At 45.4% G+C, this 142,148-nt stretch overlaps 2 protein-coding genes and 1 long non-coding RNA gene across 7 annotated transcripts; all 3 read left to right on the forward strand.

The window, feature by feature from the left end:
• Positions 1-2,367: 2,367 nt before the first annotated feature.
• On the forward strand, positions 2,368-77,126 carry ALMS1 (ALMS1 centrosome and basal body associated protein). 3 transcript variants are annotated; one of them, XM_074865415.1, is made up of 19 exons: positions 2,368-2,439; positions 15,390-15,524; positions 17,160-17,355; positions 28,217-28,334; positions 29,637-31,851; positions 34,983-35,142; positions 36,789-38,357; positions 39,152-39,282; positions 47,344-49,084; positions 50,217-50,342; positions 52,102-52,272; positions 56,027-57,222; positions 60,462-60,576; positions 61,863-62,117; positions 63,873-64,117; positions 65,190-65,373; positions 65,586-65,649; positions 69,966-70,065; positions 76,644-77,126. In XM_074865415.1, the coding sequence occupies exons 1-19, from the start codon at positions 2,389-2,391 to the stop codon at positions 76,686-76,688; spliced, it is 8,817 nt and encodes a 2,938-aa protein (XP_074721516.1). In that variant the 5' UTR covers positions 2,368-2,388; the 3' UTR covers positions 76,689-77,126. The 3 variants fall into 3 exon arrangements, with proteins under 3 accessions (XP_074721516.1, XP_074721518.1, XP_074721519.1); XM_074865417.1 differs by lacking the exon at positions 61,863-62,117; XM_074865418.1 differs by lacking the exons at positions 2,368-2,439; positions 15,390-15,524; positions 17,160-17,355 and adding an exon at positions 18,620-18,690.
• Positions 77,127-80,910: 3,784 nt separating this feature from the next.
• Positions 80,911-83,296, forward strand: LOC141942366 (uncharacterized). Its single transcript, XR_012628611.1, has 3 exons — positions 80,911-81,410; positions 82,641-82,788; positions 83,213-83,296. It is a non-coding gene; the product is annotated as an uncharacterized LOC141942366 (long non-coding RNA).
• Positions 83,297-83,919: 623 nt separating this feature from the next.
• ADAM33 (ADAM metallopeptidase domain 33) lies at positions 83,920-114,322 on the forward strand. Of its 3 annotated transcripts, XM_074865419.1 has the most exons (24): positions 83,920-84,135; positions 86,861-86,943; positions 94,184-94,260; positions 97,721-97,796; positions 98,283-98,359; positions 98,923-99,109; positions 99,534-99,599; positions 99,708-99,779; positions 100,240-100,406; positions 100,520-100,604; positions 101,324-101,466; positions 103,713-103,890; positions 104,248-104,337; positions 104,671-104,866; positions 105,563-105,671; positions 106,210-106,414; positions 107,348-107,425; positions 108,234-108,342; positions 108,680-108,830; positions 109,456-109,546; positions 110,274-110,519; positions 110,816-110,979; positions 111,819-111,836; positions 113,132-114,322. In XM_074865419.1, exons 1-24 carry the CDS (start codon positions 83,988-83,990, stop codon positions 113,181-113,183), a joined length of 2,868 nt encoding a protein of 955 aa, XP_074721520.1. In that variant the 5' UTR covers positions 83,920-83,987; the 3' UTR covers positions 113,184-114,322. The 3 variants fall into 3 exon arrangements, with proteins under 3 accessions (XP_074721520.1, XP_074721521.1, XP_074721522.1); XM_074865420.1 differs by lacking the exon at positions 107,348-107,425; XM_074865421.1 differs by lacking the exons at positions 109,456-109,546; positions 111,819-111,836; positions 113,132-114,322 and having other exon boundaries at positions 110,816-110,955.
• Positions 114,323-142,148: the final 27,826 nt, after the last annotated feature.

Below are 142,148 nucleotides of genomic sequence, written 5' to 3' on the forward strand. Positions count from 1 at the left end.
CCTCTTCTCTTCCTCACCCAGTCACCCCAGGCACGCACCCTGACACATGTTATTTTCTTAAGCCTCACTCATAAATTATAAGGTGATGATTTTTGGGGATGTGCATAAACTAGGATAGGCTGAGACCAGGAAATTTAATTGCATTTGTAATAGGAGATGGGTTCAGATATAAAGCTGCCTTTTCTTGTCATCATTTTAATTATTTTAAGGAATGTTTGCCTTGACGTACTTTAGCATTCTGATTTATCTAGCGCTGAAAAATAACACCCAATTCACTGCAGAATCAACGCAGACAAAAATGAACATACACTGCCTTTTGGGAAATGTTACGTTGGATACATGGCAGATAACTGCTACGAGGAGAATAAATAACTCAGGAGACAGAAAACGTTATGGAGGCGCCTTTATTTTTCAGTCTACTTCTTCCCTCTACTTAGTAGAGAATGAAAACTGGTGCAGTTATTTATTTTCTTATATCCAGAGAGGTGGACAGTCTGGAGCTATATTCATACGGACAGCTGGATATATTGCTTATACCAACACCAGAAAAGCTTAATTGCTTTTGAGAAGGAGCTCAATAACTTGATGAAAGATTAAACGATGTTCTGTCTGTGAAACATGGATCGTGAAGCTGCAGTCAATGACCCTGGAGACTCCTCTCACTCCTCCGTACCTCTGGAGCGGTGGGGGAAGGACTGTGAATCCCTTCCCAGATCAATGACCTGCATCTTCTGCTGCTCCAGCTTCAACTGTACCTGCTCTTGGTGCTTTAGAGGAAGAGTAAGTAAATAAAACACAGCTGGACAATTGTGATTTTAGGGGGAGATTTCTTTCTTGCTCTTGCTGACACCCAGCTGCAACATGCTGCTCCATACTTGCACTGAATGCCTCAGGGAGTGCATTATGGCTGTGTCTGGGGAAAAGCGGAGCTCCTTCTTCCTTCATGGCACCCAGAGGGAAGCAGTGAACGACTGCACGGAGCCCACTGACACCCACACCTAAAAGAGTCCTTGCAGAGGTTCATCTCAACTTCTCTGTCTGCCCAGGCAGCAGAGCATCTCCCCAAACAGAAGGCCTGTCCTTTTGCTGACTGTGAATACAGTCCCTGATCGACCGTCACAGACAGACCACCTCTCCTGGGGGAGAGTTTTGAGCAAGCTGAATGGACTTCTTACCTAGGAAAATCACATCTCAGCCCCTGGTAACACCGCCACTATCTCAAAATGTCTGCCGCCAGATTTTAATGTATGCTCACCACCAAGCCCCAACGCTCACTACGATCAGGTATCAGCTCTCTACAAGTGGACTCTAGCATAGAAGAGCAAGGAAAACAGTTCCCTGTCACAGGAAAAGCAGGCAGCCACCCCACTCATTTGAAAAACCCCTCACGTACAGAAATTTCCCCTCAGCACGCACCTACTTCCAGATCACCCGATGCCTGCTAGCTGATGCCTGCAAGTTGAGGCCTGTAACAATTAGTGATCCATTATACCTTAAATATTAAGAAATTATTTTGTCAAACAATGTTTAACTTTGTATTTAACAGGGCCTGAGTGATTAAAATGTAGAGAAAATATCCTAAACTTGAGAATAGATGCATCCTGGCAGAAATGGTCAAACAAGGCGGATAAGAAAGAACATCTTGGCCGGACAACAGAGTTGGGAGACATCCATGGAGAAGAAAATGTCCTCAAAAGACTTGTGACCATAAAAGGGAAAAAAGGGCTAATTCCCCAAACGACCACCTGAGACCCCTGTGCACGCATAGTGTAATTTTGCAACGCCAGCATTATGTAGATGTAATAGATACGCAGAACGGTGGAGAATTCTTAGCAAATGTATGAATATTCATGTGTTTAAGGTATATAAAGGATGAACTTTTGTTTTAGCGTATGCACATTAGGTGGAACGATCCCCCATGCACCCAGTGCTGCAATAAAGAGTATCTGCTTACTAAAAACTTCAAACTAAGTCTTAGAGGGTTCTTTTGAGACTTTCCGGTAACACACCCTGACTCAGCAGGCGGCTGCGGAGAGCCGGGAGGGAAAAGGTTGGGGTTGGAGGTTGGTTGATGTGCGTGGAGACGCACCCGCCCCCCTCAGCGCTCCCATCCGGGCCCTCAGAGCCACTCTGCCCGCCAAAACGCCGGCGCGCGCTCCCTCAGCCGCCGCTCGGCGGCGCCCGCCCCGCCCCGCCCCGTCCCGCCCTCCAATGGCCGCTGGCGGCGCGCGCAGGGGGCGGTTTCCGCGCATGCGCCGCGCGGGAGCGAGTCCCTAGCGACGGAGTGGGTTGGCAGGGCGGCGGCGCACGCGCAGTAGGGCGGGGCGGGTTGGCGCCGCGGCCCCGGGGCGGCAACCGTGAGGGGAAGGGGGCGGCCGGGCGGCCGCTATGGAGCCGGGAGAGGGGGAAGCGGAGGAGGAGGAGGAGGAGCGGGTTCCTGTGAGTACGGGGTCTGCGGAGGGGTTCGGGCAGGCGGCCTGTGGGGCCAATGTGGCAGGGAGGCGGTAGCAGCTCTGAGCAGCCCCTCAGCCCGTCTCCGGCCTTGGGGAGGGGGGTGTAACAGGCTGGTTGGTTCACTCGTGTCTCTCTTTCCCTCTCCCCGGGCAGGGGGAACTGTCCTGATCTCACTGCCCCGGAAAGGGGATATCACTGGCTGATTCCCCCCAGAAAAAGGGGGGATGCAACTGACCTGAGGCCCCCCCCTTCTCCTGTCCCGGAGAAAAAGGGGGCTGTGACCGGCCTGATCCCTCTCCATCCCCTGAATTCATCCCTGGGAGAAGGGTGGCTGTAACTGGCCTGATTCCTCCTCCCCTCCTGGGAGGAGGGTGTGTGTGTGTAATTGTCTTCTTTGCTTTGTGCCTTATTCTGCCCTGGAGAGGGGCGGGTGCAGTTGGCTTGGTCGCTAACCCCCCCTGGGAAGCCAGAGCCAGTGGGGCTGGAGTGGCCTCAGGGAGCCATTCATGCCCTAGAAGGGCTCATACATGGCTCTGTGCTCTTTGCTGTGTTCGTATCAATGCTAGAGATGAGGAGGAGGAGATCTCGGGAGATCGTGGATGTCCCATCACGTCCTGCCACCTCCATGTACTGGAATCAATGTTTTTCTGAAGTTGCCCCTTGTGAGAGCATTGGGAAGCTTCCTTCCAGTGGTGTTGCGCTGTTCTGGCACCTCGTCTTAGCTGTCCCGCTGTTCTCATGGTGGTTTCCAGAAGTGTAAAGGGCTTGTAGCACCTACACAAGTTCTCACTCTTGCAAACTGTTGGGAGGCATCTTTGTGCAGGGTGCTTGAACAGCTCATGTTGGACACTGGAGTCTGGAGAGGTTTATGGATATCACATCCACCGTTCTGTGTTAGGAAAAGTGTAAGAATACAACCCAAAATGAAAAGTTACAAGGTGGTGATCACTCCAGAGCTTTGTTCCTGAGCTCTGAAGGAGGTCAGAGGCGCAACAGCCAAATGGCAACCAGTGGTAGATGCCATACCAATTCTACAAACATTCCCTGGGAAGAACCATGGATTGGTACAGGTTTCAGTCTTATCAGGAAAAATGATAGAAACTAAATCAAAGAATGGAAACAACCATGTGAATAAATATGGCATGTTAAACACCTAACAAATATGTGAATATGGGAACTTGGATAGTGTAATCTTAATTCATTTTCCAAAAGCCTTGTGCTGAAGGACCTTTACCATATGTTTTCAGGAAGGCTAATTTGCCACAGAAGGGGCAGTTCTTGCACTACTGTGTAGTCTTGTAACTAGAAATGAATTGCATTTGAATGCTGATTTACAGACAAATTTCACAGTTAACTTTATGATTCCAAACTGTATGTGATGTTACAGACCAATGAACTTGCCTCCTGCTCCTTGTTTTACCTTCACAGTGTTCATCACAGGTCAGTTTGTTTTGATCCTTTCTGGGTGTCAAGTTTTGTTGTTTTATGGCAGCTATTCCTCCCTTTGCTGTGTTTGTTTTGCCTGGTGGTTTAATTGCTGCTCTGACAACCAGAGCTCAGCTCTGGGAATACCAGATGGAGCTGAGCCAAACTTGTTGCTAGTGTACTGCTGCTCTTCTGGGTCAAGGGGGTGCAGGTGCAGATAGATAGTAGGCCAGGCGGATCTTCTGTCTGTTGTAGAATGGCTGCTCTTACACCTTTAGTGTATGTTTCTGTTGCAGGAGACTATTTTAGCTATAATCTCAATTGACAGAGAATAACATTGAAAACGGATGTTTGTAACTTGTAACACGCAGGACTGTAGCTTCACCAGTGCCTTATAAACCACGAAGCCCCAGCTCACCTCTCTGAAGTGACCTGTGCTGCTGTGTCCTGGTTACTTTTTGTTGCCTCTGTGTTGTTTTGTCACTTACTCCAACAGAGAGAAAACCAGCGCAGCTAGGCACTGGACTGTTAACCGCGCTTAAAGCTGGCTTAAGAAACATCTACTCAACTCTTACCTCAAGTTTTTGCTTACTGAAGAGAGAGTGGGACGGTATCTTCCACCAAAGTGCCAGTTTATGATCATTTAAAGGCATTATGGAACTTCTGGCATCAGACTGTTAAGAGTGGGAAGAAATTCTGTAACCAGCATAGTGATACTTTTTACTGTTTATACTATCTCTTGTTTTATCAGTGAATATACTTTGTCCATTTCCTCTTTTAGTTTATTTTTGATTTTGAGGATGATTTAAGCCTTGTCCTGCAAACTTTTTGATTTTGCATTTAGCTAAGTGTAGGTATTACAAATAAGATCCAGGAGGATCAAGTTTTTGTTTCTTATTCTTAAATGCTCAAATTGATGGCTGCATTCCAGAAAGCCCATCATTAATAGAATCCTTTTCTTTTTTAAAGCTAAGTAGAAATATCAAACTAAGGTACCTAATGACAGGAGTGCCTTTTATTTCAATGGTAATTTAGTGTGGTAAAGATAAAGGAATGAGCATTTTCTTAAAACTCAGAGGACAGTATAATACAAATTACAGATCTTGTAAGTATGATCTAAACAAAAAAAAAAAATATCAGGGGATACTCAGTGCTTTTTCAGTGGTCCAAACCCAAGAATTTAAAGAAGTAGTTGACCTTCAGGAACGCTGTTAAATGTTCGTATTGGAGTTATGATTTGGACAGCAACCAGTTAAGGGATTTTTGCACAGGAATGAAAATAAGCTGCCTTGTGTGAAACTAAATTTTTTGTCTTTATTTGTAATAAGTAGACAAGAGGTTGATGCTTGAGGGAAGCTAATGGTTTTGATTAATAACTGTTAGGTTGCTGAAGGTGCTGAAGCAGTGTTAACGTATTAGGAATTTAGTATGTTCTTATAATTGGAAATTAGGCGCTCGTCTAGGTTCCATGTCCCACAAGAGGTTGGACCAGATGATCTTTTGAGGTCCCTTCCAACTGACCTATTCTATGAAACCCAAAATAATTAGTTCTGAATCAATAGAAGGAGGAATCCAGCTTCAGTTGCAAAGAAATGGGATAAACCCATAGTTTCATTTAGATTTTCCTTACTCCGTGTGCCCAGTAGAAGAGCTTGTGGGTGAGAGGTAGTGCCTGGGGTGGTGGAGGCTTAGGTAAACGACATACGCAAGTCCAGAGGGCTGGACAGGGTGGATCTAAGGGGGGTGGTGGAGCTCGCTGATGTCATGAAAGGCCTGTCTCTATTGTCTTTGAAAGGTTGTGATGACTGTGAGATATCTGTAATAACTGCAAAAAGGTTGGTTACACTCTTTTTCAAGAAGGGCAGGAAAGAGGCCCTGAAGAACTACCACACAGTTAGCCTAGTCAGCTGTTCAAAGTCGAACTGGTGGTATTCCTCCGGGGTCAATCCTTGGGCTAACGCTGCGTAATGTCATCAATGGTGACCCAGGGGGACAGGGTGAATGCACTCGCATCGAATTTGTGGATGACAGCAAGTTGGAGGGAGTGAATGATATGCTGGAGGACAGGGCTGCCATTCAGAGGCACCTTGGCAAGCTGGATTAATGGCCCAAGAGGAATCTCGTAACCTTTAGCTATGAAAAATGTAGAGTCTTTCTCACTGAGGAAGAAAATCCCCGTACATCAGTACTGACTGGTGGCCCTTCAGAGAAGAACCTGAGGACCTGGTGGATGGCAAATTGAATGTGAGTTGACAGGTCACCCTTTGCAGCCATGAAGGCCTGCCATGCATTGGGCTGCGTTAATAAGAGCAGAACAGGCAGCTGGAGGGAGCTGAATATTCCCTTTTCCTGGCCACAGCTGGATCCTGTGTCCTGTTCTGGGCTGTCAACGAAGTGGCCCGAGGCTGGTGGAGGCCACCAAGACACTCAGGGGGCTGGAGCATGTGGTGGATGAGGAGAAGCTGTGGAGCCTGGGTTGGTTTGGCCTGGGGAGGAGGAGGAGGAGGCTGAAGGTTGTTTGGCCTGGGAAGGAGGAGGAGGAGGCTGAAGGTGAGGATCTGGCAGTGGCACTTCCCTGCCAGAAGGAGGGTTTAGAGAAGGCAGAGGAAGACTCTTCTTGGAGGTGCACAGTGCCAGGCCAAGCAGCAGCGATGTGTTACAGGCAGGAGAAATCCGAACAGGAGAGGAGAAAGCCAGTTCTTCAGGAGGAGGGTGGTGAAGTGGTGGACCAGGGCCCTGCAGAGGTGGTAGAGCCGGCCTCCTTGGGAAGAGTCACAGGTTGAGAGGCTGAGGCCTGAGCAACCTGATCTAGCCTTGAAGTTATCCCTGCGTCGAGCAGGAGGTTGGTCTAGGTGACCTCAGGAGGTGCCTTCCAACCTCCGTTACGCTGTGATTACACGGGTAAAACTCTGCTCCAGGCATTAATGTGTATTACAGTAATCAGCTTTCAGGTTGCCTCGCAATGCCCACGGCCGAGGCGTGACTGAACAGAGCGCTGCCAGCCTTGGAAGCTTTACCTTCCTAGGAAACTGAGCAAAAAATAGGCAGATGTGGTGCAGATCAGCAATGATTAATTTTCCACTCGTTTTAGGACACTCCATAAAGTTACTGATGTTATAAACTTGACAGTGGAAACTACTATTTTTGAGAGAATCAAAACGATGCGCTGACAATCTTTGAAATGTCAGTGTATGTTGTGTAAATACACGTTACCCTGCTGGAACCCTTTCAGCACATCCGCCCCAGTTTACTGTGTCATGAATCTTCCCTTGTTACAGTTGAGCTTTGCTGTGCTGGTTCTAATCTCTCGTGGCCATTCGAAAGCCCAATATTTGTCACACAAAAGTAATAAAATAGTTCAGAATTTACACAGCACCTGGTGTACGGGTTGGTGGTGCCTTTGTGCCCCGAGTGGTGTGGGTCTGGAAAGTACTGCTAGCATGCCAGTCCTTACTCGAAAAACAAGGTACGGCTTAAATAATTTGTGTTTCTCATACCTGACAGCACCAAATCATTGTTACATTCTTCTGAATAATATTTTTGTTATCAATATTATTTACTGGTACGTTCATAGATGATCTTCCAGTGCTGAATTATTTGCAGATAATGAGAATTTTGTTATTCATTTCACTAGCTGGACTTAAATGCTAAAAATTTTCATGTGATTCGTGGTACTGGGCTTCTGGCCAAAAAAAAAATCTCTGATGTCAAAAACTTACTCTTCATTTGAATGAGACTTTTTTTTTGTTTTTTGTTTTTTGTTTTTTTTTTTCACTTTGTCTTCTGACACACAAAGTAGGGTTGACACAGACTATAAAGCCACAATAAATGAAACTGTTGGTTTATTGTGAAATGCAATCGCGTTTATGTAGCGTTAAGGGAATTCTGAGTTTGTGTGTAGCCTCTGACGTGCTGCATGACAGTTGCTTTGCCTGTTCATTACAAGCTGATAATTGTGCCATGAAATGAGCAGCTAGGTATAAGACAGTGTGACCTACATTCGTAGTGTTCTGGCAAAATCGTTTCTTTAATCTGCAGGGACACAGTGGTCAATTCCGTGTTTTAACAGGTAAATAAATATGTGCCTGTTTCTCCCCGTTCCTTTGTTCCTTCCGCACAGCTGGGGAAGACCTTGCCCTGCAGCAGCGGGTTGCTGACTCCAAGTGGCACGAGGCTTGCACTGCACATCAGGTGATGGGAGCTGCTCTCACCTTGGCTTGCTTCAGTCAAATTCATGCTTGTCTGAAATATAAAATGTTTATTTAATTATTCATTAATTGTGGTTTTTATATTGTATGTGTGTTTATCCACTAGGAGTAGGCGATAAAAGCACAGAAATGCAAGAATTTAGAACAAACTATTTGAAACCACTCGAAATAAATTGTTAAGAAAATACCCAGTGTGACTGTTAAGGACAATAGATTTCAAACCTGTTTAATTATTATCTCTGAGGGGGTAAGTGATCTAGTAGCCAAAGGGGTGGTGGAGTGTGATTGTATTGTGATCTCTGAAGAGTTTTTGATCTTGGGACAAACCAATCAAATATACAGCAAGTTTGGAAGGCATTTCAGCTACAGTTTTTGATGTGTTTTCCTGGCTTGCTCCTGTTAAGTATTTTCATTGATGAATCTCATAATTAGTAGATGGTGAGACTCAGAAAATAAGTAGATAAGGCTGGGCTGGGGAAAGTGATAAATGCTCTGGAAAACGATACTGGAATCGGGAATGTTCTTGACAGAATGGGGAAAAATAAGCCCTGAAATTAGCAAGAGGGAATCCAGCAAAGGCAAATTCTGGGTGGGATCTGCCTCTAGTGCTGTTATGTCCTGATCACCTTAATTTGGTGTAAATGCTCTCTGATGTTGGAAGAGTTGGTCCTGAACTCCACTGCCTGTTTTTGCAGAGCTGATGATTTTGCAGCTGCCTGTTCAGCTGGATAAGGAAACTGAAACACCGTTTTAGACTGAATTAACCTGGCCAGGTACCTCTGATTTTTAGGAGGGAGAAATGAGATGAAATGAAGGGTTTGGAATAAATGATGGTCTCTTTCTGATGTTTTGGGGAGATCAGATTGTTAGAATTACACATCTAGGGAGCTCTCTTTCCCATATCTCTCTACATCTTTGTTGTGCTGTGTTCTATTGTATGATATTTTTACTGGGATATTTTCGGTGTTTTGTGGGTCAGAATAAAGTAAGGAGAGCTAAGCCTGGATATTCAAACTTCCAGTAGTTCAAAACTGAGAAATGTTCCTATTTCATTATGAAATGCAGCATCAGTTAAGAATGCCAACAGGAGCTGCTGTTCCTACCATTTAAATTAATGGCACTGTGTTGTGTGGAGGTGGTTGTAGTTTTTCAGCTTTATTTTTGTCTTTTCCTCTCATTATGTATTTAGCAGCAAAAGCTAACTTTTGATGTATTGGATTTCAGGAAGAAAAACCTTGTTAAATTCTCTTCATTTGAGTTTAATTATATGGAAGCCCTCAGAGATGATTATACTAATTTAGTAAATCCTAACTTATTTCTCGCTTGCAACTGCTTTGTTATGTACCCTGTACCCTGGTACACACAGTGCTAATATGTGCCAGATTTCTTCCATTGTGCTATTTCTTTAATATTGCTCTTCGGTATGAGGATTAAAAATGAAATAATGAAGCAGAACGTGCTGTTGCCCATTTGCTTCCTTCCAGCTGCTAACCCATGAGGTCCTAGTGACTTGGCTGTCTTTGAAAAGGAGAGATTATTTCCTTTATGGTGTTTTGTTAATGCCGTGTCAGGTTTCTTTAAAGAGCGATGCTAAATGCATTGCACAGCCTTATGTATGCAAGCATGAGCAGCTACAGCTGGTGAGTGTGTGGGCCTTAAGCCTTGCCTTTGAGCTGGGGCATTTGTTATGTGAAAACACAAATCGAGCTCGGGTGCTAGCAGGAGAATCCTACTGGTGTGGGAAGTATTTGACTGCAGGGAGCGATCATCTTTCCTTAAGGTCTTCCTATTACTTAAGCATCTCAAGTTTTTGATTCGCTTTGATTTAGAGCATAACATTTGGATATACGCAGTCATAGATACAGGCAGTTGTATAAAACTTTGCATTTTTTTCTTTTCTTTGAAGGAAATTTTGAAAGAGCAAACTCCAAAGAAGTCTTAGGTTTTTCTGGGAAGATTTTCTGAAATGTATTGGTTTAACTAATACAGTTTGAGAGAAACACAGACATGGTTCTTGTGATGCTGAGCGAGAGATGAATGATTTAATTAGTGGGATTGGAATGGGTAACTGTGTTGGTTTTGCTGAGCGTTTGCTGGGTGGGCTGCTCTGAAGCTGGGGTGGTAGGATTGCTTCTGGATTTGTAGAGCTTCTGGCTTGTTTTGAGTGTCTGGTTTTTCAGGATAGTTGCCTTCCTGGGAGAATCAGTCATTGATGGCAAAGCTTTCTTTCACATGAGATTTCTTGGGTTGAACATTACTGATGTTTTCTGAGGAGCATGATTCACTAATTATAAGTGTATTCCTTTCTCAGGGTTCCTGCTTCATCTCCCACCCCCCGATTCCAATCCTCTTCCCCTCCCACCCCGCAATAGCATTGCAGACAGATCAGAAGTTTATGGGTATTTTGATAAGAAACGCTGACAGCGAACTAGAAATTGGAACTGGTAAACCTGGATGGAGTTGGGAGACTAACAATGAGCGTTTCTTGCTTTTCTGTCATATTTTTTTCTGCTTGCTTAAGCAAAAAAGAAGTATGTTTCTTGTTTAGATCAGGGAGGTGTGCGCTGCAAAATCATTTGAATTATGTTTTAACAGGAATTGACTCTAAATATCTTTTCTCTACAGTTCTGCCCCTTTCTTCTACAGTCTGCCAGTGTGCAGACCACCTTTCCTGGTCATGATGCTATAGCATCACTGTGACAATGACAGCAGCTACTTACATGAAATATTAAAATAGGTAAAGGCTATCACATTATCTAATTGTGATACAAACATTTATTTCATATCTTATTTCACGTTCTCATTCATTCTTTAATCTCCCTGGCTTATGATGCTGTAGGTGTTCTTCTTTTTGACTTTCTCTCATAACCTACAGGCAAAGACAGATGAAATTTTAGAGCATCAAATAAGAGATGTGCATTATGGTCAGATCGGACTACTTGGGGAATCGGCTCCGCCGCTGATTTGCCATATTGTTGTACACTAAGTTCTCTGTGCCTAGTAAAAGGAGGATAAATATTTATCATGCACATTCTAAAGCAGTGCTGTGAATCAGTGTTTATGAAAAAAAGGCGCTATGTAAGTACTCTTAGCAATAGTAATACTACTTTGATTCCTTCCTGCTCTTCTGGGTGACTGAGTATTTGAGCCTTTGGTAGCTCTGGATATAATTATACTCTGAATCTTCTAGAATATTGCTATTTGTAGTAATCGCATCATAACTCATTAGCATTTCTTCACCAATTTCTTCTTGAGAAATCTGCATATGATATGTCTTTGGCTCTGTTTTCCCAAAATAAGACTGGTCGAACCTATTCCAAATTCTAATGCAAAATGAATGGGTTTTGAAAACTGTAAGTGCTAAGGGAGCATTTGGGAGGATGAAGTACTTCTGGGAAAGAAATTTTCACAAAGTAAAAACTCAGTTGTACTTTATCCTTCTGTACTCTCATTTTACCCCCATTTGTCCAAGACTTGTTCAAGGTAAATTCTCTCTCCAAGGAAGTTTCTTGCTGACTTCAGGTGACAGTGAATTCTGCTTTTTTTTTTCTTTTTTTTCCATTCTGTGATAAAATATTTTGGTAAAAGATTAAGATATGAAGCTACAGGTAGAAGAAACCTGTTCAGATTATGTTCTTCATGTTATTTTTCTTGCAGTGTTGTGACAAAGAATATGTCACTTCAGGTGCATTGAAACTCTACGGGAAAAGGCTGAAATTCCAAGTTTGTCTGTAAGGTTTAATGAAATTGTTATCTTGGTGATATTTTGTTTAGGTTGCCAGTCAACTTTTTTTTTTTTTTTCCTGAAAGCAAGTTAATCAGTAGGCTTTGGGAACTGAAGAATTGTCTTCATGTGAAGTGGTTCCTCTGGCATGCTGGTGGGTAGTGAGGGAAGTCTGCGATGCAGCTGCTGGCGGCGTAGAAAAAGGATTATAGTTAAGTGGCTGACAGGTATACGAGTAATGAAATGATTATGAGAGGAATTGCTCATCATAGGCTGAAGAAGGTCATTTTAAAGGGGAGAACGAAGAATAACACGTGCAGTTTGGTTGTTTAGTCTTTTGTTCATTGTGTGCATCTTGAATGCTGTCATTACTCATCCCTTCTGATGCCGTCTAGAACACCCACTTAATTAGCTGTGCTCAGCATATCTAAATAAAATCAGTACCTTTTTTTTGGAATTAGTTTTCTAATCACACGATAGGTCCCTTACCTAACGCTATTAATTTCCAGTTGGATTAATAAAATTGCCCTTTTCTGAAGATGCATATTGTACAACCAAATTTTCAATAATGGGCCGTAATTAAATTACCAAATAGCTACTGGAACACTTTGCCTTCAGAGTTATTGTCACATACACTTCAGTGCTGCTTCTTTTGATGACTTGATTAATATGAACAATAGGAACTAGGGGAATGCAATAGGGGTTGAATATATGCATACAGGCTGTAGTTATTTAGTCCCGATACAAAGCCCAAATGAACTTATTTTGTGCAGGGAATTAATTTGGAAGAGTAGTTTCTGCCTGGTTGAATCCTAGTTTCATAGATGTGATTTGCACGTGATCAGTAATAAACATCTTCCTTTTGAGTGCTATAGCTTTTTTTAAACTTGGACAAAAATATTCTTGTCATTCCGAGTTAATTTACTTGGCAGTGCTGACCTGTATAGAAAGCTACGTCATGTTTTTATTTCAGTGATGCTATTTTGTGGAAGGATTTAAGATGGCATATGGTACTGAAATTCTGGAAATTGTTGTCCTTCCAAAAGCTAAAATTTGTGAGATTACTATGTAGAGTTGAGGTTTTTGTAACTGTGCCTGAAAAACGCAGAGGTGTTGCCCCAGTGGTGTTCTTTAGTTTGCAACTGGACATTTGAGCAAGTGGCTTATTTTAAAGGAAAAACTGGGCGTTTAAGGGGTAAAAGGACAAATCTTGAATTGGAACTCCATCTTGCAAGTGAAGTGGGCTGCAGTTTCCAGGGAGGAAGAGTTTAAGGGTTACCTGTTGTTCACGGGCAGAATTTGGGCTTTGCCAGTGGGTCTTGGCAGTCTCCTGACCTAATGCTCTTTAAAGGCAGGAGAAGTTCAGCTTATCTTCAGCTCTGCATGTTCTCAGACTTAGTAAGGCTGAAAATAAGCTCTTCACTGGAAGCTTGGATGCCTGGTAATTGGGAATTAGAGGGAAGGCCCAAACTCTCTCTCCGTAGGTGACAACCCAGCCACTGTGGTGGTGATTATTTCAGGTGTCTCCTCAACACATGAGTCAGAATTGAAGGGGTTTTCCTCAGCTTATCTCTGAAATTTGTAAATTCACTGTCTCCGTGGTAGAATTAATGGCTTCTTAGGAACATAAGAGATGGATAAAGATTCATTTGTGATGGCTGTAATTTATATTTTTGTAGATGGTTTGAAGATGTTGTTATATTTTGTAGAAGAATCACATTCGACTGAGGTGCCATAAATAGTCAAGAGTGAACTCACCTTTCTGAAGTTCCAATATGGACTAGCAGTCTTACAATAAATTAAAAAAAATACCAAGCTTTTATTCACATCTTTCCAGCTTTTTAGGGCATAAGAAGAATGAAACAGAATTCATGTGTCAACTTAGCTAATGTAGTAAGTAATATTCACATTTAAAGAAACCGATCTCAAATGTGGAATTTTGCGTGTTTCTTTTACATTGAAACAGGTCTGTATTCTGGACTTTTCTCTAAGTTTGTGTCCGATCTCTTTTTTTTTTTTTTAGAATGTAATTAATATTGTCATGAAAACTCTCATGGCTTGAGGTGGTTGTTTTTTTTTTTTTTTTTTGTGATAAAGGTTGCAAATGGTATGCTCAGTCCATCAAGGTAGATCTGTGCTACTGAATGGAAGTTTCTAAATGAATGTTAGACTGATTTATCAGAAAATCTATTTAAAAAAAAAGGTAGTTGTCCCTGGAGGACTTCATAACTGAAGGCACACATCCAACAGTATTACAGTTATTCATGTAGAAGACAAGCTTCTGGGAAATCATTTGCTTCTTTCTCACTGACCCTCTCCTTTTCTCAGTCTGTGACCTTTTACTCCTGCCCTTCACGCGTCGCTTGCCCACGTGATGGGCAGTTGTATTTCTCATGGCAGGCAGATACCACCAGACAGCAGATACAGAATTCACAGTACAGGAGGACGTCGCAGGGAGCTTCCTCCTGCCCCTGCTTCCGTCACATACCCCCATTTGCTGCCATGGCCACTGAAAAATATACCTCCAAGGCTAGCCTGGCTTTTTAAAATATTATTATTAGTGGGTTAAATTTGAACTAGAGTTGACATGAGGAAGACGATGAGGGCATGGAGGGGTATTAAAGAGGTGGGGGAGCTACAAGTCTTTCTTCTGGCTAAGGCTTCATGTTAAATTGCTGCATTAATAATACTACCTGATATTCTCCAGTGCTAGTCTCCAGGTTTTTGGTTTTTTTTTTTAAACTACTTTCCTGGAACACTTTTGTTTGGGCTGAACCTTGGTGTTCCAGAAATGTCTATTTTCACAATTATATACCATTATGTTTGAACCTGGCTGTCTGTCTTGTCTGGGGAAAGCTGTTAGAGTCTCTGTGACCTCAGGCATGGGATATTATAGAACAGAAATTTCATTCTGACTTCAGAACAGCTTCCTCTGTTACCTCGTGGGAAAAAAATGTTACAGCTGCTTTTCTAGGCAGAAGTCCAATTTATCTTCAAGTCATGCCCTCAAAGTATGTCAGGTATTGCTAAATTATAATATAGAAATCAACCTAGACTTTCTTTAAGTTACATACATGAGACGGCTTTTAAAATTTAGTTTACAACATTGATAAATAAAAACCTTCTGTTTTTAGTAAAATAATAAGTGCAAAAAAATAAACAAAAAAATTACTATTAAAAGATCCAGCAACCACTGTTAATAAACCAGATGCCTGACTTTGATCAAGGTGATGAGTCTTTTTGGTATTTTGTGATTTACTTGGAGCTGTATGTACATGGGTTGGAAATGAGAAATAAATTTCTGGCCCTCACAAATGATTGGCTAATGTGCAGAAAATCACGCTCACTGTTTTTTGGGATCTAAAGTGACAAAAAAACCCTGCCTCTTTTAGTTACGTTTGGGTCACTGAATGGAATTTAGGTCACTGCCTAAGTATGTTGAGGTAGATGCCCAACTTTCGGCGTTGGGGGTGGCTGGAGTATTTTATATATTTCATTGTCTGTTACTTAAATATACACACATGTTGAAATATCAAGACATTATTTTCTTTTTTTAAAACACATATTGTTTCTTTTAGCCTATTGCAACAACTCCACCACGTCATGGCTGGAAGGAGGAATCCTTAAGCCGCAGCAGTAGCGAAACGCAGGCGTCGGTGACCAGCGGGATCTCCCTAGGAGAAGCGATACGTCAGAAAACTGCCATTAACTGGGTATTTCTACTGTGCTTTGTTTTGCTTGTGGTTGAAGGTTAATTATGCGATTGCAAATAATATGAAGTGCTTTATCTGTATAATTTAAACCTCCACCATCCTTGCCCTGTAAAGGTATGCGTTTCTGTATCCTGGAACTGCAGAAAAATAGGACTGTTGTGAACTCTGACAGGTCATATAGTCTAGTCTTGATCCAAGTGCTACAAAGCTTTTTGATATTTATCATTCAAAACTGAATCCCCAGTAGTTCAGCGTGGTTTTATTTATTTATTTTTCGCTGCCTTTCTGTTTTCTTGTTAGAAACCTGTTATATTTTCCAGTGTAATGTTTTCTTCTTTGCAACAGTATCTTTGATCTGTATTCAGTTTCTAATTTGCTATAATCCTGGTCCTGCTGCTGCCTCTTAGACTGTCAGATCTGTCTGCCTCTTAAATTGTCAGATCTGTCTACCTCAAAATAGCCGATTTACATGTTAGCACAGAACCATGCTTCAGTTCACGTGAAATCTGACTACTTTTAGACCTTGGTTTTAATGACGTGTTCCATATGTGATTAAGACAAACTGTACTGACATCATGGTACAGTCATAGTAGTTCTAACTGATGGATATGCTGCTAAATATTTACTCTGAGAATTGCATAAGATCACAGGTGTTTTGATAAGATTGAGTTGATCAAATATTTTATTTCCAAATGATTATAAGAATCTTGTGCAAAAATTATAGTTCACATAGCAAAATTCTGATGTGAAAAGTAGCTTTTAATACCTTAGTAATATTTCAAAATCTAGAAGAGCTTGCAGTATTAAGTAGGGTTTGTACTGTACTTCTGCCAATTCACCGGGATGCTTTCTTGCTTATATTAATGTATATGTAATTATAGGTTATATATGCTGCTGATAATGGTTTGCCATATAAATGATTGATATTCTTAATTCTCTGCACTCAAGACTGGTCTGTGCCTTTTCCATAATTAAAATTTATCTGTTTAATTACTCCCCCAGTAATCCCAATGCAAATTGTTTAATGAACTGTGTGAACTAAAGATGCTTCTTTTCATTTGAACATGATCTGAAAGTCTTTTTCTTAAAATATACCAAAGAGTTGGCTAAGATTCTCAGGCATTATCTGTGTGAACTCAGAATTTATGTAACTAGAAACTTTCTTTAAAGACAAATCAAACTGTTCTGCTTGTTGCTCTGCAGTTGTACAATGCAAACCATCTTTACTATGCAGTGTCAGGAACTGGGTTGGCCCAGCATCCTACTAAAGCGTTTGTCCTTAACAAGATTTTTCTAAGTGACAAATTTCATTCTGTTTGGAAAAAGTCTTCTGGGGTGGATATCTCCAGGATTTGGAGATGGAGCTCAGTTTCAGTCAAGTGGTGGAAGGCTGGTCATCAGATAGTAAGCGGTGACAACTTAGGCAGTAGGGACAACTGATTTGTGGACTTCAGCAGTTCATAGAGCATCGTAATTCATCTACATTAAAAACTGAGTATTTGTATAGGATATACAATTTAGAAGCAATAATTCCATTGTTTCACAACTTAGTCCTTATTTCCTTTGTAAACATGGCTTATAAAACTTTCTTGATGCTTGAGCACTTTTTTTTTTTCCTTCCTTACCTTTTCTTAGGGAATTGACTCATGGTATCAACTTCCACCAGAAGTGGATGCCAGCCATTTAACTGCTGCCTCAGAGACTAAGCTTGGCCTGACTTGTGACAGAAATGACCTGACAGAGTTCCCTACACTGGAGGAAGGAGTGTTGCCTTCAGCAGAAGCATCTAGAAGGCAGTCTCGTGGAGACAGAGCACATGGCTTACTGCTGGGTATGTTCAAAGCTGCCTTTTGTTTAACTGCTTTACTTTTCTTTTTAAATCAATTCCTGGATTGTATCAGCACTAGCGTGGCCAGCAGGGACAGGGAAGGGATCTTACCCCTGTGCTCGGCACTGGTGAGGCCGCCCCTCGATCCCTGGGTTCAGTTTTGGGCCCCTCACTCCAAAAAGGCCATTGAATGACTCGAGCGTGTCCAGAGAAGGGCAACGGAGCTGGTGCAGGGTCTGGAGCACAGGTGTGATGGGGAGCGGCTGAGGGAACTGGGGGGGTTTAGTCTGGAGAAGAGGAGGCTGAGGGGAGACCTCATGGCCCCCTACAACTCCCTGAAAGGAGGGTGCAGAGAGGGGGGATGAGTCTCTTGAGCCAAGGAACCAGCGGCAGGCCAAGAGGGAATGGCCTCAAGCTGCGCCAGGGCAGGGTCAGACTGGCTCTTAGGAAGGATTTCTTTGCAGAAGGGGTTGTTGGGTGTTGGAATGGGCTGCCCAGGGCAGAGGGGGAGTCCCCATCCCTGGAGGGGTTTAAGAGTCGGGTCGACATAGTGCTGAGGGACATGGTGTAGTTGGGAACTGTCAGTGCTAGGTTAACGGTTGGACTAGATGATCTTCAAGGTCCTTTCCAACCTAGATGATTCTGATTCTGTGTAATCCCTAACCTGGATTTGACTTCTTTTAGTGAGAACTGGTGTCTACAAAATATGTTCTGTGTCATTTTATTGTCAAAGCCCATCTTCAAAATGAGATAGAGGGCTTGTGTACCTGCCCTGCATCTTTTAACAGGGAAACCGATTAGCTTGTGTTCCTTCAGAATTAATAGTAAGTAGGGTGCTCTCTAGGTGAGGTGATAGTTCTCTGTGTCCTTAAAATCTGTATTAATTTCTTAGTCAAAAATATTTTTAATAGTAAAGGAGATACAGTTGCATTGATAACATAAAAAACTATTTGATAAGAGCTTGCACCCCTTTTCTCATGTATTCAAACTACTGTGTACTGCTTCTGTGTTTCACTGCTTTTTATAGGATTTCTTTATAGACAAAGTAATCTTCAAATACAGTTTTCAAGGTATTCAAGGTATTGAATACCTTTCTCAAGGTATTGAAAAAGAGGTTTTCAATAGCCCTTTACAAAGGTATAAGTGTTAGTGTTCTTTAATCAGTATATGTATTCCTTTTCAGATAAGAGGAAAAACTTAGAAATTATAGCTAGAAGTACTGTACTACTGCAAGATTTAACCCAAACTATCCAGATAAAGGGAATTACTTATGTGGAAGTTAGCGTAACAAAGGCTACATGAAAGGGGAAGGTGGTGATTATTTACAAAATGTCTTAAGTAAGTTGATGTTTACCTACTTTCCCTGTTGCACTCACAAGCACCAACTCTTTTTTGTGGGTTTTTTTTGTTTGTTTTTTTTTTGTTTCCCCCCCTCCAAGTGGTGTAGCTTGCCTGTAACACCACAGCCTATCTATACTGGTGATCAGGTCCTGGGGTGGTGCTTTGCGGTAGCCGGCTGTGCTGTTGGGCTAACAGAAGGAGGAGCTGTGTATGTGAAATGCAGCAATCTTGTTGTCATCCTCCCGTTGTCAGAGCACAGGACCTTCTGCTGATGAGTGTTCTGGTGCTTAAACACAAGTTTATACACACATTCTTAATTCAGTCACATCAATATTAATATCTTTGTTACACGTCCTTACATTTTTCTCCGGGTTTGGACAATACCCGTATTGACATGTACCACATGAATGTGGATATTGATCATCTGGGCCTCAGGATGTTTTTTCAATTGCTGTGTTATCTTCAGTGGTGTTAATCATAGCGCTAAGAAGTGAAGATCTGTGTGTGGTCTATTACAAATTTTATCATTGACAATGCAATTTGAAATGCAAAAAACCCCAACCTGTGGGGTGTTAAAAAGCTAATTGTAATACAGCTGTGAGCATCCTTTAAGAATAATACACCGATGGTGAATAGTTAGGGTTTCTTCATCACTTAAGTGTAATAGTGGTTGGTTTTCTAACATAATACAGAGTTTTCTGACTTGATGTTTCCTTGTACTTTAACTCCTTGTTCTATTTATTGTGATTCACCAGTAACTTTGTTCCAGCCGTACCAATCCCAGTGTAGCACTCTTCCACGTTATATAATTCTGATATATAATATCAGAATATGTAATTCTGATACAATATCTGATGCATGATAGGGGTGGACACTGTATATGTTTCAGCCTGGATATATACAGGAAGGACGTTACTGTTTTTTCCACATGGGGTTCAGTTTTCTGATGTGATTCCCACCAGGCTGAGTACAGGGAAAGAATGTGCATGCAGCCATTTCCAGTCTCAAAGGTGAGAGAAACATTAACTGCTAATTGCAGGGAGTTGTTGCTGCATTCAAGGCCAGCATTCTTCAGGCTGTATTCATGTAGGACAGATGAATTTGTTCTAACTATTTTTCATAACATGTTTTTAGCTCTATTAATACACCATTAGTGATGCATCAAGCTCTCACTTTAGGTATCCAAAGCGACTGATGGATTATTTTTGGTAATGCTAGTGGGGATTGTGCATCTATTATTTGGCAGTCATCTTTATTTTTGACATAAAATATGCTGGTTTTTATTTCTCCTAATGACATGGTTGTATTCTGTTTCGTGCCTGGAATTTACACCAATCTAGGCACTTGGGTTTTGGTTTTCTCTGCTCCCTCTCCCCCTGCCCTATGACTGTTCGGTTTATTTATATTTTTGTGACAATAAACCACTACTTATAGTGTTTAATATTCTATTAGTAGTCTTTATTTCTACCACTTGCATTTCAGTGCAATTTATATTCCTGCCAGTAATACTTTCCAGTTCTAACACCTCTACTTTAGAAAAGCTAAGCGTTTCTATTGCTTCTTTTCACATCTAATCATCACAGCTTAGCTGAAGATTGGTTTGAGAAGTTCCAAGACTTAATATTTCACCTGTTCACCTTGGTTACATTCCTTTTCATCCCTGTGGACTCAGAGTGTTCTGGTCAGTTCTGGTGGTATCATTTTTAGTCTGCTGGTAGTAGTACATCTTTGAAAAAGAAAACTTCTCTTTATAACCCAGCGTTATTCTCTGCATTTTAAGACACAAATCATATTACTGATTCTTTGTAATAATTTCTAATAATCCTCAAAAATGGTGCAAATGGAGATGCCCACTTTTTTCACTCATTGCTGTTAATCATAGGAAACACATCTGCACCCAACAAGATAAATCTGTTTCTCTTGGAAATAAAGCCAACTTTTATCAGATCCATTTTTCTTTATTACCTTTATTTGCTCGTATTTTCCTCTTGCTTTTTAACTTCAAGCTTCAGCTGTGGCAGTTAATCTCTAAAGAATTCTTTCTCTTTTTGTACATGCACATTTAACAGCGCCAAAATCAGCAAAAGCAGAACTAAGCAATGCATAGTTAATAATACTCATGGCTGAAGTGGTTTACTTTCTCTTCTGTGCTATCTGTGGAAGACAAAACTAGCCAAAATGTTATCAATAGCTCTTTTAGTTACCCAGGCTAGAACACTTCCCTTACTTGCCTTACTGCAGTTGCGTTATTTCCATTTATTGCATTTCTGCTTCCTTACACATGCAAGCTACTGTGCTAAACAACTGTTCACCAGACCCCCAGACGTGACTGTTATTCACTGATTCCACTCTTAAATTAGCAGTTGTTGCATTTAGGCATAGATTTCTTTTTTTTTTTAAACTCTTAAAAGCTAGTTCTGACATCAGATTCAGTCATGCACTGTATGTTAACTTTGGCTTTCAAAGTTACCTCTGTCAATTCCAATTGAATTGTGAACTTTTCCTGCCCAAACCTTTGTGTATGTATACTGTAACTTACTGTTATATCATCTGTTAACTTCTTACCTCCTGATAACACTTGTTTTTCTTTCTTTACTTTTATCACATGGCACCTAGACTCCTTTTATGTATATATTTGCAGATACTTCCTTGGAAACACGTAACTTAACAATGCTGTTACTAAGCCCAAAGTGTTTCTTTTTTGTATTGATATCCCTTAGAGGATCACTCTGCAAAATCAAGTGTTACCCCACCCATTAGGTTATTATATTTGTGACTCACTTTTCCAGGACGTAACTGAAATTGCTGAATAAAGATGCTTCAAAAGCTGCTTTCACTTCACCATTAGGCTAGATTATTTCACAAACAAACAAAATCATTGCAGGCAAATAACATGATTGCTTGTGATACTTTAAAATAAACCTGTGTTGCTTCCAGTTCAACTTGCAGTTTATCATTCCTGTACCTGCTTGTGTAATCTTACTTGTATGTAGGTTGCTTTTTGGGTTTTTTTTTGTTCTGAAGTTAAGCAACTGCTTAAGGGGATGGAGTTGAAATTGCCTTGGGAATAACCTGGGAGACATTCATGACAACTCCTCAGGGTTTTATGAGTTTGGCTGTTACTACAATGTGCAGCTCTTACTCCTTTTCATCAGTTTTTGTGGTTATTTTGATAATGCTTTGATCCATCCTTTGTGAAAGAGTCTGTAAGGGGAGAGAGAACGTTTCTGGTGGATCTGGATCCAGAGGTTCCGTTTCATAAGGAACCCCTCTGAGGGCCAAGGCTCAGTGCCTTCCACTGTAGGTCTTGCACTGATGGCTACAACTATTCCTTGTGTCTCCTGTTAGGCTTTCTTCAAAGATTGAATTTGGGATTGGTAACTTGGATTATCTGGTTCAAAAAATTGCCATTTCTCTGCTTGAACCTCATGTTTTACTCATTCAGGGATTCTCTTGTATATGGTGGTGAATATACATGGATTTCTGTGAAGGAAAACAAGACAGGAGATGACTTCTATCTGTAAAGGCAGAATCTGGGACAAGATTAGCTTTGGTAGAAGTAACACTTCTGCTGAAGAAACTTTTAAAATCCTGTGGGTGATACGGAAGCATTAAAGGAAAGACCAGCACTTTTTCTTGTTTCTTAGAAACTTTGGATAATGTACTGGAAATCCCAAATATTTTCCAATACAGAGTTAATAGACTGCTTTGAGTCTACACTGGACACTAAGCCCAGTCCCTTGCTGCCCTAAGCCTTTTCTTTTTTTTTTTTTTTTTTTTTCTTTTCATGTTAGGAAGATTAAGTGAAGTTCTGTATTCTAGCATAAGAACACAGGCTGACAAGCATGGTATGGCTGAATTAATTGCTGGCTGCTGTGGATTTGAAACTATTTCTGAGATGTTTTTGAAGAGGTTTTCTCCTTTATGAAATAAAAAGCACTCTTGGCTCTCTCATGTTTGGGCCTACAGACAGCTTTGTAATTAAAAGCCATGTGTGCATCACAGTGAGCTCCTATCTGGCTAGAATTGGTTAATATTGAATAAAACCCCATTTTTTATGTTTTGCCATGTAGGAAATTCAGGTTTAAGACATACCAAAAAGTGGAAGGACATGGCAGGTTGGGCATGCTTTGGTTTTGCCTACATCCTCTGTATAGGATTGCTGTATTTAGTATATTTTATAGCATTTTGTCCACATTATTATGGTTTGCAAAACTGGAATCCCTTTCATCAAGAAAAATTTCCTGTTATTTGTCAAGGTTTGCGTTTTAAATGCAACTGGAATTAAAGAGAAAGCATAAGGCTTTTTAGTATGATACAAAGATGTAAGAATTCTGTATCCTGTTGATATTTTATTTGTTGCTCTCTAGCAAGTGTGCCAGTAGCTACAGCCTTTTTGTATATGCACTAAAATTTCCAGATATGGGAGAAAAGGTGAGAGGGAAGGGAGAAACATAAGCTATAATACTAATTTATTCCTTCTCTTCAAAAAGTGTTTTGAATTTCATTTAGGGAGGGGGGGAAATCACAATGACAGTTGTATTGAAATTGCTCCTGCTACATTGTGGAACAGATTGACAAAGCCAAGAAGGTTTTGTTTTTGTTTTGCCTTCCTTTTTTATCTCCACAAATGGTAATTTGACTCTGGCATTCAGAATTGTCAGCAGGCTGTAAGATAAAGTAGCATGCCCAGCTTTGCTTGTTCAGTGAATTCAACTGTGAGGAAGCTTTTGACCTTCAGAGCGACAGCGGGAAGAATTACTGTTTTGACACAAGATGCTCGAAGAGTGTTGTACTGACGTCACTTGCTGCTTTAAGCCTCGAGCACCTGCTTCTCTGCCTGCAAAACCTAGGTTATGTCTGAGCATAATGAGCCCCTAAATCATCGTAAGCATCCGAAATATGATAGTGATGATCTTTCTGCCTCCTGAAGAAAATAAGTTACTGAAAACATCAGAGTTCATGCGCTGTAAGATTCAAAAAAAAACTGGAGGAGGTAGAACAGGTGACATGGCTGAAGTTATATTTTATATATATATATAAAAAAATCAGTTTTGTATTCCCAGTTAAATGTCATCTATTGAACTCCATAAGGGTGCTTTTACAGGTCATCTCTGCAGGTGCTGCGGGGGGCAAGCTGGAAGAGAGGTGTTCTACCGAGGATGTGGCTGCAGTGAATCTTGACTATTGTCTTTCCTCCTTTTTTTTTTTTTTTTCTGTTCCCTTTTTTGTCTCACTCTTCTTTCCTGGCCTTGTCAGTCATTTGCTTCAAGTCAGTGATCACCACCACAGTTCTTCTGACTGGAAACCTCTGGGGAGGGTCGGGTACTGTCAGATTTCTGCTACATGGCAAAACCAGAACGCTCTTTGGAGAAGTCAGGGGAGCAAGATTGCCTGAAATGGAGGCTAGGCTGAAGGTACAGTTTCACAGTGTATTTAGTCAGCTAAACTGCTACTGAAAAGCAGGAGTCTGGCTTTTCCTTGTTCTGATGTATCCCCTCTGCTAAACCCACTATGTGAATCGGTGCAATCAGATCAGCTTGCTGTTCAGACTGGTTGGAAACGGAGATGGTTACGCTTCAGCTGGATCAGAGTCCCTTGCCTGTGCAACAAAAGGAGAGGGAAAAACATCTCTGGGCTGGGGTGGAGAGATTGGGGCTGTCCCTTCTTGCTGAGGTGTAGTCTTACCGCTTCAAGCGGAGACGGAGAATGCGGAGGCTTTTGTTCAGGACTACATCTAAGAGGCTGAGGAGGGAGGGAAGAGATTTATTTGTGCTGTTCAAATAACTGTTGAAGCCATTAATGATCTATCTAAACTGCCTTGCACGTTTTGTAGAGAGCCAGCTATGTTGTTGTATCGTATCAGCGCACTCAGAAATGTCACCTAGGCTTGCATAGCTTCAGTGTTTTACATTGGATTCTTGTTATATATTATCTAAACTGAAATGCTGTTAATGACCAAATTTCTGTTCTTGCATACGTACATACAAATGTAATCAAGTCACCCTTAATCTTCTCTTTGATTATATTACACAGATTTAGTTCCAGGAGGCTCTTGAGATGAGGCATGTTTCTTCAATCTTTTCTCTGATCCTCCTGCGATGTTTGCAGATACAGAGTTATGGTCATCAGATACCATTTCAATAGTAGTTTCAGTACAAGGTTGGAAAGGCTAGTCCTACTTACTGCTAATTCACTATTCTTCTTCTTATATGTATGAAAAATTTGCTTGCCATTTGGGATGCAGTATTGCACTGGCCTATCAGTGGTTTGTTTGTCATGACCCCAAGTCCTCATCCGAATTGTTGCTTTCTGAGGTAGCCCTTGACTCTGTTAGGTTTGCTGGGCTGCTTTATTCCCCTCAGCGTGTGACTGGACTTCAGTTGCACTAAAACTTGTATCTTTTGCCATGCTGTGATGCCAGGGGACTCAAACTGCCCCGTATCAGTGGTCTGTGCAGGGAGATAGTTCTTGCTTGGCAAATAATCTGCCTCATCCATGTGCCTTCACTGTAAGAACTTGGCTGTAAAATCCTTATTTCTGAAGTTTCCAATAGGGCAGGGACAAGAATGGCTCTTACAGGGGCTGCCTAGATGTGTACCCATGCAGTGAGGATTTCCTGTTTATAATTCTGCTTGGAGAATGCTAAATCATTTTTCATCTGTTGTAAGTGCTGGGTTGACTTTTCTTAATACAAACGTTGAGTGGTACTTAAATTTTTGTTGATATATCTTTAAAACATTGATTTATCAGCCAAATGTTGTGACTTCTGGGGGGGGTGTGTGTGTATATGCATATATGCACATTTATTTTATCAATACATGCGTAGTTACATTAAAAAATTGTTTGGCAAGATCTGTTTTTGACAGCGTTTGACAGCTTTTTTTTTTTTTTTCCAATTATTTTTGGTTCTCTCTGTCAGTCTTTTTTATTTCTTCATTTACAAAGACAGCACCCAGTCTTTATTGTGCAGAAAAGCTTTTTCTTTAACGACTCCTGATTTTCAGTTTAGCTTGAAAACACATTTTCATTCAAAGTGAAGAAGTTAAGCTGAAAATCAGGAAAGCTTATTTTCCTCTAATATTGTATGAATAAAAATGAGATGCCAGTTCTGAAAACTTGAAGTGTATCATGATGTGAGATGACAAGTCTAATTTGATAACTGCAATTACTATTGCCTTTATTCACTAATATAATTTTAAATGTAAAACAAGATTTGGGAGGATAAAAAGTACATCTAACACAACTGAGATAGTTTAGATTCCAACTTGCTTGATGTTTCTCAAAATACGTTTTTGCATCTTTAATGCAGTTCTGTATCCAAGCTAACTATAGTGAATCTACTCAGTATTTTCAAGTATAATGACAAAAAATTTGAGTGAATGCACACTAAACAGAATAAATGCACTGTAAATACTGTCTACTCCCAGTTAGTGGTTGGGAATAAGGAATCTAATGTGCAAGCTCTATTTGGTTCTAAGTCAGTATAAGCTACTGAAAACAAACCTCTTTGTTTTCTGTAAAGTACATTTTAAATAAATGCTAAGGAGATTACAGTGAATTAGATCAGTCTCCTGTTCCATGATTTTTAAATCATGATTCTAATTGTGATTTAAATCACATAAGTACTAATCAGTCTGGTACATTAGACCATAATTGTCGTTGTGCCCTGTAATATAACAGAGCCCTGAGGCAGTGTTGTATTATAAATGAGACATCCCTGACCTTGTTCCTTATTTTCTTGGCTCCTGCTCCCCCTGTGCTGATGTTGCCGTTTTCTTCTCTGTTTTTTTACACTTCCACATGTGTTATCATTATTCTTTCATCCAGCTTTGCACAGGTGCTTACCAGTCTACGTTGGAGCCTCTTCTGAATGCCTCCTCTTGTCAAGTTGCTCAGGAGTAGCTATTTGTACCTGTTTTTTTTAAGATACATATAATTTCTTTTCCTAGAAACTTCCAAAAAAGCAGGTGACTTTTAAAACTTTTCATTCATGTTTGGTATTGCACATAGTTAAGACGAAAGTGAAATGGAGTGGTGATTAGTGCAATGCCTTTAATAAAGTAAGAGGGAGAGTTTAGCTTCAAGGAGGTACTGGGTGCTAGAAAAACTAAGACTCCCCACTTAAGTTGCTACAGTGTGTTTGTGCCATCTGTACTACAGATGCTAAAGTATAAATTTGGCTTCCTCTAGGAGACATTAGGCTGGCCATGTGGTGGAGACAGCTGCCCAGATAGGATGGAATCCTTGAAACTGTATCACAGTCACATTATGAGTTTTCTAGCTGCTGCTGAGGTGGGACTAGGGGGCATCCAAATTTTGAGCCTGTGTCATGTAGAATTATTTCTATCCATATAAATGTCCTCTTACTACACAGTGTTCTAAGTAATTTAAGAAATGTTGATTGGAAATATTAAATTAAAAATGAAGCAGAAAGGTCATCTTGTGGTTGGATACCACTCATCGGCTGATCTAATACAGGCCGTAGAAAGCCTCGGGATAAAGCTGACGTAAGGTAAATCTGATTTTTTTGTATGAAATGGTCATCTTATCTGATGTGATCATGCTTCTGTAAGTGTTGCAGAGTATAGCTTGGCTGAGATGGTTGAAAACTAATGAACCTAAATTAAATGAATATGAATTCTGGTTCTGAAAGTCATACTCTTGATGGCAAATAGCTTTTTTGCTTTAAAAAAAAAAAGCTTACATAACAAAGTATTGGAAGTAATTTTTTTTGCATCCATCAAACGTGTATGTAATCATTTACACTTATCAGATACCAGCTTATAGTTGTGTTTATTCTTGTGGTATAAAACATTTCCGTTTGTTTTTGTAAGCAGTGAACTGGGAAAAGAAGTGCCAACAACCTCAAAGAACAAAGAAATACATGATCGAAATTAAAATTTACTGCTACAGTAGTAGACAGTGGTACTAGTATAATTGTGATGACTAAGTTTTGTTGTTATTATGGAAATATTTATTTTTAAATAGTTTTAGTGTTACTACTATTATTGAAATATTTATTATTGAAACACTAAAGAAAAAAACCTATGCAGCCTTTGCTATAATCAAAATTTATGGAAAAATGGAGACTGGAGAAGGCATCAGTGGGGATTCTTGGTTTTTAAAGAGGTAAATGGTGATCTGGGTAGAAGCCCTGTGGACATTCTCCAACATGTACAGACCACACAGAAATAACACGGGGAGGTGCTGACTAGTGAGTGGAAAAGGACAGGGATGTGCGCAGAAAGAAGTTTAAGGATGAGAGGGTAAGTTGGGGATGTCAGTGTCATGTAACGTTTTGGGATTGACGAGAAGAAACCTGAATTCAATACGTGGTAAGAAAGCTGAATTTAATATATGAGGGAATATGCTTCAGCAGAGGATTTAATTGATGGGATTACATCATTTTCACTGCAGTTGGCATGTTTTTGAATTTTGAAGGCTGTATTAGTTGGCAGAGCAGTTGAAAGAGGGATTGCCTGGAAAGCTTTTATTACTGTGTTATTGTTATTTTTAACAGATATTCAGGACAGTCAATTCTCTCCCCATCTTCCGCTGCTGGTGTATTCAACACAAGGCCAAAGATTGTCAGATGAGATGCTTCTCCAGCAATCAGAAATGGATTTTTTTCCCTTAAGGTAGGATAAAGTTTCCTGGTGTCATGACAGAATGCAAACCTTTTTTCCTGAGTGGCCATGAATTGTCCTACATTTGAGAATTAAATAATTACAGTTTTATGGTCACAGAAATAAGACAAAGGTGTGGTTTACTCTTTGTTTTGAATAGACAGAAGGCATTGTCAGAGTTCTACTAATCTTTTTATTTTGCCTTCAAAAGAGTTTGAACAAGAGAAAACCAGAACAAGCCTCTTCTGAACTTGTTATCCTAGTGTAGCTGAAGAAAATGGGAAAATGAGGAACTCCACCCTCTCAGACATCTTTTTAGCTTTCTTAAACTCTGACATAAACTTCGTGAAATTTTGGGCACAAAAATCAGATACTACTTCTATTTACAGTAGTAAATACATTCATACATATACATTTAATAATACTGTAGTTTGTATGTACTGGAGTAATATATATTATGTGTAATTTAAAATACATATTTTTATATAAAGTATGAATACATAAAGAAATAGCTATTTCAGTAGAAGTCTTTGTCCAAGCCTTCATTTCAAGGTGTGATAAATGATTCCTTTTGTGCAAAGAAGAGGGAAAAAAAGAAAGTGTGCATATAAACACACATATTTACAGTGTCATTGATGTTTAGGCTTCCTTGTACTTTTTTTTTTTTTGTGTGACAGGAGGCAGATTTGTTACCTAAGGGGATAAACTGTGACTTCACTTTGTGGATCAGAACTTAGTTGCACCAGAGCTGGTGGTCTACTTGCATGACGTAATATAATTGGGGTTTGATGATCATTTTCATATAAAATAACTATGATTTCAAAATCCACAATAAAAATATTGGAAGTTATAGGAATTTGTTACTTGTCTTCATCTGGGACCTGGCTTATTTTATATCCTTTAAAGAAATAATTGATATAATGAAACTGAAGTAGGTGATTTATATTAAAAAAAAAAAAACCAACACAGACAAATTTCCATATGTAAGTAACTCCTGTATTTTATTTAATAATAAACATCCTGTTAGTAAAAAATACTTGCAGTTCTAAATAGGTAGAAAAATACTGACATACTAAGTAGAAACTAGTATTATTTTCAAACCTTTATTTTAAAGGGCTTTTTTATATTGTTTGGACTTTCTTTACATTTCTTCATTTTGGCCTGTTTAGGGGATGTATATATGTGTATGTTACTAAACCCCAGTTATTTGTTTGAGTGAAATTCTACTTTTGCCCCTTATATTAAAGCAGAGAATATGGCTGTTAAAATAAAAAATATGATCAGAAATTCACTTACTTTTCTTGCCTCTTACAGAGGAGTCCCTGATGTTTCTGGTGTGTCTGAGGAGCATTCAAAGCCTTTGCACACCTGTGAAGCTGTGTCACTGACAGACTCTCCCTCTGATGCACCCAGCGACTGCTTTACTTTGTCCCAGCATCCTTTTTCGTTCAGACTTGTGGAACCTTGTGATGCCAGATGCAGTGGTGGTTTGTCTCAACAAATCTCTTTTTCTGGACAGCTACTTGTGAGCAAGGAGGCAAATGAAGACTGTAAAAATGTAACTTATGAGGAGGCATTGATTCCCCCAACAAGTGACAGTTTAGCAAACTCCACCTCCCAGGTGATGCTAACCAAGGCATTTAGACTGAGCCTAATGGAAGCCTCTCTTCCAGTGCAGACCTGTAGCACGTCTGTGAAAGATAAACAGTTCTTCCGTGACAGCGCTGTACCAGCTACTGGTTTTGAGCTTCCAGAGAAAGAAGAAGGGTTGCTGAGGCATGATGAGTTCTCATCTTCAGGAAACTCCTCTTGTAAAACAGCACTGACTAAGAATTCAGAAAAAAGTGAAAGAGAGGTGCAAAAGGAAAAGGTAAAAATGGCTGAGAGTGAGTCAGAAGGGTGCATGAGGCAACTAGAGCAGCTGGAAAAAGCAAAGAACGTTCCTGAGATTGATTTATCTGATAATTTATCTGATGGTTTGAGGAAAGACAATTGTAAAAATTCAGATGCACAAGATGATTTTTCTGCAAAAACTTCCGAAATAGCCAAACTGCCGAAGGAACGTGAAGTGGATTTAAATGGCTCTGAAAGCTTGAAATTCGCGGCTGCTACTGAGGAACTCCGGGGAGCTTTCCTAGATCACCAGCAGAAACAACTACCTCCTGCAGTGAGATTTGAGAAGGGGGAGTTTATCCCTACCGTGACAAGCACCAGTGATTGTGCATCTAAACAACTAGTTGTGACTGACATGGAAGCTCCTTCTTCATGCAGTGAGGATGCCCCAGTGGAAGTAGAACCTGGAGTGAGCAGGAGTGAATTAACTATTTCAGATTTTTCCATAGAGAGGGGCCATAAAGTTACAGGCATTTCCCCTTCCTTAAATCTTGTAGGTGATGGCTCATTCTCTGTACACTTTGCTCATCCAAGCTATCAGTCTACTCCAGGGATACTTCTACAGAAAAATGTTAAGGCAGAAGAACTTGGTGTCCTTGTGATCAAACCAGATATTCAGGCCTCTCCTTCCTGCTTAAATGAAGAAACTTCAGGGAACTTGTCTACCAGGACACCTGTATCTGTTGAGAAGCAACATGCACTCCAATGTGCTCGGAAAGAAAACAATGAATATTTTGAGTCCTTAAAATTGAAATATCCCCACACTGGAAGAATTCAGTCTCTCCCATCGCTTAGCTTCATGGAGAAGGTAGGGGCTTGGAACATGAGCCAGCCAGAGGAGGCAGCTGATGCAGTGATTTCGTGTGACCCAGGTGGAGTTTCTCCTAGAAGGAAAGCCTACAGCGCAATTGCCAGTTCTTCAAACAATATTTCGTCGATACAAAAAAGTGGTAGAGATCCCAAAGATTATGTTGCTGCTTCCTCAGGAGAGACAGGTTCCCTGGGAAGTTTGCATTTTCATAATAAAAACTTACTCCTTGTCCACCCTCTTACTAGATCTCAGTCTGACAACGCGGTAAATGTTTGCAGTAACAATATGTCCTTGGTTGAAGTTACTCCGCCAGCAAACTCAACAGAGGCAGTGCAGCCTCTAGAAGAAAAAAGTAATGTTTTAGTATCTGAAAATAGCTTAGGAGGCTCTGTGATACAAAAGTTTATAGCTGAAATTGTTTCTGGATCTAGTGATGAAGATTCAGAAGTTAGTAGTAGAGGACAAAGTTCACACCCAAATGTTTTTATGGCCAGTGCAGGAGTTGCTCAACTCCTTAGAGAGGACAGAAACTCTCCAACTGATGACTGGAAGAATTGTGATGCTCTTGAAAATCAGTCTCGCACCCTAAATATTCCTACTGGCCGTGTCAGCATGGACAATTTCAGTGATATTTCCCCAGATAGTTTGAATCTTCCTGTTAGTTCTGGAGAAAGTAGCCATGGGGGCTTGGGCTCTGCAGGGTGCTCTTCAGTGGTTTCCAGGCACCACTTCACCACTGCAAAAGATGACAACTTCATCCCCATTGGAGCAACTTCTTTGGAAACTCCAGAGAAAGAAGAGCTTAATATTGAAGAAAGGATCCCAGTAAGTTAGTTTTTAATAAAAATTTCTAACTCTTTTTTTTACCTTTTGGTTATGAAGAGATCAGAGTACTCTTGGCTGTCATAGAGTGAGGGACAGAAGTGCAGAAGGTACCACAGGAACGAGACACTGGCATGGTTATAGTTCGCTTCCAATATCCAGTCACGTTGGGAGCCTGTCAGGCAGTAGTTCATCTTCTAGAAATATTAGCAAATACATCTTTTATGTAAGCCTAAAAAAATCTTAAAGGACCCTTCAGAACAGATTCTAATTTGAACTCTCATTTCAGAGTTAGGCCATTTTTTTCCCCCCATTGTTCTTTTAGAAGATTTTGGTAAGATCTACATCACTACAGACTAAATTAAATGGTTTTACACTGGTCTGTGCTACTGGTGAATTTCATCCATGATACTAGTTCAGCTTATCTTAAACACAGAGGTGGAAAAAATAACTTTTAGGTAATATTTAACATGGGCAAAGCAAGCATTGGATATGGGAAAGTTTTTTGTGTTTTTTTCCAGGTATAGACGATAGTATCATGGTAACAGAATACAAGAAAAATGTAAAGATTGGTGCTCTTTTAGCAGAGCATTGATAAGCCATTTCTGATCTTCCAGATTCTTTCAAAAGATCAGGTTATAATTATCCAAACATGAGGTTGAGACTCAACTGCTGACTAAGGAAATGCTAGGCTGCAGAAAAGAGAGATGAACTTCACACACCCACGGATCTGCAATAATAGCAAAACCAACACAGAACTCCTTGGCAAATCAAATTGCTTTTTTTTTCTATAAATACTGGTTTTGCTTGTTCACTTTGTTCCAGTATCTAAGGCATAAATTCTTGATTCTTTGTATATTGCTCATAAAAGATGTTTGAAGCCTCTATATACCTTTCCTCCTTTATATCTCATTTGGCTAATGCAGATTTCTTTCTTCCATTCCCCATTTTAGGATGGTTGGTGAGAATGGAGGGCAGACTGTGGCAGCCATGTTAACTATACTAATAGCTGTTGAGTGTTAGAGAAGATTAAATGCAGATTTATGTTAATGATAAACATGTAATTATCTTCTGAGTAAGTGGCTGTTCCTCTCACAAGATGACTCCTATAATCATTAGATCTTTGGAACTGTGTTTCAGAAGCACTCTTCTCTCAGTTGTCTTTGCAAATACGTGTTGAAACAAATATAAATATTGTAGGGAGGATATCTTAAATGAAATTCATGAGATGTAAAGGTTGTCTGTTACCTCCTTTTTTTTTTTTTTTTTAAAATGGCTATAATTAGGCATGTTCTCCAGCCCTAGTTCTGAGGAATTATGCTCTCATAAATCACTGACAAGGTAAAAGAGATTAGGTCACATATATGGCTGTTAATATGTAGGTTTATAATAAAATAATAGGAAGTAGAGTTGGCTAAGATCTATAAGGTAATTTATTTCCTTTTGTTGGCTAGTTTAAGACATACTATAGATGAGTTGAAATTAACTTGCTCCTACAGGTTATTAAGTCAAGGCTAATTTTGTTTTTTTTTTTTTTTTTCTTCATATAATGTCTGTATATAAACTTAGATGCTCTGTGAAAAGGGAAGGAGTTACTTTCACAGGAGATCTTAAACAGTCTTTGGTAGGCTCTTACCTCCATGAGACTCCTCCAGCTTTCAAAATATATTAATACAGGGAAAGATGCTCTGTGTGTCTGAACCGACCATCTCCTGGGTGTTGCACAGAGAGAGTTGGTCTCATCCACATAACATTTTTCTCTAGTATGTCGCAGAGTTTTAGGTTTTGAGTATGATTTTTGTTTGGCTTCTCTAAACTAACTGCTTTGTTTAATGTTAATGAAGTTATACTTGGATAGTGATTTTTATAGATAGATATATATGTGATATATAAATAGTGCTTGTGTGTATTTGTTCTGTACTTATGGAAAAGGGAAAAAGACATGCATTTTGTGCCATCTTTACTAAGAAGGGGTTATTGCTTTAGCTGCACTAGTAAAACTAAGTCTTGGTTGTACATAGAATTTGTACTCTTGAGTATCCTATGGTTTATAGACTTAAACCAGTGCAATAGGTGGTTTCTAGAAGTGGTTTCATAGCCCAGGAGTTTTTTGAGGTACTGCTGAAATTTGTTCATTGCATGCTAGGCCACTGAGTAGACGGGCCATTACATATTAGACTACTTGTGTTCCTTGGCCAGTACGAGTCTATTCCCTACAGCAACATCACAAAAGCTGTTTCATGATGTTTTTTAACCAACTCTGATAAAAGGGTTCCCAATTATTTGCCTTGAAGACTAGCCCATAATAAATTTGTTCTGAAGAGTGAGGAATTTTCCTGCTGCCTAGCTGGAATTTCAAGTTCTGACAATGTTTTCTGTGCAGCTGTCATTTGGGGAGGAAAAAAGTTTTTAAACCAAATATTTGTGTTCTCCTTCCAGCTGGCAAATATCATTTAGACAGGTGAGGCTGAAGTTTACCAATCTCCTCTGAAGTATCAGACTTGTTGCTCATGCAGTGTACAGAGCGTGCATTTGAGTAAAAAGACTATAAGCAGTCGACTCTTTTCACAAGAACAGGATATGTGGCTTCTTCTTTGACCTTTTCCATCGCTTCTGGATCCTGTGGAAAGGGCTGTGCACTGGTTTGGTGGTAGCAGGCTACTGCCAGTTGCTATCTTTGACATGTGATGAAGAAAATGTCAGGAAAGCCCCAGGAAGAAAACTGTTGGTGAGCGCAAGCACAAGGAATCACCAGCAGAAACAGTTCTTGCCGCTTCTGTCCGAATTGCTGCCAAACATAAATGAATGAGGACTAGATTGGAAGATGTGTCAGTTGTTCTGCTGGGCTGCCTGTGGCTTGTGAGGTGCCCATTATGTAGACCTAGTCATACTAGCTAGAAAAAAGGCTTGTCACTCACGGTCCAAAGACTAGAATAAGCTGGAGATGATGTCTCATATGTGACTGCTTTAGTATTTTGGGTGAACTGTTAGCGCGAGTTGAACACGATGGAGGCTTAAGATGTTTTAAAGCAAGTTGTTTGCATTTAAGATGACATGGAAAATGAATGCGACTTCAGAATCCATTGACATTCTGTGAGAGTGCCATATGTCTTACTTATTTCTTCTCTTGGCAGCTTTATCTTCGCAACCTTGGCATTGATCAGTCACCTGGAACTATACTGATGCCGTTTGTACCCCGAGGACCCATCAGGGAGGTTGAATTTTCCCCTTCAGAGCTTAGAACGCTGAAGGACTCCACTGACATGCTGACGAGGGCCGCTCCGCAGCCACAGGGTATGGGCAAGGAAGACCTTGTGCTTAGAGTGCACAGAACTTCAGACTCACCTGTGAGGTTGCTCTTGACCTGGTAGTGTCAAGAGTGTTTCTGCTCATGCGATGCTCTGTTTCATTCATATGAGTTGATCTTCTTCCATCTCAAATGTAAAATGTTTGGCATTGGAAAAGTGAGCCTTTTAAGGCTTTTAAGCCTTCTCACTGAGGGCTCATGGCTATGTGGCATGTTCTAGCCAGTGCAGTGGCATTTTATCTTTTTTTTCTTTATTTTTCTTTTTGTAAGAGTTCTTAAGAAGGAAATGTGTTGTATCTGAAGATTAAAGAAATGTTACCAGACTTTTTCTTTCTGTGAGAGAAATGTCTCAGTTTCTCTTTCTTTCTGAGACTTATTGGTGTGTTCAGTGTGACAAAAAGTCATACACGTTTTATAACTGTGACCAGATCAGTTCATAAATCCATCCATCTCAAAACATTAAAAAAAAAAAAAATCAATATGACCTTAACAAGCGTTGAGTCATTTCTATATGAAGAACTGAGTGTGCTCAGTTAGGGTTAAGATGTTCTTTGGTGGCATGCCCATGCAGTATGTCATTAAAATGTGAAAATGTGCATTGCAACTATCTAAAATACGTATTTTCCTGAGCATATTCTGTTTTGGCATTTGAATCTTGTACCCAGTGGGGAAGAGCAAATCTGAAGTCTCTTCCCAACAAGTGCCTGTCTAACCCTTTGAATATCTGTGGCTTCAGGAATCCTGCACTGACCTGTTTTTCTGACCAGAAGTGATTAAATGCACCTCTTCTTATGCCTGTTGGGCTTATTTTCTTTTATTATTTTTTCCTTCTTTAAGCAAGGTGGGAGACTCGGCAACTGAAACAACTTGGCAATCAATACAGGGGCAGAGCTGTCCTCAGTAGAGAGATTATTCAGCTGAGCTCCTGACTACTTAATGTACTTGAAAATATATCAGAGTTGGGCCATGAAACAAAATTGTGTTTGAAACAAATAAAATTACTGTTGGCAGGCCTACCTGGGAGCTGGCTCTTCACTGTTGTGTGTACCTGCCAGCATGGATTTAAGAACAGCATTTGCACTTAAGTTTGGCTGCTTTTTTTTTTTTTTTTTTTAATAGAAACAATTAGGTGTTATATATCCAAATTCTGTAAGTGCATCTTGTCTGCTTTTGGACTTTTCTAACCAGTAGTGGGAAGCAAGCTTATCCATAGTGTGTCCTTTGCCTTATTCCAAAAGGATATTTTGGAAATACCCTCAGCCCTTCTGTTTCTTGCAGGGATACTTTTATAATCCAAGTGTTCATTTGGATATTCAAGCACCACTGTGTCCTTTATCTAAGAACATTTATTTCTAGTTTAAGCATTTATTTAAAAGCAAGTTATTTAAGTCAAGATCTGTAGTTTCTTTGATATTCCCTATTTATCCAAAATGGTCTAAGAGATTTCTTTCAGTAGACAATTCTCATGCAAATCTTAGTTCAAGTCTCATTCTGAAAACAGTTTCCTAAATGTTTTTTGATATTTTAATTCTTCCCTTCCTTTACAAGCCCTGTAGTACAAGAAAAAGTAGTCTTTATTGATGCAGCTGTTTTCTGGAGCCCCAAACTTAACGAATCTTCTGTTTCTTCGTAGATAAATTGCTGTCAGCAGTTGAAATTATGCAAACAAGTTTTAACTCCGGCACTTCTACTCTCAGTATGTCTATACCAATGAATTCAGAAGTTGGCTCTGATATTCTGTCACCCCGTGAACTCTCTCCCCGCTTCTCAAGATCTTTTGGAGACAAACCAGTGAGTCAGTGCAGTATGTCATGCCACCAACTGGAGATCACTGCTCCGCTTTCCCTGCAACGGGCGGCAGAATGTTCAGCTGTCTCCAAAGCAGCTGAACCAAACCAGCAGCCGCAGACTGTTTCACCTGACTGCCATTCCGACAGAGAGAGTCCCATGCTTGTTGCAAAAAGTGTTCAGGATCTGCTAGCTAAAAATGAGTCAAAAGATGTGAATAGCAGCCCGCAGAGATGGACTGCCAGATCTTTGGCTGGAGTTACAAATGAGGTGGAAGTTGACAGAGGATCACAGACTTCAAGTGTAGGTAGTAAGAGGAATAAGGGTCAAGAAAGTGGTTCTTCAATTGCATCTGGTGTTTTGCAAGAAATATGTAAGCTTTTGGCAGAGGCAGACGATATATCTGGCAGGTGGCATGATCCTGTCTTTTCCACTGCCTCTTCTAGTGAAACTGGTGAGTCTTCCCCAGCGCTGATTAGAAAGGAGGATGGCACCAAAGATTCCAGGTTAGTGAAAGACAGAGTCCCTCAGTTTCAGAAGATACCGTCATGGGATGAGACTATGACCAGGAGAAGTATGCAAGAGGAGGGGTTGGTAATAAAGCCTCTGAATTATAACACATGCAATTTAAGATGGGAGAATTCTTTTGATATTAATTTGCACAATAGTGAAGAGACGATGAAGGAAATGACCAAAGAGTTTAGGACAGGTAAATCTGTAGGAAGGTCTGAGCCAGAAGGTTGTAGTAGTGTAACTACAGACAGAAATCAACCTGGTTTTGTGGGTCTTGAACAAAGTGATGGAAGTAGTGAAGTCAGCACTGGAAGAACCTCAGAGTTGGGGAATCCTTCTTCCTCAGAGCCTCTAGGCAGTGTCACCAGTGTCGCAGGAGGCTTCCAGAGCATGTTGTCTAAGGGTAGTGCAGCCAGAAGCAAGGCAGGAGGCATGCGAGAGCGCGATGATAATAGCAGTGGAGATTCAATAGCTGCCTATGTCAGAACCCTTCTGGGGAATCCTTCTTCCTCAGAGCCTCTAGGAAGTGTTGGTGTCGCAGGAGACTTCCAGAGCATGTTGTCTAAGGGTAGTGCAGCCAGAAGCAAAGTAGGAGGGATGCGAGAGAGCGATGATAGTAGCAGTGGGGATTCACTAGCTGCCCGTGTCAAAAACCTCCTGAGGAATCCTCCTTCCTCAGAGGCTTTAGGCAGTGCCACAGATGTTTCAGGAGGCTTCCAGAGCATGTTGTCTAAGGATAGTGCAGCCAGAAGCAAGGCAGGAGGGATGCGAGAGAGCGATGACAGTAGCAGTGGGGATTCACTAGCTGCCCGTGTCAAAAACCTCCTGAGAAATGGATCACCTGTTGCACACACAACACAAATTCTGAAGAGCACAGATGAAGAGGAGAGGAAAGCACGAGGTAATGAAGCATCTCAGTTGGGTTTTATCAAGTGATGTGTTAGAATGGCAAATCTTTAGGTATATGTTTAAGGGATTACTTTGAAATGAAGGGGTATGGATGTATGAGGACCTCTGAGGTCATCTGAGTCTGCTCCCCTGATTTTAAAGGTGTTTATATTAATTTATTAACGATAAGCTTTAACAGGATAGGGCTTAAATGTTCAAAGTTTTTTAGTCATCTTACATCGTATGGGACAGAATTGAACTTTCTCAGTTTGAATACCTTCTTCTGCTTAGCATTGACACAAAGAAGTGTTTTGTCCACATAGCTATTAAGCATGTGCTAGGGATTAGGGACTGTGTGAAAGAGTGTTGACTTGAGTCTGAGACTGTAAAGATGACAGAACCGGGCAGTGGGTCTTGGATTCATCTTTCCAAAGAATGAAGGTGGCTGGTAAGATATAAATGTATTTTTCACTCCAAGCAAAACAATGTGTCACTGAAGAATACAGATTGTTGAAAACTATGTAACTGAAAAAAATGCAGCCAGTTTTATTGTTGACAAAACAATGTACTATAAATTTAATAGAAACTGTTCTGTAAAATACCTGTTGAATTTATAGAGCTGGCCATTTTTAAATTGTATTCCTGGTCAGTCTGTCAGCTCTGGTATTTGATAGTGGTCTTTGTTCCCTCAGTCACAGTAGCTAGAAATGCATAGTAAAGTTTTGATTATAAGTTATAAAACTGTTATCATACATGATGTGAGAAAATGGAAAAGGAACTACTTTCTGGTTTATGTTCTTTGTGTAGCATGGGTGAAGGTAAAACTGGCCAGCCGATCTCAGGAATCTGTGTCAGACTCGAATGAAGAGGACCAACAAAGACTAGAGGAAATAAAGGCAGAGCTGCTTCTGAGTGCCAAGAAATCTGCACTAGCCAAGGTACAAAACAGACAAACTACCTGCTCTGGAGAAAATTTTTGAAGTGGGAGATAAATGCTACTGTCTTGCTTGTGATCTTAAAATGATGAATTATATTCCTGCAATAATTTTGAAGATTGGTAGCTAGACAGGGAGAGGGGGATGCAAACTCATGAGAGCTGCTTGTTTCAGCTTAGTCAGTTCCTACACATGTTTTAGGACCAGCCATGGCACATGCTGTTGTGGGTGTTTTGGGTTTTTTTTGTTTTCCTCAGGCAGTAGTTAGGTCTCTTGGGTGAGGGGGGGTGGTTTGGGGTGCAGGGGGTGGCACACAACTGAAGATATTCTGACGGAAGGTATGAAGGACAGAGATGTGGTCAGCAATGATGTGATGGGAGAACTGGTGTTACTATGGAGAGAAAGTGCACACAGCTCATGATTCTTAATTGGCTTAATGAGTTCTGCTTTTCACAAAGTATTTATGCATATGCTGATTGTGCCTTGTAAACTCCTTCTGTGGAGTTTACAAGGCAATATCATCTAGGTAATAGCTGTATTTGTTGTGTTACTTCCAATGTGTTCTGAAATGTTTACAAAGGAGTGTGATATTTATTTTTGCAAGGGTGTTTCAGGGAAGGAGGGAGTAAATTGTTCCTCCTTTGTGTTGACTGTATCAAAGATAATGGGCTTCGAGTTCGAGGAATAGTCATCTTAGGAGAGAAACTCCTTAATGGTAAGGATGATGAGAGGAAGATTATGGAGTGTTAGTCATAGTATGTTTTTAAGAAGAGCTTGGGTAAGTATCTGTAAAGAATAAGTGTAGTTAATGCTGGTTTGGGGCAGGGATATGGACTAGATGAGCTTTCAGACTCTTACAGCTCTATTTTTCTGTGAAAACTTGACACTGAATTGTAGTCATGTGTTGCATATCTCCTTTGGAACACTTCTAGTTCATTTATTAACATATAATATATCTGGATTGGAATTTGTCTAAGTAGGAGTATATTACCTTTGATTTGACTTTAAATATCCATTTTCAGCATTCATCTGATGGCCAGTCTAATTGTGTCATGAATTCTAGGGGCTGTCTGTGTGTCCCAAGATAGGGCACAATTCATAGAGAGTATTTTGATTAAAAGAACAGGCTGGAAAAATGTGGAGATGCTTATATACCACGAGTGGTGGATGGATGAGTTGGTGGAAGAGAGACTGGATAATTAAGCAGAGCTAAAGGTTGGGGCAGTTTCTGAGGAGAATGTAGAAAACTTGCATTTGAAAATACAATCTTAATCTGTCCTTAATCAGGTGTTTCCGAAAAATGTCCTTAGCTTTAGCAATATCTTCCCTTTTTTTTTTTTTTTTTTTTTTTTTTCTGTGGACTGCCTGCCTCCCAGGAAAAGCGGTAGGGTTTTGTTTGTTTGTTTGTTTGTTTGTTTTAAAAGCCTTGCGTCATCAAGAATGAAAAATAGTGTTTCAAGAGTAGTCCGTGTTCACAGAATCACACAATCATCTAAGTTGGAAAGGACCTTGAAGATCATCCAGTCCAACCATTAACCTATCACTGACAGTTCCCAACTACACCATATCCCTCAGCACTATGTCGACCCTGTTTGTGTTATGGTTTCTTGGGCATGAACAGTGTTGGTAATACAGACATTAGCTTCCAAAAACCATCAGACTAACTTTTCAGTTATTCATGTATTGATGTAATCTCAGTGGGGAGCCTGGGAAAAAAAAAAAAAAGGTAATTTTATTTAATTTTAGAAATTCAGACAATTCTTAAAAAAGAGAAACAAAACACAAATACATTTTTTCTTCAATCTACTCAATGAAAAACTAGAGGCCCTGAAGCTTTTTTCCCCCCAACTTTTAGATTTTTGTTAGATCACAGCTTTGTCCCTAACACTGACTTGTTACAGCCTGGAACCAAGTATCCTACCTTTATGTGATTCAGTGTCAGCTATGAATTGTTTTATCCCAATTTAGAGTAAGAAAAAATTAATCATAGTTTTGCAAACCACGATTCCAAGAAATTGCTTTAGGTCAACCATAGCATTTTTTACTTTGATCTTGATAGTATTTTACTCTATGATGGCTTTAATTTCAGATAAAAAATGGCTTTGAATTTGCAGAATGAAGGTGGCTGGTAAGATATAAATGTATTTTTCACTCCAAGCAAAACAATGTGTCACTGAAGAATACAGATTGTTGAAAACTATGTAACTGAAAAAAATGCAGCCAGTTTTGTTGCTGACAAAATAATGTGCTATAAATTTAATAGAAACTGTTCTGTAAAATACCTGTTGAATTTATAGAGCTGGCCATGTGCTGACTTAGAACAGAACAAAGATTATGAAAAGTTTTTTTCCTTCTACTAAACTTTAAAGACTGAGAAAGACAAACTGTTCCTAGCACTCAAGCAAACAATTCTTTCGTCAGACCATCATCTTTATTTAGTGCTTCTGATGCAGGCTTATGATGAGTGTTCTTTCTGGAAAGTTTAGACTCTGCCTCTTGTTTTTATAGGTGACAACTCAAGAAATATAATGTACCACTGTGATATTTTATTGTTTCCAACAGGAAGCATGTGAAACTTGTCTATAAAAAAAAAACCAAAATGCAACAAAGGAGCAGGACAGCTTGGGAGAGTTCTTCTCAGTGATCTTTAATTCCAAAGATTGTTCCATCTTTTGAGATAGTCAAGTATCAGTTTGATAGCTGTTTGTCACTGGTGATGTGTTAACAGACGCGCTAAAAAAGAAGCATCATAATGATTTCTCAAGTTCTAGCTGAGCAGAGTGTTTAAGGAGGTGATTGGGACATATGCACATAAATGGGCTCCAAACATGTACTCAAGCGCTCAGCTGAATAGTGGCCCAAAAACGAGAACATTCAGTATGAAAATTTAATTTTGAAGATGTATCTCTAATAGCAAACAATGCTCATGAGTGTAACTCAGAATTGTATTTTCTTTACTTTCTCTTTGGTAAGATGGACAAACCTTGAGCAGTGAATCTGTTCTCTGTACACTTCATCTGTGGAGTCTTTCTGTTGATTTATCGCTCTTCCCTTACACAAGGAGAGAAATACTTACGCTGTTATGCTTTTCTAGTAAACACTTAAAGTTTGACAGAAATGCTTAGGAATAGATGGCAAACATGGAACTTTTTTTTTAAATTTCATACTGATTCCGTTTGATACTGACTCTTCCTAAAGGTCTTAACTGGCCATTCATGGAAAGAGAAAAGTACAGTGCCTTGGCCTTGCTTAGGAGGAAAAGGAAACAAAGGCTGTGGATTTATTAACTGCAAATATTTTGTAAATAGGCAAAAAAAAAATGTCAAATTTCAGATTGTCCAGAGATGGGTCTTGTGAAACTTATGATAAATTGATGGCACTCTCCTATAAACCTGTTTGTGATGAAGAGAGGCAAAGAGTTGCCAAGACATTCCTATAGATACGTTACTGCTTGATGAATAATTCCTACATCTGTGGCCATGCTTGTGTGGCTGCAGAGATCTGGTTTTCGCTGGAGGAGGTAAATTGGCAGTAGGGTATTTACTCTTTTGATAGGCTTGAGGAGTTTAACTCTAAGATGGGTGATGCTCTTCAGTCACAAAGAGCTATAAGCAACATGAAGTTTGTTGGAATTTTTAGGAAAAACATATGAAAAGTCAATCATAGGTTCCAGAAATCAGCCCTGTTAACTGTTCTTCCACTGAAATCATTGGAGTCTTTCCAGATAGATTTTCAAGAATAACAGGGAAAAGCCAAAGACTTGTAGGTCGTCTTCTATCTATTCCAGGAGCATTGTCTTTCAAATTTAACCTCCTTCTTGTGCATGTGCATTTGATTTGGTCCCCCAGTTGAGATTGAGGGGTTTTGAGTTGCTGTTAGATGTAAGTACAGTTTCAGCATATTAAACCTAAGAATTTTCCTTCTAAATTGAGGACCTTATTACCCCACCTGTATTTTTATGGGTGCCAAATAGCTCCCTCTTGACTTACCTAAGAGCGTTCCCCCTTTGTATACAGTATTCTTCCACTATATGCTGTATTTTTCCACTCCTTGTACTTTCTCACTTTTTCAGGAAGTTCACTGAGTTGTAGCTATAAATTTGCACTGCAATCTCTTGTGGATCATATGCCATACAGATCTTTTTTGGAAAGATGACACATAACAAGCACAATAAAACATGTGAAAGGCTTGGGAAGATGAGTTTATAGCAACTTCTGTGCTTGCTTTCAGTAGTAGGAGTTGCTGTGTATTACTTCAGGCCGTTGAACTGGGATGTGGTTTAAGGAAGAGATCTCTCACCCCTACCCTGGCACAGGACTGCTCTGTGTCCTTGCATTCTTCTACAGTCCCTTGTTGTCCCTCTTGGCTATAGGAAATACAGGAAGCCAGATAAACTAGTTTAGTTGCCTTAGAATAGATAAGGCCACAGAAAAGTACAGTTTTAGAATAATAATCCAGAGCTTGCTAAAATAGTTTACTGCTAATGACATCTGGGATGTAGAAAGGAAGGAAAATCTGTTGTGGAATACTTGTTTATATTTTGTGACTGACACCAAAAATGTTTTCTGACTGATTTCCAAATTCCGACTAGGGTGTAATCATCCAGGGACCTGTGTTGCATTTTATTAATGAAATATACTCTGCTGTTTCCACAGTTGTTCCAATCAGTAGGAAAAAATAAATATAGCCTCAATTTTTATTTTTATTTGAGTAAGCTTATCTGGCCCATCTCCATGGCAGAACATTTATCTCAGATTTGCTCTCTGCACCTCAATGGGAGCATTGTAATTTTTAATGACACTTAAATTAAGGAAGTGCAGATACTGATAAATTAATAAAATGATGATGACGCTTAAGAAATTCTTTCTAAAGAAGGCTGGTGGCCTGTAGTTTCACATACACTAAGATGAGCTCAGATGATTTGGATGTAAGGTTTGATGAAATTATTTGTCTTTTGTCTTGTCCATTCCCAGTGTTCACTAACCATGATACTGCCTCTGACGCTAAACTGACCCATCCAAAAGAATTGGGGTGAGATAATGTAAGAGGGAGCTGCTTTCTAGCGTGTTGTGTGAAGTGTGGTGTGGGATTTTGTGTCAGGAATGGGACTGACTGTATGATACCTGTTGTAGTGCGTGTCTAAGTGAGGGGAATCTCAGTGTGTAAATAAGTGTTAGTGTCTCTAGAATCGATACAGCTACTTCCAAAGGTTAGCGTTTGAGTAGTTCTGTTACTGCCCCTCATTGGAGCTGCAGTGTTAACAGATCAGGTGAGTAGTTGCCTTAATTTGCTTCAGGGCAAAAGCTGTTGCAGTTTTTTGATCAACACTGACAGTAATAAATTACTGTGAGTGGTAATATAAGGTTTTCCCAGTTGGACTTGCAAGGCTTTCTCTTTCTGCTCTTAGAGTATGCATGCATCTGGGAGTGAGATGTTTTATTCACTTGTTAGTAGTGTGATCTTTGATCAAGAGGTATTTGCGTTTCTTTTCTTCCAAACTACCTTCTCCTTACACCAGTCAGGTAAGTTGCTGGAAAGATCAACTGTCAGCATTTGGGAGTTTCTGCTGTAATGAGAGAAGTCTTGGAAGCAAAGGTCCCATCCTGTGATCGCTCCACAAAGTAGGGGAATGAGGGTGGTGAGAGAGAAGATCATGTTTTGTTTATCTGTCTTGTTGATCTCGGTAAATCTCTGCAGGCAATGAATGTGCCTTGTTAGTATCTGCTGTTTGTAATGAGTTGAAAGAAAAGTCTGGAATATCTAAATTTCCTCGAGTGTTTAGACACATTTATTTCTACATTTCTTGGCAGGTGACTAGAGCCATTTGCCGAACCCTCCATATTTTTATCTCTGTATGGTATATTTAGTGCCTTGTGTGCAAAAGGTGTGTTGAGAAAAATCAGGTTACGTTTTGAGATGCCAGGAGAAGGTGTAGGTTCCTTAGCGCTGTAGCCCTGGGAATTTTCCAGTTAGCTGCAGTGTCAGTAATTTGCCTCATTAAGAGGCAGCTGAAAGGCAACACCATCTGATGAGTATGCCTAGAGAGTAGGGTGTGGATTTTTTCTGTCTGATTCTGCTGAGGGGCTATAGCATATGTTGCTTTAGTTTTATTTACCTGGTATGATAAATTACTGTTGATTGTTGCTGATGGGAGTTTTTTTTGATGGTCGAATGGGGCTTGAGGTGAAGGAGAAGATGAAGCGATGAGGACTGGAGAGCATGCTGAAAATGGGAATGGTTAGTAAAATCAGGCAAAGAAACCAGGGTAGAAGTTAGTACTAAAGTAAATCATTAGTTTCAGTTTCCTAAATGCCCACAGGCAGGTAATTTAAGACACAGTATTTTATACTGCTGTGTAAAATACGAGCCAGAGATACCTGGATACATGTAGCAGAGCCCTAAGTATAGTGGCTCTGATACTGGGGGGTGATACAGATGTGGGACAATTTGCATGGTCAGACAAAGGTGTAGATGTCACTTATTTTTAAAAATATGAACAAAGACAACTGACAGTGAACTTCCTTGTTTTTGATGGGATTAAGGTCTTATCTGTTGTGAGAAATACCTCCTCTTTTTTGCAGTATTGTCATCAGCTTTCCAAACAAAAAAAACAGTATTTGTGGCAAACATACCCATTCTGATGGGAGAATGAAAATGATCTGCACCTGAGAATTGGAAAGTTTTTACAAGTTATCATTTACCTTAAAGAGCAAATCAAAGCTCTGATTATTTTCAGTCATTTTTTAATTATTGTCATCAGTGGGCGGTGACCGTAAAGATAGAAAGATTTATTACAGCTCTTGTCTGAGAGGGAAATTGGCAGACTTGTTTTAGGGGAAAAAGGAAGAGCAATTATGGAAAATTAAAGCTTTTCTAATTAAATATTTTCTTATGCTTTGTAAAGAACAGCTTTCTTCCCACTTGTTTCTGTGTAACTGAGTTCCTTTCATTTTAGTTCTGCTTCATAAACGCTAGAGTCAAACAACTCAAGTGCAAGGGAAACCCTTTTATATCAAGTTTTCTGTTTCATACAGTGATAGTTATGGCATAGCAAAATGTCAGATGCAGAATTATCCCTGTAACTCTAAAATGTCACGTAATGTAGTGCTTTGATAGCGTGGAGTTTGTTTGGATTCTGGCAGAAACCAGAAGAGGTTTAGTGTGTGTCTGCTCCCTGATTTCTTGGAGGTTGCCAAAACGTTAACATTGCATACTTCATTAAGGTTTGACCACATGTAATTGGAAGTAAACATGGGTTTCTGCGTTGGTTTGGTTTTCCATGGAGCTACGAAGGGACACCTTTCATCAGTCATTTACAGATCACAAGTAGTTAAGTTGTATACACAATCACTATCCTTGGAGATTTTTGAAACTTGACGGGACAAGGCCCTGAGCAACCTGTTCTGATGTTGAAGTTAGTCCTACTTTGAGCTAGACTAGAGCTCAGACTAGAGACTTCCAGAGGTCTCTTCCAACCTAAGTGTTTCTGTGATTTTGAGTAGCTAATTGGCTATCTTTTTAATTAATAAGATTATCAGTGAAATTATAAAGCTTTAGCAGGGTGTCTTTGTCTCTTCCTAAATCCCTTTGAACTTAGATGGTGAATAAATATTCATTCAAAAGAGTAATTTTTCTCAGTACATTATGAACTGGGTTTATGATAAATGTCCAGCTCTGTATGAAGCCAACTGATAGAAAAGAAGAAAGGTTTTTTTTCTTGTTTTCCAATGAGTGGAGTGATGTTGAGAGGTATTTACAACTCAGTCTAAGTAACAGAGTTACAACTTGATAGTTCACAAAACTAAATGGTTCTATTATAGATGTCACTGCTGCTGTTTGTTATAGCATCAAAATCATGTTAACTAATTTGCTGGCACTTAAAATATGACAAATTTTTAATTAGTTCCATTAACAGATGAGTTCCAGAGAAAGCGTATGCTCATTCCTGATGACAGACTCTTGATTATTGACAGCACTAGTCTGTCTTTGAATTCTGCAGTCCAGATTTTGGCGAGGGCAGGAAGTTGTCCACATAACCTATGTGAATTCTTCTATATTTTTCAGGATCCACGAGTATGTGTTTTGGAAGCTGCTTCTGAGTATAGCCATAATCAGGAACAGGACATAGAGTGTTTCCAAGCTCCAAGTGACGAAAGATTTCAAACTGAGAAACACACACAAGCCATCAGGACTAAGGAGACTGTAGAGTCAAGCTTACAACAAGCCGTGCCATTACATCGAGCTGATTCTTCTGATTGTTGCCTGCTGAAGGATATGCAGTTTAAAACTTCAAGTTCCGTTCAGACACCGATGCATCGAAGAGTTACAACTAGTCATTCTGATGCTGTTGTTGAACTTCATCCCCCATTGCAGAAGGAATGGAACGCATGCGCAATGAGGTCTGCAGCTGCGTCAGATGTTCAAACAGACGTCCGTTTACCAGCTCAGAAGAAGCTGTCTATGGAAGAGTGTTCTGAAGATATGGTGAAGCAAATTACTTCTATCACCTTTTCATCCCGGAAACGTTTGGCTTCCATGGCATTCGGCTGTAGTCTTGCTAGAGATGGCCTTGATGGGATAATGCCTTTGGAGGTTGACTCTGCTAGCCCTGAGGAACAGAGCCATGGCAAACAACACTGGGGAGGATCTAAGACCTGTCCTCCTTCAAGTCCAATGCTTGCTGGCTCAGTGTCTAATGAGATTGGTTTTGCTGCTGAGGAAGACAGGTTTCATCATGTCTTTGCTGACAGTAACAGAGTTGGAGCTTATCAAGAAACAGACTGTTTGTCAGATCAGGATTCTGTAAGCATCCATGCTGATGAAAGACAGACCCTTAGTGCAAAAAATTCTAATGTTCTGCCTCAAGATGTGAGTGAATTGGGCAGGCATAGTGCCAGACTGGTGGGGCTTGACTGTGATACAAGATTGAGTCAAGAAATTAATAGATTTAATGAACCCCATTCTATAAGCTCTGACCAGCAGGAGAAAAGAAGCCCAGCTGGTCACATCCAATTGTATGAGAGCTTAGAAGGTTCAGCTCCAGCCAGCCAAACTGATTTGCTGAAGGGCCGTATTAAGTTGTTGGCAGAAGAGGAGAAAATTCCTTCTGATAAAGTACCTCTCGTTCAGAAAGAGGCTGCGAGAGAGCAAATCGGTACATCTCATCATTCATCTACAGATGAGATTTTATCCACCACGTCTGTATCTCATTCATCACCAACTAAGAAAGTACTGTCTTGTGTCCACATAACCCTTTCCTCAAAGTGTAACAACTCAGAGCTGCGCAGTGACATGAATACTGAAAATGAGATGAGATCGGGGAATAAACCTGAAGTTAATGCTCAACCAGTGTCTTTAAAAACTCCAGAAACTTTAATAGAAGCTGTTTCTAATTTACCAGCTGCTAACCTTATTCCAGAAGATCAAAGATCTTTATCTTTCCCAATGCCAGTGTCTTCAGCAGATCCCTGCCTGGTGCTTTCCTCTGTTACAAGCACAGCAGGGCAAGAGCAGTCTCTGCAAACCACTGAGAGACCACAAGTCACTGTTCGGGGTTCAGGAGGGTGTAGTCTGAAGAATATCTTCAACTCTGTAGTTCCTGCAAAAACTGTGAAAAGTACTTCTGATGCTACCACTCAGATAACAACAGAAAGTCCTGAAAAAACAACCTTTTCAGCAGAAATTTACATTAATTCACAAGAAGGTGAAAATGCTGTCCACCAGTCATCTCTCCAGAAAGCACATGAACTTCCCAACAATGCAACTTCATCTCTTAACAAGATTTCCCCTTTCCCAAGGCAGAGTGGTGAGCAAATTAGCATCTTATATGTATGTGTAGACTTTCATCTATTCAAGTTTGAGATATTTATAGGTATTAAAAACCAAAAACAAACCCAGCATTTTTCCGGAAGCAACATTTTTGAGATAATGTTGATATTTAAAGTTGCTCGTATGGGAAAAAAACCCAACCCTTAAACTTGGCCTTTGCAGTCCTCTGGGTAGGGAGTTGTATCAATACAGTTGTGATTCAGCTCAGGTTTATCTGGAACTGAATTTGTTGTGTTCAAGTCTGGTTCAAGAAAATTTTCTGACATCTGTTTCTAGATAATTTGAATTGCTTCACTGCTTAGAGTTTATCAAGAGATATATCTGATTACTGATTTACTCTAGTCAAGGTAGTACAAAATCTAAGAGGAAAATATGCATGTTGCTATTTTCAGTAGAATTAAAATAGCTTTTAAAATCTGTTGGCAGAAGAATGTGGATGTTGCACAGTGTTTTCCCACAGTGGTGTTTTATACTAATGTGTATGTAGACTTGGATACTTTTCCTGATTTTTTTTTTTTTTTTTTTTCTGGGTTCCAGGCTTTGTATCTCTATTCGCAAGGTGTTTAAAATAGTATGAGTTGAGAGAGCAGATTCTTACAGTATATCAGAGTGCAAAAAATATTTCAGCTATCTGATCACCTCTGCTCTTTGCTATTAGAAGTCAGCTAATGTTCTGGTCCAAACATTTACTGGAATTCTGTTATGACAGCACACTGTTTTTATTGACTTGAGAGACAGATATCCGTGCTCATTTTAAATTATTTCATTAAGCATGAATCAAGTGAGAGCTATGTGGATTACGTGAGTTGGGTTTTTTTTAAGTCAGTGTTTGTCACCCTAGTCAGAAATTTAATATTGAATAGGTAAGCAAGCTGTTTTTTCTAGCTAAGCAACAGTCAACCTTCTAAGCATTGGGTGGGTATTAAATAATTAAATAAATAATTAATAATTGCAATTTATTTTCCTAAAGAATAGGATATTTCTCTGGATTTACTGCAGTGAACATCTTCAGCAGACTCCTTGGGTCCTGATTTGTTGCTTTTATCTTCAGTTGCCTTAAAGGATTAAAGCCTGACTTCTGCTAATTGCTTTGCCTTCCTTCCCCACAGATCAGCCCTTATTGCTGCCATATAAACCTTCTGGAAGTACTGGGATGTATTATGTTCCTTATCTAAAGGCAAGATCCAAAATTTCTCCAGATGGGTCAGAAACCAGTGTTGAGAGCTCTCACTCAGGTACTTATTTATCTTAGGTCTTTCATGAACTACAACTATCACTTTGCATTTGGATCAAAATACATCAAAATATAATTTCGTATGCAGAATTGTCTCAGTTGAGCTCAGAACTCTTCTGTCCTACCGGTTTAGAGCAAGTGCATTGATTTTAATAGAAATATGTCTTTGTTCATGTTCACACCACTTTATAACACAAAGATGTGTATAGTCCTGACTGAAGGCTATGGTTTCAATTTCTTTGATGAAAGGGATGTTAGTGCTCCATTCTGGCAGTGAAAAGAAGCAAGGCTCAGTGTTTTACAGCTTGATAATTCTTTACTTTCCTGTGGGAATTACTATTCAGTTTGGTCTCTTTCATATTTCTGCCAGCTCTCCTCCTTTTTAGTTCCCTTATTTATGTACATTCTCCCCTTTTTTTTATTAATTTGTTATGCGTGCATTCTGAAATATCTGCATGACACAACACGCATTTCAGATAATAGCTTTCTCAGTGCTGAATTTCTTTCCATGTTAGGGGATTCCAGTGTAGAAAGCCTTTCTATAAACAATGTAATTCATAACTGTGGTTTAAAATACATATTCGCCTCTTCCCCACATCCTCCCATCTCCCAGTAAAAAACACTTCCCATTTACTAGGGGAAAGGATGCTCTGTGATTCATCAACTTCTTTTGCTTTGCCTGCTGTTATTTTTCAGTTCTCTTCTATACATAAAGATCACATCACTTAAGCATTGTAGGTCTTATTTGCAGGTTGTTTTCAGTCAGATCTTTCTGACATCCAAAGTTATTTGTAGACAGAACTACTATTACAGAGGTGTCCAGTTCCTGACAGATGTGTCCCAGGGGAGTAGGTTGATACAACAGTGGCAATAAATGCACAGGTTAGTCATTATAGTCACAAATTGTTCTTGTAATTGTTTATGCATCTCTGCTCATTATCTTTTTCCAGTCTGTCTGTTGTAATATGGTCAAAATGAGAGAAACAAATGTGATGCGAGTCTGTTGTTTTGCAGAAACTTATGATGCTAGATATAAAAATTCAGTATGCATATGAGGCAGTGCAAGGTTCTAGAAAGAATTGAAAACTAAATTTTGTTTTCTAAACTCCCTGCTGCAGCTGGGATTCTTAGCTCATGAGCAGTAGCTAAAGGAAATGGAGTTGAGCAAGTCCGCTGAATGTAACCAGGTGGTGTTGACAAGGATGATAAATCAGTTAGGGGCCATTTCAGGTTTCTAACATTAGGAGGCAGCGATATGATAGTAAGAGAGCTCTGCTGTTGTCTTGAATTCTTCTGTAGAGGTTATGCAGACCTACTCTAGTCTTCCAGTTTTCCTCCATTGCTATTCTGAGCTTGGAAAATAGATATCTACATCAGTCAGTGAAATGTCTGGAATTTTAATGTGAGCAAGAGGGAGCCTGGACATTCCAAGTCCTGTGTCTGGCTTCCTAGCAGACTCGTCTAATGCTCATTTTCTTGTATTTGTCTCTGCTCATTAGTAGAATAGATAAATTCTAGCTACCTCTCAAATAAGAACCTTGTCACCAAAGATCATGGAAAACAACGTGGTGCAATACCTCCTGCTGCTGTTACTCACTAGAACCACTCACTAGGAATCATGATTGTTGGTTGGTGAATATACTGGCACCACTACTTGGATAATAGGTTTGCTTTCAGACGTTGTCTTTGTTGTGAAATTTCTGTATCTATTTTTCCTGCTTCCTCTTTCTACTCATAGTTATTGCTTTCTTTCTCTGCAGAGTCAAATGATGCTCTTCCTCCAAGGTTTCCAGCAAATGTCCTTGGTTTAAGGGATGATAATCCTCCAGATAGTACAGCTATCAAGTGTAAAGAAGGAATCTACACGAAGAGGGCCAAGCCCAAGCTAGCCTGGGCCAAGGACCAAATGATACCACTGGAAGCTTCCCCAGGTAGTTAGTGTGTGTTTAATTTTACATGTGATTTCATACACATGAAACAAAGCAGAGCAAAAGAATTACATTGCAGGTTCCAAGATTTCTGGTCTCATGAGATTGCTAATAGTCTTCCTGAAGATGCTGAATTTGACTCGTTTTTCTCTTCCTTATCTTTCTGCTTCTCCCTGACCCCCAAACATTTGGACATTAGTATTTCCTAGCATTCCAGTGGCTCCAGTGCTTATCAGAGCTTTGTAAGATCTTTTTGGGTTTGGTGGGGTTTTATTTGGGTTTTGTGTTGGTTTTTTTTTAAGGCACTCTTAAGTTTGTGAAGTGCAAAGTCTTTATTTAAGTGTAGAAAGAATGGTGGTGTAGAAAATGACAGAAATTCCCTGGTAAATAAAAGCAGGTGGGATGGTTCTGTATATTGGGTCGGGGTTGTGTTCCTGCCCACAAATACACCGCTGTCTTGTGATGTCATGGAAAGTATCTCTGTAATGTTGGTATTTAAATGAATTTTAGTTTGATTTAACTGATGTCTCCTTCTTCTTCCCCTCCATTAACCTTGCTGGATGGTACTCCTGAGGGATGAAGGTCAGGGTTTACCACTACAGTAGCCTACTTTAAGGCTTTATTTGTTGAGAATGCTGACAAAATGAAATGATGCTGTGCTAACTGACATTTTGACACTGTATCTCATGACAGTAGCAAAAATTAGTCCTGATGGCCACTCCTTTTGTACAAAACCTCATTCTGTGATTTTGAGTGGCTGATAAACTTCCTCCAGTCTGTGTAGAGATGAGGATTTTTGTTGTGTTTGAGAATTGCATCTTGTTCCTGGACAGAAGTAAACAGAAAATTGCTGCGTATTTGCTGTATCTCCTAAATGCAGCTATTAGTTCCTCAGGGAAGCTGTTTATTGCACAGTACAGTATTTTGGGACATGTGCTATATTAAACAAAGAGTGAGCAAAGTGCAAGGGGGTAATAGAATTGTGGCTGTTAATGAGGGATAGGACGCAAAACGTGAACTGCATAATGGATTCTGAATTAGAGAGTTCCTGCTCTCTTCTAAGCAGTCACATATATAGGGGTTTTGGGAGCCCATTTATTTTTCTTAGTATCTCATAAACTTGTTATATGAAGACATTCAGTGAAACAGATTTTTATGAAGTACCTCAGCGTGATTATTGTTGTCCTTAAGCAGGCAGCTCTGTATGCCTGGGATAAGGTCACCCCACAGGGCAGTGCTGATGTATTGGTAGGGATTCCTTCTGATGATTTTAATTCTTTTGAATTAATTCTTCTCTTCAGAATGGAGAGATTTTGGTATTTCCAGAAGATGATTTTTATTTCCAGAAGGTAATTTAGAATGATTGCATGAGACACACTGAACTGCATTATTTTATGTTCATTTTACTTTTTTGGTACATAGGACCAATAGTTGAATTAGTGCAACAGTAAAGACAATGTTGTCTTAACCTATTTTTTCTAATGGAAGAAATAATTCTCTGTGAGCATTTATGAAATGCAAGGATATGGAAACAAGTGGAGTAAGAGAGAAAAATGCTTTTCTTCATTCACTGTCGGTAACTCAGAAGAGGAATGCTCAGTCATGGCAGTAGAACTCCAGAAAGAGTGCATATATAGAAGTGAGCTCGCTGAACAGGAATCTGCAATAGCAAACAAAATAGCATGTTGGAGCAGAGATCAGTGGATACTTGTCTCTCTGAACAGCCTGCATAAAAATGAAAGGGGAACACAAGTGTTAATATAAAATTATCTAATAGTATTTTTCTGTAGCTGTGGTGGTCTAAAGCCACAGGCAAGAAAAGAACTGTAAGTAGAACTAATCTTTTGTTAAACCAGCCAGTACAGCTGGAAATTTAAGCAAGCTTTCTGAAGAGACTTGCATGTCTAAAATCTTCTCTGACTTTTCAACTGTATTTTTAGATGGTCTAATAAAAGATTACCTCTACCCACAGAGCTTGTCTAGAGCTTAAAATTATGCAAGTTATGTATTTTTTTTAAAAGTTTCTCTGTATAAACTTATTTTTATTTTTTGCCTGTTTGCATTCCTTCCATTTTGTTGGTAACTTTTTAAAAATACAGAAATAGCAAAAATTCTTCATAGTATTCCCAAGCCTGATCTCATTTGTCAGGAGGATGTGGAGGAATCCTCTTACATGAGTATATAAACACTGACCTTGTATGGAAAGACAAACTCCTCCAACTTCAGAGTTAGTGAGACTGGGTCTGATTATGCTATTCATGATCTTGACATTGCACTGAAGTGTCTCTGTGTCGGGAAGGGAAGAGATGTATAAAACGTAAGGAAAACAAGTGACTGAATAAAAGTAAGGTTTATGAGGCAGTGTTAACAGCATGAATTCACGCAATTGTGACCCTTCTTGAGATTATTTTGCATCACATCTTCCTATGTAGAATTGAGGTTTTATAAAAACCTAGCTTGTGATTCTTGGTGAGGTAAATAGGTATTTTCCTCCTGGGATAGGGAGAGGCTTCGCTGTGGGACTTGCCACCCTTTTGCTGAACCAGTGGCAAAGCTTGCTCAAGTGAAAAAAAAGAAGACCTGCTTTCCGGTTCTGTTTTCATCAGTAGATCACAGTCACAGAAACAAGAGTGTTTCAAACCAAACAACAGAAATACAAACAAAAAAACAAACTTGGGAGAAAAGCTAGTACGAGTGTGATTCCTGCCATTAATGGAGCTTGACAGGCATTTGCTGACAGCTCCCCGCTACCTAGTCACTGGTGGTACCGTTAGTAAATGAACTGTTCTTTTTTTTGTATTAACTTTTTTGTTTATACTAAAGCTATTACTGTTCTATAAGGCATCCTTAAACAACATACTTGGCTAAAATGACATGGAATGTCTTGCAATAAGCATAGAGGCTTGCAAAATCCTTCTGGCACTAGCATCTATAATTCCTACTTTCTGCCTTCGTGGTTCGTTATATAATTCAGTCTGTTGTACAAAGAGCATAACATGAAACACATTTTTACTTTTTTAATTTTGATTTTTTTCTTTTTACAGTATATTACAAACAGCTTTAAAATTATTTTGGAGTATATTCCTGCTAGCACGTGCTGCATGTGTACTTAATATATGTCTATTACAAATGAGTTTATAATTAGATTTCTGCATATAGTTCTTTGTGATTTCAGATAGTAGCATATTCTGGGGGGATTTCAGTGCTGCTTTGAACTAAAATGTGTCATCTGAGCTTGAAAGCAAAGCAGGGCTAGATCTCGGTGTGCTGTCAGAGACAGTTCTAGGAGCTGTACAGGAAATTATATCGGTTGTTCTGAGTTTGTTAAGAGATAACGTTCAGGCATAATCTTAGGGGACGTTTGTACTCCCTGTGCATTGGTCTGAAAAGAGGCAAACTGAGTTGCGGCTGCCTGTCATGAGTTTCCATAAATATAAATAAAGATTGAGTCCAAATTTTGGTCAGAGTAATTACCTGTGGTATAATTATATTCCTCCTTCAGATTCAGTTGGGTATAATATTCTCTTGGATTCCATGTTGCAAATGATAGAAAGTATTATTTATGTACTTTTAATAATGCTGCAACTTCATTTCTAAGTTTGTTGCATTTTTGGAATTGGGTACAGCGATTCCTGCTTTTAATCCTTTGAAGTGACTGGAAAGTGTTAGAATGAAACTCATCCTGTTTATGATTTGCTGTTTGCTACTTGCTTCCCTGTAAAGAAACAAAAAAGTAAAATGTTTTCCTCTCTTCTAGAACGCACAGATCATTCGAAGTCTGTAAAAACCACTCATTCAGTCTTCAAATCTGCACGGTTCTACCTTCATCATCCAACGCCCATCTGTGAGAGCTACTTCCTGTCTAACAGCGAGCTGTCAGAAGACAGTTCTGGTATTGGACATGCTAGACCTTCCTCAAGTGCTATCTTGCAGAATTGGAAAAAAGCACATTGTCATCCGCGTGTTTTCTCTGTTTGTCATAACAAAGATGGTGGAAATGAATTCTGTCCGCTCGCTGCAGAAGCAGATTACAGCAACAGCGAGTATCTAAATGTTAGCACATCTTTGGGGAATGAAACGCCACGGAAGCAGCTACTTCAACGTGGAGGAAGAGAAGCAGAACAAAAGGCAGCTAGAAATTATCCTTCACCAAGTAGCCAAACCACTCGCCTTAATGAGAATGTGGAGAAAGACCTACCACCAAGACAGAGCACCCACTCCACTGGTAGCTTAGATGAGCTCTGGATTAAGTTTTTGGAGTGCCAGAAGAGACACCAGCACCGTGATTTTAAGAGTAACAGTGAGCTGTCCCTTGTTGAACGCCTTGATCGGTTGGCCAGGGTCCTTCAGAATCCCATTCAGCATACACTAATACCAACAAAATCTGAAAATAATGTCTCTGAGAAGAAAATAGAGGGAAGAGAACAGAATAAAGTAAAACTGCCAGAAAAAAACCTGTCTGAAAACACCTTAGAGCCTAATGCAACACATGTTGAAGAAAGACCACGAATAACCCATGATAAAAATAACCTTGTTGAGCTCGGGAAAAATAGGTCAGGAGAGAAAATTATCCGCCACATGAATAAAATTTTGGAGCACCAGCAGTACTTGGAAACTCCTAGTGACACTTCCACGGAGACAAAGCTTAGTAGAGATCACAGCACCACGATCAGTTCCACCACCTCAGAATCAGATGTGATGACCCAAACAGAGACAGAAACTGCTACTCAGACTGAGGTGAGCAGTTCCATTTCCACCATTGATACTGCCAGGCTGATCAGGGCTTTTGGGCACGAAAGAGTGCGGCTGTCACCAAGACTCTCCCAACTTTATTGTACAATCAACCACCAGAAAAGTCGCTCTGAAAAGTGGGACAAGGGAAGTGGCGAAGAAGTGGGTGTAGAATATCCAAAGGTCACTTCTGAGAGACACAAGAAAAGGAAAGATATCCAGGTATGTGGTCGGTTAGACCAAAAGATAATTTTAACTGATCTTTACAGGAACTCTTAAACTGCTGTACAGCAGAGTTTGTTAAAATTTTCCAGAGAGTGTTGTTTATACGGTAGGCTTCTGTCTTTGATCAAACAAGTCCCTCTGCCTTTCCAGGAGTAAGGACGAGATCAAAATATCTTAAAACATCAATTGTGCTTTCTTTCCCTTTGTTCTTATTTGTCTTTTTTCTCTTCCTTTGTCTTGGGAAGCCAGATCCTGCTGTATCTGATTTCTAGTTACCTGCAGGTGCTTTGCTGTAGCAATCCTAAAGACAGTGGTGGTAAGTTGAGGTTGTAGATTTTGACTTCGTATTGCTACCTGAATATCTCTGGGCAATGATAGATACCATTTCATAAACAGGGGAATTATTATTTGAATTTTATTACTGTTTCTCTATCTCAAATGTTGGAATTACTTTGTCTTGATGAGTGTTGGTTGTAAGCTTCTTCAGTTTTTCTATTTGACAGTTTAGGTGTATTAAAAGACCAATTCTTGACCCTAAGGATTCTAGGTGAAAAGTCTGGAGTAAAGCTGTTTTAAAGTGGAGAAAAATCTTTCCCATCATTTCAGTTGAATACGTCCGTTGCCCTTTGGAGGAGAAATTCAAATCAATTTCCCAAAAGGGAGCCTTGGCAATGATTTGGTGATTATAGTAAGAAATTACAGACTTTTGGTGTTCTGTAATATACATTACTGCTGAAAAGTACAGGAACAAGTGAGAAATATCTTTTTTTTGTACTACCAGAAGAAAGTGGTATTGTCATCATTACTAATAGATTTCATTGAAATGAGTTAGGGTTTTTTTATAGAAACAACTCAGACTCATTCTATGTGTCAAGTAAGCTAATGAATGCATGTCTGGGGGAGAAACAGTCTTTTTCAAGACTAAGAATGGTTTAAAAAATATTGTTATTTATATTTTTATTTGTAATATTTATTTAAAGGTAAAATAAAGTGGTCATAAACATTGCAATATTAGGACCATTAACCAGAACACTGACCATCTAACAATGAAATTAGGATCCAACGTTTCTCGCAGGGTTGTGGTATTTAGGAGATGATTTTATTCCATGGCTATTTGGACCTTAAAACCAACGTCTAATCTTTTGCCTGTTAAAATCACCTGTGAAATAACTGATTGCAGTAGTACTTATCTGAGAATAAAGGCTCACTGTTCCCAGTGCTTGATGTTGCATTGAAGCCATGTGGCTTTAGAAAGTAGTATCTTCTATTTGCTGATGTAGTGTTCTTTTTAAAAATACATATAGACAGACACATGACCCACCTTAAATAAGGAGTGAGAGAAAATTGATGACAAAATGGCGAACTTAGTTTAAAATCAAAATTTTGGTAATTTCTGTGATGCTTGGCTGAGCAAAAATCAAGCTTTATTTTTTTTTAGTTGCAAATATCTGTGGTTCAGAGACAGATATTTATTTATAGCAGGAGCCCTACTCCTAGAGAGACTACTGTATGAATCTTTCAGGCAAGTGCTGCATTTTGTAGCTCGTTTTTTTTATGACAGCCTATTGTCAGCTCTGCTTCCAGAAAACTTGGTTACAGCTTTTTTTATTTATAGCTGCTGAACCCACCCCAGAAGGTTTTTTATCTATTCCAGTTTCTGTTATTTCTAAAGCACTCTTCAAGCTGCCATCTGGTAGCAGGTACAAAGCTAAAGGTTGTGCTATTCAGCTGCTGAAGGGCTTTGAAAGCACTGCACTGAATATTCTAGTCCAAATAGGAATGTGCATGTCAATATTCAGTATTGAATGGCTGCTTATATTTATTTCTGCGGGCTGATATGCATGTGCATGTAAATGGGTTATCTTGGGGTTTTTTTCCTTCCTTTATACTCCCTTTTGCTGAGCACATACTCGAATTTGCCTCTGTTCTCTGAAAGAAGATACATATCTACAACATCTGTCTAGTGCACTCTGCTAGAGCTGTAATAGTTTTATAAAACTAAAAAACCAGTTCTTGCCAGTATGCGTGAGAGTAGAAATTGCCTCCTTTTAATGTTGAAATGAAATTATGTTTAGCATTGAAGTGGTGATAGCAGAGGTTCAATAAAAAGGTAATAAAAAAACCTCTGCTCATTTCCATCATGGCTAGCGTTATGAGTTACTAATAGGATACTAATTGCTATGATCAAGGAAAAAAAAATCTGTTTCATAATTAAAAATTAAATTCAGCGGAGTTGCAGAGATCGGTCTGTGCTGCACTGTTGGATTTGAAGCCTGGGGAAGCACTGTCAGTTAATTGCTGTTAATAAAGCACTAACCTTCTCTGTATTTTATATAACCAGAAAGCTTGTGGACTAGATACATTACACTTACAGAGTATATTCCTTTCTAAATGGCTGTAAAGTTATAACATGTCATAAAATTGAAATTAATTTATTATTCCAGAGTTGTGCTGCTTACATCCCCGCAGCTGGCACTTCTGTTTGTGTGAATGGTGAAGATGTGAAACTGGTGTTTTGCCTAAGTCATGCTCTTACCACGTGTCTTCTATTTCTTGTTTTTATTGAGTTTAATTTTCTTCACCTGGAGAACTTTGTGTAATGAGGGTCACAGGGTGAGACAACTTCCCATGTTTTGAAAGGCCTTTGCTCTTTCATGCCAATGGTACAGAATTGGAGCTCATTGTGAATTTACAAATCAACATGTTCATCTTTCAAGACAATTTGTCCCTCCAGCAAACCAGCAACCTTTAAAGGCTTTTTGTTTGAGAGGGTAGGAATATAGGATTCAGTTTACAGGTTATTCTCCTTCTTTCCAAAGTAGTTTGCAGCTTCTCATGGAAGTCCAGCCAACAAATGATCTTGCCACAGCAAAGGTTTTTTGTAAGTCTGTCTTGACAGGCCACATTGTCCCATGAACTTTGAACAAATGAGTTGGAGGATGCTCAGCACCGTACAGAATCTGATCACAGGCAAGCTCTTGCCTTACAGAAATAATGCACTTTTCTTACTCTAACGGGATGCTGAAAGTGCATGAGGATAAAGTCAAGGCTGGCTGTTGTGTGGCACAGCAATAAAAGACACCAATCAGCCTGTGATAAACATCTAAATAACAGAATGAACGTACAACAAGTAAAGAGTGATGGCTATAGCTTTTTTGCTGTTTAAAACCCACTTTCTGATCATTTTGGTTAGTATTTCAGGAATTTCTCTTCTTGTGCATGTTTGTTTTTTCTAGAGTGCAGTCTCCCTTTCATTGGATTCAGCTTCTACAAGCAGCAGTTCTTGGGGGCCAAGCTCTGCTCTTAGTAACAAGCGACGGACTCGGATGCTAAACAAAGGTATCCAAGCAGGTGAGTTGTTGAATCCCAGGCTTCTCTTTTCTGTATTTGCTTCTGCCTTTCATCTCTGGAAAACACTCTCCAAAGCCTGTTGCATGTTTCTGGTGATGGGTATGTACAAGCAGCATTCTTCAAATTCACTTTGAATGCTCTTAGAGAGAGATGTCATGTTCTAAGTAAAATGAGCCATTTCATTTCCTTTCTTGGTCTGCTTTTAATAGCCAGTTTTGTCACTTACTTAGAAGTTTATTAACCTCCTAAGCTTCTGATCCCTTTCAACAGCAAAGGTGGAGTAACTGTATTTTTTTATACGTTGTTTTTTCTGCAAGATATCTGCTACTCACAGAATGTATTTTGTAGGCATCCTTTACTTCAGAAGGCAACTGCAGTGTTTCATATTCTTCTTGGTAATATTTTGGATGTTATATTCTATTTAAAACAGAAGCTGATCCTGGACTGATGCAATTCTGCATTTGGGTTTTTCTGGTGGCAATTATCAGTTTTTTCATGGTTTTCATTTACATGCTAATTTCCAGTCATCAGATTGAATAACAGCTTTGTTTTATTCATCAGACATCAATTATTTGTTTATTACTGCTTTTTTCTGTTTCACGTGCAAGTGGATTGAATCAGAAAAGTATTTTCATGGCTTGTTTTCCAGATCACGTTATGACTTTTTGAATGTTAGTTGACACCTTCCACTTTATATGTTTCTGTTAAATATTTGTGCTGGCGTTTCTGTTAAACATTTGTAGTGCTGTGAGCAAACCAATCTTCTATAGCTAAAACATAGTTTCAGATGGGACGCACTGGATAAACTAATAGGTCCATGAAAACCTGCAGTTCCATTGTCCAAAATGTAAAGCTGTGTTTTGAGCCGCCATTGGGTCTTTCAGCAGTGGATTTGAAGTTGGTTCTTCTGAGAGTCAACTCAGGTCCCCAGCCAGGGGCATGGTTCAGGTTTAATTCCTGCCCCCCATATATGTGTGTGTATATATACGTGTGTGTGTATATATATATATACACACACATATATACATGCTTGCTTTGCTCGGGGCACTTTACACCACTTTAATTTTACTCAGATTATCATATAGTAACAATCCTGAGTCACTCTAAACTCTCTTTGAATTGGAAGTGGGAATAGAAAAGATTTTGCCTTTTGAAAGTGGGGTAAAGAAAGTGATCCAACTAAAAATTAAGGGTCATCCCCTGAACTACGCATGTCACGCGTGCTGATGTCGGAAGTCCTTCCAGCTTCTCTGGAATAAGATGTTCTGCTTCATTTTCAACTACAGGAGACTTGGAGATTGTGAACAGTGCAACTAAGAAAAACACTCGAGATGTTGGTGTGACTTTTCCTACCCCAAGGTCTAGCCAGCCAAATCAACGGCCACAGGAACCCTGGCATTGTGTTGATGGTATTTTTGGAGAGTCAGATGGTGTGGTCACAGATCATCAGGCAGCAGGAAGCAAGGATAAGCAGAAGGGACAGCCAGGCAATTTTTTTGTGGAGAAAAGGACTAAAAAGAGCAGGCTGCATTTACCACAAGGTCAGTCCAAAATACACTTTCGCTGCAGACCAGAAAAGCTGTACATCTCAACAGCAACCAGCAAAATATGTGAAGAGGATTAGCTAGGACACAGAGTAGTCTGTCAGTAGTACAGTCTGTCACTAGTACAGTCAGTTCTTATTCTGTTTTTAATCAGTGAATTTTAAACAGAAACACTTAAGTCAAGTGAACTCTCTAGTGCTCTATTGTGATGGCATTTTCAGTCAAGCTGTTAGAAACAACCTAGCCAGTAACGGTAGTAGGTGAGAAGCAATGAATAACGGAAGGAAAGATGAATGAGATGGGAATCATGTAGATACTAAATTTTGATTTTCAAGGTATAAAAGGTTCTGTTAAACTCTGGGTAGCTGGTCGCTGTAAGTTGTACTTACTGTTTCATGTACTGAGGCTTCAAAGAACAAGTATTTTTTCAGGAGTACTTGAGGGAGGATTGTGGTACCTGAAGAACTAGACTCGTCTCCCTCTTTTAGCTAGAGTTGCATTTTTGGGCCGATGGTGTAGCCTCCTCACTTTTTTCTTTTTCTTTTCAATTTCCTGTCAGTCTTCACAATGTCATGATTAAATGTTTAAAAATATTTTCCTTAGTCATCATTGCTGTTGTTGTAGGGACAAATCATACTCTCTCATACTGGTTTAATTTAGAAATTTTAGAATATCTACTCAGAGTACTAGCTGATGTATTCAAATCCCATTATGTATGTAAACTGTGAGTAATCTAATTCTTGTATACATATTTAACATTTAGAAGATGTAAAGCATTTGATCTTCAAAAATATATATAAAATGTCATAGGGCTTAGGACAGCAGAGAGGCTCCTTAAAGAGATGTAATTGCTGATAAATAACTATTCTGTCTATAGAGAGAAACTTGCAAACTAAGCTATTTTGTGCTTTTTCAAAAGTGTTGTTTGATAAAGACTTGCTGGTTTTCTGACACTTGGCAGAGAAATTCTTTTGAAACTGCCAAAGGTGTCTGCTACAGAGTCCCACTGTTATTAAACTGAAGTGAGTATTTATTGCAGTGTTAAGCCACTGATTGGATTTAGCTAAGACCTTGGGCATTGTTGTGGTTTAAGCCCAGCCGGCAGCTCAGCCCTACCCAGTCGCTCGCTCGCTCCCCTGTTGGTGGGATGAGGAGAGAATCGGAAGGGTAAAAGTGAGAAAACTCGTGGGTTGAGAAAAAAACAGTTTAATAGGGAAAGCAAAAGCGGCGCACACAAGCAAAGCAGAACAAGGAATTCCTTCACCCCTTCCCTTGGGCAGGCAGGGTTCAGCCATCTCCAGGAAAGCTGGGCTCCATCACACATAACGGTGACTTGGGAAGACAAACGCCACCACTCTGAATGTCCCCCCCCCTTCCTCCTTCTTCCCCCAGGTTTATGGGCTGAGCATGATGCCATATGGTGTGGGACATCCCTGGGGTCAGTTGGGGTCAGCTGTCCCGGCTGTGTCCCTTCCTGACTTCTTGTGCCCCCCGACCTGCTCGCTGGCGGGGTGAGAGGCAGACAAGGCCTTGACTCTGTGTAAGCCCTGCTCAGCAATAACAAAAACATCCCTGTGTTATCCACACTGTTTTCAGCACAAATCCAAAACACAGCCCATACTGGCTACTGTGAAGAAAATTAACTCTATCCCAGCCAAAACCAGCACAGGCATAAACAGTCGTAGATGGGGATGGAAAACAGGCACATATATTGTGTACAAATCTTGATTCTCTTCTGTGGCCTTTTAACAGGGATTTCATGGTTCGTCCAAGCAGAAGACTTGAAATCTGAATCTAGGAAAGAAAACCATTCCAATTTCTTTTCTGGTCCTGGACCATCTTGGTTTGAACCATTGACCAGCACAAAGCCTTGGAGAGAGCCTCTCCGGGAGAAGAACTGGCAAGAGCAGCAGCATGGCAACATGATTCGTCCAGCAGTTCCGGAAAGAGATGCTGAGCACAGGTGCTTGCAGCCATTCGTGAAGCTGACGCTACAGGTAAAGCCATACCTCGCTATAAGGCTGCTGAGATCTCGGTAGGGTTGCAGCAGTTATGCTGAATCTTTTGGAAACGCTTTTTGTTCCTTTTATTTTTTTATTATTTCACCTTTATAATCATTGGAAGTCAACGTGTTACAAACTGTTCCCGCTTAAAAAAAGAAAAGTCAAAAAAATCCAGTAAAAACAACAAATGCATCCTTTTTGCTTATGGTAATCTGTCTTCCCATAATATACTAATCTATTTGAATTGATCTAATATTTTAGGGCTTAAATCATTTGGCTTCAGGAACTAGAGGGAATGCAACTGACATAATATCAAGTCATACTTGCTTCCATGCAGAAATAATACTATGTGATATATATAGTACATGATTAAAATGGGCTTTAATTCATACAGTGCAAACTCTGTGTGTGTGTACAAACACACACGTGCATTACGGTGAACACTTCAGATCAGGAGTGATTACTCTAAATACCAGTGGAAAAATACCAGATACACTGTACAGAAATATTTTTGAAAGAGATCATCCACGCAAATGAAATGTAAATTGGGAAGTGCTAACTAAGGTCTGAAGTTTATCTAAGTTCAGTTGCATCTGTTTGTGCACTCAGAGACTGCCCCGTGATGGAAGTGGGAGTGTGGCAAATGGAGATGGCTTCCAAAATTCCACTTCTTAACCAAAACAAATTCCTAATGTTGATGTGCCCACTAATTTATAACAAGGGAGATTGTAATTTATAGAATCTTCTGTCCTATGGGCTCAACTTTAACTTTTTGCTATCCTTTTTTGAGAAGAGGTTTATGTCCCTTTTCCTAATCATTTTAGCAATTTTTTTTTTCTTTCTGCCCAGTTAGTTTTCTGGTTGCTGACAAACAGTTTGTTTAACAAGTTCTCTGAGGATCTACCCAGCATTAAGGATGCAAGATTTTGTACGTTAGAACAAATACTACTTTGGGATTTTTTTTCCCATGCTTTGCTAATGGTGTTAGATATTTTGTTTATTCCCTTCCAGTTGTAGGGAGACGGTCTGGCCACTTTAGACTTTGTTTTGTGTCATCCCATCTTAGGAGGCTCTTGCAGTGCATCGCCCCGATTTCATCTCCCGTTCTGGAGAGCGTGTGAAGCATCTGAAGCTTGTAATGGAGGAGAGGAGGATACAGAGCGTGCTGCAGTCTGAACGAGAAGAGCTATTTAATCCTCCAGAGAAAAGAAAGGGCTACAGGAGTGCAAGTCACATGCTGTCTGACAGAGGTACCTTCATGGTTCTGCTTTGTACATTCTATAGAAACTAGTGAATTTCCACATTATCCTTAAGGGTGTGTGTATTTTTAATAAAAGTATTACAATTACTTAACATTATTGTCTATAAGAATCCATAATTTATAAAGGAGTCACATTGTTGCAGTAGTATTCTTTGTGAGAAGTAGACTTGTTCATTCTTATCTCAAAAATTTTCCATTTAGGTTTTCTGATTAGAGAAAAGAGAAGAACAATTCCAAAGAGCGAAATGGTTCAAAGATCTAAACGGTAAGGTTGAGAAAATTTTGTTTCAGGAGGATAAGTGACCTGGGTAGAAAAGATGGATGAATGGTGTCTGCAGTCAGACAATTGAGTGTTGGGGATAACTCAGCTTTTTCAGTGCAAGATGTAGGCACCTTATCAGAGGGACAAAGCACCTATTTAGAAAATCTGAGAAACAAGATCATTTTGGACAAATGATTTCTGTAAGTAAACCTGAGTATTCTGCTGTAGTGTCTGCCATCCAGGCACTACAGCAAACTCTGCAAGTACTGGAGCCTGAAAGGAGAAGAAATGTAGGGTGTGGGCCACTAGAGTGTCTGTATAATTTTAAACATTAACAAACTAGGTAATTGGTGCAAGAAGTGAGGTTTCATTTCACCAAATGAAAGTAACTTGATGTAAGAAATAATTACTCACAAAGGAATACAGAGGCTTTTACCCTTGAAGAAAACCACCTTACGATAGATTTTTTTTTTTTGCCTTATTTTTGACTCAATTCATTATAAAATGTACAGTGCACTAACAATGTATTAAATATTTGGAGTATCTATACTACAGAGAGAGCATGTGAAGGTATAATAAAAAATTGAGCGTATTGCAGCTAGATTCTGAAACAGTAGTGGGGTCAAGAGGAGGTGGTTTGGAAGAGTACCAGTTGAGAAACAGCATAAATACTTAAAAGTAAATTGGAGACTTATGAAGTCATCTCTGTTAAGTTGTAAAGTTACATAAAAATACAATGATACTGTAAATTTTTTAGAGTCAAAACAAAACAAAGGTTGAGTGTACCTTGAGGCAAGGGATATTTTAAGTAGTTGGGATTTCAGCATATATGCAAGTGCTTTGTGGCGTTGAAGTCTTGGAATGTGCAGGCAATGTGCAGGGAAGGGTTTGTGCTGTGTGAAAGGGACAATACCGTGGGCCAGGACTGTTTCACAGCATCTTCCTCGCTAGCGGCAATGGGATGGAGCACACCTCAACAGGTTTGCAGGTGACACTGAACTGGGAGGACCAGTCAGGGTGCTGGAGAGTAGGTCTACAGTTTCTAGAGATCTCTGCAGGCTGGAGGAAAGGGTGAAGAGGAATCTCATGAAGTTCAGCAATGACAAATACCAAGTGTCTCCGTGGGACAGAAACCCCCCCCAAGGACACCCTGGTGGCGGTGTCTGAGGACAGACTGCCTGTGGAGTGGCCCTTCTGGAAAGGGCCTTGGGGGCCCGGGAGCTGCTGGGCAGCAGATCGAACACGAATTGGCAGTACGCTCTGGCAGGGATGAAGGCCAGCTGCACGCTGCATGTCATGCAGGTGGAGGGAAGTGGATATTCCCTCTGCTGAGCACTCATGGGACCACAGCTGGATCCTGTCTCCTGTTCTGGGCTGTCAACAAAGTGGCCTGAGGCTGGTGGAGGCCACCAAGACACTCAGGGGACTGGAGCCCATGGTGGATGAGGAGAAGCTGTGGAGCCTGGGTTGGTTTGGCCTGGGGAGGAGGAGGAGGAGGCTGAAGGTTGTTTGGCCTGGGGAGGAGGAGGAGGAGGCTGAAGGTTGTTTGGCCTGGGAAGGAGGAGGAGGAGGCTGAAGGTGAGGATCTGGCAGTGGCACTTCCCTGCCAGAAGGAGGGTTTAGAGAAGGCAGAGGAAGACTCTTCTTGGAGGTGCACGGTGCCAGGCCAAGCAGCAGCGATGTGTTACAGGCAGGAGAAATCCGAACAGGAGAGGAGGAAGCCAGTTCTTCAGGAGGAGGGTGGTGAAGTGGTGGACCAGGGCCCTGCAGAGGTGGTAGAGCCGGCCTCCTTGGGAAGAGTCACAGGTTGAGAGGCTGAGGCCTGAGCAACCTGATCTAGCCTTGAAGTTATCCCTGCGTCGAGCAGGAGGTTGGTCTAGGTGACCTCAGGAGGTGCCTTCCAACCTCCGTTACGCTGTGATTCTACAAAATGTCTACTGAATATATACAATATATATGTTGTTATATATGATTGTAGAGTCTAAAAATAATGTTTTATTTCAATTTTAAAGTATTTTTAGGGCGTTATTAGAGAGGTGACAGAAGTGGTAAATATGGGAAATATGTCTGTTCCCCAAGGAACACATCTCCCCATGTTTTACCTGAAGTAGAAGGATTCAGGTTCGGGTCACTTGGACTGTGAGATCGATGTATCTGAACTCGTATATTTTCAGAAACTCTGATTTCGTAATAACCAAAGTCAGCAGGATTTCTATGGAGACTGATTCAGGCAGTCACACTTGGTGACTTTTTTTTGTTCTTGCTGCTGTCATACTCCAGCTCTCAGTTGGAGCTGAGAAGTAATTTATTCTGTACCATTCTTTCGAAATCCACACCTATAATGAGTGCAGAAGCTTTTTCTTTTTCTCTGTGAGGGTATAAATGGAATTTCTCATGGCAAATTAGCTAGAAGTAATGATGAAAACAATTTTTAATGAATTTACCTATAATTCTGCATTGCCCACTTCTTGCTCTAAACATCTTTATGGTGGGATGGTTTGTCAGGGATAAATCTTGATCTTGTGTTGAGGAGAGCCCTAGAATGGCAAAAGCGTTTAGAGGATGGTGAGGTGGTAGTAAAGCAAAGCCCCAAATCTTGGCGGTATCCCTCCCTCCATCCAGTAACACACGCATAGACCTAGCACCCTCTGCTGCCTTCCAGCAAAGCATAGGAGGAGTAAAAGAAATGTGAAAATGTGATTTATTTTCTCTTTTCTGTAGCGGTAATCTGGGTAGTGACATTTTTAAGAAAGATGACCTCCTAAGAGCAGCTGCAGAGAGTAGGAAAATAGGGATCCACAGGAAGGTAGGTCACTGGAAGGAGTGCAATTTCTTTTTTTTTTTTTCATTTTCTTTTTTTTTTTTTTTTTGATGTTGGATGTGTATTTGCTTGCTTATCAACTCCACTGTGAAGTCTGATGGACTGGTAAACACATTTGTGTGGGGGACTGTAGAAGCTACAAACGTTTTTGGCTCTCCCTAGCTGATGCTGGTGAATTAGACAGGAAGGAAAATTCAGTCCAAATTGAGATTTGGATTTGATTCCTTGCTTTTGTGATTCTGCCTACTTAGTTATGCATTATCGTAGAGCTTCCTATTTGTTTTCCAGCTAACTTCTCATCCTTCTGTCCTTTAAAACATGCAAGTGACACCTAACTTGTGCTGATGAAATAGCAAATGCCTGCAAACTGATACACATTTGCCTCCCTCACTTCTCTTGCTGGGCTGAAGTATTATTTCTTTTCCTGATGGAATTAGTACTGAGGCAACTGTCAAAGGTGCCCCTCCTGGCTGGTGGGCTGTATTGATTTGCAGCGTTCAAATGAAGTGTGTTAAAGTGCTCTCAGATAATATGAGTTGAAGGCATAGATGTGTTTACAAATATTTTTAAGTGCCAACAGTAATTATACAAAGATATTATACTGATGTAAGAATGAAACAGTCTCTAAAGGAGCATAATGCAGTATTGTATCTGTAACAGGTTGGCTTTAGTGTTTTTTTCTATTTGCTGATTATCAAATCAGCATGTTAGGAAAAGAGTTAGAGTAAGATCTGTCTTGCTGGAAATATTACAGGACTGAAATTTTTGGACATCATCGATTTTCACCTCCCATAAACCACAACGTTTTTGAAGCTGCAGATTTCTTGGCAGCCACTGTCATGAAATTAGTAAAGCTTTATGATGTCAGAGGAAGATTTGGGGAAGGCAGTGTGAGCCATACGCTGCCATCCAAGCTCTCGGGTTCCTCCTTTAGATGGTAGCACGTAAAGCAGACTGGAATAGTGCACTGACTCTGCTGAGCACCTTCTGTTCAGCTCAAAGCATCCCTCACCTAAACTGGGGCAACATTGTTGAATGTTGAAAATACTAAAATATTGAAAAGATGCCTAAATGGCTTAGCTCAGGTTATTCTTGTGATAAAAATATTGCTATTGGTGGATAAACATGTTGCCCAGCATCAGCATATCCTCAAAGCAATGGGGCTGTTCTGTACTGAAGATACTGAAGCTCTACCTTTCGCAGCTGGGTAATCACATCAGCTGTCTGGTCATTTTAGTGTTATAAATATTCCTTTTAGGAGGGTGCTGCTTGTAAGAGAAGGGCATTATGGGCTGTGGGAATTTCCGGTATCACAACTGCTATATATTCTGCATTTTCCCTGTGTGACACTAGTAAACCCCCAAATAAATGTTTCTATGCTGTGGCTGGCCAGTAGCCTTTAACAGAATGTGAAGATAAACCAGAGGATGTTGTTTTTATATCAGTAAGTTCCTTCCTTCCAAGTCACTATTTTTGACTTTTTGTATTTACATTTAAGGATCTATGAGCAGCTGCCAGAGGTGCAGAAGAAGCGGGAGGAAGAGAAGAGAAAAATGGAATATAACTCATACCGCCTGAAAGCACAGCTTTACAAAACGGTAGGTGTTCTGGTCAAGTATTTTTATTGGAACATTTTAGAATCTTTTTTTCTTGAGGTCACAAGTATTGCAGCATTATAGTAATATTTACTAGATGTTAATTCTGTGGTGTTATTTTGCAACTTCTAGATGGATAGGATATATCAGCATTTAATCAGGGTCAAAGCAGTCAAGCTTAGCAAAACACGGAACACAAAAATCCCCCTACGTAACCTGAAATCCTTCCAGTACCTACACGTGGTGTATGGAAAAAAGACAAGGAATCATGGTCCAGATTAAAGCATACAAAAAAAGGCTTTGGGCAGTCTTGAGGGCAGAACAGAGGGATTGTGGAGCATATTTAAAGAAGATATTCCATGGTCAGGCTCTTTGACCTGAAGGCTGCCGGTTTTGCTCTTGTGTACCCTTGCTGTAGGTGGATTTAGCTTACCCAATTCACAGCCAACTTTGCAAACAAAGCCTGGAGTCATCATTCTTAATTTTTCTCCAGTGGAGTACTGGCAGTCCTGGTGGTAATTTGTTAACTTTGGGGGCTGTGGATTTCATCATTAAGTGTTTGTTCAGCTGATGGTGTGGTCTTACCACACTGGCCTGGATCAGCCTCAAATCTCCTCTGTCTGGCAAGTTGTAGAATAAACCAGTGTCCCTAAGTGTGGGTATGACTAACTTTGAACCACAGACACTTACAGAGCAGCTCAAGAACGGTTTCTGTGCTGGGGCCTCACCACGTAACCAGCAGCAGCGCAAAGGTGGGGTGAGGACTCCAGGATTTTGGTGAGCAGGAGAAGGAAACTGGGGGCCCGTTTTACTGGGTTAATCTAGGACTCTGCTGAATCCTGCCTCAGTCTGCCTGGAAGCAATGAGATCCCTGCAGAGAGCTGTTTCTGTCCCAGCTAACAAGTGCTGCTAATGCTCTTCCCCTCTGGCTCTCCAAGCTGTGTAATGTGTTTAACAGACAGACACAAAGCACAGCTTTAATTAATGATAGGAAGATTGAAGAACCCTGTGCTAGAGATTCACCTGGGTTGAGCACTGTAAGTAACAAGGAAGAGAGTGTTCTGTCCATATGCCCTCCCATGTGCACACATCTGATTATTTAGTATTTCTGGATAACAGGCAGTATCAATTTATACACAGTGATGTGGTGAATGTCCTGAGGAGGCCCATTTGTTCCCTCTGAGAAGTGCATCTCCAAAACTGACCAGTGTATCACTTTGGAGCTGCTCTTAGACATCCATATGCTTAAGCTTTCTCTTAAGACTTAATAAGAACTAAAAGTTGAGAAACAACAGTTTGCAATAAACACTGAGGTTCTAATCTGATTTACCTTCTTGCTCTTTAACTAACCCACACCATAAAATGTAGCCTTCTGGAGAACTCTGGTAGCAGGCAATAAACTGCATTATAAGCCTCAGTAGTTTAAGGACACGCATTAAAAATTAAAGCTGTGGGGTTTTTTTTTCCTCTGGATCTTAAGGTTGCACTTCAGTTTTAGCATTGCAGTTTTTTCATGGCTGAGTTGTCCTACCAGAGTTGGAATAATAGGGCTAGTTATTTGTTGGGAACAGCAGTAATTGGATTTGAAAAGTCAGGGCTTGTAACACGATGTATTATCCAGAATACCTTCCTAATCTGATTGTGGGTATTTACCACTAGAATTACTTGAATTTGATGCTATGCTTCTGCAGGGTATATTCAGGATGGTTTTTTTTTCCACTAGTTTGAGAATTTCAGATGCTGGTACAATAAGGTCTTATGAGTTAATGAATGCTGTCAGTCATTGACTTGAAGTAGCGCAGTCATCTGGAAGCAGATAAGGAATCAGATCAAAAGTTTTGTATATAAGTGTGGTTTTGATTGGAAGAGGGATGATGATTCATTGCAGTAAATATTGTAATCTTTTTGTCTGCCTTGATGATGCAGAATAGCTGTAAATACATTAAATGGTTTGTTTAGAATTTGGTTAATGTGTTGCTGAGAGCATCAGTTTCTAAGCGGATCTGATTGTGCGTGAAAAAAAAGAACCGCAGATTTTGTGGCATGACTCCAAAGATGACACAGAGTATTAGGAGAAGAAAAACGGCTGGTACAAAAGCTAGACTAAAACGGTGTGTAATCTAGGGTTGTAGCATCTAAATGATTTGTAGCACTGTACTCAGACTGTGGGCTGAGTATCTCTCATAGCGGCAAGTTTGTGAACTGCCGATGTAGAGCAGCAGATCAGTACTCTGAGTCTTGTTTTAATTGCAGTTGCCTAGGGGAGTCTTGTTGTGCCTTATACAAACCTAGGAGGGGACTGTTCCTTCCACGATCATTTGGCATATATCCAGACAAAGCTTGGGAAAGGAGCAGGGGGCAGAGAGTTGAGTGTCCTGCTCGAGGTTTTTGTGTGGGTCAGCGGTGGAGCCAGGCGTAGTACTCGTATCCTCTGACTCCCAGGTCAGCGCTTAGTGACATGACCTGTCCCTAAAGAAACCTTTGTCCTTCACTCTTTGGATTTTGATGCTAGCACTGATCATCTTGATGGGGAAAAGGTACACTCATGCCCCAGCAACTCCAGAGTGCACCTTACTAGGTGAAAGTGCATGCTCAGGCACCCTGTTCTGGAGTGTCCAAGGCTTATGCTTCTGTTTTCTTGCCTGACTTTGCACGGTGCACATGTTAATTCCTGGTAGAGAAACACTAATGAAACTGCAGGTGGGGATGTTTTAAACTGCAGATGGGGATGTCTTAAACTGCCAGACCAGCGGGCTTAGCGAAGGAGAGTCTGAGCACTTATTCTCCTCTCCCAGCACCTGTGGCTGAACACTCTGTCTTAAGAGTGAAGTGTGCTTATATCCTAAATTTATCACATCTCAGCCATGATGTAATGTGGCCCTGGGACACTGGTTGCTTCTATTTCTGTCACTGATACCAAAGGAGTAGACATGTAAAAGTAAAACTAGGCGTACACCTCCCTAATAGCAGTACTGCTGGCTCTGAGGATGGGATTGCCTAGCAGTGCAGCGTGCGTGACATTTCTACAGGGTGTTGAGGGCTCACAGGTTAGGGGTGATTAAAATTTGGGAAAGGAAGCAATGAATTAAACATGTACGCTGCCAGTCAGAGCTGCCAGTCAGAGAGGGACCTGGGGGGTGTTGATTGCCAGCCAGCTGAACATGAGCCAGCAGTGTGCCCAAGTGGCCAAGAAGGCCAATGGCATCCTGGCTTGTATCAGCACTAGCGTGGCCAGCAGGGACAGGGAAGGGATCTTACCCCTGTGCTCGGCACTGGTGAGGCCGCCCCTCGATGAGTGGGTTCAGTTTTGGGCCCCTCACTCCAAAAAGGCCATTGAATGACTCGAGCGTGTCCAGAGAAGGGCAACGGAGCTGGTGCAGGGTCTGGAGCACAGGTGTGATGGGGAGCGGCTGAGGGAACTGGGGGGGTTTAGTGTGGAGAAGAGGAGGCTGAGGGGAGACCTCATGGCCCTCTGCAACTGCCTGAAAGGAGGGTGCAGAGAGGGGGGATGAGTCTCTTGAGCCAAGGAACCAGCGGCAGGCCAAGAGGGAATGGCCTCAAGCTGCGCCAGGGCAGGGTCAGACTGGCTCTTAGGAAGGATTTCTTTGCAGAAGGGGTTGTTGGGCGTTGGAATGGGCTGCCCAGGGCAGGGGGGGAGTCCCCATCCCTGGAGGGGTTGAAGAGTCGGGTTGACCCAGCGCTGAGGGATCTGGTGGAGTTGAGAATGGTCAGGGTGAGGTTAATGGTTGGGCTGGAGGATCTTCAAGGGCTTTTGCAACCTGGATGATTCTGGGATTCTGTGATACATACTCATATCTGTACATACATAAGCATGGATAAGTGTTTGCTGAAGTATCCTCACCCCGGAATTTAAAGGTGTGTTAGGTATAACTGCATATTGATGCAATTTATGGGCCAGTGCTTCAGAAGAAAAATGAACACCAGCTTCTTAGAAATGTATTGTGAGGAGAAAACAAACAAACAAACTTGTGTGTTTCCAGTGTGAGCTAGTATGTGGGACATACTGCTCTCTGGAGGCAGCGTGTGTCTCGTCTTTAGCTTAGGGAACCAAGAATAATGATCTTTGTGTCCAGGTTGAGGGATGAGATGCAACTGAGTTTATTTGGCTCAAAATAAGCCCCCGAATTAGTGAATATATATATGAATAGAATTGATATGAACAAAATTTCCTTACCTTTTGTAAAGTACAAGTGAAAATACTTATACAGGACACCTGAAATTAAGGGCTGGCAGTGTTGTTTTAAGGCGTTTATGTGCTACGGTGACAATGTGGGGCAATGCAGCAGGAGGTGAAGAGGGAATGAAATCACAGGTTTGTTAGCACTGAGTGAGGAGGGCACCCTCGGGAGGAAACAGTATGGGCTCATATATAACTGGAAACTTACCCAAATCCCTGTGCTAGAAGGCGAATGAGAGTACAGGCATCCTTAATTTTTCGAATTGTTAAATACTTTATTAAGACAGCAAAGTTATTTTTGTCACAGGATGCACGTGGGGCTGGGCTGATGTTCTGTCCCAGTATGCCTTTGCTTTTGTACTTTTAATTTCAAATAGAGCATAAAATCATATTCATCAGATAAGGGGATGGTGCATGCCCTTTAATTTTGGAAACTGTGTAGTTGAGACAGATTTCTGATCTGATGGCAGCATAAATCAGAACTCTTTCAACCCCAGTGAAATGAAAATGAATTTTGTGAGTTTATCAGATGCAAATTTGTTCCGTTACTGAAGCTTCTCCATTAGATGTAGTCATTTTTATAAATAGGGAGCATGGGAGAAACCTCCATAAAGGGGATAGCAAAATTACTGCTTTATCTATTTCCCTCTATCCCTTAAAAAAGAATAAAGATAGCATTCAGGAACACTAAACACTCTTTTGTTTATGGATGGGACATGTCCTTGGAGCCTATACAAGGTAGGGGCCACAAGGTGTCACTACCCCAAAGGAAAAAGCACATCCTTCGAGAGGTGTGAAACTGAATTGCACTTTACTTGCTGCTTTACAGTAAATCTTTTTTTTTTTTTAATGTTTGTTTTTCATCCCCTTGGCTACATTTTCCCTCCTCTCAGCGACATGTTAGAGTTTTTTGTTTTGTACTCATTTCCTGGAAATGGAGCAAAGAAGCCAGATAACATCTAATTGCCGTCTGGGTTTGCTTATTAGGTTGCAAAAGGGCCTTCGAGCTGTTAAGACTGATCAGAGGTTTTGTGGTGTGAGACGTTTTGAGCCCTACTGAGGCTTGATGAAGTACTGAGGGCAGATTCCACACTGAGATTCATGTCAGCAGCTTTGTTTTTTCTATGTCTGTATGTAAGCAGAGTATATTCTGTACTGGTTTATACACTATAGTATGTGTATGTAGTCTGTACACACACAGTGCATACTCTGCGTTCGTATAAATAGCTGAGCTGTGTGTTGCGTTCATCTGTGTGATGCAGAAGGTCTCGTCAGGCAATGGCTGTATCATTCCCACTGCTGTTAGTAATATATGAGTTACCCAAAGCTTTTCCTTTATCCTCCACTCCTCTAAAGCCACGTAACGTGTATTCCACGCTTCACAACGTCAGCGATCTGCTGGCTGAGCTAGCAGAGTGATGAGGGTTTCGCTGGCCGGATCATCGCCGTAAGAGCGGATCGCGCTCGGAGGAGCCTGGGGAAGGACGCCCTAACAGAGCCACCATTAGCAGTGCTTCCTACAGATACTCAGAGTCTGGTGCAATTTGTGTCCAAGGGGCTTGGAATCTGTCTTTGGATTGATGTTTTTGTGTTTTTTTTTTTTTTCTTTCATGAATTTGTCCAGTTGCTTTGTGAGGTGTAAATGTCTGGTGTTCGCAGCACCGCAGGGCAGAGTTCCACAGTTTAACTGCACAAGGCAGTGACTCTTCACACAAAGTATTCTGTGGGTTTTTTGGTTTTGTTTCTTTAAAATCTATTACCAGTTATTTTATACGATGCCTCCTCAGATTATTTTTGGAATAGTCTGCAAATAATGTTACCTTTTCACCTGCTTCAGGCTGCTTAGGATTGTACAGACTTTCCTCTCTTCCACCTCAGTCATGGCTCATCCCTCCCACTGTGGTGAAGAGTCCTGATTTATTCAGTTGTTTATTGTAGAAAACACTTTCTGTATCTTCCACTCTGCTTGTTACTCCTCTCTGTAACTGTCTACTTTCCCTGTGTCCTTTCATAAATGTGTCGCAATCTGGGGAACACATGACTCCCAGAAGTCTGGATTCAGAAGGTGAAGGGAGAGATATGCATCATGTCTTAAGGAAACAGTCTGTCAGCTAAGGTCAAGATGTATTCTGACTCTTTAGACTTGTTCCTCACCATTTCCACAGCAGCCAGCCCAGGGGTATTCTGGTGTTTTTCATACTAATGAGTGAGAAAAACCGAGGCTGCTTTAGCTGTCCTAAAAGGTGTAAATAGCCCTTTCTTAGTGTTCTATTACCCTTTGATATTCTGTTCAGAAAACTTACTAACAATAAACCTCATGCTTAGCTTTTTAAATTTTTAGACGAATAATACTCATCTCTCTCGCTTTGTTTCTATCTTTCAGAAAATCACCAACCGTGTCTTAGGGAGGAAGATTCCTTGGAACTGATAGAGATCTCCTGTTCAAAGGAAGGTGTATTGTGCTTAGCAAACTTGTGGAGTAAAGGAGATTGTGATGTGAAAAGATAATACAGTAAATACTTGTGCAGTGTACGTTTTGTGGTGTTCAGTTGTGTTATTTTTGTACTAATATAATCTTGCCCTATTTAAGAATCAGTGATTTGATATGAATGTCAGGTTTTAAAATAAAAGGCTGGTTTTTGTAGTGGTGTTATGCACTTCTAATGTAAACATAGTTTGGAACTACTTGGTTCATAATGTATTTATAACAACCTGATTGGAATAGCAGTTTTATATATTTATTTTAAATTGTTTTTAACAATGATTTTTAATTTTTTTTTAATTTTCTATTTCAATGTAGAAAACTTGTAAAGTTTTGTACTGCAAAAACCCCTTAAATAAATACCATCAGATCAGTTTGTAGTAACTATTGCAGCAATCATGACATGTATTTTCGCTGTCTATACGGACAACATCTAAAGAAACCAGGCAGTGATCACCTCTTTCTCAACACAGAACTGAAGAACTTCCAGGGTAACTATAATGACTGTTTAAACTGGACGTTACTAGCACTAAGAGTGGAGGAGTTGTGACTTCACTGACCTTTTGCTTGGTTCACTGTCTTTCTGTATGAACCAGGAGAGTCTAATCAGAGAAATTTTTATGATGCTGGGAATTTTTAAGCCTTGCCCCCGAGAGTCCCCTTCACTTCATTAGGGGCTTGTGTTCTGACAGGATACTTGGGTGTGCCCTTAACTAGCATCACAGTGGCAAAAGATGAAATATAAAGGTTGTGGTTCTTGGTGATAGAAGCCTGAAGTCTCAGTTTCATTTGCTTATCAAGACGGAGTTCGTAGGATGTACAAACAGGAAAAGACATCTGAAAACTAAGTGGGTGTGAACAGTGGTTTCCTATTTTCTGTGCTTCAGGTGTTCATAGTAATTTAGTTCAAGGAAAAGCTATAACGGTAAATGCAATTCTGCAGTCGGTGAGGCACAACTCGGAGATTTTGACCTCTTGTGTTCACTAAGAATTTCATAAAACTGTTTCACCCCTTGGCTAAGCCATCCAGCAGCGGCTACGGTCCAGCTCTGCCAGATACCCTTGGAGTTCACATTGGGGTGTAATGAATCAAATCTCCAAATAAGGGGAAATAATGTGATTCCCTTGAAGGTCAGTAGAACTACACTGAATTACACTAGACAAAGATTTGGCACAGTATTTTTCAAACTGTGTCCTGTGCTGGTGGTACCACATGCTGCTAAAGCAGCTGTCAGAGCTGCTGCAGAGTGTGAGGATATATCCAGGTGTAAAATTTGTAGTTTACCTGGATGTACTCATCAGAATAGCGTGCAAAAAAACCCAACCAACACGAAACCACGATCTGGTATGTTGGAAGGCATAGCTGGTCTGGTCTTGGAAATCTGAAGTTTAAAAGTGCAGGTTAAAAATAATACAGTATCACACGGCTGTGATAAATCATCTCAGAGAATGGCTTATCTCTCCAGAGCTTTCCACTTTTCAAAATCTCTTTTTACCTATTTGCTCCTTCCACTGTCATGTCCTTGGGTTCAGTTTGGATGCAGGTTGCTGCTTTCCCTTTCGAACCGCTCTTCAGGGGCTAAAAAGCAGCTTTGTAGTTGCTGAAGCAGAAGGTGCTAAAACTTGCTGCTGCTGACATTTCTCGTGCGATTCTCTGATATACTTATGAATAGGCTTGTTCCTTGCCACAAGAAATTCAGTTGTGTTGGAGTCATGACAAGATCTTGCCTCACTGAGTGCTCATTTAAAGCCAGTTAGCTTCTTAAATACCGCTTTTAAGCTTTCAGCTGATGAAAAAACAAGAGAGTTTAAGGGCCCTGCTGATGCCTCAGGGGATTCTTGGAAGTCTTCTTACAGTGAGATAACACAGCCCGTGGTTGTTTTTATTTAAATGTCCGTAGTGTGACTGTTTGGTGCTCCCTAACAAAAAGCACAGAGGCCGGTAATCAAGCACGTTGCAAAACAAATAAAGGTAGAGGCAGGTCCATTTCAACTACTGGAAGTACCCATCCTCATCGAAGTAGAGAACTACACACTGTAAAACCTTTCAAAACAAAGGAAGAGCTGCTGCAAATTTGGGTTTTTTTGTTTTACCTCGCTTAAAAATGTTCACGAACTACCAAAGTAATGACAGTCGCTGTCGTTCTGTGAGTTGTTAGAGTTGCACCTTGAGAGATTTAGCGACAAGTAGCTGTAATTCCTCATTTGGTAATAATACTGTAGCTTTTTCCCTTTGCTAAGGGAGAATTATTTGCTTCTGCTAAACACTTTTGCTTTGGGCACGCTTTAATATATCAGAATGTGCGATCTGAAGATTGTGCTTGGATGTTTCACGCCGGTCTCGGGCTGCACAAAGTGTCTACATTCTGCTTTCTGAGATATTGTAAAGCAAACATTCTCTTTGCACACACGGGGGGGGGAGGGGGGGGGAATGAAGGTTTTGTAGAGGAACACTATCAGATTGTTTGACTTTTCTCCGCAGAGGAGCGAGCACCTGCAATTCCAGGTGAAATCGGGAGGAGCTGAGGCTTCTCAGAACTTCTGAAAATGAGATTCTGCGTGGCTAGGTTTAAAGGAGGCAGGTCTCCTCCTCAGCCCCGTGCTCCACCAGCGTTATCATCCGTCCTTCTCTTGATTTCTTCATGAGGGATGTAGCGAAGCTGACTCGCACCCATTCCACTACCATTCCTTGTCATCAGGTCAGATAAAGCTTGTGCTGGGGCAAAGCCTCCACTGTTTATAGTTCTGATGGAAGGAAGCTGCTGACATTTGGAGTCATTAGTTCCAACATGCAAAACTTGTTTCCAAAAACTCAGGAAATTATGCTTGTCTTGTGTTGATTCCAGAGTGGAGTCATCTCTTCTTAATCCACTGCTACGCAGAGACTTTTAGGGCAAGTTCTGCAAATCTTTGGAAGTTTAAAGAGAACAGAACTTTTTTTTTTTTTTTTTTAACCTTCCAGGAGCAGGCTTTTGTTCTTAGTTAATCAGAAACGTTCTTTGATCAGCGTTTGCCATGCCTGCCCCTCACAATGATTATTGTGTAGATGCCTGTTTGAGTCTCACCGAAAGGCCAGCTATCGTAGCTGCTGTCTCAAAAACTGGGGAAGGCCAGCACGGTTGTCTGTTGTCTCTAGAAACTGAAAGCAGCTTTGATCACTGTTCATTTGTACCTTGTTCATCATCAGGTAAATGCACTGGCTGGGCTTTGGCTTTGGACTGCCTGTAGATGTGCCGTCTACAAACTGAACGTGAGGTGGGAAGCGTGGTGGATGCGGACGAGGCAAGGAAGCGGCAGAGAAAAGGGGTCTAAAAAGCCACCTTAAGCTTTCAAAGGTTCCTTATTTTAAAATAAGAGGCTCGTTTGGCCTCCAGAAGCACCTTTCATTTCCTCTTTCATGACCATTTCCACTAGTTCTACCCTTTGTGCTGTAAATTCCACCCCTACGGACCTTTTATAATAACATGGTAAGTCCTCTGGTTCTTGGCGGATGTTTTTGGGGTCCTTTCTACCGAGAACCATTCTCAAGTTAGAGATCTGCCACGTCAGGCAGTGGATGTTGTTTGGGACATGTTCTCTCATCGCTGGCAACTGGAAAGATCACCATGGAAACCAAGTGCGGGGATGATGTAAAAATATAGTTGAAACGCACAATTTCCTTGGAAGTGGATATTCCCTACAGAATATAGTCGTGTCACTGTACATCTGTCTAGATATGGCCTGGTCTGGGGTGGTTGACTCCTGGAGGATGCTTCCCAGAAGGACTTTTGCTCTTTGCTGCTGTCGTGGTGGATTCAGTAGTGGTCGTGCCTGTGGGAGAACACAACCAAATGAAGAGGAGGAGCCTGAAGACAGATCTGCCCCATGCGAAAACAGGTAAGCTAATCTCTTCCACTTATCCATGAGAGCATCCTGGTTTATAATTCACTTTTCCTGAAACAATACCCTAATGAAGAAATGACTTCCTGGCTGGCTGTTCGTTAGTCCGGATCAAACTTTAATCCAGTAAAGAAGATTTTAATATATCACTTCCTTTATGCTGCATTTATTAGTTGGCCAGCTGGGTGGCTGTACTTCTGTAAAGCTTAAAAGTGTAACGTGAAGTCATTGGACATCCTCCCCGTAGGCTTGGGGAAAGAATTTGGCTGAACTGCTGTAAATGGAAAAGTCACGATTCTTTCACACAAGCAAGGTTTGAAAGTCAAACTTTTATTAATATTTTTCTCCCTACATCAGCAGATAAACTGAATCCTCCAGGCCAAATTAGACCCTGCGGGAGGGTGAATGACCTCTGCATGACAAATGAAAGCCACGTTGATTAATACACTTCTGGAAGGCACTCAAATTCCACGGTGATGAGGACAGTTGTGATGTCTTGATAGGGGAGAAGGTTGTGGGGTTTTTTCAATACAGTCTAATTTTATTCACGTACCCATGTGCTGCAGCCCTGTCGCTTTCTAGCTTTGTCAGAAGCTACTTCAAACTTGTCTTCATGATGTAAAAGAGAGACTCCAGCTCCTTTCCCCGAAGCTGTGTTGGCTCCCCTACCCAAGTTCGATTCGGTACTTCCCGTGAATCACCCTGCTGCTGGGGGCTCGCTGCTGGCCGCTGCCCAGGCTCGTTGAGTCATCTGCTGAGTAGCCAGCCTTGACCTTCCTCCGGAGGCGGGTAAGTCTCTGGACTCTGCGACTCGCCAGTTGGATCTGGAGGAAGTAGTGTGCCAGGTACACGCCGTGGCCTCCTGAACGAGGAGTTAAGTTCCTGTGGCACTGTGTGCAGACTGAATAGTCATTTTAATAGGAGATGATGTGAAATTTGGCCTAAGCAGGCCTTTTTTGGGGGTCTATCAGGGCACGGGTTTTTACAAACGGTATAGAGCTGTTTTACTATGTTACAGCTGTCCTTGTCCTTTGCAGAAGGACCCATAGCAGGCTCAGAGTGATGGCATTTGTGCTGATGAAGCAGTGGTGGAAGACCCAAAGTGTGGGTGCCCTGAGCACACCTCCTGGGCTTGTCTGCTCCATGCGCTGGTTGTCTCCCTCACAACTCTGAAGTGCCTGGGAGGACAGAAGCACCTTGAAAATAGATATGGAGGGGCTCTCCCTGTCTTTAGTTCCATGTTGTGAGTGTTCCCCCGCCCCTGCTTCACACGTGCTGCTCTTGGCTTAGGCAGAAATCCCCAGTCTTGGGCTCAGCTGCCAGGCTGTGTGACCCAGCTGCAGTCCATGGTCGGGTGCCACAGCCTCTGTCGGCTTTTGTCAGCAGAGAGATCGAGTGATCGAGGCAGGGGGAAGAACGCCTGTTCCTTTGCACAAAAAAGCCTTTTATAAGCTGCTCTGGATAACCACCAGCCGTTGCCATCCCCAGCCCCATGGTGGGCCATGTACTCCACGGCCGGTGGCAAGCAGACATCTGCCTTCACCGAGCCCCAAGACTGTGCTATGTTCAGTAGTTTGTGCTGGTTGAGAAAGTGAAGGAAAGAGGAAAAATGTCACGTAACATAGTAACGGTGAAGCTATGCTGGGATTGATGGGCTGCCAGGGGAAGGCTGGAGCCTCTTGCGTGCCCTGGGTTTCCTCTAACTACTCCATCCCAGCCCCTGGCTCACCCCTCCACGGCAGTCCTGGCCACCGACTGCCCTTTCTTGGAAAGACTTTTCGCGGCTCTCCGCAGCTCTGCGCAGCCTCGTCCCTCCGGACGTTGCTGCTGATGGTTTCCTGATGGCTGAAAGCCCCGTTGTGCATCTGAAATCTCGCCCAGTTGTGTGCCAGGCTGCTGATTTACAGCAGCTCTACACAACTTCCACCGAGCTGCCTGGATCCAAGAAGGGACAGCAATGCCCTGTTTCTCACCACACTTCCACAGCTTTCTTTTTAGGAGTGACTTTATTTTTTGCAGTGTTTGGCCTCTCATGGAAGTGGCGGGACCTGCACAGCCCCTCCATGGTGAGCTTTAGCAGGAGACCACCTTCAACTTCAGCGAGTCCTTCCTGGTGCTCTGCAGAGCTGGACCCAGAAAGGGTGGAAGATTCTTGGGAGAGCTTGTGGTGAGAGTGAGATGTTGCTAAATGCTATTAACCCACCTGAAAAACGCTGTGTCTGAGGCTAAAGGGGGCTAATGGGGAACACTCGTTAACACTGTCCAGATGTTTGCATCTGCTGCTTGCATCCGAGGGTAACAGGACCTCCGTGTGTGTTTGAGTGCCAGGAGGGCTCCCACCACACTCCTGCAGCCACGGCTGTGCCATTTCCATTTGCCCTTTGTGCTGGGAAACCCCACAAAAGTCCCCTGTCCCTTCCTCTCCCAAATCGTCACCTTGAGCAGGCGTGTCCAGAGGTGCCTAGAGCCCTTCGGGTAGGGCTGTCCCCATTTTTAGAGTAAAATAATTTAAAAAGCTTTCATTATTAGCATTAATCAATATTATTATTAGGGCTTCACTAACTATTGGTGAATCCTTGCCCTGACCTTAGGCGGAGAGTTGGGTGACCCCAGGAAGGGCCTGGAAAGGGTCGAAGCAGAGCAGGGACGGTGCTGCCTGTGTGGAAGAAGGAAAGTGAGTGGCACCCCCTCCCCACGCTCGCTGTGCGGGGCCCTGAGCTGTGACACCCCCCTGCTTTGAGGGGGCTGGCTGCTGGCACCCATCTGTTAGAAAAAAATTATTATTATTATTAATAATAATAATAGACAACTGTGGAGTGTGTCGGGTGCAGAGGTGGCTCTGGGCTCATCCATCCTGCTGGGATGGAGGGGGTTATTTCATTGCCTTTTTTTGCCCCCTCCCCTCCCTTGTGCAGGCAGCCTGTCGTACCCTCCTGGAGCAAAGGGGGTGAAGCAGCGGGGGGGGACCCCGGGGGGGGAGTGGGCGGCTGCCGGCCCGGCTGCAGCGGGATGCCCCGGCGGGGGGAGCCTGGGAGCCGCCTTCTTCTCCCGTCTGGTTTTCATTAAGCGGCCCGGCTGGGCCAAGAAACACAGCAATAAATAAAAGCGAACAATGCCGTCCGTCCCCCCCCCCCACCTTCCCTCCTCCTCCTCCTCCCCCTCCCTCCCGCCGCCCAGCCCCGGATTCAGCCGGGCGCCTGGGAACGGGGGCTCCGGCCGCCAGGGCGAGCGGGACCGGCTGGGGGGCGAGTGAATGGGGCTGGGGGGGGGAAGCCGGGCGGAGGGGAGGGGACCCGAGAGGATAAGAGGGGAAGGGAGGGCGGGCGGCGGCGAGCAGAGACGGTGACAGCCCCGGGGAGCGCCGGCATGGCCGGGCGGCCCCCCCGCAAACCCTGCGACCGCGGGGGCTCGGCTGCTTTTTGGGGGAGCCGCATCTTTTTTTTGGGATGGTGGTGGTTGTTGTTGTTGCTGCTGCTGCTGCTCCCCGGGCGGGGGGATGCTGCTGGACCGCGAGGTAAGGAGTGGGGGGGGGTACCCCAGGGTGCGGGGGGGCACCCCGGGGTTTGCAGGGGGAGCATGGATGGGGATTTAGGGGGGGGTGGGGGTGTCCCTGGGCTCGGAGCAGGGGGGAAGGCTGCGGGCAGCGCTCCCTCCCTTCAGCCCCATCGCCCCGCGGGGGATGTGCCCCCCAAATCCCCCCCTCTCAGCGTGTCCCCCAAAAGCCCAGCGCTGTCAGGGCAGCGGGGCTCTGCGCTCTGACTCTATATGGGCTGGTTGGGCTGGGAGGGCTGCGACCAGCCGCCCCTCCCGAGAGAGGGGATGGATTCGGCTCCTCACACCCCCCCGCTCCCCCAGCACCCCCCGAACGGCAGAGACACCCCTCGTCTCCCCATCCCGCACCTCCCTTGGGTCCCCGCACCCATCCCAGCTGCGGGCGGTGGCACCTTGAAAGGCAGCGGCTTGTGCTGCCGAGGTATGTTTTGGGGTGAAACTTGGCTTTTTTCTGTTGTTGAGGAAGTACGTTATTTTCCCCAGAGGTTCCTATTACTTTTCAAATAGGAGGAATAGGGGGGCTGCCAGGTTGGGTTCAGCCTCTTTTCCCCATCCCTAATTCTTTCCACAACCCCACCAGGAAGCCGGGGCTGATGCTTCTCCACGCAAAGCACCATTTTTATTATTATTTTATTTTACTTTCGAGCTTTGCTGGGTTCGCTGCTGCAAATAAGTTTTCCAGCAACTCAAAGAGAGACCCGTGCGAGCGGCGGAGCTGGGAGAGGAACGGGGAGGGTGGTGGGAGCCAGAAACCTCTGTTTGGATTTAAAGAGGAGAGGAGGAGCGGACCAGGAAAGCTGCCGGCTTCGGCTGGAGCCTGGGCACCGCGGGGCTCATCGCTGGGCTCGGGCATCCCTGGCCGCAATGATGTGAACATCCCAAAGCGCTGCTGTTCCCCACGCAGCTGGGAATGAGCGTGTTTTCCCCGGGGAAAAAAAAAAAAAAAAAAAAGGAAGGGTGGTGGGGAACCCCCTCTGCACTACAACTGGGTTTATTTGACTTAGATTTTTCAGGCCCTGTCTCATGCTCTGAGGGTCTCCGATTCCCAGAAAAAGTTATAGTCAAAACAGCGAGAAGCTTAATCTAATAACCAAGAGGTTTTTACAACGTGGCCCAAAGCCCAGCCCTGTAATCCCTGCAGAACGGCTGCCCCTCACCTCCCATCCTCTCCCCAGACAGCGTGGGAGAAAGACAGGCTCTGCAGCGAGCCGGGAGAGGCAGCGGCCTTCTCCCTGCCCTTCTCCCTCTGCGAAGAAAAAATATCGTTTTGTTTTTTCCCCTTTCTGTGAAACGGGAAGGCAGCAAACCCCACCGGAGCTGCTCGCCCTGCGTGGCTGAATGCAAGTCGCATCGCAGCCGTGCCTCAGTTTCCCCACCAGAAAACGAGGCTTAGGTAGGGCTGGGGGGTTGGAGGGCCTGGCTAAGGCTTTCAGAGGAGGTGAGGAGAAGAAAACTGGGCTCCTGCCACCACCTTATCTGCAGTTATTCCCGGAATCTGATTACATGCTATATATAATGAAAGTTGATTAAATGCCACCGTGTGATAGCGCCGGGCATGTCCCTGGTGGGAGGGTTGTGGCCAGCCTGGGTAGCTCCGTCATGTTAAACAATCGCTCTGCAATTCCCAACAACTCCATCTTTTTTGCTTTTTACTTTTCAATAACTTTGTCTTTCCTGAAGCCAAATCCCCCCAGATCATTGCACGGGGAACCAAAACAAGCATATAAAATTATAAAGCCATCAGCCCTGTTATTCCACTCCCTTAGTAAATAACTTTGCCCTTTGCTGGGGAAGGTTACTAGATCCCAGCTTTCACTGACAACATTTGGCTTGGCAAAGTGGTCCAAGTCTTGACATTTTTGCTAGACTTCATCTCCTCTCTGCAGCATCTTCAGATTTTTGTTTTTTTCCTGTTGTTGTCCAGGCTTAAGTCATCAGTAGCTGCTCCCTCTGCTGTAATCAAATACAGCCACATTGTTTCAGGGAAAAAAATAAATCTTAGAAAGTCTGCCCGTGGCTAATTGAGCCAAGGAATTGCTTGTACTGCTCTTTTAGCTCCTCTGCTCGAGCCCAGCTCTGGCTGGAAAGATGATGGCTCAATTTCTGGGTGATCGAACCACGCTTCCCCATCCCGTAAATGACGACAATCAATGGTGTAAAAGCATAAAGCCAAAAAAAGAAAAAAAAAAAAAAAGGAAATAAAAAAGGCTGTTTGTGTAATTCAGGAGAGATGGAGCAGGCGGGAGGATGTGCTGCTGCCTGTGCAGCCCCTGCCCTCGCCCCGTGCTGGGGTGCTCTGGGGGTGCTCCCTGGGGTTTGTGTGGGCTGGTTGGTGACAGTCGGGATGTGAGTGGGGCCAGGGTGGTGCCACTCATGTGCCAGCTGCTTCTCCAGGGTGAGTTTCAGGGGATTTAGGCCACTGTTTTGGAACCTGAGTGAGCAGCAATGCTCCCAGGAGGCTTCCAGGAGCGAGGGTGGGCCGGTGATGAGGGTGCTGGCCTGGGGACGGGGTGATGCTTTGGCATCATGCTGGTGTCCATCCCCCAGAAACACCCAAGAGGTGGCCTTGGATGTTGGTCAGAGTCCTCAGGTCTCCCACTTCACTCCTGATGTGGCTGCAGAGGAGCTCCTGCTCTTGGGGGCTTGCAAGGTCTGTTCATGTGCTCACCAGGTCTTCTCTTGCCCAGGGCCACCATCCCACGGAGAGCGGGTCACCCCACACTGGCTCCTCAGGGGTCGTACCAGACGAGCCGTCAGCCTGGATGAAAAGGTAAAGGCAGGGACGGTTCCTCCCCCGGGCACGGTGCAGCCAGGTCCTGCACCTGGAGGTCTTCATGGTGGGACTCGGATGAGAGGTTGAATTTCAGGTCCCTTGTCGAGTAGATATGATGGACCCATCACCCTGTTCAGATGATGGACAGATGATGGACCCATCACCCTATTCAGATGATGGATGCAACAGTGAGTTAATTAAGTGTGATCTTAACTATTGGGCAGTAGGATGGATGGCCAAGAGCTGTGGGGTGAGCAGAAGGGAGCTGGGCAGTTCAGAAGGAGGAGGTGGAGCTAATTTCTCACAGTGCTGCTTTAGCTGGGGTAGGCAGACCAGCAGTATTAGCTGAAGGGAAGGTGCTGCGGGATTTAAGAGCAATGTCCTTGGGAAGACTGCGGAGAAGCTGGGCCCAGGCTGCGGGAAGGAGAGGACATCTCTTCCTAGGGCTGCTCCGCTGGCCTGTTGCACCTTCCCCGCCACCCCCAGTGCCTCCAAATCCACTTGATGAGGTGCTTGTGGTGACCCTTGCCTGAATTTGGCACCTTGCCCAACTCTGGGGTCAACCGGCTCCGCAGCTGCCCATCGGCCACAGCAGCTGGTTGTACCCAGCAGCTGGGAGGGGCTCTGGGGGCTGCGGTCTCCTTCAGGGCGGATCAAATCGCTTCCCAGCACAACAAGCACCGATGTGGATGGTTGTGGGAAACCGTTGGGTTTTGGGGATGAGCAGATTTGCTGCTGAGAAGATTCAGTGCTGGGAGTGACCTTCTCTGGTGGCATCTCCCTGGAGCAGGGGCTGAGGACACAGCTTTGAAGCCACCTGAGGTGCCTCCAAGTGAGGCCTCCTTGCTCCAGGCAGGAGATACCAAAGGTGGAGTCAACCCCACTTCCCAGTTTGTGCTGCTCTGACTCCTCCGAGGGGCTGGATGGTGCCTTTTCCCAGGGGAATTGTGAGCATCACTCCCATCGGTGCTGGCTGCTGGGAATTGTGCTTCTCTGTTAGCTGAAACAGCCCATCGTGTTGGGGATGCTGTGGTCAGCCTGCAGAAATGTCCCCTCCCTTTCCAGCAACCCCGGATCACTCTATATTTAGGTTGGAGGGCACTTGAGACAGGGAACGCGTGGCAGCGGGAGGTTTATTTATACTTTTGCTCACACTCTGCTGCCCAAAATTGCGCTGGGTGGGTGCAAATCCATGTGACGGGGGACATAGGGCTGGGACGGCCACTGGCCAGGGTCGGGGTGGCTGGGAAGGTCCCGGCGTGTTTCCTGGCATCTGCTCTGCCTCCGCTGGCTCCAGCCAGCCCGAAACAAGGAGGCTCCTGTTCCTCGGAGAGGGGGGAAGGCCAGGAGAGGGAGGGTGGTCGCAGCCGGGAGCAGGGAGACTTCATGGGGGAAGGATGGTGGCAACCAAAGGACGGGGTAGGGGTGAGTGGACTCCTTGCTTGCGGGCAGAGCCCCAAACCGGCCCTTTTTGCCCTGGTAGTGCTGATGTGTGTATTTTTAGGATCAATTTAGTCTGCCCCATCCCTGGCCCGTCTCCTTCTGCCCTCTAGCAAAGATCCTGGAAATAAATACAGCCATGTGATTGCCGCCAGCCTGCTCTGTCTGTCTGGGCAGGGCTGGCTTTCGGAGCAGGAGTCTGCCCCGAAGGAGACAACATCCGAGCGTGTGAAATGATGGGTTCAAGTGTGGTGACAGCCCTGAGGCTCCTCCGTCCCTTCCCTGGGGGCTGCTCCTCTGTGCAGCGGGTGGGATGCTGCGGGGTGGCCCCTGTCACCGTCCTGGGGGATGTCACCGTGTCTCCTTTCCCTCCTCCCCGAGGAGCAATGTCGAGCCAGTGGGACGAGGGAGGAGGAGGATGGTGGTGGCGGCCCTGCGGTCCCATCGTGTGCGGGCTGGCATGGTGCTGGGGGGGGGCGGACCCTGCCTCCCCCCTCTACACCCTCCTCTCTCCTATTGTTTGGGGCTGAACTCCCTGCAGGCTTGACGGCTCCCGACACACATGGAAGTGATTTTGGAGAGGCCGGGGAGGAGGTCGTGGGGACCCTGATTGCAAACAGCTCCCTCGTTGCCACCGGCTTGAGGTGGGATCCTGCCCCACTGCTGCTGGCATCCTCCTCCTCCCGCTCCTTCCCTCCAGCTCAGGGCACAGAGTGAAAGCTCCTGGAGCTGACCGTGGGCTTTTCCAGCCCTTCGGAGCTGGAAATGGAGGTTGGGCCCAGTATCCTGGCCCAGGCGTTCCACCAGTATCTAGCCCCAGAAGTCCCCTGTCCCCACCCTGGGGACCCGCCCAGCCTGTCACGCTGCCTGTGGTGTTCCCTGACTTATTTCTTTTTCCCAAGTATGGTTTCTCACTGCAATGGTTTTAAACTGAAAGAAAACACCTTTAGACTGGACATAAGGAAGAAATGTTTTACAATGAGGGTGGTGAGGCCCTGGCACAGGTTGCCCAGAGAAGCTGTGGCTGCCCCATCCCTGGAAGGGTTCAAGGCCAGGTTGGACGGGGCTTTGGGCAACCTGGGCTAGTGGAAGGTGTCCCTGCCCAGGGCAGGGGGGTGGCACTGGATGATCTTTGAGGTCCCGTCCAACCCCAACCAGTCTGAGATTCTATAAATCACAAGGGCTGAGGTGCACCCAGGCAGAGGAGCCCCTCAACCTCCCTCCGGGTCTCTCCTGGCTCCCTGTCCCTGTGCGGGAACACACCTTGGCACCGATGGAGCATCCTTCCACCCACCGCTTTCCCCCACACCACGGGCTCGTCTGCTGGGTCCCTGGAGCAGCCAGTGTCTCCCTGTCCTGGGGGTGGGATGTGGCCATCCTATTCCTCCTTGCTGACAAACGCTTGGAGCATCCTCTCTGGTCACGGTCAGGGTGTGATACCCCGGGCCCCTCCCCAGGAAGCATCGCATATGTGTGGGGTCACAGTCCTGCTCTGGAGGAGGAAGGGAGGAGAAAGGGAGGAGAGGGTTTGGGGCGGGCTGCAGGTGCTGAGGACACGCACTCCCACAATCTGTTTCCTGCAGGGAAGCCCTTTTCCCTTTGCAAGGTGTGGCAGGACTGAGCAAACCCTGATGTGGTCCCTGAGCCAAGTTGGCTTCAAAATAACCAAAATCCTGCCTCTGCCTCCAGGGCCTGAATTGCCCTGGTTCCTCCAACTCCCCTGGAGCTGGCTGCCCCCAGGATTCTTTTCCAGCGAGCAACTGGAGTGAGAGGTTTGTCCTTGAGGTCTTGGATCCCCATCCTGGTGTGTATTTAGGACAAGGCAGTCCCCAGGCTGTGTTCTTCAAACCTTAACTCTGCTGCTCAGATCCAGCTGCCTGGCGAGGACCTGGCTCAGCCATGATGCTCCAGCTGCAAAACCCATCACCAAATCCTCTACGGAGCATCTCCTGGTACCTCCGATCCCCGTCTTCCTCCTTACATCCAGGCCTGCATGTGCTTACTTAGGAAACCAGGGCTTATGGGACCTGCCCGAGCAGATGGCCGGGCTGTGATTTGAGCTTGGCTTTTGGATTTTGGTTTAACTAGTGATTTCCCAAGGGGCTCAGTGCTCTCTGAGGCCGCTCCTGGGAGAGCCACTCTCCTGCAGGGCAGCAAGAGCTTTTCCAGCAAGGGTGAGGAGGGAGCCTGGGCGAGGAAGATGGCCAGGAGCTGTGGGGAAACAAAGATCATCTTTCCCCTCAAAGAGCATCGCTCTTGGCCTCAGCTCCTCTGCAAACATCGCTGCGGTGTTCCTGATCAGTGGATTGAAAAAGAAAAACAGACTTGAGCTCGGCCCAGTGGGTCTTCTGGGCTGCTCATGATCTGGGTCCCAGCCAGGGCAGATTCATCCCAGCTGCTCTTTGCCTCTCCCAGCCCAGCCCCTGGTGGGACTGGCTTTACTGGGATGGCCTGGAGAGGGGCCATCACCTCCACATGCAGCCAGGGCCGAGAGAAGGGGGTTCCTGCAGCCTGTGGTAGGGACTGATGCGTCCTTTTCATGGCTGCTGGAGAGAGGAGGTGGTGGTGGTTGGGTGGGGGAGGAAGATGCTGGAGCCCAGGAAGGTGCTGGAGACCCAGATGGTGCTGAAGCCCAGGATGATATTGGAACTTGGGATGATGCTGGAGCCTGGGACAATGCTGGAGCCCAGAAGGTGCTGGAGCCCTGGATGGTGCTGGAGCCCTGGATGGTGCTGGAGCCTGGGATGACACTGGAGCCCAGGAGGATGCAGGAGCCTGGGAAGATGCTGGAGCCCCAGATGATGCTGGAGCCTGGGATGGTGCTGGAGCCCAGGAGGATGCTGGAACCTGGGAAGGTGTTGGAGCCTGGGATGATGCTGAGCCCAGGAAGGTGCTGATCTCCACTCATTCCTGGTGCACCACACCTTGGCAGGCAGCTCATGGGGACCCAGCTGCCTGCCAGTTAGGCTCAAGGCAAAATTATCAGTGTTTAATTAATGCAATAACCTTTCCTGGCCTTAGAATTGGGTTATTTGACTCCTCCCTGGTGTGCATGGTGCTCTCACCCTCCTTCTCTCTCTTTTTCCTGCTATTCATTTCTCCAGACACTGAGCTGGTTTCAGCCCATCCCAGCTGAAACCAGGATCAGTCCCCTGCTCCCCGTTGCCTCTCCATGTGCTCTCAGGGGAAACTGAGGCACAGGGAAGGGGAGAGCTTGCAATGCCTCACCTCGCAGGGGGCGGACACAGATCCCATTAGCAGTGGTTTGTTTTCCAGCCTTCAGCAGCCGGGGAGACGGGCCGGTCCTTGCATGGGGAGCTGTGGATGCCGGGATAACCCTGTACAAACACGTGTCCCTTTAAGACGGCAGCTGGGAAAGAGCATTTTGCCAGTAAAGGCCCTTAAGTCGAGGCAGGGAGTAATTGCTGGGGAATTTAAAACCGAGAAGGAGCCGGCAGGGACTTGGGGAGAAGGAGGAGGAGGAGGTGGACTGCGGGGAGTGGGTGTTAGGGAGATCAGAGACGGGGAGAAACAGGCTTGAAAAAAGGGAGGGTGAGAGGGGGAAAGAAGCGAAACGGCAAGAAAAATGTACAGACCATGTTTGGCCAGGGAGTGATGTTTGTATAAGATCATGTTCTAAAAATACAGCCCATTCCCACCATCACTGAAGGAGGGGAGCCCTCTGCCCTGGCTTCCTCCTCCTCCTCCCTGCATCACACAGGGCACCTCGCCAGGAGTGGGGGACCGTGACCATGCTGTGACCGTGGCCGTGGCCATGGCTGTGCCAAAGGGGCTCGCTGGGAAGCAGCAGGGCCTCGAACTCGGCTCGCTTTGCTGTTGGGTTGTTGTTTTTTTTTTTTTTTTAAAGCAGTGTGTCTGGTCTCCTTTTTTGGAGCTGGGAAGACTGTTGGAGGTGGAGGGGGGGCTCAGCCAGGCCAACTCTGTCACTGCGTCCCCCTGGGGTAACCGGCACCTCCCTGCCCTCGGGAAATGGGGCCATAAGGACTCAGACCCACAGGTCTCCTTGGGGTCAGAAGCATCCCCATGGCCAATTTGAGCAGCTTAACAGGGTACCTCCATCCCTAGAGCTCAATTTGGGGTGGACCTGCAGGAACACCCATCCTGGGAGCACAAACCCCATGTCTGTGGTGCAGCAGTGTTGGTACCTGGCTGCCCTGCACCCTGAAATACTTTGTCCCGTGATGCTGCCCCTTATAAGCATGATGGTCCCTGGGGGGGTGACTACCAGGTTGAAGGTCCCCCAGTCTCCCCATGGGGTGGGGACTGGGTTGCATAAGGAGCAAAGCCCTCCCGGCCCTCTCCATAAGGATGAGAGGGGACAGCAGGATCTGACCTCTGGTTTAGCCAAAGCTGGGAATCACCCAACTTTGCCCCCGCCCCGCTGCATTCCTAATGAGTGGCTGTAAAACCCCGTGATGTTAAGAGCAGCCCAAGCCAGAGCTGTGCAGGGATGGCTCCTTCCTCTCCCCTTTCCCTCCAGAGCTGGGAAAACCTCTCCAGCTCACAGCCAGGGTGCTGGGGCCCCGCAGTGGATCCCGAGCTCGGGGCCGAGGGCTGGCAGCCCGCTGGGCTCCCTGCATCCATCATGGATGGGGAGGGACCGAGCAAGGGAGACAGAGCCACCCACGCTGACCGGGCCATAAACAAGAGACAGGGTGATGCTTTTAGTGTCCCCAGGGCTGGAGCCAGGGAAGGGACATTGGGACATCAGAGGAGGGCAGTACTTCTGGGCTCCAGCCCATCCTGTCACACACAGATGAGCCGTACTGGTGTGGATCCCTGCGTAGGGTTCCTGTTTAACGCCCTCCAAAGTGAGGGAGTGAGTAAAGCCACCGTCATCCTGGGGAAGCTGAGTCAATTGTTTCCTCTTGCTGCCCCGCAGTATTTTTAACGGTGCCCTTATCCGGTGCCTGGGTGGTTACTACTTATTTCCGTACTCCTCAAGGGTGCACGCAGGTGCTGACCCCACCAGGGACCAGCCTCTGCAGGGGATGAAACCCTTTTCCCTGGCTCAGGATCACCGGTGGGATGGAGCCATGGTGGGATGGAGCACACAGAGACCCTGCTCAGGATGCTCATGGTGCTGCTCCCTGTCCCATATCCCGTCTTGGTTCTCCCTTGTTGCCTTTCCCTGGGGAAGCTGCCAGCCGAGTTGGGACTTACTGTCTCACCCCATCCTTGTGGGGTAAATCTCAGTGCAAATCCTCTTTTATCCCCTGCTAGGCTGGGAATTCATGGGAAATCAAGCAGGAGGGTTTATTTCTCACCTTCCACGGGCTTGCGGCAGGGGATGGAGTAGGTGGAGCAGATCCACAGAGGAGAGGGTGGGATGCACCCTGAGCTGGGGAGCAGAGGAAGGTGCTGGGGACAGGGATGGGCAGAGGAGATGGTGTCTGGTGGGAACAGCACAAGGTGCCCCATGGTCTGTTGCCGGCTTGAATGGAGGGACTGAGCTTTTGGGAGGAGAGAGGTGGTACATGTCAGTGGGGGATGTCCCCTGCAGAGTGACTGGGGATGCTCAGGGACCTCCTGGCCCCCCCCCGAGTCCCCACTGATGCCCGCCCCTGCCCTGCGGCATGTGTGCTCACTGCTCCTGCTGCGTTTTTGTAGTTGGAAAAGCAGCTCCTGCTTTTCCAAACAGCGATGGGGCTCAAAATCCACTGCACCTGCTGCCCTTTGTGTTGCTAACAGAGCAGTAGGTCCTACAATAATACAGGCAGGCAGCATCCTGGGCTCTATCTTTTCTAACCCTGTCCCTCCTTTGCTTCCTCCATAGGTGCCAGTGCCTGCCAGAGCAAAGGTGGCTGTGATGGCTGAGGGCAGAGAGCTCGTCCTGGTGCTGGAGAGGAACCAGTAAGTGTTGGGTCTGGGGCTGGGGAAAGGTGTTGGATGTCCCTGGCATGGTCCCACCTGGCCACCCTGTCCTGGCTCTCCTGCCTGCAGGGGAAGGGACAGCTCGGTGTGGATTCCTGCCAGCTGCAGCTGATGTGGCAATTTGGGCTGAAATGTTCCTTTTTCCACTGCCCACACCCGTGTTGTGCATGAAACAGCCTTGGCTCAATGCCGCAGTGCAGGATGCAGCACAGGTGAAGGCGAGGTGGGGTGCTTAGGGGATGGAGATGTGCCAAGCGGAGGCTCAGCGGGGTGGGCTGCTGTCCTGCTGGGTGGGCTGATCCTGTGAGGTCTTTGGAGGCGTCTCATGGTGGGCACTGCTGACTGCTGGCAGTGATTTGGAAACCTCTGCTGCTCTTCTGCTGGTCTGTTCTGGGGGTTGGCCACCATTCCTGGGTGACCTTGCCATGTAGCCTCGCTCAAGCCTTTCTGGTCTCCTTCTTTGGATGCAGGTACCAGCAGCATCTGTCCCTGTGATGCTCACCCAGCCTGGCATCCCCTCGTGCCAGGGCTGGAGCAAGGAGAGCAATCATCTCCATCTCCTGCCCTGCTCTCCTTGCCCCTCTCCCCAAGACCTTGTGACATTTGTCCCCTTGCACATTCAGGTCCCTCCCAGTGCCAGGCGGCCCCGTGATGGAGCAGGGTAGAAAGCTGATCTCTGCAGGACGGGCTTCTGCTTCCACTTCTGCTTCTTGCCAGCAGCTGGGGGAGGCTCATGCCTGGCAGATCCCTCTTCCTGCTGCTGTTTGTCTACAAAAGCAGCCACCACTGTGTCCCCCATACAGCCCTGCTGACCTGCAGAGGAGCTTTTGGTGTGTTGTTTTTTAGGACTGTGGTCAATGGTGGGGTTGGCAGTGGGGGTTGAAAGCTCATGTGCAAAGCTTAGCCTAGTTTCTTAGCCTGGTGCACCAGGCCTGGAGATGTTTGCATGTCTTCTCATGATGCTAATTCTGGCTTGGTTCCACTTTGCCATGATGGATGAGTGTGGCCAGAAAATGAGTGTGGCCAGGAGGTGTGAAGGGCGTCCCTGGTGGCTGTGGTGCCTCTGGCAGGACTGGAGGATTGTGGGGCATTGCAGGATGCTGAGCTCTGGATGAGGGCAGAGTGCAGCAGATTGAGGGGGTTGGTGGCAGCAAAAGGGAGCAGAGCACCCAGGACAATCCATGGTACTGGGGATCATCCATGGCACCCAAAAGCATTTGTGGAACCCAGAACTGTCCATGACACTCAGGACTGTCTGTGGCACCCAGGACTTTCCATGGCATCAAAGAGCATCCATAGCACACCAGACCATCCGTGGCACCCAAGACACCTTGTGGCACTTGTGATAGTCCATGGCACTCAAGATCATTCCTGGCACCCAGGATATTATGTGGCATCCAAGAACATCTGTGACACCCAGTGCAGTCCATGACACCCAGGACGGTCTATGACACCCAAGACATGGCACCCAGGACCATCCATGTCACCCAAGACCATCCATGGCACCCAAGGCAGTCCATATGGCACCCAGGGTAGTCCACGACACCCAAGACTGGCTGTACTGGTCTACTGAGGAGACCAGTACAGCCCTGGCCGTCTAAGCTGCTGCCTTGTGCCAGCTAACAGGGCTGCCTTAGACCTGGTAGCTCATGGGCCAGTGAGGCCATGCTAGACCTCAAATCTTCTTTTTTTCTGGTACTGGGAGATGTGGTTGGCCTCCAAAACCATCCTTTGTGGTGTTTTCCAACAAGGCCTTCCCTTGAGCTGGAGGAAAATACACATCTCCTCGCCCTTCCTTCCCCGGCGCTCCTGGTCCTTGGCCTGCGCTGGAGAGGACATCCCAGTGGTCTGAGCTGTGCTGGGACTCACTGTGCCCCTGGGTGGGTCTCACTGTGCCCCTGGATGGGGGATTGGCTCAACCCTCCCAGTTGTCCCTGTTCCCCAGGGATAGAATGGAGGTTTTTGCCTCTCTGCTGTCCTCAGCTGACCTGTCCCCATCCCTGTCCCCATCCTGCATGGGCAGCTGCCCATCTGCCCCCACACTGGCCGGACACTTGTCTTGCCAAGCTGCCCACGGGTCCCTTTCCAGGAACCAGGCTGAGCTGCTGTCTCCTTTCTCTGCTGTAACTGGAGTTACTGGTGCCAGGCACCCACTCACAGGCAGGCTAGGAAGGCAGGAACATGCCCACAGCGACATTTTTGGGGCCAAACTAGTTGCAAAATAGAAACCAAGAGGCGGGAGGGCTATTCTGGGGCTGGCTGCTTGGTTTATTTTCCTCTGCTGCAGAATAAAACCTCTGGGACAGGGCCAAACCCCACAAATAAAGGGCCAAACTGTCAGTAGGGGTAAACCCAGCCCTGCTTTCTTCTTCTTTGGGTGGCCAAGACCCCTGCATGTGTGCTGTCCCTTGGGAGACCTGCTGTCCCCACAGTGCCTGCAAGCTTGTGGTGGAGCGCCCATCACCCTGGCATCTGGGCAAGGCTGTGCAGCCTTCAGCGGTGTGGGAAACCTCTATTCCTTTCTCTTCTCTCCCACCACCCGTGGGGTCATTTTGCTCTAAATCCCTCCCGTCTGCTCCCTGGGACCCCCAGGCCCTTGCACTTGTTGGTTGCAAGCTCAGTTCTGGCTCTTCTCCACGGCAGGAAACAATTTGTCATCACAGGATGGGGCTGCGACACGGGCGGCCCCGGGACTGGCTTTGGTGGGTGTTGGCTGGCAACTGAGGGGAAGCTGAGGCACATGGGTTGAAGGCAGAGGGGTGCAGGTTTTACTAAAAGCAACCTGAGCTTTCTCATGATCAGCTCTGTTTTTTTGGGGACCCCCCCCCCGACCCTGTTGCTGGGGTGTTGCGTCAGGAGCATTACCCTCGCTGTGCCATGAGTGAGGTGAAGTGACATGCCTGGGGCTGGAGGGATTGGCTGTGTTGGAGACCCCAAACCTCCCGTGTTCTCAGCTGGACCCCGAATACTTCTCCCCTTCTTCTGCCAGTGGGATGCTGGATGTTGATAGTCCCAAGGGGGCTTTGGCGCTGATGGAGAAGCTGTCACCCTGCTCGGCTGCTCGTCCTCGGGGGTGATGAGGTGGCCCCTGAGCCAGAGGTGGGTGGGCAGCTGGGCTCCTCTGATACAGGTCCCCTGTCCCAGACCAGTGGGACCTTGGAGCAGAATGGGCTGAGACACAAAGGGGGACGTTGGGCTGCAATTCATGTCCCACTGGCCATGGGCAACTGCTTGTTGGGGACCAGCCCTGAGGCAGCGGTGATGGCCGCACTGCCAGCTCCGCTGCCCAAAGCTTTGCAAAGGGGGGCAGGGAAGGGGGACCATGCTGATGGCTCAGCCCTGAGTGGCTGCCCAGGGCTGGACACAGAGGCTCGGTGTCCCTGTGCCAGGACACCCAGAGCAACAAGAGGGTCCTCATCCCTCTCCCCTCTCTCTTCAGGCTGCTGGCGCCGGGCTACACTGAGACACACTACACCACGGACGGGAAGCCTGTGATGGTGACTCCCAACCACACGGTGGGTGCTGGGGGATGGACGTAGCTCATCTCTGCTTTTCGGGGTGCCTTGGCACTTGGGACGAAGCCAGAGCCCCACCGGGATGAGGCGCGGTGTTTTCGCTGGCAGCATCCCCGGCGCCTGTCGGGGGAGGAATGCAGCAACACGTGGCTCCTGTATCTCTTGGCCGCGATACAGCACCTCGGGAAATAAACACAGGCAGCGCCGGGCTCGAGCAGCTCTCGCTCTCCCCGACATCCCCCCACTGGCTTTTTGTCACCCTTCCAACACGCCGAGCTGGGCGCGGGGCTGTCTGTGTCCTGGGCTGAACTACTGGAGCTGGCAGCCTCCTGGCTCCGTCCCTCCCGTTCCCTGGTGCAGAGGGGACACCCCTCGTCTGGCTGGGAAATGCAAAATGGGTGGTTTTTGGGGCTGAGCACATGGGGTTTGTCACTGCCCAGTGCTGTGTGGGGGTTTCTAACAGAGGGTTCCATCGCCTCTCTCCAGGACCATTGCTACTACCATGGGCACGTCCGGGGCTACAGCGGCTCCTGGGTTGTCCTCAGTACCTGCTCGGGAATACGGTATGGAGATGTGCAGGGCGGGGGGGTTGTGGGGCTGGTGAAGAGGGGGATGGATCTGGCTGCCCCCTTCCTCTCTGCAGGGACCCCCTCTGGGGACCCCTTGGAGCAACACCGATGGTCCTGCAAGTCCAGCTCCAGATGCTTCACGGGGCTGATTTGCCACCTCTCCCCTTCTCCCATCCTCCACCCCACCCCGGGAGTGGGCAGGGAGGGGGAGAGGCCCTTTTTCTGGCAGCACAAGCTGCCTTCAAGGAAATTCATCTCTGGAGGAAGCTAACTAGACCCACCACCCCACAGCGGGTACCCCAGAATTGAGCGTCACCCCGTTGCAACCACCAGCTGCCATCCTGCGTTCACGTGGTCTGACCGGCACAGAGGTTTTAGTGCTAAGGATATATTAGCTCATAGGGTCGTACTGACAAAGACCCCCATCTCTTGTCTTTGCCCCCACCCCGGGTATGGACCAAGCTGAGGTGCAGTGAACTTGTGGGGCCTCAGCAGGGGCTGGGGGAGGCAGAATGAAAGTACCACAGGAGCCATCGGGGACTGCTCTCCATTGCCAGGGGCCTGATAGTGCTGAGCAGCAATGCCAGCTACTACCTGAAACCTTTGGGGACCCCTGAGCCAGGCCACCACATCATCCACCGAGCAGAGCACTTGCCCATCCAGGGCGGGACCTGCGGCCACGGTGACGATTTTGGGAGCACCATCGCTGACATCGCTCGGCTCTTCCAGCCGGTGCACCACCGGGTAAATCCATCCTGGGGTCCTTTGCTCGTGGAGGGGCAGAGGGCTGGGAGTGGGGCTCTCTGCACCCCTGCTAGATGCCTGCAGCTTGTGTCGGGGTGCCCATAACCCTGGCATCTGGGCAGGGTTGTGCAGGCAGATGGGGTGTGAGGGGTCTGGGTGGGCAGCTTACCTGGTTAGAGTTTGGGCAGGAGACCTCAAAGGGAGGACGTGTGGGTTGGGTACCAGTGCTGCACCGTATGGGGTAGGACATGCTGCAGGGTGCCTTTGGGAATGGCACTGCAGCCACTCAAATTTTCCTTGTTGCCTCATGCCTCAGTTTCCCCTCTCGGCTGTCCTTCTTGAGCAGTGTCTGGGAAACCTGAGATGCCCAGCACTGTGGGCTGCCTGCTCCTTCACTCCTCTGAGCCTTGCTTCTGTCTTGTAGGCGAAGAGAGATGCTTGGAGAACCATGAAGTACATGGAGCTCTTCATCGTTGCTGATCACACACTGGTGAGTGCTGTGGGGGAGCCTGGTCCCCTGCCGAAATGCTGGGACCCCTCTCTGTCTCCCTCCCTGCTTTTCCTCTGGTGACCCTTCCCCATCCCCATCTCTCTGCAGTACAGGAACCAGAACCTCAACCTGGGCCACACCAAGCAGCGCATCGTGGAGATCGCAAACTATGTGGACAAGGTAATGGCCAACAAGAGGGACCTGCTGGTCCCTTGTGACCACCTCCATCTTGTGACCACCTCCATCTTGTGACCACCTCTGTCTTGTGACTACCTCCATCATTGAAAGCACATGTAGAAGCACCTGAGCTTGGGGCCACCCTGGTGGTGGCCCTCAGGGACTGTCCCCATGTCACTAAGGCTAGGAGTTTAGATGACAGATATGAGCATGTGGTGGAAAATGTTTTGCCTTTTAGGCATTGTCAGCTGATGGGTGGTGTTGTGCCACCCTGACTGGCTCCTGTGCCTACACCTGTGTTTGTACAGCTCATGCTTGCAGGTGGATTGGGACAAATGTGTCCCCAAGTCACCCAGCTGGAGGGAAAGCATGGAGACCCACCAGCTGAAATGCTGTGGTGGGGATGAAGGACGTACAGCAAATGCCAGTCCCTGTCCTCTCCATCCCTGTCCCCTCCCTGCAGTTTTACAGGTCGCTGAATATCAAGGTGGCCCTGATCGGCCTGGAGGTGTGGACAGAGCGGGACCAGTGCGCCGTGACCAGCGATGCCAATGCCACGCTCTGGTCCTTTCTGCAGTGGAAGAAGGCGCTGAGGACACGCAAGAAGCACGACAACGCCCAGCTGCTGACGTGAGCACCCCTGTGGACCTGGGGGTGTTGGAGCAGGGGGGTCCCAGCTTGGACTGGGGTCTCCAAACCACCCCTGGGGTGCTAACTGCCCCTCCGTTCTCCTTCCTGGGCAGGGGGAAGACCTTCAGGGGGACAACCATCGGTATGGCCCCGCTGGAGGGGATGTGTAGTGTGGATAACTCTGGAGGTGTCAGTGTGGTAAGAGGGGCATGGGAGTCCCTGCTGCTCCTCCCAGACTGGGGGACCCCATTGCCACCCTGTCTTGCTGGGGTTCTTCATGGGCTTGGAGGACCAGCCATCTGGGGTTGGTCTTGGGATGCAGCCTGAGAGGGAATGATGCTTCTGATATCCCCTCACCCCTCTCAGATGTTGGCCAAGTACTAAGGAGGGTGGGAAAGGGCTGGTTTAAAGGTCTTCTGCCCCATGTACACCCCCAGGTTGCAGCTAGCAGCAGTGCTGGGATCTCCTGCGTTGCTTCTGCCCCTCATATTGAATAGCCCCTGTTTGTTCCCTGCTTGTGATCTCTGGTTTTGTAGGGTCATCACCCCACATAACTCTTCTCCTCCTCCTGATGGGGTGATGATGGCCCTGGTGACCTGTGGTCCCTAGGTAGGGTGCTGTTGTGAGGCACCGAGGTTTCTGGGTTTTGGGCTGTACCTTCCAAGGCCCCAGGTTTTCAGCAGTTGGGACTGGCAAAAGAGCTTCTCAACAGTTCTGTGTGGGACTTTTAGGAGACCAAACCCCCACTTCTGCCATGAATCATCCTCCATCCCTTTCTCTGTCCCTCCCATGGGATCCAGTTGCAATCCCAGGGATGTTGTGATCCCTCCATCACCCTAACCCCATTCCCTGCTGTCGGATCACCCCTCTCCATCGCTCCTGGCTGCTGTGCTGATGCATCCCCCACCCCTATGCAGGACCACTCGGAGCAGCCCATTGGAGCAGCCGCCACTATGGCCCACGAAATTGGCCACAATTTTGGCATGAGCCATGACAGCACGGGCTGCTGCGTGGAGGCCACCCCGGAGCAAGGCGGCTGTGTCATGGCAGCAGCCACAGGGTAAGTGGCAGTGGGGATGGGATGTGGCCCCTGAGCTCCCCAGAAGGTTGTGGGTGCTGTTTGCAGCTGGAGGTGCTGGGGAGCGGGGAGGAGGTCCTGTCCTGCAAGGCACCATTGTGGGTGTGGTGCCCTGTTGCAAAGGGGGAACTTGGCTAGTTGCCCTCCTCCCCGTTTGCCTTGCACATCCCAATTCCCTGGAGCAAGCACATCCTGGGGCTCAGGAGCAGGCAGGGCTCGTGGTCTCCAAGGGGTAGGAGAGGGTAGCAGAGGGGTAGCAGCCCCATCTCAAAAGAGCCAGGGGTGGAAGCAAATGGATGTTATCTGGTAGACACGTTACAGGAATTCAAGGCATTTTTCTTGTGCTAACCCACACCTTGGCACAATGAAATTATTCTTTATTGTAAGATTGGAGGGCCATGGGGCGCCTAGTCCCCTGTTATGCTGGTGGGACTCACAGCAACATGGGCCTGTGGTGGGGTGAACTCACATCCCCTACCCCAACCCCACTAAATCTGGATGTGGGATGCTCCGGAGTGGCAGTCATTACGTTTCATGCCTTCTGGCGTCCAGCCAGGGTTTGTTTTCCTGTGCTTTTGCCCTTTAATTCCCCCCAAAGCACAGATCTGTATGAAATTCAGCCAGTCGGTGACACTTTCCCTTCCAAAGTCCTTTTCTTGTTGGGTTTTCCAGCTCCCAACAATACAGTCATCCCAGATTTCCCTGCACTGCAGAAAAGCAGCTGTTTATTCTCCATTTTTTGAACCCACTCACTCTTTCATGATGCGGTGTCAGGGTGTCCCCAGGCTGTTTTCCCGTGGCTCTTGGGGCTGTCAGACCATGGCGCTGACCCCGTGGGGTTTAGTCTCTGCCTAGGTGGATTGTGGTGGGGAAAAGCACCGACTTTCCAGGATGAGGCAGTTGTGCACTTGTTTGTTCAGTTATACTACTAATTAATTATCCTGCCCCCACCCACCGGGTCTGGATGCAATGGTGCAAAGCAGTAGCAGATGCTATAGCTCAGCTGTGCCCCTGCTCACCCCCGCAGGCAAAGCTCTCTGAGCTGATGTCTCCCCGTGACATTTCTTCCTTCTTATTTTTACAGAAATATTTTTTTTCCCCACATGGGCAGAAAACACGTTTTTGACTGTCTTCCACCTATCCCTATTTGCACCTTCATGAATCAGCTTATTTGGTACATTTACTTGCTCACCCTCCCATAACTTGCATGGATTTACAGCTTTCCTTACAGCTCAAGAGATTTCCCCTTGACTTCAAAAATACTTTTAAAAAAACCCCTCTGTGTCATCTCGGAAATGAGATGTTCTAATATGAAATAAAACTTTTTTCAACAACAGGAGGAAATGAAACAAGCACCGAAGCAAAGGACAGTGCACAACTCTTACTCTCTGCTTCCTCCTTCTTAGTACATCACACACAAAAAACCCACAAACTTGTGCAAAAATATAGAACCATGCTCAAAGCTTCTCTGCAAAATCACCATTTCTCTCCAGCTTCTTATGGGACAGACCAGTTAGGCTGTTAGAGAAATGACCTTACATGTTGTAGGCTCTGATTTTTATTTTTTTGCTGCTCAGGCCTTCTGAATGATTTAATAATATTTTTTTTTGGTGTTTCTTTTCCCTTTTTCTTTAATTTTTTAGAGGATTTTTCTCCATTTCACCCTCAGGTGTATTTAAATAGCCCCAAACGGGTATTTCCCATCAGCGGTTCAGTGATAGCAGGCACATATTTAGCAGACATCCTGAGCAGATAGTCACTGCAGATGTGGAGACCCGCCTTGCAGTTAGGACGGGGGGGTCTGGGGTGTCCCAGGTGCAGAGGAGCAAGGCACAGAGGTGACACCTCCACCAGCATCAAGCTGGCAGAGCTTGCAGGCGTGGGTGCTCCTTGGCATGGGGGTCTCCAATCTCCAAGAGGCCTCTTGCTGGAGGGCTGATGCTCTGGGGGTGGTGTAGAGCAGCTCTGCTTGTCCACCCCATCCCATTCTGGAAAATACTTGGGCTCAGTGTGGTGTCTCCTGGTTGTTAGTCTGGTACTCAGCTGTGCAAGCTGGAGTGGGAGATGTTAGCGGTCTTGATGCATCTGGCCGATGGTGGCTTCTGCTCTTGGAAGGGTTTGTGCCAGTTTGCCTGTGTCCTTATTTCCCAGCTCTGACTGTGGTTTTCCACCTTCTCCTGGCCCTGATCTCCCTGGTTCCCATCCCTCCCCATCTGTCCCCTGCGCAGACACCCCTTCCCTCGCGTGTTCAGCTCCTGCAGCAAGAGGCAGCTGGAGAACTACTTCCAGAAGGGAGGTGGCATGTGTCTCTTCAACCTGCCCGACACCAAGGACCTGGTGGTGGGACGGAAATGTGGCAACGGCTTTCTGGAGGAAGGAGAAGACTGTGACTGCGGGGAGGTGGAGGTACGGCGCTGGGTGTTGTATTGCTTTCCCACAGAGGCTGTTGCAGCTCAGCTCAGCTGCTGGGTGGCAGGACATGGACCATGTGGAGCAGGGTATTTCCAAGGGAAAGAAGTTTGCTGGTGACCATAGGGACTCCATCCCAAGGGCTCTGCCCAGTCCCACCTTCCTAAATCCATTTAACCTGGTGCTGGCTTTCTTCTTGACTTTGCCCTAGAGTGCTCAGGTCTTCCTCATTCCCCCCGTGCCTCAGTTTTCCCGTTGGCAAAATGAGAAGAGCAGTGAGTGAAGAAGGGGCTGAGGGCAGCCATGGGGAAGGGATGGACTCGCTGATCATGGTGGTGTCTTTTCCCCACGCAGGAGTGCACCAACCCATGCTGCAACGCGCACAACTGCACGCTGAAGGCAGGGGCCCAATGTGCCCACGGCGACTGCTGCCAGAGCTGCAAGGTAAGTCCCCCACCGTGCCCCCCCCACCTGCCCATGAGCTGAGCAAGGAGAAATGGCACCCACCATTCCCTCGGGACTCATGTCCAGAAAGTCAAACCCCCTGGTGCCAAATGAGGGTTATGCGTAAACTAGTGTCTGCAGGGGAGTCTCTGCTGGCTGCTTTGTGGCTGGGGTCCAGCCCAGGAATTTACCTTTATACCTTGACAGCCCCGTATAGTCCTACAGGGGGCGTTATAGATGGTTTATGGCCCCAGCGTGTGCCAGGAGGCACAATCCCAGCTTGTCCCCCTTGCTGCTGCTCAGTGCTGATGTTTCTCTCTCCTCCTGCTGCAGCTAAAGGTGGCAGGGACGATCTGCAGGGAAGCAGCGGGATCCTGTGACCTCCCCGAATACTGCACGGGTGCCTCACCCTACTGCCCAGCCAACGTGTACCTGCTGGATGGCTCATCCTGTGCCTATGGCGAGGCTTACTGCAACAACGGCATGTGCATGACCCACCATCAGCAGTGCGTCCAGCTCTGGGGACCAGGTGGGTCCCACCACCTCCTTACCATCCTTCTCCAGAGTAGGATCCATGTTGTGGCTCAGTGCTGGGTCTGCACATGGGGTCCCCGTGGCCCGTGGGGCTGGAGGAGTTGTGCTGTCCCCATCCAGGATTGGGGGCTGCATCCGTGGGGGTCTGGGGGTGCTGTGCACACACACTCACAGGTGTCTGGGCCTCGGCTGTGCCCATCCACCCACTGCCTATGGGTCACACACTGCATACAGCCCATACATTATATACAGCCCCTATGCTGCATATAGCCCCCACCATAGGGTACCCTGCCCCTGTGCGCACTACGGTCCCCATACCCACAGTCCCAACATCCCGCTCGCACCCAGGTACCCCCCTCTACTGCTCCCACCCCATACAGGGCACATAGGTCCCCATTTGCATAGCAGTGCTGTCACCCCAAGGGCCAGCGCCTGTGGGTGCCCCAGGAGAGCTGCAGGGAGCACAGGGAGGAATCCTCCCCCAGGGCCAAAATCCTCCACAAGACCCCACAGGAAATGGCATTTCATCCCTCTTGTGATGTTCTTGGCTCGGCACCTGCAACAGCAGCTCTCCCAGAAACTTTTCTGTGGTGTTTTCTCCATGAGCATCCAGATGCTGCTCCTGGTTTTGGTATTTCTCCCCGCTGGCTGCTTTCCCCATCCCATGTGGGACCTTTCTCCCTCCCTGCAGGTGCCTGGCCGGCCCCAGATGCCTGTTTCCAGGATGTGAACATGGCCGGCAACACCTATGGCAACTGCGGCAAAGACAGCCAAGGGCGCTATGTGAAATGTGACAAGAGGTGGGTGCAGTGCTGGTACCCATGGGTGCCCCATCTCCTCCCACACTCACAGCTCCCCGCTGCCCACCCCTGTGAAGGGATTGGCAGGGTCCTACCCCAACCTGCTGGCATCACCCCTTGGGCCAACTCTGTTTTGGACCTGAGGAAGCCGCCAGGTCCTTCCTGGACTCAATCCCCATCACTGCTGGGAGGTTGTCCCACCATGCATCACCTCCCAGCCCAGTCTGAAGGGAAAATCAAAGACACCATCAACAGCAGATGCTATCTGCGGAGCGTGTGCTCTCCAGTATTCCCGGTCAGACCAGGGATGTTAGAGAGACCACTCCTGCCTGTTCCCTCCAGCATTTCTCTGTGCTGTCCATCATTTATCTAAGTCCTTTCTGAATGTGCTGAGCCTCTCCCATCACAGCCTAACATGGCCATAAATTCAGAGGGAGATGAGCCAGCAAGCAGTGGCACAGGGGGCGATGAGGCAGTGAGGGGGAGGTGGCTGGTACCCACATCTCCTGCCCTCACCTCGGTGGTCCACTGCTCCCAGGGATGCTATGTGTGGCAAGATCCAGTGCCAGAGCTCAGCTAAGAAGCCCCAGGGGACCAACACCGTCTCCATTGACACCACCATCCGCTTCAATGGGCGGGAGGTGAAGTGCCGAGGCACCTACATGTACACCGCGAAGGACGACGAGGAAGACCTCTCTGACCCCGGGCTGGTGATGACGGGGACAAAATGCGGAGATGGGATGGTGAGTACCTCTTCCTAGGGCTGGGGTCATCTCCTTGGCTCTTATCCCAGCTCCAGTGTCAACATTGGCTCTTCTCTTGGTTACAGCTGGGCCATGGGACATGGTTTCCTCCATGCTTGCAGATATTGCCCATTGACATCTCAACCTGGGCGTTTCTAGGCATCATCAGATGCTTGTGTGTAGGCCACCAAATTCTCTCTGGCCTCCATGATTCTTTATTGATTTAATGCACAGTGGAGCAAACCCAACAAGAATTACGTGCCCCAGGACTTGATGGGTGAGGCTTCCTCCTATGAATAAATTGTTTCCCAGGGGAAAGCTATGTTCGGAATCAAGATGACAGATCCAAACAGATGCTGCTAACTGAGCATTAGTCTCTTTTACAGCCCCTGCATCTCCTAGTGCTTTACAGAGCGTCAGTTCAGCTGAGAAAGGGCAGAAGCCTGGTAGACAACATGGTAGTAGGGATGCACGCCAGAGCTGGCTGTGGAGAAATGGCCTTTGCTGTCTGGCATTTCAGTTGTGAAATTTTCATCCCAGTTTGGGATGGAAGGCCAAAATGTCAACATTTTCATGAGAAAGAATGGCTGGTTTTGAAATCCAGTGTCCTTTTTTCTTTTGGCTGGTTCCTGCCTTTTAGGGCCAGATGGGAAATGCCTTCTCCAGGAGCTGCCAGGTGGGTTGTCAGGGGAGGGAGGTGGGAGTGGTGGTGACTGCTCTGCTGAGCCATCCTGGATGGGGAGAGGCAGAGGTTCCCTGGGCTCTGCTGAAAATTGGAGTGAAATGCGTTGACCTGGAACAAGATGATTTAACCAACCTGCATTTTCCAACGGACTACATCCTTCCAGAGGACTCCTATCTGTAAAGTCAGAAGATCACTGTCCCCTCTCTCTTGGGTATGTCTCTAACCTCAGCTTCTTGGCGCTCTCTCAGGTTTGCAAAGATCGCCGGTGCCAGAATGCTTCCCTTTTTGATCTGGAAAAGTGCGTTTCCCAGTGCAATGGCCATGGGGTGAGTTATTGCCTGAGACATACAGCAGGTTCCTGAGATGAGTGCAGATTCTTAAACAAAACCAAGTGTCTCCCGCAGGGATGAGCCTTGCAACACAGTGGGCATCTGCTTTTCGTAACTCTCACATGCATCAGCTATGGGGAGACTGAGCTGAGATCTTTGCTTACCCACGTTCAAGTTAGAGGAAAAAGATCATTCATGATGTAAGGACCATCTGCAAAATTTGGATCAAGGTTCCATTTGAACTGGAGAGTGTTTAGAGCTCAGAGCAGGTGCCTGTTCTCTCTGAGAGCAAAGCAAGAGTTAGAAACACAACTGGGACTACAAAAAGGCAGGGAAATGGTTCAGCGAATAGCAAGAGCCTCTATTGTCCAAAGCTTAAAGGCTACAAAGATTTGACCTCTGCAGAATGCAGGGCTTTGTCAGATAAGGCAACAAGAATGTTGTGGTTTAATGAGAAGAACCCAAGGGGAAGACGTTTAACAAACTTCTCGCCTAACAGAAAGTATTAAGGGTGTCAGGCTTGTCTAGTCAAGTGGTGTGAAAGCTGAGGGTATAACATACCTGTTTTCAAGGTTTCTGCAAAGAGCAGGGAAATGAAAGTGTCAACAAAATATTTCTGTACATTGTAATCACAGATTTGAGGGCAACACAGATACGATCCAAGTGATGTCCAGGGGGTGAATATTGGCAGGGGTTAAGCTCCTTCAGCTCGGACTCCTGCCATTGGCTGTCTGCTCTCACCCCCACTGTACAGACCATCGTTTCCATACATTCCTTGTGGTCTCCAACCCTCCTCTTTCTGCAGGTCTGCAACAGCAACAAGAACTGCCACTGCGATGCCGGCTGGGCTCCACCCTACTGCGAGAAGCCGGGCTTGGGCGGCAGCGTGGACAGTGGCCCTGTGCAGCACGACAGTGAGTCACGACTTCTCGTGTGGTGCCTTGTGACACTGGTGGGGCTGGAGCGATACCACGAGATGGGGAGATAGGGCAATAACACTGCTGCTGACAGCTCTGTTGGGTCCGTTCAGGCAGACTCACAGCCTGTGCCCAGCTCTGGTTGCTTGGTGGCCACCCATTTTTATCAAAGGTCACTGGATGGTACTGCTCCCTTTTTGGAGGTGTGATCAGCAAGGATGTCTCTAGCCTGGGTGGCCAGGAATGGGCAGATGGGACTGACATTTCCATTGAGTGAAGCCAGAGGCTGCTGGCTCTCCCAGCCCCATACTCATCTTTGTGCTTTCCCTGCCAGATCACGAAGCCATCTTAATAACCCTTCTGCTCATCTTCCTGCTCTTCCTTCCTGCCCTGATGATGAGCATCTACTTCTGGTACCGGCGGGAGAACTCGCTCCTGAATAAATGGATAAAAGAGATGAGGAGAAGGAGCCAGGAGACATATAGGTGGGTGATGCATCCTCAGGCCTTTCTCTCTTGAGGTTCTAGTGAGACTCTGAAACCTTGTTTTCTTGCCACTGGCATCATCCAGGCTGGTAGGAACTTTTGTGGGGGAGCTGGTGGTGCACAAGGTCTATTTCAAAGTGGTGTGAGACCTGGTTTGAGATATGAAGAGCTCTCTCTCTCCTGGGACAATCTGAGGCTCTCAGATCTCCCCTGAGCAGAGAACAGGAATGATCAGTTGGACAGGACAATCCCAGAGAGTGATGATGAATGTGGCCTGGTACCGAGGAGCTTTTTTGCCATCTGCTCTTAGCAGGCTGCAAGAGCTGGAAGGGCTCTGAATTTGGATATTCTCATTATTTCCCCTCCCAGTAATGCTACACACACACACATACCTCAGAGCCCCTGCAATAATTTGAGAAAAGAAAGGAGAACCAAAGAACCTCCTTCATTACCCTCGTTATCTCAAGACTTGTCATCCCTGATCACCCAGCACTGCAAGACTGTCTGTTAATGATCTGTTAATGGAGACAGCATCTCGCTGATGTGCAGCATTTCAGGAGGCAGCTGTTGCAAAAATGGTTGCTTTATTTTGCAATCTGTGATTTACATTTACGATCCTGGGCAGGAAAAAAACCATCAGTCGAAAGTCAACCGGTGGCCATCCCAAAGCTGCTTTCACCTTGCGGAACATTTCCACCTCCAACCACACTAATAAAGTAAGTAATAACTCACCTTCCAGGTTTGCTTTCCCACTCTGGGGCTTGATACTTGTGGGTGATCGCATCTGCCACTAGCAACTGGGCAAACAAGTGGTGCTCCATGCTGGTTTTCCTTTGTGTCTACACTGAGAGAACCTTGGTCCGTAGTACACATCCCTCCTAAAAGTGAGTCTGTTGAGCTCTGCCTGCTCAAAAAAACCCCAGTGATTGCCAGGAGCCTCTGCCAAGAAATTGCCCATCACAATGGCAAAGCTTAGCATGGGCTGTGCAATCCCGCTGATGACTTTGTGTTGGGTCTCCAGGGAGACAGATGCTTCTGCTGCTGGTTGTGTCAGCTCTGGTGACCTTGGGATGGTAAGCCTGGGGCTGAATTTAGGAAGAATTTAGGTTTTTTGAGCATGGCCACAGTGGCTGAGAGCGAGGCAGATGGATGATGTCTCCCGTCTGGTGGAAATGTGGTATGGATTCACCAGAGCTGTCCATGCTCCAGATCATCCAAGATCAGCACCTTTCTCATCCCTGTGTGCTTTCACATGGTTAGTGAGGAGCAAACATGTTCAGCTTTTGAATGGGATGGTAAAAGTGGTGGTCCCAGAAAGTGGAATAAATACCCAGTGCTCCTCCTGCAACTTGCACCCAGACTTTGCGGGACATCTACTTTTCAGCACCAAGGAAAACACACCTAAGGATTTTTTCCATACCTCTGCTTTTCTCATCCCCACAGGCAACACGAGCTGCGTTCCCCTCCAACCCCAGCGCTCACCAGCCCAGCTCTCAGCCTGTCAATGTTGTCCACCCTCTTCGCCCAGCTCCCCACTCCATCCCTCCACGCCCGAGAGACCCCAAGCCTGCTAGGCCACCTCCACCACTCAGCAAATCGCCCATGGTTCCCACCAAAACAGTCGTCTCCCAGGCTAAGTTGCCACCTCCAAAGAAACCTCTTCCCTGCAGCCCTGTGAGGACCCCATTGGTGAGCTTTGCTGGTTGGCTGTGCTTTCCTGCCAGATTCATAGAAATTCTCTGTTTTTTGCTGCCTGTGGCTCTTTTGGGTTGGGACTATTAAGGAGCTGTCACACCATCCAAAGAGATGAAGCTCTTGCAACGGTGAAAGTTCATTAGATAATGAGAACATTTTAAGGTAGTTTGGGGGGTGTGGTTACATGCTTTGAAACATCTCAGCTCTGCAGCAGGTGAGAGAGGTTTGTAGGAGGTCACTGGATGCTCCTCTAAGGATACTGTCTCTCCCCATACACTTTGTGATCCCAGATCGTCCCAAAGCACCAGCCCCCCCGTCGGCCACTGCCTGGAAGTCCTCTTCTGGCCAAAGAGCTGCCTCCTGCACATGGACAGACCCTGCTGGTCATGGTCCCTCCTACCAACTTCAAGGCGTTGGGTACAAGGGCCATTAGCCACCCCACGAGGCCATTAAAGTAAGTTGAGGGAGGAGTTCAGCTATCTCCCACCACTGTTGGGGTCCTGCACGTGGATGCAGTGGGGGGTCTTGTGGGTCACGTCTGAGTGGGACATCCCAAATGTCACTGTGGTGTGCTCTGGTCTTCCCCTCGTGGTGTCTTCACCATGTCCTAGGTTTCTCCTGCTCCTTCCTGATATAGCTGGTGTGTACAGGTCAGGCTGCTGAAGAGCAGGAGAAATGGATGAGGCTTTGGGCAACTTCATCTAGTGGAAGGTGTCCCTGCCCATGGCAGGGGGTGGGACTGGATGATCTTTAAGGTCCCTTCCAACCCAAACCATTCAGTGATTCTATGAAATGCTTGAAGCCCACCAGCTTTGAGGTAGCTGGTCTGTAGGGCACTGGGGATCTTTGGTACAGGGGATCTGGGAGCAACAGCAACAGGTAGAAAGGAAATCAGAAGATACGCCAAATCCTGCTACGGGGGGAGCAAGCACAACAAAAGTGTTTGTCCAGATGGGGACCTTACGTACGTAAACAACCCCTTGCACATGCTCCCTCTTGCGTGATGCAGGAGAAAAGCCTGCCCACCTGAGTGAGGTACCTGTGGTGTCTGGGGTCTGCACTATGCCTCCACCTGGCAGGATCCCACAAGGTTTGGCCAAAGTTGGCCAGTGGGGACCGAGGTTGGGACTTTGGGTCTTATAAGGTCCTGATGGACTAAGGGAGAGGTCATCGTGTGGTGGGTGCATGTAGCCCCTTGTCCTGGAGCATGGAGGGGGCTGTTGGTTTGCTGCTGGGGGACCGTGGAGTGAAGGGATGGACACTGATGCTCTGTTTCATCTTTCCTGCCTACAGACCGATGCCACCTCAAAGGTGAGTCACAGACACCGTGTAACACCATGTGGGATGGTCTTTGCTGCTTGTGGGGGGATGGCCTTTGGTTAAACACTGAGCTGGGATGCAAGAGACTGTGGGTTAAATTCCCCCCTTCCCAGAGGCTCTTAGATGAGCAGGACATGTACCCAAACAATAGCAGGGCTTGGGCACCTGTGTCTGAGGGAATGGAGGACACAGGCTTTCCAGTTTGGAGCTGGGAGATTCAGTCCAAGTCCTTTACAATATCACCACTACTTTCAGCTCTTGCTGTATTGCTAAACCCTCTGGAAATAGGTCTGTGGAGCCTCAGGGGATCGTGCTTGCATCCACTCCTGCTAGCCAAGGCTGGTGGGCCATATGCAGCCACGGAGAGGAGGCACCACGGTGGACTGAAGTTGGCCCTCACCCCAAAACAGTCTGCTTTAGTAATTACTGCTTTCATGTTCTGGGACCATTTTAGGTTCCTATGTCTTTGTAGTTGCCACCACAAGGAGGCTGAATAAGCCCCAAAATTTCTCAGTGTAACTCAATCCCTATAGCTCATCTCTTCTAGTAAATAAAACAGGCTTGTTCTGTGGTCCCAAAAGAGGAAGATTTGGCACATCCCAGCAGCCAAACTCAGCTCCCTCCCCAGATGGGGTAGTTTGGTTCTTGCTGCCCACCGGGAGCAGTCCCTGGCTATCTTCTCTTGAAACGGTGCCCATGTTAAAAAGTGTTGACTGGCAGGGCTAGACTTGTACCTGGGAGCAGGACGTGCCCATGTCCTGGTCTGGATTTGTTACTTGACACCACCAACATGGTAAGAGAGGGCCAGGGAACTGTTTTCTTTCCTGGATGGATGAGATGAGAGATTCTGTAATTCCCAGGATGGACTATAGGATCTGCATCAGGTTGGTTGATTTGATGATGTCTCTTAGTAGTGCACGAACCACCTTGGCAGTTTTTGGGAAGCTGAGAGCAGTAACCCCTTCAGGGACATGGTTCCTGCAGTTGGTGAGCTCACAGTTCTCACCACTGATTACTGCCTGGTGCCACCACATGCTTTGGTGGATTTTGTGTTCTATCAATCCGGGTTTTGAGGCTGCACCAAAGGAAAACACTTCAAAGGGATAAAATTTGGGATTGTATTTTTGAGAGAGGACGTGGGTGACCGTGACAGTCCCAGGTCCCTTCTGGTCTCAGGGACAGCAGCTGGTCTGGCTTCCCTGAACTGTGGGAGGATGGTTGTGGTGGAGGTGGTAGATGCTTGATCTCTGCACTCGAATGAGTTGTCTCCTTTCTTCTTGCTTTAGGCCAGTCCCAGCCATCAAAGTCCAATCAACCTCCTTCCCCTTGAAGAAGTGACAAACCAAGGACACCTTAAGCCCATCCTTCCTGAGCTGGCTCTCCTGATTTGCACTGCTGCTGGCGACAGGGGTCTTTTATTCTTCTCTTGTTTTATTTGTCTTTTGATACCAGAGGACTATTTTTATAAGACAGAATATGTATTCAGCACAAAAACTGTAGTGGTGGGGGGGAGGAGAGGGGAAATCGGTACCATGACATAACTAAGGGTTGGGGTGGGCTGGCGGTGGGGTTACCACGATGGAGACTCCACCACAGCTCCTGGCATCACTTCCTTGCCAAATTACCCCCCAGCTTTAGTTTCTTCTTGACATTGCACGTGGGCTGGGATGGGGTGACTTGGGATCAAGAAAACATCCAACACTGACTTAAGATGCTGATGACAGTGGCAGCGAAAACCGTGTAATATCCTTCTAGCTACCTCCTCCTTCTCCTCCAGGCCTGATGAGACCCTCCCCACCACCCACTGACACCAGAGTTCAATGCTGGGCATTGTCTCCGGCAAGAGCCGGCATTTGCCATGAGAGAAAAGTGGTTTCCAGTTTGGACTGTGCCATACAGTGCTGGGACATTTCCGTGAAGGATCCAAGTTCTCAGGCTCCTCCTGGCCTCCTGCCTGATTGCACAAGACAAAACAGTGACAATCCTGGGGCCATACCTGGAAGGAGAAGCTGCCTGGGAAATGGTTTAATGTCTGAAGTGCTGGTGGCAACTGGTTACCAGGGTGCTTTTGAGGGGCTCAGGAGCCCTCCATAAAACATTGCATGTTCCCTGCTCATGGGGCAAGCCCATCAGTGGCTCTGTGAGCTGCTAACACTCTGCTGTCCAAAGGGGGAAGGAGCCACAAGCCGGGAACAAGAGCAGGAAGACCTCTTGCCCGTGTCATTGGCTTGCCCAAAGGCCTTGGCCAGGCCATTGCATTTCTCTGTGCCTCAGTTCCCCCCGTCTGTAAAATGGGGGGGTAATACCTACCTCACAGGGGTGTTGTGAGGTTTAACAAACTGATGTCTTGAAAGGGCTTTACAATCCTCAGATGAAAGGTGCTGTTGACCTGCACAGTACTATACCGTGCTACTTTCCTATGACTTGACATGCGGCTCTGTCAGGGTCTGAAATGAGAACAAAGGCTTTGTACAGTCCCCTGGCTCCTCTGGCTCTTTTCTTGCTCAGAACTTCCCTGACCCTTTAGACACCAAGGACTCTGGGTCTCCCACCACACTGGTGCAAACAGATATCACTGAAACCCCTTCTGTTAACCCTTAAACCTGGGATCATTCGGCCCAACTGTGTGTGACATGTCAGCTACTCTGGTAGACATCCCATCTGTCCTAGGACAAGTTTTTGAGCTGTGTCCAATCAGTGTAAAGGTTCTTCATGATGTAGGCTCAGGGACAACCCTCAGGAAACTGTTCTGGTGTTTCATTATCCCCAGTGTTACAAAATGGGCTGCTAATTGCAGGTTGTGGTTACAGCCACCTTAACCTAAGCTGTCCTTACTCTCTTATTTTCAGGCTAGTTTGAAGTCTTTGGTCATGCACATGGATCTTCCCTGAAGCCTCTCTGGTACCTCCATATCTAGGTGGGATGTAGGATCCAGCAGCTCCTCTTACTCTGATAAGAGCTCACAAAATCACAGAGTCGTTTAGGTTGAAAGGGACGTCTTGGGATCATCCTTTGATGACCTCCAGAGGACAGTATAAATAAACTGGTCCCTAAACCTTCCCAAGGTCCCATTTTTAGTGATCTCCTAAGGACTTCTGACATGGTCAGACTTGAGGAAGAGCCTGTGGAGCTTCTGGAGACAGGAAACCCTGCTCCCTGCCTATGAATGCCCTCCCTTCTACTGTCCAGTATAGGTGCTAGCAGAGGGTTAAACAGTTGGAGAGGATTTGGAGAAGTTGCTGCCATGATGAAGTGATCAGAAGAAACTTTTCTCAATAAGTCAGACCATCTAACTTAATGACAAAGTGAGAAATGACAGCACTGCAGTCAAACACCTTACTGTGAGACCAGTGATTGAATTATCACATCAAGCTTCTACAATGTCCCTGGGCCTGTATTCTTGCCCATTAATGTCACCTACGTGGCCATCACACTCCCCTTTGTCTCCTCCTGTTGCCAGTGGGGAGATACGGAGAGTTCACCTTCTACAGCTATCCAAACTTCACCAACAGTGCAGAGCTAGGACATGCACATTTTGGGGCTAAATTTGAGCTATTCAGGCTAGAAAAGAATTGATAGAAATCCCCATTTCTGATCTCAGGGAACCTGCAAAGATGTACTGATCTAGGGTTCTGCTCAGCAGCAGAATCAGTACTCAACAATGATGTTTTCACACTTCTCAAAGACCCTTTCTCTGCCTGGGAGATGTTCTTACATGCACCAGCAGATTTTTCTTGAGGCAGACTGGCTGTGCCATGGTGCAGAATGGCCCGTCATCCCTTTTCCCCAGGCAGGAGCAGCAGTGCTGAGAACAGCCCTCCCAGTCCACATGCCCAGGCCAACTCAGATCTTCTGCCCCTGAACTACAAGCCCATTCCCCTCTGGGAGCAGAGGTACAAGGGGGTTGTAATTCAGGGATGGTGCACAGCGGTCTGTTTGCTGGCTCTGTCTAACCTGAGATGGTCACAGGGAGTGCAGATGGATGATGTCCATCCTAATCACCCACAAATGTAAGGCGTGGCCTGTGGTCCATGGGATGGATGGGACTTGAGGACTGGTTAGAGAAATTCACGAATCCAGGCAGGGCTTTTGGGTGTCCAGAAGACACTAGATGGCAGCAGATGACCATGAAAGCCTCTGCTCAGCCCTGTCTCGGGATTGTGGCTGGGATTTCCAGGGACCAGATCCTTAAGTGCAGATTTACCCCTTGCTCTTTCTCCCCTACCCCACCACCTGCAATCCCATTAAAAGTGTGAGCTGGGCATGAAAACTGCCAAGTGCCTCTGATGACGCGTTGAGCTTGAAGCCCATCAAGTGGAGCATTCCCCTTTATAAAGGGGTCCACTGCAAGCTTGGGTACCTTTGGAAAATGATGGTGGAGAGCAGAAAAAACCACAGCTCTTCACTGTAGTGTGCTTTCAGCATCAAAGACACCTTCTCGGCTAATGGAGCCTCCCTCAGACAGCATGTGCTTGGTGAAGGGTGAAGGGGAAAGGGGAAGCGGTGGTGGTGGTGGTCTTGTCTCAGTCATTTCACTGAAACCTGGGGCACTGAGACATGCATCGTGGTCCCATCTGCTGCTTAAATATCTTTTAGTCTCCCTAGGGCTAGGAGGGGTGGGTGTGAGATAGAGGATCAGACTGTTTTGCTTTCATCACCTTGACATTTCTGTGGGCTCATCCCAGCTCTGCTGCTGTGTAGGCAAACTCATATATCATGTCTGTCCCTGTACATACTTTACCAGCACCAGAGTGAGTACACTGAGTGCTATAACCTGCTTTAGTCCATCTGCACTTTTTGGCATTGGTCTGGACAGCTCTTGCAACAAAAGTGTCCACAAAATGCTGCATCTGCTGGGAGGTTGGGCCTCACCATTTCCCCTCTGGTCAGGTAATGGAGAACCTGGGACCATGATTATGGAGATGTGTGCTGAAACTCTACTTCCAGTAAGCTCTTGAGCAAGGGCTGAGGCTGAGAGGCTCAGGCTGATGCTTTGCTGGTGGTTTGAGAGATCCTTTCATGTGCATATTTCTCATTTATCCATGTGGCAGAGTTTGTGTGATTGAAACGGGGAAGACTAAAACCTCCTGGCTGGCTCAGGAGAACACGTCTACATCAAACAGCTTTACATTGTACATGCTGGGGAGAGCAACCATGCTTCTAATTCCCAGTAGCATTTTGGAAGACAGGTTAGGTCCATCTCCTCAGTCCATCTAATCTGATGTCCAATTGTCAACAACAGCAAGATCCAGACATTTCAGAAGTCAAGGTGGAGCAAAGCCCAGCTCCTTTCAGATTTTAACCTGATCTCTGATGGAGCCTGGTGTCAGCTCTTTCCTCTGTCCTGGTATAATTGCCCTTATGTTCTTCAACCCTTCAGCGATGGAGAGCCCACAGTGCTACAGGGAGCATCTTCCTGTGCCTTCCTCCCCATGGTACAAATGTTTTCTCCAGCTTTGGTCTGATTAACAGTCTCCATCTTCCTCCTGCACTGAGATACTCTAGGACCTGTGCAAATGAAATAGGGGAGAAGCTGGGTAACTTGGGTGAGCCATCTCCAGCGATGTCTCTTTCTCTGCATAGCTGCTCTTCTCTTGCTATGTCTCATTGTTGTCAGCATCCTTGCCAAGACTTCTGAGGTCCTTGCACACCAGGCACTTTGCAAACAACAAAACCGAGAGCTTGTGATCCAGCCTACTACGAAATTAGTAGGGGACCTCTGGGCTTTCTGGATGGTTTCACTCTTATCAGGGCTGATTAGGGGGTGTAGGAGTGTGCGTGGAGGTGTTTTAAAATCTCCCAGGCTTCCTTTTAACATGGTGGTCTCCTTGGAAGTAAACATCTAGGTGATATGACAGCCTCAACCCATGAAAAAGTCCTGCTGAACCGGTAGGGCTCATTTGGGCCCATTCTGGTCCTGGAGGTGGCCAAGGATATGTGACACTGTAGGGAAACATCTCAGGTAGCAGTGGAGGGGAGGTTACAACCAGCTTCATCTCCATGCTGGCAACTCCACACTGAGACCGAGTTATTGGTCACAGACAGACCTGGCCGGGACACTGGGCCTCAGTTAGGTCCTGTGTTTGAGGCAGGACTGATGTAGCTTGCTGGAAGGAGGACACCATGACTCTGTGGATGTCCAGATGCAGAATATCTTCCCCAGCACATTAATGGACTCATTGGGACTGGCTGCTTTTCCCTGTGGAGCAGAAGTCAGCTCAGTTTTCAAAGGGACTCAGGACTGTACCTCCCTGCCCATTTCAGGGGGCTACTGTTGCCCACCACACTTGTGGTGAAGCCAGCAAGATGTCCTTGCCCAAGGGCAAGTCGTTGCCTCTGTCTCCATGCCTCGGTTTCTCTCAGTTTGAGAATGGAGCCATCAGCCCTTCATCTGTCCCATCCGTGTCCTGTCCTGCCCAGTCACACTGTGGTGCAAGAACCAAGGCAAGAGGCCAGATCCTAACCCACAGCAGGTCCATGGGCTTCTGGCCTGCTTGGGCTCTGCAGGGGTTTCCAAGGGATGAAAGGGGATGTGGAGGAAGGGCCAAGCAATGGAGGGGACAAGGGAGAGTCCCCAGCAATTGAGTGGCTTCCAGTGAGCTTCAGAAATTGGGGGGCTTTTCTGCAGCACACTGGGGAAGTCACCTTGGGACAAGAAGTGTCATCCTTGGCTCCCTGGAGCCTGAATTTTGAGGTGCACCAAGTTTGCACTGAGTTTGCTGTGGGTGTCCTGGCACCAGGCAGGCTCTGTCCCATGGGATGCAGCCTGAGGTGACATTGCTAGTGTAAAATGTAAAACCACCTTTTTTTTATATTTTTCTCATTTAATGCTGCATCCTGGGGTGGGAGAGATGAGGGGGATGGACAGCTGAACTGGAAGTACACAGCTGCAGGCAGGCATGACACTCCCAGTCATACAGAGCACAGGCAGACAGACTCATGCACAGAGCCAAAGGAAAAAAAAAAAAGCAAAGAAAAAATGGAAAAAAAAAAGGCAGTGAAGCAGTTAATGAAGAGGCTCCTGCAGCCGAAGAAGTTGAACCATTCATCATCCTCCAGCGCCTTTTCTTTCCTTTTACTTTATTTGTCTTTGGCAAAAGACGATTGCTCTCTCCACCCGTTCCTGCCGTTCAGGGGCTGATAGCTCTCTCCTTGGAGCCGAGAATGGTCCCATTAAAAATGAAAGTATAAAGCACAGCTTGATTTTAATTCACTGCGTCAACATTTCTATATATACGGAGGGAAGGAGAGAAATAAATTTATAATATTATACACACACATGCTAAAGACTGAGGTCCTGTTGAGTGCTGTCACTGAAGTGTTGCCTAAAGCTATGTCTTATCTCTCTAATTTCCAAGTATTTCTTAAAGAAGTGAGTGTCTTTCAAGTCCCAGCACTATGAAGTACAAAGTGAGCTTGGAGATGGAGAACTTCTGTGTCAGCAGTGTCAAAGCAGGATGCAGTTCTCCCTCTCCAACTTTCCTTTCTGTTTTAAATCCTTGCTCGGAGAAACAAATGAAGAAATCAGTGCAAGTTTGGGCAACATTTGGAGCTAAGGTGAAGCTTTACCCTGTGGCTTCGTGATGATGTGGCATCTTGATGTGAAGACACTGCTTCTGCTGTCCACTGTGGTTTGAAGAACATGGGCGAGCGGAGGCAGGGCTGTACCTGGATATCAGAGAGCACAGTGCAACGTGCCTGTTTTGGCCCCAGATGCTCAGCTGAGATAGTCAAACCAAACCATTCCAAAGAAGTAAAATTAGGAAGTTGGAGAATGTAGAAATGGAGGTGGAAACAGTGTGGCTTCAAATGCACTGCATGAGACCCAGGTGTTCAGCTCTTGTCAGCAGATGAGATATATAAATGAAGGAGTTGCTCTCACGTAATTAGCAAAGACAAACTGAATTATTGCCTTGAGAAACATATCTCAAAGCTCTTTCCTGGCCTCCTTTACACAGTGGCCACTGGCGATATGCTATGAGATGTTTGCAGGGGACAATCATGACTAGCCAAGGGCTGAATGGGGCTGACAGTGCCCAGGAGAATGGCTGAGTTTGTTGTCACCCCTCCAGCCCACACCTCCACTGTGCCTGTCTGCAGAAAAGGGCTGAAGGTCAGGATGTTGCTCACCAACCTTTCTCCTCGTACAGGGAAAGCTGGTGGGACACTCGCCCAGGGACAGAGGGCTGTTTGTTGCTATTACTGCCTCTTCTTTAGTACCCAAAGGTGCTTTAAAGAAATAGGTATAGACGAAATTTTTGTCATAAAGAGACCATTTTATATTCATTGGGTTTGCATAATAATAAATAAAGAAGCTGTTTCAGTCCAAAGTAGCCCACTGTGACTGAGGGACTTCCTGCACTTTGTGATCCCAAGGTTTGCAGAGCAAGGAGCTTTGGTCATCTCTATGCTTGTAGATTATAATGTGCTTGAGAATGTTTTGGGGGTGCTGAGGCCAATGGCACAGAGCAGTCTTCATCTGTGTTATTAAATTCTCCTACCTTCAAAACAAAGTGGCCATCAGCAAACTGTCTGCTGGGATGATTCATGGGCCACACGAGTGGCTGAGCTATGCAAGAATCATATAATGCTTTGTGCTAAGGCCAAACGTGGGTCAGGAAGAACTAACAATTCAGCAGCTTGAGTTCAGTCCAGTGTACAGTTCACAAGTACAGACACAGATTTTGGGACTAGTCTGAGAAGGAATATGTTTAATCTCTGTGGCTCTCCTCAAGCAAGGATGGTCCATTTTCGGCCCTCCTACTTCTGGCTGTGGTTGGTAGACAAGGGGTGAAGGCAAAAGAAGAGAGTCCTTAAGCCATCTTAGACAACATTAGTGCAAAAGGACTGATCTAAGAGGTACCTCTAGAAGTCTAGAGGAGGAGTCACTGGTGCCAACATCCACTTTCATTGTGAGAAGCCAGTTATTTCTGTGGTCACTGGTGTATATGAGGAACAAGAATGTTAGGACCTTTGCAAGGACCCTTTCATTTATAAATAGTCACCTTACCAATCCCAGCCGGATCAGCTTGATACAGCTTTAGGACTAATTTTCTAGCAAGGTGTGAATTTACCCTTTTGGATTCACAGCAAGACTCTGCTAACGTAAAGAAGAGCAGAAAGCACAAGGGGAAGGGCAAGGCAGAGTTTCCAGCTGCGGGACAGGACCTACCATGGCAGGACTGAAATAGAGGGTATCCAGAGCTTGAGACGCACTCTCACATGGTAGCCCTATCAAGATTGCTCCTGCTGTGTGAAGATCTCCAGCCATCAATGTATGTGTTGGGGCAGGACCTGAGCTGAGTACATACATCAGGTCAAACATGCAGGACAGAGGTACAGGTGTCATCCAGGGAACATGTGACAGGAGGTACCTGGTCTCCATTGGACTTGAGGTGACCAAAGACCAGAGACCAACTTGTCAAGCCACTCTGCTGGCTTTGCTTAGTGAATCCAAAATGAGTCACAGCTTGGATAAACAGCCTTATTTTCTCCTGGGCATAAAAATAAAGGTGGCTTTTTCAACTATTTTTTCTTCTGCTTCATTTTGTTGGGTTTTCTCCCCCTGATTGCCCTTTCCAGAAAGAAAAGGCATGACCACAAGACAAAGTTTAGTCATTATTTGAGTTTCAAATCATTCCTGGCATGATATTTTCACCACACAGTCTTCTCAACAGTCTTTCCCAGGAGGGATTTGCACATGTGAAGCTTTTGTATTGCAAGCCTCTCAGGACTGAGTCAAGGTATTATCATCCATTCCTGTGCCTTGTCTCTACAGGGCTCTGTTCCTGGGCACTTTATTAGCACCAGTCGTGCAGTTTCGTATTTGCATGTTTTTCGTTTTTATACCAGCAGTGAAAATAGCTCAGTTCCCTTTGATGTTCCCTTGGATGGAGCTCTTTTTTTTTTTTTTTTTTTTCCCCTCTCCTTTTAGAGCAGAAGCAGAAGAAAATCAATTTAAACAAGATGCAGAAAGGTTTCAAAACACAGTCTTAATCAAGTCAGCTTTGCCTCCGATCTTCCTCCGGCTCAGCTCTGAACCACCCCCCAAACCTGGCAGTTAATGACAAAAGAAAATCAACAATGACACACTTTGAAATCCTTGGCACTGAGTGACATGCACAATACTTAAAAAAAGCCCAACAGACAATTGGCTGGAGAACTTTCTCCATTGAACTTCAAGAAACACGTTGTTTTCTGGGATGGGAAATGGCTGCTCTTCTTTTCTGCTCTGTCTTGTTAGAGAACAGGCCCTGGAGTACAGCTAAACTGAGCTCTGCTGTATGTTTAGCTGGGGGTCAGGATCTTCTCCAGGACTTGCAGAGCTGAGACTGGGACATTCCAAACACGCAGATGATGTTGTCCCTTTCAGATGCCCTGCAGCACACTGGGAATGTCCTGTGGCAGGGTTTGAGGATGGAAGAGCACAGGTAAAAGTGGCATGACCACCCTTTTGGATGCCCACATGCTGGATCTCCAACACTATTCAGACAAAAGCTTGGTGTAAAAAGAGCTTTGAGAGCTGCTGGCCCTTTTTTCTGTGAAATGGTCTTGGTAGCTTCACACTGGGTCTGAATTCTGCTACCTGGACCTTGCTAACCTGCAGAGAACAGAGGTCTTTGGAGATCTTTCAAGTAGAGTTTGCAATCCTGGTCTCTCCTTGAGAGCCAGGGAATGACCATGGGGTTGTCCTGCCTCTGATCAGGCTCCTCTGGTGCTGCAAAGTTCTGTGACCCTCTGGATGAGACAAAGCAGAATGTGAATTTCATCCATTCCCAAGGAATACAGAGGTGCTGGTTGGAAAGGCCCTCTGTTGGATGTCTGGAGTGTCTGCTCCACGCCTTTCCTCTTTTTCTTTCCAGGAAAAGGCTGGTGGTGATGGCACTTTGGTCAATGCTAACATCCCTGCCAGCTTCAACAAGGGAGTCTTATAAAACCTGGTCTATGCTGGAGACACAAGTGTCATGCAGAGTAAGAGCCAGTTCCTCCTGGTAAGACTCCTCAGGGCCCCTTTCAGCCCCTGTCCCCTGAGTGACAGCGATATGTGCATGTGTGTGGGTTACACCATCTGCTATGGTCAGGTTGTTCTGGCTCCTATGGTGGTGATTCACTTTTTTACCATCGCAGGTCTGCAAATAACACAAGGACTCTGCCAAATGCTGACCCAGCCTCAAGGCCTTGAAGATTGCTAGCTTTGTCACCATCTACCTCCAAAATAACATCACACTTGAAGTCTTCATGACTCCAGGGCTGATTAAGTCTCTGTCCCAGTTATTTCCCCTCCTTGCAAGCACACAACAGGAGTTATTGCATTTAGGACACTGCTTACTTGCTTACTCTGCCAATGAAGGAGGGCCGAGCAGATTTTGTGCAAGAACTGATGAGAGGTGGACTCTGTACTTTCTCCTTGATCCCTAATGACCAGCAAAACTCAGTCTGGAGTGAAAGCAGGAGACGGAAGGTTTGCAGCAGAATACCAATTTTGATGATTATACGCTGCACCGACACACCATCAGAATAACGGGGGGCAGCTGATGGATTTGGTAGCGTCGGGTGCTTAACGTTCTGCCTTGTTTTGCCTCCTGTCATTTTGCGGTGCTAATGGCTTCTCCGTGATTTGTTAGATTACACAACCTCAAGGACACTCAGCTCCCTCCTTCTTTTCTCTTCCCTCCTTCTCTTCCTGTGTGTGCGGACGTGCACTTTTGTTTTAATAGAACCTAAATGACATGTCTCTGCTTTGGATAGAGTTCAGGAAAGCCATCGCAAGGACAGTAAAACCACAAGCATTCTGTGAATGATTTCAGCTCTCCCTTGATAAGCAGGTGACCTGTTCCAGCGATGAAGCTGGGGGGCTATTGATTCAGCTCAGGGCAATTGTGCAGGTTTTTGCTGAATTGGCTTGGCACGTTGGCTGAGATTACACCTATTTTCATGACAAGAATGAATAGCTGCTCAGCTGTTCTGTTTGCCTGCTGCCCAGCAGGCCTGGGAATGGAGGAACTGCTCCAGGAAGAGTCAGGGTGTCAGGTAAATACTTGATGCATTTCCAGTCATAGACCTTACTTCACCATCGCCAGCTCATGGGACAAGAGATGGTGCCTGGGCTGGGGAAGCCAAGATCTTCCCAGTTCCCAGAGTGAGAAATATGTCATAGCTAAATCCTATGGTCCATGTAGGAACAAAACCTGGGCATGCATTGTGCTGCCTCACAGCCCTCTCTTGCTTTCCAAGAACAGAAAAACCTCTTGCACAGTTCAGGGGGAACCCTGCATGAGTACAGCCTGCAGAGGCAGCAGAGGAGGACTCCAGCTAGGGGCAAGGACAGACAGACACCTTTAATGTGTAGGTCCAGCAGAATGGACCCTCCAGGCACACTGCATCCCTTGTGCTTGTGCCTACCTTCAGGTCATCTCCTGCAAAGGAGTATTTGAAGGGGATGGGAAATAGAGATAGGATCTGTGATACTCTGGAGGTGGTTCTGGAGGCCACTATGAAATTGCCAGTCTTTGGGTCTCACCTGGCTGTTCTGCCAAAATCACTCGACCAAGTTCTCTTCTCAGATGACATCGTGGCAGCAAATGATTTTGCTCCAGGACCAGTCTGAATGGGTGGGTTTATGAACTGTCTCTATGTGAGGATCAAGGGCTTTTGCACAAACCACAGAGCTGGACCATGGTATGGACAGATGTTTAGGGCAATTTGGCTCTTGTCCCAACCCTGCTGACCCATCTGGCCTGGCCTCACCATACTCTTACCCTCCTGCCCCTAAGGCTGGGAGGAATCCAGCAAACAGCTGTCCCTCTTCATTCCATTTAGGTTGACCATGAGCAAGAGTGTCTTCTTTTCTCCTGCTGCTCTGCCCAAATTTTGCCTCTCCTCCTTAAACCAAGCTGTGCCTGTCTCTTTTGGAGGAAGCTGGGTAACTCACGCTGCACATATCTTGTTGACATAGAGTCGAATTGCTGTTTAGCACACATTAAAAAGACTAATGGGGACAGCCATTATCTATTGAGAAGCTGGTGTCTCCTGAGATCAGTCATCTAGATCTTATGTTGATGCCCTGGTGTAACTCATGTGTCTGCTATGTGCTGCTCCTGAACGATGCAGGTGTCTTGCATACCTTTGGGCATCTCGGATGGCACAAGATGCCTAGAATCATAGAATGGTTTGTGTTGGAAGGCACCTTAAAGCCCATCCAGTCCCACCCCCATGCCACAGGCAGGGACACCTTCCACTAGCCCAGGTTGCCCAAAGCCCCGTCCAACCTGGCCTTGAACCCTTCCAGGGAGGGGGCAGCCACAGCTTCTCTGGGCAACCTGGGCCAGTGTCTCACCACCCTCACAGGGAAGAATTTCTTCCTTAGATCTGATCTAAATCTTCCCTCTTTCAGCTTAAAACCATCACCCCTCATCCTATCCCTCCCCCCTGATCAAGAGTCCCTCCCCCCTTTCCTGTAGACCCTTTAAGTCCTGGGAGGCCGCTCTAAGGTCTCCCCGGAGCCTTCTCTTCTCCAGCTGAACCCCCCCAACTCTCTCAGTTACTTCAGGTAACTGAACTGAGCCTTTGGTCTCCACTGGCTGTGACAGGAGTGTAGACACCTACACATAGACACTGAAATTTATGTGTTCCCATCTATCAGTTAATCCCACCTAGGGATTCAATGTGGTTGTTAATAATAAGTGTCTAGCAGGGCAGGAAGGGAATGTCTCAATTATTGGGCTTATTCAGCCTTGAAAAAATCATTGCTGCGCTGTTGGGCACCTGCAGCGACGAAGCTGCTGGCAGGATGTCTCAGGAGATGGTGAACCCTGCAGATTAGCCGTGGGGGGCGTTGGCTTGAGCATCTTGGCTGGGGTGAAGCACAGATGAGACCTTACAGCTGTCATGGAGGCAGCAAGGAGAGGAGATGGAGAGCCCACAGCTGGGCTTTGCCTTGTCCAAGAGGGGCAACGCACATGTTTGAGGGGCTGGCTGGGAAGTTGCAGCTGCAGCAAACAGAAGTGGTCCCACACTGCAGACCTGCCCCACTGCCTAGTGCGGAAGGCAAAGGGATTGATGTGGAAAGCTGTGGACCAGTCCAGCCCCTGGGTCCCCTCTTCCCTACAAGGTATAATCCTGCTGCCTTTGCAGCAGGACTCACTTTGCTCCCACTCCCATTTTACTCCTTGCTTTGCTCCCACCCTTGCAAGAGGAATTACTGGGTGGTGAATAGCTGCAGAGTGCTCTTCTCCGGCATCGGCGGCTCAGTCAATAACAACAGCCCCCCGTGTTGTTCCCTCCTACCGCATGGGACTTTTTCATTTCTCTTTTGTCTTCAACTTCCAGATTCCTCTTAAGCTTCAAAACTGAAAGATCCCTGTTCTCTGTCCTTATCTGCAAGGTGAAAGGAGGGAGAAATTGTCTTCTGCCTTTGGGAAGATAAGTCACGTTGGAGTCTTCCTCTTTAGAAAACTCTCTAATACCATTTATCAATTAATTACTGGGTTGCATTTAGGTCCATTAATTCCCCCTGCTGTCTTTCATTTTTGGAAAGGTCTGTGATGCTCAGGAACTAATTGTCCTGGTCTTACACTGCTTTCTTTCTCATTTTCAAGTTAAGTGGATGTCAGAGCCTTCTAAAGCTGCTCTTGTATTTCCCCTGCAGATTTCTCTGCCCCCCCTTCTCCTCCACCCCAGTCATGCTCAAAGCAGATTTGGCTGGGTTTGTGGGGAGTGGATTAAACTGTGTGGCCCAAGCTTTAAATCCTAATTCTGTTCATGAATCAATTGTTGCTGAAGCCAGGAAAACATTTTCACCTGGAACTTTTTACGCTGAAAGATACACTTTCAGGTCACCTGCAACATGCTGTGGCTTTATATCAATCTTGGTTCGTTGTTTGGGTTGAAATAACCAAAACAGACAATTCTGAAAAAGAAAAGCTTCAATTTGCTTCCCCCCCTCCCAAACAGTTTGATGTCTCTGTTTGAAACAATATTTAACTTGCTTCACTTCAACTTAAAACACAGAAGTATTTATTTTAAATGGAAAGAAGTTCCCAGGTAAACAAAATGGTCTTATTTTTTTCAAATTATTTGCCAGTGAAAAATTGAAAAGTATACCTTTCAGATAGGTCCAAAAGAATGGTTTTCTTTAGTTCAATCATAAACCTTTTCTCATCACCCCCCTACCCCACAATCACCATCCCTGATGTCACCGAGAAGTGTAGAAATGCTGCTATTTAAACCCTGTTTCAGCAGGGAAGGATTTTCTAATCTGTTTGTTGTTAACTAAGCCAACTTTTTAGAGACCTGAACAGGGTCAGTCCCCTGGGGCAAGGTGGCTGATACTGAAATTCAGCAAGAACTCAGCATTTGAGGATCCTTTTCCCCGGGTGTCCCATGGATATTGGAGGACATCATATTGACAGCCAATTAGAAGAAAATCTTTTATAAGCCCCCTAGATTTGGTCACAAAGAAAATGGATGCAATTTTGCTAATGCACCTAAACCCCATTGGATCCTACTGAGATGCAGATGTGTCTGGTGGGCACAGATGTGGTTGTGCCACAAGCCGGTGACATTAAAGCCCTGTGAGTTCTCCTGTTGCCATGTGTCTCTGGAGATGAGGAGGAGATGGCTGTAATACAAGGAGAGGGCTTTCTTCCAGGGTGTCTTCACCCAAGACCATGGGCAGGTGGTTGCTTTTGCTGTCTCCAGCACGTCATTTATCTTAAGTGGGGAGAAACAGGCATGTCTGTGGTTATTTTTCCTCATTTTAGCCCACCAAAACATGAACTAAACCATGCTGATTGCTCTTCGGTAATGACCCCAGGAGCCCAGACAGCTCAGCAGAGCTACTGGTGCACCAGGTACCTGAAGCAGAGCAGGCTATCCTGCTTGTCAAGTAGGTTCAACAGTGACTGTGTGAAACCAATAGCCTAAAATACAGGTCATTGCAATGCTGTAACCCCCCAGCAGGTGGATGGTTGGGCAGACTTCCATGGTGCATCCCGTAAGAGCTGTGGCACCAGCCAAGGTTACTGGTTTGGAGGTGACTGGGATCTGGTCACGCTGGAACACAGGGGCCACAGGGCAGATAGACGCCCCTGGTCTCCTTGCTGTTGCTATGGATAAGAAATGCTTCAAAAAGGAGAGGATCCAAACTCATGAGGCGTGAATACAAGTGCAGCTCTCAAACCAAGTGTCTGGAACTGGGAAACCATCGTAATCCCTCATATTGGAAGGGTTCAAGGCCAGGTTGTCTGGAGCTTTGAGGAACCTGATCTAGTGGAAAGTGTCCCTGCCCATGGCAGGGGATTGGGACTAGGTGATCTTTAAGGTCCCTTTCCAAGCCAAACCATTCTATGATTCTATGATGTTAGAGGTAGATAAGCATGTCTGACCCAATTCTAACTTTGGACTTGCTGCTGGGATAGCTTGCTGAAGAAAACAGAGCTGGCGAGATATGTGGGCACCACACTGCAGTTGTTCAGAGGACTGGCCAGGTGAGCACATAGGCTAAGAGGTCTCCCCATGCCAGTGGCTACATGGGGAATGCATAAGGCTCCTCTCCAGGAGGCTCAGAGCAGGGAAATCGTAAACAGAGGTGCTGAAAATCCGATTAAGTCTGAAAATTAAGTATTACAAGAAAATTAAGATTTACAGGCTCAAAACTCCCACTCCAGAGAAGGGGAACTTTATGTCTGGGTTTTGCACATTCAAAAATATTCATGAGGGGCTGTCCCTTGGGTTGAATGGGACATATATTTAAAAATTCACTGTTGGATGGGGTGCAACAGTTGGGCAGAAGCAAGAGGTCCTGCTGAGGTGGAAAGGGGTTAGCAAACTGGGAGGTACGAGAGGAAAATCCACATCTGCACGGGTCTGGTACGCTCATTATGTTTTCAAATTCAGGTTGAAATTGTGCGCAGACCTGATGCAGGCTCTTACACTGGGGGTGAGCTTCACCTGAGGAGAGCAACAAAAGCATCCTGGTAAAATAGGATTGTGGCGAGGCTTTAAGTTAACTATCTGTCTAATTAGTGAGTCTCATTCCCCATTTTCCACTAAGCCTCAGTGGCACTTGAAAGCAGCTGCTGCCAACGGTGGCTTTGTGCCTGCTGCCTCCGTGAGCAGCCTTCTAGCAGCGGCAACCCAGGGAGAGAAGCAACTAACCTTTCTTTCTCGGCAGCTAATGACAAAATTGGGCTGTTTGAAAGCCTTCCGAAATCCTGGGAGGAGGTGGTGGTGGTGGGAGCAGAAAATGCAGTGCTCCTCGCTTAGGTCTGATCTCCTATCTACAGAAGACAGCAATCATTCTTCAGGGACTGAACTGGGGTGAAAAAAACTTTCAGGTACCATTAACCCCAGAGATGCTGCACCCCACAGCCAAAGCCAGCACCCTGGGCCACCTCTGCAGCAATTCCCATTTGCTCCCTGTGCAAAAGAGATTGGATCTCTCACCACCCATCTGTTCTTTGAATCCTTCCAGGGTGAGCTATTACAGGGCAGTGCATCCCTCTCCCAGATTTGCCCCTCTACCATGGGAGGATTTATGTGCACACATCCCAGTTGGGCTGTATCAAGTGGTTGCCCCTACACTTTCAGGTTCCTCACCAGCTTCACATCTGGTGCTGGGTTCCTCCCCTATGTGGGAACATGTTGCTCGACAAATGGAGAGCCTTGGAGGACTCAAAGCCAAAGCCATCCCATAAACATCACCCTACTGTTATTTTTTATCATGAAAAAGCCGATACAATAAGGACCTAAAGCTGATCCTTGCCTCTGTGTCTCCTTGTAGGTGATGGTCAGCTTCTGGTTGTGCTTTCAGCCATCTTTCTGTTGCTTTTGTGGAAAATTAGATTGATTTTCTAAGCTGTGGATGTGGTTGCAATTGAGAGAGTTAGCAGACTCTCACTTTGTTTGAACAGGAAAAACAAAGCCAGCACTATCTGTTCCTGCTTTTACTGAAATTGGGGGGAAGTATGAGAAAAGGAGCATTAACTGGTGTTAGCTCAGTTCCTTCAGGGTGGAAAGTGAAAAATGAAGTAACCCTGGCAGCATGTGGCCACGCTGCCTGGAGAGCCATTAACTACCCTTGATTGTCTTTGGTTTCTCATGTCAGGGTGGAGCAAAGAGTGGACACAGCAGACAAAGCCAGTTCTCAGCCTGAGAAAATGGAGTTTCTTGTTGTTTTGCTGGATGTTTGAAAAATGGTGGGATGCAACACAGATAGGAACAAGTTCTGGAGGAAGTATCATGGGGAATATACATGAATTTCCTTTTATTTCCTACCTCCCTGGGGTACCATGGTGGCAGAAGAAGAGAGAGAGGTCAAGCCGATACCTGAGGGATGAGGACAAGGTGCAGCTGGACCTGTGATGGGTTTAGGAAGTTTCACTGAACTTTTTGAAGTGTGTGCAAGAAGACGAGGGGATCATTTACACCTGCAGTTTTCAATCCTTTTCTTTGTGAATCCCCAATATGCTACAATAAAAAGGCAAACACATAAGGCCCTCCAAGCTGAATATACTTTTCTTGGGCATCTTGATCAGATCCCTAGAAAACCACAGGTCCTTGGGTAATCTGTAGGTTGAAAACCTTGGAGGACACAGAAAGAGGGACAGAGAGAAACTTGTGCCGCAAATCGTGGAAGGAGAAGACTAGATGTGGAAAAAGGATCAGCTGTTGCCATGCATTAAGCCTTAGCAAAGCCTCTTTCCTAGTGGGGTGACAGCAGCTTAAATAAATCACCTGGAAGGCCGGAAAGAAGTGGGACTGTGCTGTGCTCGGAGCAAGAGATTCATGATGCGCAGGTGGGCGGATGCTGTTTACACAGTGGGTTGAGCAATCTCCATCCGCCGAGGCTGGGGAGCTGCAGCTGGTGGAGGGGAAGCTTGTGGGGACTGTAGGAAAGGTCCTTTGGGAAGGGCATCAGCAGAAGGATGGAGGAGCAGGTGGGCGAGCGAGCTCCTCTGCACCGGCAGACCTCAGCGCTGCACAAGGTGGGATGAGGAGTCATCATCCCAGCTTGCACCATTCCCCCAGTGTTTTCTGTGTGCATGTGAGGGTTGTGCTCTTAAGCAGTGCAGGCTGGGGCATGACCTGCTTGTGCACAAATGCCCAACCTGGAGGGTTAGAGGAAGGTGGAGAGGTACCATGCAGGGTGGGAATAATTTTCCTGAGCCCAGGATGGTCCTACTAAGTCCATCCATCCCGCCCTATTGCTCCCCCAGCTTTAGGCTCTGTGTAGATCCTGACTTCACTGCTCAGCACCCTCAAAACTAGATTAAGGGTGGCAAAGGACGGTTAGTTTTCTTAGGAAGCTGGGGAAGACCAGGTGCCACCTTTGCCCAGTTAATGTGAGCTGCCTTCAGTCAGCCTCGCCACCTGGATTTTAATTTTCTTTTCCAGACACTCAACCAATAGTTCCTTCTTCCCTCCAGGTGGGAAGGCCAGAGAGCAAAACCCATCCTTCATGCTGGCCCCTTGCCATCCATATTTTGCATTAGCAGCTGTTGGCCACTTTACTGCACAAACCTTTGCTTTCTTTCCTCTTTGCCCCCTTCACCCTCCCCCTCCCTGCTCCCCCTGCTCTTCCTCCTTCTCCTCCTCCTCCTCTGGCTGCTTGCCGATGCCAAGCCAGAAGCCTGACAGCCAAAGTGACATTGTAATTTTCTCCCTGGCAAGGGAACTGAAGAGGTCTGGGCTGTCTGAGGACATGCACAGCAAAAAAAAAGGAGGGGAGGAAGGATGGGATCTGCTTTGTAAAGCTCACTGCAATTTTGGATGGAGGGGTTTGGTCTGCCCAGGGAGTGAGCTGGGTTGTGGTTCCCTTTGGACTGGAAAGCAGCAGATTTGGTGGTGAATGCTCATCTTTGGGTGATGAGTACTGGCCCCAGGTAATGAGTACTCCTCCCTGGAGATGCTGCAGATGTAGCTGTGCTGCAGCCCCACACCTGGTCTCCATGGGTAGATGGTTCATGGAGTCCTGAGGGCCCTGCTTGGATGTTCCTCCAGCTTGGGGATGAGAGGCTGTCCTCTCCTCTCCAGCAGCGTGAAAGGGGACACAGTGAAGCATGCCAGCTCCCTTTACCAACCTGCCCACAGCCTGGCACACTGAACTTCTCTGGAGCTGGGACCATGGGGCCTCCTGGGGTGATGTGAACCTCCTGTGCACCCCCACTCTCAACCCATCTAGACAAAATCATCATAATCCTCCTTGGTGGGTGGCATTCATCTCCATTTTGTGCAGATGATACTCACTCTCTGTTAATGTCCACCTTAAATAACTCGCAGGGCGGTTCTGCAATTTTGGTAAAGGCGGAATCCGTATGTGTGAACGGGGGGAGACGGAGCGAATGTGTAATTGGGCTTAATCTTTCCATACTCAAGGAAGCAACAAAACATCTCTCTTTGTCTATTTAGTCAAAACACGGCGACATCATTGCTCTACTCCTCAGGAACAATAAAGATGCAAATAATGTCAACATCTCCCAGGCTTTTGCCAGGACGGTTACTGTGGAGAATATTATTGCGTTCTGATTACTTTGTATGAAATCCACTATCAGTGCCTGTGCGTGGCTTTGCTTCTTGAGGATGCTGAACTGAACTGGAATAAAAATGAGAACCATCATCTCTGCTGTTTGGCCTCCACGCTCTGACTTATGTTTAAGCTCTGGAGGCAGAGCGGGGGTCTTTAGCAGTGCTGGGAGCAGAGAGCAGGGTACATGTGTGGTTTGTGTGGCATGGCTTGTGCGTGCGTGTCTGGGGGTGGAAGGATGTCTGGTGCATGTGAAGGCGTGTGGATGTATGGTGCAGACTGAAGGGAATGCAGTTAATAAATTTCCAGTCTCCTTCCAGTCTCCTTGGCTGCGCTGTGACTAGGTTTAACATGTACTTTTTGTAGGGTGATCTGGGATAGTCACTTCATCCCCTTCCCCTCAATCTCCTGGGGATGGGGAGTCTCACATGCTTTGAGATCAAAAGTAGATGGAGCCTCTCCACCTCCTTACCATGAGCTGGGGATGTACCTAAGGCAGGTCTATGCTGCAAACAGGAGTAGGATATGGGTTAGGATAAGGTCTATCCATTCCTGAGTGCTGGAGGAGCTTAGATGCAGCAGGAGGGAGAGAGGATGGGATCTTAGTCTGAGAAACAGTGACAGAGAGAGTTATCAGCTCTTCTAAGTTGCATCCAAGTTTTCTTTTCTCTGGCTGGTGGGAATTTTTGAGGCCTAATTTTCCTTGTGTCAGTCCCTGGGACGTGGTGTTTTGGGGACTCGTAGGAAAACAGTGGGCTGATCTGTGATGAAATAGCTGGATGTCACAGCCGCCTTCTCTTCTGCATGAATATGTAAGTCAGTTAAGCTCAGTTGTATCTGCCTAATAGATATATATATGGACAGATAAATATTTATATCTGAGCAATACAGAGCCAGAGTGATGGGATATGCAACCTGGGCAGGGGAAGGTGGGTTGGATGGGGATGCATGATGTGGCTGGTGTGGAAGGTAATGAGGTGGAGCTGGAAGGTCAGAGAACCTTTGAACAAGAGAAAACAGAGTTTTTCTGGACTCAGTGCTAAGTGAAGGAGGCTGGGGCCAGGGAAAGACTGCCCTGAAGGTGAGGGTGATCTTAGTAAGACAGGTTTTACTGCCAGCTCTGGCATCAGTGTCTCCTGCTGATGTAAATAACTTGCTGCATCCCAGGAACAATGTGATGGTGGGTCCCAGTGGCCTCTCTGTCCTGGGAGGATCCAGGAGCTGGTGGTGGTTTATGTCAGTACAGTAACTGTCAGCTCCTTCCCCAAAAGATTTTGTTACCCATCAACAACAGCCACGAACCGCTCATCACCTGTGACGCTGAGAGCTGCATCATATGACTTTAATTACTGCTGATAGGAGGCAGTGACAGATATTTATCCAAAAAAAGAATCCATTGCTCCTGAATGAAATATTTAGCTGAAAAGTGAATGGCATCTCTGATAGCGGAGTTGAAAAAAATTCAAGAAAAGAGGTAAAAAGATGCATGGTAACCAGATATCTGGCACATGCGTGAGGTTCATATTCTAATATCTAATGTAGGAGGTTTTCTCAGTGTCAGCGTGCTGCTCTAGCTGCGCGGAAGGAATAATTTCCCAGTAGCATGGGCTGGTTGACAAAACTCTGTTTTCCAAACACTCTGTTCCCAGAATAGTACTGATACAAAAGTAGAATTAAACTTTAAAAGGAAAGACTTGATTTTTTTTTTTCCCAAGAAATTTAGAAACAAAATAAGATGTGCTTTTCAGTTCGGCTTGGATTTAATTCTTCCCATTTTTAATTGTTGAAAAGTTGTTTTATTGGAAAATGAAAGGCATAAGACTCATATTTGAAGTGCAAGAGTTTTCCTGGATATTTCATTAATTCCCAGCATGAGAATAAGAAAAGGTGAAACAGGAGCCCTCTCCCTAGAAAACAAAATTACAGTGAGATTTTCATTTGCAAACACCAATGTATTTGCATCTGAAATCCTGTTTGGCTCTATCAGACAGACAGATCCTGTGTCTGCTCCTTTCCCTCTTGCTTCAGTTCATGTTTCTCTCTTCCCCTTTTGGGGGAGGAATTGTATGATAAATAGTTTTTTCAGTTATATCCCAAACCAATGAGTTTCAAAGGGACTGTTCAATTTGGTTTGTTTTCCTTCAGCACCGCAGGAGCTAAAGGTTGTGCTGTGTCATGTGTCTGCACTGTTGAAAACCAGTGAAAAAGGTCTTTAAAATCTGAAGGAAAAAACGATGCAGGTGCCTACATCTACTTTGAAAAGAGATTTAGGCTCCTTAGGTCATTTCTGTGTCTTGGACGTTCTTTGCTTAGTCCTGCTGAAAACCTGCAGGCTTTTGCTGCCCACCTGTTATAAATCACAACTGCCCTGATGGCCCCACTGGTGCAGCCTCTCCTGTGGTGCGTTTCCAAGCTTGGATGGTTTCTATCTCTGGCATTGCTTTCTTGTCCATTCTCTAACCAGTTCATGCTCCAGACTCTGTTTTTCTTTCCTTCCTCTCACTCCCCAGCCCTTCGCTTCAACCATTTATCTCACAGATGAAACCTTCTGAGATGCTTTTTGAAAAAAAATCACAAGCTGAGAGAGTCATTTTCTTCCAATACTGCAGTAGTGATGTCTTCAAAGACATTTGACAAATCACCTAAGTGAGACCTCTTGTCCCTGCGCTTGCACTTTAGTCAGGGCAGAATTTTATCTCGCTTTTCCAGGGTCTGCATGGCTTTCAGTGGTGTTTAACTCACTGAACACAACTGAAAGGTGAACTGAAAAGTCAGGCAGGTGGGTTATTTATTTCACTGTAAGACTGATGTCCACCCTGGAGAGGATGGCAGCTCTGGGAGGAGCACAGAAAGGGTTTGATTCTTTCTGCTGGCTCCAGGGTTACCAAACTCTCCAAGAATCAGGGACCTGTCTACCTTCTCACCCATCCCTTACCTCCTTGTCACCCCCTGAGCCCCACGACACCTCTTCAACCATCAATGCCTGCCACTTCCTTCACTGTCTTCAGGTGCAACCCACATACTGCCAACCCTGCCTGTTCTTTTGTTGCATCTCCTCTTCCTCCTCCATGCCTCCCACCACTCCACCCCTGCCATCCACATTTCCCAAGATGTGGGTGCTTCCCACCATTCAGACTCTCTAAATTTCTAAAGCATCTGCTCAAGGGTGGCAGATATGATGTGGGACAAAGGGTGACTCATTTTAGAGGAGATGCTGGAGGGCAGATAGGACAACCAAGACCATCTCCAGTGGCACTGGATGCCCTGGATGGAGAGTTAACTCAATGCTCAGTTCAGCTGCCTAAACATTTCTACTGCCATTGAGCACTCTAAGGCATCCTGCTTGGCCTCCAGCTGCCCTAGGTAGGTGCCCAACTGTGCAACAAGTATTTAAACTCCTATGTAGCTACTGGAGATCTATAGATCCCCTCAACTCCCCCAGAATTAGATCTCTCTGGTCAGCAGAATGAGTCTCCAGGATCCCTTGACTGTGTTGACTGGGCCTCCAGTCAACTCAATCCCATGAGGGGATTAAATGCACCCTCAGTAAGTTTGCAGGCAACACCAAGTTGGGCGAGAGTGTTGATCTGTTAGAGGGTAGGAAGGGTCTACAGAGGGGTCTAGACAGGCTGGATTGATGGGCTGAGGCCAACTGTATGAGGTTTAAAAAGGCTCAGAGCTGAGTCCTGCACTTGGGACACAACAACTCCACGCAATGCTACAGGCCTGGGGAAGAGTGGCTGGAAAGCTGCCTGGCGGAAAAGGACCTGAGGGGGTTGGTCGACAGCTGCTGAACATGAGCCGGCAGTGTGACCAGGTGGCCAAGAAGGCCAGGAGTATCCTGGCTTGTGTCAGAAACAGTGTGACCAGCAGGACTCAGCACTGGTGGGGCCACACCTTGAATACTGGGTTCAGTTTTGGGCCCTTCACTACAAGAAAGACCTTGAGGTGCTGGAACATGTTCAGAGAAGAGTAACAAAGCTGGTGCAGGATCTGGAGTGGCCGAGGGAACTGGGGGTGTTTAGCCTGGAGAAGAAAAGGCTGAGGGGAGACCTGATCACTCTCTACAACTCCCTGAAAGGAGGTTGGAGTGACGTGGGTGTTGTCTCTTTTCCCAGTAACAAATGATAGGACAAGAGGAAAGGGCCTCAAGTTGTGCCAGGGAAGGTTTAGACTAGATATTAGGAAAAATTTCTTCCCCAAAAGGGTTGTGAAGCATTAGAACAGGCTGCCCAGGGAAGGGGTGGAGTCACCAACTCTGGGGGTATTTAAAAGACGTGTAGATGTGGTGCTTAGGGACATGGTTTAGTGGTGGCCTTGGCAGTGTTGGGTTGACAGTTGGACTTGATGATCTTAAAGGTCTTTTCCAGCCTAAATGATTCTATGATTCTAAAGTCTGCAGTGGGTACTTAGACCCTTGGACAACTACATGGAGAAATCTAAATGTGGGTATTGAGATCAGTGAATTAAATTACATCAGAGTGGAAGGTGAGCTCTACTTGACCATCCACACTCAGATCCTGAGCTGTAACTTGGCAATCCCTTTGCTAGGCAGGAAGTGAAGAAACACTCTCCCCACCATCTCCACCTTTCATTGAAGGCCATGATGACTAACAGAGCTGGGACTCTTCCAGAAAACTTGGACAGAAGCAAGCTCTTGCAACATGCTCAAAAACAATTGAGCTATTGTGCTTTAAAGAGGTACCACCCAGTGGTAAGTGATCTCGTACACATTTAGAATGTGCTGGTTTCAGCTGCTGGGGAGCATTGGTAGTTTGCTCATGCTGAGTCATGGACCTGGACAGATCTCTGTATCTGTGGAAAGTGCCCTGGATTGGTTCAGGAGCCATTGGGGTGGAGAACCGGTTCCTTCAATCTCTGTAGTTTTGCAGCACAAAGCACTTAAGCTATTTAAGGACTCCAGAGGGAATATGGGTAGCTAACCCTGCATTGTCCTGCGTTGTTCAAGGCAATGAGGGTCACCGCTGTAGATATCAAGACAGGTTTAGGGCCACCAAGCATCAGCTCCAAGTGTGGTCCCCAGTGAGGAAGCAGGTGCCTGATGTTGCTGGGTCTTAAATGCTTACTTCAGCTTATTCAGAGTGTTATCGAACAGGAATGCTTTTCTTAAAACCTTTGCCACCCACATTTTTCCAATCTCTTTGCGTTCCACCCTCCCCACCCTGCCCCCACAGCCAGCTGTTCCCTCTCATGACAAATCTTTCCTCCCTTTTGCACAGGCTGTGCCAGCACTAATGCCCCCACCGGTATGGCTACTTGCCCTCCAGCAATACTTGAGCAAAACATCCTGAAATGGATGTTCTTATCTGGCGTCTATTGTGTGCAGAAGGGAATGGATTCCTTGCTGCTAATTGCCAATGCTCTCTGCAATTTGTTGCACATTATTTTTCCCCCCTCTAATTAATGAGTGTTTTGTGTTCTCTCTGCTTGTTTTGTGGCTCTCACACTCTTTCCCTAGCTCAGTCTGTTTGCTATATTTTTTTCTCTGATGCAGCTTTCTCCCCTCTCTTTCTGCCCAACATCATCTGTTTGCTCTCTTGGGGGGTCTCTTTCAGCTATACCACTGCTGTTTCCAGCACGCCAAGGTTTTTTTCACATCTACTTTTCTTTTTTTTGTTGTTGTCCTCCTGATTGCTTTCTCCCCAACTGTTTCTTAAACACTCCTTGCATTTCTGCTTTCAGAGTGTGCAGAAATTGTCCAATCTACTCCAGTTTGGACTTGGGTTTGCATTTCTAGAAATTTCTCTGGGTTTTCTGGGTTGTTTTATTTTCAGAGAGACTTCTAGCTGATGGTGTTTGAGATCAGGGATAGGGCTGGCAAGTCCTGAGGGACCTTGGACATGTGACAAGAGAGTATCCAGAGGGTCAAATATGCCATCCTTCTCCAAAACTGTTGACATAACTAGTTGCATATGAAGTCCTTGATTCAAAAAACACATTGATGATTTGGAAAGCATTCAGAAAAGTGCCACTAGAAAGATCCAAGTTGTGGCAAACTCACTGTCCAGGGAAAGACATGGGTTACGTGTCAGCATGGATTTCACTCTGCTTATCGTTGGAGCCAATTGCAAGACAGCTCTGAGGCAAAAATGAAGTAGATTTGGCAAGCACAACAGCTTTCTCAGGTTATTAAAGCTCAGCAGTGCTCAAACTAAGCTATGATTTGGGTCAGACCTTGCTTGGGCAGCTGTGCTGTATATGGACACAGGGAGCTCATCTATGCCTCGAGAAAAAAAAACCTGCAGGTCTGCCAGTGGTGGCAGAGAGCCCTGGGCAGAGACTCCCATTTCCTGATCTAGTTGCCTTCCCTAGGCTGTGGCTCTGCTGGGACCTGCAGATCCCTCCCTAGCTCCTGGGGCCGGGTGTTTTAGTCACAGACCCTGCTGCTGGGAGAAGGAGATTTCTCACAATTTCTTCCTTGCCTTCCCCCATCTTCCCCAGCGACATTGCTTCTCTGCTACTGCCTGCTTGACAAATGTGGGCAGATGTGCTTCAACCCCCAGAAGCACCAGCCCTTCCACCCTCCCCTGTCCAGCCCCATGGAAGTGCCTGTGCAGTGCTGGCAGTCGCAGGTTTGCAATGCACTGGGGGGGACTGTGGGCTGCATTCATACCCCCATCCAGCACTTGGAAGTGTTTTCAATCAGCAGCAGCAGCAAGACAACAACTGGTGAGATCTTTGCACAACAGCCTGCTTTTCTTGTGGGAATAGAGGCTTTGAGGAAGCTTGGACTTCTCTTTAATCAGTGCTGACTCTGCTGCTAGCTGAAGGCAACATTTTGTGTTCCTCAACTCAGGACAAAACAGTCCTTCCTTTGCACCATGGCATGTTCAACACCAGACAAGGCTGTCCCCACCAGGTCACCATATATCCTGCCTCTGAGAGTGGGTGGTAGCAGATGTCGAAGGTAAACAACAGCACAAACACACAGTGACACTTTCCCAAAAAGGCTCCAGCAAGTCACCAGCAGGCTGCAGCTCAGGATCTTTCTGAGCCAAAATGTGGCCTTGACATTTACCCGATGGAGTTTTCTTCCATGAATATGTCCCCAAATCTGTCATCAGGGACAAGGGGAGCTGCATGCTCTCCAGAAACACTGCAGGAAACAGGAGCTATGGTGAACAGCCCTGACATTAGCAGACAACCACCCTGGACTGACCTGCATCTTCCCTCCCTCCACCCATGAGAATCCAAGGATGTGAGAGATGAAGCAGTGAGTTTCTCCTTCACTCATGTGGAGTTTTGGTTGGTTTGCTGACCATCTGGGGGCTAAAATGTGAGCTGTAAATGCCTTATGCATAAAGCTTGATTTGCTTTCTGGGTGTATGGCTTTTGCTGTGACATGTTCATGACTTCACAGGTGGGGGCCAGGACTTATGGTCGCACTACAAATGTAGCTAAGCCAGGACTGGCATCTCCAGATTCCCAATCTAATGCCTTCTTCCTATGACAATTTGTTAGTTTGCAGGGGCACAACTCTTCCCCTGTTGATGGTCTCTAAGTCAGTGACGGACAACTTTGATGGTTGCCTGTGCAAAAGTCGATGCCATGGTTTAACACAAGCAACAAGCTGTTCTGAGCTGAAGATCCCAAATGCTCATCCAACCTCCAGGAGCTATCTCCCTTCTATCTAGATGCAGTAGGCATGACTACCTTCTTTCTTAGGAAGTCAGATATCTATCTCCTCCAGATTTTATCTAATCAGAGATGATAGGACAGAGAAGCCAAGAATCCCGATTTCTCACCTGTCAAGCTAAGCACCCCAATGCCCAATCATTCTCTATGCAAAAGTTTGTTTGACCCTTGTAAAGCTTTCAAATCCATGTGTGGATCCTGCTGTTTGGGGATGGGGAAGATAAGGTCCAGAGTGAGGACCTGCTGCTGACATCTGGGACAAGGACACAGTCTCTTGCCTTGCTTGGCCACATAGAGCTTGGAAAGACAGTAATGCTCATTCCTGGGGTCTGTGCTGTCACCTTGGCTTGAACAAAAGCTGCAGACACTGTGTGGGTCAGGAGTCCCGTTGCTGTAGCCCTCTACTTGAACTGCACAGGAGGATTCTCTTGTGAAGGGTTCAGTCAATGACAAGTTGGAGATTTCTGAAAATGTAGCTGGCCAAGCAGTCATCTCTGACCCTCTCTGCTGCAGGACCAGTGTGGAGGGAAAGGAGAGGTACCCCACAGGTCATGCTTTAACCCCTTATCCTCTTATCTTCACAGCCTCACTATAAACCAGATCTTCTACCCCAGCATCTCCAGACCTGGTGTGTTTGGGGAGGAGCAAAGCTATTTCTTGTGAAGGAACATGACCACCCAGGGATGGGCTTTTACCTGTGCCTTCTGCTCTGCGCTCGTTAATGGAGGCCATTAAGTACCCTGCCGTGCCGTGGCAGTAATGGACTGTGGCAATCTAAGCGTTTCCCTGGGTAAATGTTTAGCATTCCCATCTGCTCCTTTAAAATAATGCAATTTAACCTAATTTTTGGTGTCAAGGCATTTGTTTAGGGAAATTATATTCTGTCACCAAGGTGTCAGGCTTGTCTAGGTTTTAATAAAATTATAACACCCTGTGCAAGATGGTAAATGAGTAGTTCCTGTGTTCAAGCCCTACCTCAGACCAGCAATATTTCCTGCGGTCCTGGAGTAAACACTAGATGACAGTCCTGCAGGAGTAAAGCAAATTCGTTGTGACTAAGAATCACCTGCCACATGGCTGGGAACAGTGGGATACAAATATGTTCCGGCATTGGCAGCAGGTCCCGCTTGAACAGGTTTCTGCGAGTAAGTGGCTGAGCTACTCAGAGGTGATTTATTCTTAACCCTTGCAAGAGAAGAAGAAAAAAAGAATTTTAGGGGATGTCTGAGTTAGGAGTAGTTTCCCAAATCTTCAGTGTAAGTCAGGAAAGGAAATGGGGAGACCTGGAAATGTCTAAAATCTTGGTTTCTAGTGGCCATAAGGACAGAAGGAAATGCCTTGGGAGACCTAAGTGGAACATTTAGGTAAGAACTTTTCTTTGAGCCTTAAAATTCAGGTTAAAAATAGGGGGCTGGAAATTGGTCCCTCTCTGTTGTAAGGACATCCCAAACCCATGAAGGTGGAGCACATGGGCTTTCCATCCCTGGCTTTCACAGAATCACAGAATCATCTAGGTTGGAAAGGACATTGAAGATCATCTAGTCCAACCATGAACCTAACATTGACAGTTCTCAACTGCACCAGATCCCTCAGCGCTGGGTCAACCCCACTCTTCAACCCCTCCAGGGATGGGGACTCCCCCCTGCCCTGGGCAGCCCATTCCAACGCCCAACAACCCCTTCTGCAAAGAAATCCTTCCTAAGAGCCAGTCTGACCCTGCCCTGGCGCAGCTTGAGGCCATTCCCTCTTGGCCTGCCGCTGGTTCCTTGGCTCAAGAGACTCATCCCCCCTCTCTGCACCCTCCTTTCAGGGAGTTGTAGAGGGCCATGAGGTCTCCCCTCAGCCTCCTCTTCTCCACACTAAACCCCCCCAGTTCCCTCAGCTGCTCCCCATCAGACCTGTGCTCCAGACCCTGCACCAGCTCCGTTGCCCTTCTCTGGACATGCTCGAGTCATTCAATGGCCTTTTTGGAGTGAGGGGCCCAAAACTGAACCCACTCATCGAGGGGCGGCCTCACAAGTGCCAAGTCCAGGGGTAAGATCCCTTCCCTGTCCCTGCTGGCCACGCTAGTGCTGATACAAGCCAGGATGCCATTGGCCTTCTTGGCCACCTGGGCACACTGC

This window comes from Strix uralensis, chromosome 4, assembly GCF_047716275.1.
Source record: "Strix uralensis isolate ZFMK-TIS-50842 chromosome 4, bStrUra1, whole genome shotgun sequence".
Taxonomy (NCBI): domain Eukaryota; kingdom Metazoa; phylum Chordata; class Aves; order Strigiformes; family Strigidae; genus Strix; species Strix uralensis.

What these genes read in the sequence shown, in the direction of transcription:
- ALMS1 (XM_074865415.1), top strand. Translation starts at nt 2,389, where the DNA reads ATGGAGCCGGGAGAGGGGGAAGCGGAGGAGGAGGAGGAGGAGCGGGTT. An exon ending in AGAGGAGAGGAAAGCACGAG is followed by an intron (nt 38,358 to 39,151) that starts GTAATGAAGCAT and finishes TTCTTTGTGTAG; the next exon opens with CATGGGTGAAGGTAAAACTG. An exon ending in ACCACTGGAAGCTTCCCCAG is followed by an intron (nt 52,273 to 56,026) that starts GTAGTTAGTGTG and finishes CCTCTCTTCTAG; the next exon opens with AACGCACAGATCATTCGAAG.
- ADAM33 (XM_074865419.1), top strand. Translation starts at nt 83,988, where the DNA reads ATGGCCGGGCGGCCCCCCCGCAAACCCTGCGACCGCGGGGGCTCGGCT. An exon ending in ACTCTGGAGGTGTCAGTGTG is followed by an intron (nt 100,605 to 101,323) that starts GTAAGAGGGGCA and finishes ACCCCTATGCAG; the next exon opens with GACCACTCGGAGCAGCCCAT. An exon ending in CCCAGTGCAATGGCCATGGG is followed by an intron (nt 107,426 to 108,233) that starts GTGAGTTATTGC and finishes CTCTTTCTGCAG; the next exon opens with GTCTGCAACAGCAACAAGAA.